The 144,179-nt window shown below is 39.5% G+C and overlaps 2 protein-coding genes across 2 annotated transcripts; one reads left to right on the forward strand and one right to left on the reverse strand.

The window, feature by feature from the left end:
- Positions 1 to 28,479: 28,479 nt before the first annotated feature.
- ctnna1 (catenin (cadherin-associated protein), alpha 1) lies at positions 28,480 to 113,484 on the reverse strand. The gene is made up of 18 exons (XM_047354519.1): positions 113,246 to 113,484; positions 109,322 to 109,437; positions 108,862 to 109,057; positions 102,232 to 102,398; positions 100,485 to 100,604; positions 98,862 to 99,131; positions 94,895 to 95,098; positions 72,936 to 73,016; positions 72,524 to 72,676; positions 67,828 to 67,920; positions 66,376 to 66,532; positions 65,687 to 65,887; positions 63,700 to 63,851; positions 59,005 to 59,115; positions 56,706 to 56,887; positions 46,545 to 46,650; positions 31,128 to 31,262; positions 28,480 to 30,240 (listed from the first exon to the last, which is right to left on the reverse strand). Exons 2-18 carry the CDS (start codon positions 109,424 to 109,426, stop codon positions 29,950 to 29,952), a joined length of 2,724 nt encoding a protein of 907 aa, XP_047210475.1. The 5' UTR covers positions 109,427 to 109,437; positions 113,246 to 113,484; the 3' UTR covers positions 28,480 to 29,949.
- On the forward strand, positions 77,314 to 82,859 carry lrrtm2 (leucine rich repeat transmembrane neuronal 2). Its single transcript, XM_047354520.1, has 2 exons — positions 77,314 to 78,043; positions 78,631 to 82,859. Exons 1-2 carry the CDS (start codon positions 78,040 to 78,042, stop codon positions 80,268 to 80,270), a joined length of 1,644 nt encoding a protein of 547 aa, XP_047210476.1. The 5' UTR covers positions 77,314 to 78,039; the 3' UTR covers positions 80,271 to 82,859.
- Positions 113,485 to 144,179: the final 30,695 nt, after the last annotated feature.

The raw sequence follows: 144,179 nt of genomic DNA on the forward strand, positions 1-144,179 counted from the left end.
TCCTTTCAAAGAAAAGCAATCAATGTCCTGAGTCTTTTTGGAAAGATTATTTTCTATTTTTCTTTTGGCCTACAAAGTTGGTTTTGGTCTGTTCTTAGCAACAAGAATGTGATGTGGTTCACTCTTTCTTCACAAATGCTTGCTGTATGTAGCCAGGTTTAATGAATGGGTTTGAGTCCACGTTTGAGTATAAATCTATGAATGTTTGTGGCCCTGCTTACTATAAAATTTAAATGAAAGCAACAAATGTGCTTCATAAAAGATATATATTCTGTGTTATGCCTAACATTTTTTCAGAAGATTTTAATTTGTCTGCACCTTAATAATTGTTAAAGGATTCATCTGCCTCAGTGCCAATGCTGGTGGGCCAAATTTGTACCATTCCCATATCATTATCTTGCACAAAATCATTAACTATCTTTATTTTAGTGGGGTTGTTAGGGTTACCAAAAGTTGTGCCAACAGTGATTTAGTTAGACAGTATTATTTATTTCCAGTTGGGGAGCTGGTCCTCAGGGCGATTTGTGCCAGCACCTTGGTGCCCATCCTCTTCTCCCTAACATATACAATACCACGCATCAGTAAGGTCTAGAGGTGTGGTACCATGGATCGTGCAGCTACGGGAGGTGCATAATGCAGTGTACCTCCCTCCGCTATGTTTGGCCCCATCCTGCACCTCACTACCACACTATAGACACTTAGGGCTTTGGGATTGGGATGGGGGAGACTATGTAATCAGTAAGCATAGGGGTCTTGCCACAATCCCAAATTTAATGAGTTTTAGACCTACACATCTTTATTCATGGAAACGTTTCATATTACCACAGACATACTTGCAAATATGGTGGGGTGTACAGGCTGGACTCAGATGGCATGGCATGGTCCTCTTTTGCTCCCAGAACCTGTGCTGGTTCAGCCAGGGCTGGAGGTGTGTGGATGGCCCCCAGGGTGGGGTTTTGTTTGTGTAGGTGCTCGGGCCACATCCGGGAGGGGTGGGCTCCCATGGGGTGGCATATGGCTCCCGGGGATGTGACAGGTTGTCTATGGGCCACATGGGTTACACAGGGCTTTGGTGTGTATCCCTCTGTCTTGACCTCCCAGGGACTAACTCACCAGGCAGGAATGGTAATGTACCCTCCCTACTTTGGGGGCCCTGGGCTGCAGGGGGGACTGAGTCCCAGGCTTGGCCTGCACGGAAGTTGAGGGTGGGGTTGGGTTGGGTGTGCTCAGTTTCCTGCATCTCACCATGTGCCTCTTTGGCTGGGGCTGCTGCACCTATGCTTCACTGTTGACCTACCTCTATGGAGGGCATATGGCTCCCCTGGGGTGATGTCCTGTCTGCCTGGGGCTACTGTGGCCTTCTGGAGCCGAATTCACCTGTCTTTTGGTAATCTGGGGTTGCTGTGTGTTGCAGGCCTTCTACCATTCTCGTCACTCTAACAACTGTGCAACTCCAGGTGACAAACCTGCTCACATATACCCACCCAAAACAAAGACATTTATTTCTACACATACCCTCACTCACACACACACACACACACTCTTGTTTTGCTATATGTATTGAGGACCATCTGTTGACTCCCATTGACTTCCATTGATTTTCAGTCATTTTCAACCCTTTCTATGCCCTAACCCTGACAATAACCCTAAACCTAACCATTACCAGTGCATGCCTCACCCTAACCTTCACCTAAACTCAATTCACACCTTAGTCCTAAACCTAACCGTTAGCAAAATAGGTCGTGAGGACCAGCAAAATGTCCTCAATTTGGTACAAACGGTCCTCAATTTGATGGTGAAATTGGGAAAATGGTTCTCACTGTGATGCCAAGACAGGAACACGAACACACACACACACACACACACACACACTCTTGTTTTGCTATATGTATTGAGGACCATGTGTTGACTCCCATTGACTTCCATTGATTTCCAGTAATTTTCAACCCTTTCTATGCCCTAACCCTGACAATAACCCTAAACCTAACCATTACCAGTGCATGTCTAACCATAACCTGAACCTAAACTCAATTCACATCTTAGTCCTAAACCTAACCGTTAGCAAAATAGGTTGTGAGGACCAGCAAAATGTCCTCACTTTGGTACAAACGGTCCTCAATTTGATGGTGAAATCGGGAAAATGGTTCTCACTGTGATGCCAAGACAGGAACACACACACACACACACACACACACACACACACACACACACACACCCATTCATTGACACAAATAATCCAAATGGTTCAAGGTCATACAAACACAGGTTGCGATTAAAGCAATGTGGTGTGCCTACTTTGATGCTGGATTCAGTCTTGATTTAATAAAGTTTATCCCGCAATTAGGATTTTGTCTTGAGATATCCAACTTGTAGAGCAAAGACTGTCTTGACACATGTAGCCAGCCAACGTCTCAATATGGTATGCCTAAAATTTTCCTAAAATTTTTCCCCACTGAGTAAAGGCGCTTAAGTTAAGGGTTGGCTTCTCTTTAATTTTTCAGTGAAAGATTAGGCCTCTGTAATAAAAGAATATATTATCTATTGGCTTTCTATACATCTTCACCAGGCATTATTAAAGTTGTCCACGTTCGTACCTCAAAAATCCTGCTGGTTTCCATTAAATACATTGTACTAATGTTTCAAACCACCACTTATTTAGATCATATTTAAAGTGTAAAGCCCATTTCAAAGCTCCATCCTGGGCTTGATCAATATGTCATAATGTTTCCTGAAGATTTTAACATGCTTTCTTTGGATTTTAGCTGCGTTTTCCTCTCACATTCTGACCAGTTCTTCTTCTTGAAGAGCATCATCAAAAAGAAATCAGCTTATCATCTATGTATGACATTTCTTCTTTAGGGATCCCTCAGTGGCACTAACATAGTGTCTTTTTGTGGGGAAAACTGCTTTCTTTGGATATTTCCATAGAACTGAAGAAAATGAATAACGTTTTGTCTTTGGGGCAGTGTGCTAATAACAGAGCTTTTTAACAACCAGTTTAAAACTCATTATTTGCTAAGTCGACACAATGCTGGTTCACGTCTGTAGCTTATCAGAGACTTTTTAAGCCCCACTTCTTCAGATATAATAAAGAAGCTTAACAAACCTTTATCTTCCAGGGTAAACAGCTAATCATGGATATCAATGATTAGCTATGATCTATCAGTGTAGATGGATTTTATATCAGAAGTGGTCACTCCAACAAGCAGCCATAAATACATGTGACATATTACTAATTAAAAGGTAGTTTTTGTCACAACCAGCTTGATTACTGTGAGAGATATCCAGTTGGGAAATAACAAATGTTTTGCCATCATCGATATATGCTAGTGCAACTCAAAAGCTCTTTTTGTTTAAAAATTTTTTTATTACTTATTCGCTTTAAAACACAACAAAAAAGCTTATGAGTCATCTTTGTTTCATATTTTGAACTTAATTTTTAGATATATTCTAAAATATGTTGACATATGTAGTTTAAACTAGTGTGAACATGTTCTAATGAGGCTAAATAAATTTGTACCAAAGTATTTCATATTATTCTTAGTTCTGTGGAATTGAATCGGTTTCAAAGAAAACTAGGACTGAGTTGCTTATGTATTTCTTCACCACAGCATGACACATTCAGCCAACCCATGGACAAAATGAATACTATTTCCACTTTCTACTACATATACAACAGTCATCCACATTACAGAAGTTTCACAAACTTGGAGCAATCGGTGTGAGAATGTAGACACTCCTGAGGCACTGTTCCAAAACACTGCTTCATTTTTGAGCTGCTCTGTACCCTGCCTGCTTCACCAGATATACATACAATCCCTCTGAGTCACTGCCTAAGGTTACTGCTGAAAGAGGTAACAGTTTCACATCCAAACTTCTTGTTAGAGCTGATCTTCCCAGGCAACGTCTCTTTCTAGCAAATAACAGCTTCTCAAGAGTGCATGATGGCTGAAATCAAGCGTGGAGAGGAGTACCAGGTCGTGCTGTGAGGCTAAGCCAAAGTTCATGGCACCATCACCACAGAGAAATAATTTAGCATCACATTTAATTAAGTCAGCCCACAGAGCAGCTCGTTAGGATGGAAGCTTGATTTACTCAATGTATTTCAGACTCAGTTCAGTTCAATGGCATCAGTTATGCTTGTTTCCACTAAAGCCCCCCAAAACACACACACACACACAACTCTCAGCAGTGTCACTGCAGGCTTACAAACAATACAGCATACATGACAGGAGCAATATGGGAGCTGACAGCAGAACAAGAGAAGCTCTGGTCTTTGAGATGCATTAGTCTAAATGACCTCTAAAGAGACAGTTTTGCTCATGCATGCACATTTTTTTTCTTGTGAAGGTGAAACTTGCCCTTCATGGAATTAATTCATTCTAAATGCACCAGCCTCTTCCTCTGAGATGTTGTTGAATAAGCTTGATGCAATACACAGTAGGTGAGGAGCTTTTTGCAACATGAAAGGATTCATGTTGAGGCTAAACATGAGACCTAATGTGCAAAACGAGGTCCAAAATAACAGTCAGCAGCTGTCCTCATTTTCAGCTTTAGAATTTGGGTTCTGATCATTTAATGCCTTGCTAACATGTTCTTTTCCACAAATTCTTATTTTTACAACCACAATTTGTTTTTATTTTAATTCAGCTTAATTTCCTTTATTTATACCCTGATTTAGACTTCCGGGTTCCTAAAAACGTTGGCATACAGGAAACTCTTAAGGTACACATCAACTTAAAGGTTGTTAGAGAAAATAAGCAATCTTCGTATTTGTCCTTTCTGAAAAGTGCCTCATAATCACATAATTGCTAAAAAGGTCTTCATTCCTACAATTGCATGTGATAAAGTAAAGCATGTCAAGGGAATACACCAAAATCAAAGGTGTGGTACAGGCACTTAAAGCATGCTGTTGTTAGGTCTGAGGTGCTTGGGGTCAAGGGTTAGGTTTGTGTTTAACCAAACACACCAAACACTTGTCCTGTAACTACTGGGTTGCTGCTTCAAATCCCCGCTCTGTCTGTCTCAGTTGTTGTGTCCTTGGGCAAGACACTTCACCCTCTTTGCCTGCTGATGGTGGTCAGAGGGCTCGGCGGCGGCAATTGTATGGCAGTCCCACTTCAATAGCGGTAATTCGGTAGAGTGCCGTGCAGATTCTACAGTTACAGAAGGGTTTGTTAACCTGTCGACCGTGGTAAATAAGGCCTGAGCGTTACTGATGTTTTTGCTGATGATCTCAGAGAAGAAAGATTCTCTCGCATTTTTCAGTTGTAAATTATATATGTAGAGTCTCTCTTTATAGATGTTATAGTGAACCTGGAGCCCAATCTTTCGGCAGATGCATTCAGCTTTTCAACATTCCCTTTGTTCACTTCTGACTGTTAGAGCACTTCTCCACTGAAACTTTTTCTTCCCAGAAACGACCTTCACTTTAAGTGGAGCAATTGAATCAATGATGTCCCAGATTTTATAATGAAAGTTATCTACCAGCTCATCTACAGTTTTACTGGGCAAAGTAAAGGTAAAAGAGTAAATCTGGTTAAAGGTTTCAGCAGCACCATCCTTAAAGATGCGTCTTCTTATAATGTCTCTTTGGCAAACTGAGCCATTGGAGATGATGCTTTCAAAGATAACAGAAAAGTGGTCAGATAGGGCAACATCAGTTACAGACACCTTGGAAATGTTTAGACCCTTAGTGATGATCAAGTCCAAAATATGTCCCTGTTTGTGCGTTTGCTGTTTAACATTTTGAGTAAAACCAACATTTCTAAGAGGGTCATACTAACACAACAGAGAGGCCTTTAAACCAAAAGCAATATGTAATGCCTGCATATATTTTAAAGAACATTACCTCTGAATTGCATTTCAGCTGGTAAATGGGTCTTCTGCTCCTGGACACATGGAAGTTTGGTGCTTTCCAATTAATAATAAGCAGTGTATATGTGAGCAAGGCTTTAACATAAATTTACTCAATTAATTGTTTTTTTGTTTTTCTACATTTGGCATTCATTTGATGGGATGGCTAGCATTGCATAATGTTCCACTAACACAAGGGATCATTTTGACATCAAGAAGCAAAGTGAAAAAGGATCTTTAAAACCACCAAATTAGCTCATACATCACTAGTTTTGCTGTGCTTAAGTATTTAATATTGTCTTGGTAGAATTAAACTATACTGAGAAACATTGTATTATATTTTAAAAAGGGTAAAATTTCTCTCATTTTAGTTTTAGTTGCCTGTTCATCATCACTTACTTGTACCTAAACATATCTGTTTAAGATTTATGTTGTTCAGTGCCAATAAACTGCAACTCCTCATCATCCATATTCTACAAATAATTTATGTGCCCTTTATGCCCAGTTTTCAAGTGTTACCATCTTTTACATTTTGCATTAGCACCCCACCTGAGGGATGCATTAACCACTTGCATTTGGATAAAGATAATTTAGTCCAACACGGCAAAAAAGCTGCAGATGTTACCGACATACAAAGCTCTGGGATAAAAAAGATACAAAAACAACAATTGGACAGGCGTGAAGGGAACGTTTTCACAGCAGAAAAAGCTAGAAAGGGATTAATAAGTGAAACATTAGGTGCATGCTTCACTACCATATCATACTGCAGATGGTACAGCACCAGGCATGCACAGCAGCATCATACGTAAAAGGCTGATTAGTGACTTATATGTTGATATCAAACCCTATCATGCCTAATTCTAACTCCATCAAAACACCTCTAAACTAATAAATTGGACTTTATGCATATTCCTGGCTGAAAGTCACAACTTCCACAGGTAACCATGGTGACAGAGGCAACTGCTCGACTGGTAAATTATCTCTTTCTGAGGGAGAGCACAATGCTGCATTCCCTCTCCGTAATAACAACCCCACTCCTTTCATCTGTGCTATGTTGTGTTTCAGATCGTCTGAAAGTGGAAAGCAGGCAGAAAGGGAAGCCCAGCTGTGAGCCCTTTGTTTCACCATCAGGGCAACACGCTGCCCCCTCCCCACCACACCCAAGCAAACATACACTTTTGTGGTCTAACGAGCTCTCGCTCTAATCAGCCACAAATCACAGAGCGCGTTAGAAAATCATCACTAACAGTACCTATAAAGAACACCAATAAAAATGAGCAGAACTTCGATTATTGCTGTTAGGGCCCATATGCAGAGTGGAGCAGCAGACTACATTAAGTGATTGTCTTGGATTTCTATCGGCATTCTGCAATGATACAAACTGAACCAACACTTACACAGGAACAGGCAGACAAAGCGGTCTAACCTGAAGCTGGAAATTATGAGGACCATGGTTTCTCTGCTAAATTACTGCGTCATCTAGTGCTAAGCTTTTCTGCGAAAAAACTCACGGCATTATTTCCACCATCTTTTCAGTGTTTCAAGGTCCAAAAGACTTCACTGAAAGAAACAGTTTTGCTCTTCAACATAACACTATTTTACTGATGAGCTTTTGAGCAGTACAGCTGCAACATTTATAAGCTTTTCACCACTCACACAACAAGATACAAAACTAAATTAGTATACAGTGCTGTTAAAAAGTATTTTCCCTTTGCTTTTTGTCACACTTAAATGCCTAATGTCGTCAAACCACATTTAATATCATAGATAACCTGAGTAAATATGGGCTGAGGTTTTCAAATGATTGTCATTTATTAAGGGAAAAAGCTGTTCAAACCAATCATGTGAAAAAAGTAACTGCCCCCTCCACCCTCTGTTGTATCATTAATTTTAGTAACTGTGATTAAGCACATTCTTCTGGTTGAAGTTCACTAGCCACACCAAGGCGTGATTACTGCCAGGCTTGAATATCATGGAATCACGTTAGCAGAACCTGTCTGACAACATGAAGTGGGCTAAAAAATCTCAAAAAGAGGCACATCATGTCTGATCTACTGATATTATATATAACAGATGAAAAACAAAGTAGATGAGCTCCATCAGGTTGGAATAGGTTCCAAACACATCTTTAAAGCTCCAGTGGACTGCAATTAGAGTCATCATCGACAAATGGAGAAAACACGGGACATTGGTGGAGATTCCCAGAGGTGGCTAACCTACCGACATTTCTCCAAGATTGTATCAACGTCTCATTTAGGGGGTCACAAAAGATCCCAGAACAACATCTAGGGCACTGCATACTCTGCTTGCCTCTGTTGAGGTCAGGGCCCATGATTCAACAAGGAAGACGCTGAGTAAAAACAGCATTTATAGAAGAGGTCCAAGTTGAAAACCACACCTGAAAGATTAGAACACAAAGCATCATCTAATATTTAACAAAAGAAGAAACATCATGATGATATCCAGAACTTTTGGGACGATATTATATGAACAGAAAAGATAGAAATGTATGTTTTAAAAGGTGTGCATCTTGTTTTATCTGGTGCAAGACCAACACAGCATCTTATGAACATCCTACTAACACTCAAACATGGTGGTGGTAGTGTGATGTGTTTCCACTTCTGGGCCTGGACAACTTGAATAATAATAACTTGATAATTGATGGAAACATGAGTGGCGCACCACAACAAAATTCTGCAGGATAATTTTCAGTCATCAGTTCATAACTCTACACTGAAGTTTACTGAATGGTAAAAAAAAACATTGGCCTAGTTAAAGTTTGAACTTAAATCCGGCTGAGATGCTGCAACATTACCGCAAACAGGCTGTTTATGCATGAATAACATCTAATGTGGCTGACTTGCAAAAATTCTGCCAAGTAGAGCAGGCCATAATTCCTCCACAGTGATGTGAAACACTAATTGTCACCTTTCACAAATGCTTGATTGCAGTTGTTGCTGCCAAGGCTCACACAACCAGTTAATAAATTGTGGGGGTAATTACCTTTTCACATAAGACCAGGTTGGTTTAAATAGCCAATTTTCCTTAATAAATAAAATCATCACTTCATCTTATATTAACATTTGTTTAATGATCTCAAACGTGTACAGTAAGTGTGACAAAAAAAAAAACAAAAACAAGAGAAATCTCTAAGGGATTAGCTCACAAACATGTTTCCCCATGTTATAAATCCAACTCACTCCAGCTGCTTTGTAGAACCCCCTGGAATCCTCCCGACCAGTCAGATCTACGTACTGTATGTGTGTAAATAACTGGGCTGCTTCATAGCCTTTTAGCACACTGGAAGACATGTAGGACATATTCCCTCAGCCTCCAAATGCAGAGAATCTGTCTGGCTATTTGATTAATGTCGCAGCTGGGAGTAACATCTAATTGCAGAAGCAGGATAAACACTTACTCAGAGAAAGGAAATGGTGCAAATCAGACCACTCCCCAAAGTATTGAGGAAGGAAATTGGTTTAAGGATGAGACGCGGGCTTGCGTACCAATGCGGCGAGCCTGTCAGCCCTCTTTTTCTTTCTCTCTATCTAACCCTTTTCAACCCTTCTGTGGCACCTCTGATTCAACTTTTCACTGAAAATTGTTGAAATGACACAGCTCCCGTTTTTCTTGCTCTTTAGCAGTGCTCAGCCAGCGAGTACAAAGTCCAATCCTTGGATCTGACTGTAACTGATGACTTGAGGAGATATAAATCACGCTTGAATTGCAGCCCTGAGATGTCAGCCATTAAAATACTGTGCTGTCTCAAGCGGGGAGCTGGAATACATATGAAATGATTGGTAGTCGTCCCTGCTGCGTGATACAGCTGGATTACCTTATGCAAAGGTGTTCGACTGTATGTTTAATATCAGGCTCTGTTTAACTAGCTGTCAGCGTGAGCTTTAAATAAAAGCATCTACACAAGACAGAGCAGCCGAGCTTATCAAGATACTAACTTTGTCCATTTGCAAATACAGCATTTTGCAAAGGCAATCAGTGTTTAGATTCGTAATTACATTTAGGTTTCAACTGACTGGGCCGTTCTAAAACATGAATATGCTTTGATCTAAACTGTTACCTTGTGGCTCTACTGGAGGGTGCACCTCCACCCCAATCTCAAGTCTAGCACCCTCTAACAGGTTTTCTTTTAGGTGTTGTCCTGTTTTTAGCTCCATCCATCTCTCTATCCACTTTGACCAGCTTCCATCTCCCTGAGGCATCCCTCAGCATAATGCTGCCACCACCATGCGTCAGAGTTGGGATTGCATTTTCAAGGGGATGTAAAGGATTAGCTTTCAACCAAAAAAAGCATTTTGAAGGGAAACCAAAATGTTAGATTAGGGTCTCTTGTCTGTCCAGAGGCCATTCTTCTGCATGTTCCACATGGCTTGTAGCAAACTTCGAATGAGATTTCTTCTGTGTTTAGTCAACAATGTTTTTATTCTTGCTAGCTTTACACAAAAGAGAGATTTGGGGATTGCACAATTTATAGGTCCCCTGTGGATCTCTGCTGCCTCTCCAGAGTTACCATGAGCCCCTTCACTGCTTCTTTAATTAAGGCTCTCATTGCAAATCCTGTCAGTTTAGGTGGTCCATCATGTATTGCCAACTTTGCAATTGTGCAATACTATTTCCATTTTGAAGGCAGATATTTAGAGCTTGGAATATTGTTCTAGAACCTAACTCTGCTTTAAACTTCTACGCAACTTTATTTCTGACTCTTCCTCTGAGTTCGATGGTCTTTATGATACTGTTTGTTCACTAGTATGTTCTCCCAACAAACCTCTCAGGCCTTCACAGAACAGCTTTATTTAAATTGAAAGTAAAATACAACCTGGTGGGCTTTATTAAATAGGGGACCTGTGAAGGTAATTGGTTTCACTGGATTTTGTTGAGGGGTATCAGGGTGAAAGGGGCTAAACAGAAATCATATCTCACTTTTTAAGTTTTTTATTTGTAAATAAAAGATCACATCAGAAAATCCTATGTGAAAAAAAAAATTCCAGGGAAGTTAACACTTTTTTAAAGCCCTGAAATCCACTGGCCTTGACTGAAGACAAGATGGTGCCATGAGGAAGGACCTGAAAACCACAAATCACTCCAGCCAAAAGACAATTAAAGAGTGAGCATAAAAAACATTTTGCATCTCATTACATTACACAAATTACCCCAGACAGCACACACTGTTCACCACAGCCATGTATTCCTAACACACTGACAGCAAGCTTCACTGCCAGACTTTTCATTGTGAAAGGAGTTTTTAACATAATTACCTTCGCCTGTCCCTCTGCTAATTCTATTACTTGTTTTGTTTTTTTACTTTTTGTTATTCCTTAGGAGCTGATTATAAAAGAGAATTAAAAATGAAAAGATTGTCGTCTTTCTAATGATGCCAAAGTTTCACTGAATTATATGAATTCGAGCTCACCTGTGTGTTATAGGAAAATAAATATCCTGAGCTGCTCTCACAATATAAAAGAGCTAAGTTCAGGATGTTCATTTTATGGATCTGATTCGAGGAGCAATTTTGTCCAAAGGTTAAGAGAGAGAATTTAAGTACACCCTTTCATCAAACTTTTTGACAGGTGGGTGGGACTTCCGATGAGGGCGGGATTTCCGGTTGGCGCCATATGGGCGCCATGTGGTTGCCATGTGGGCAGGAGGTCACGTGGTCAAGCAGGTGGTGTGTCCAAGGGGGTGTAACAGTGGATGCTGATTGGTTGTCGTCATTAGGGGCAATACCTTAAATGAGTGTGTAGCGCTGGATTGTGAAATCATTCGATCTCCGAGAGTGACGTCACACTGACTGAAGATGGTGTTTAACGGGTAGTTGATGAGCCCTACAGGTGCATCATCTGGCAGGTTTGTTCCATTCTCGTTAGTAATTTTCACTCTGAGATGCAACAGCGTATCGTTGAGATCCAGATACTTTTCTCCGTCTCCCGGAATGAAAAACTCGATCGGCCCTCCATCTGTGATTGCTGATAAAGGCTGGATCTCGGTGTAAATTTTATCTTCGATCGATAGCTGCGTCATCGGGGCAGAAAATAAGTCCAACTCTGCCAGCGTGCACTCTGATGATTTGTTATGTAAAAGAGCCATTATTTAAATATATCAAAACTTGCGGATGACTTCCTTCCTCTTCGTTTGTCAGCTCCAACTGATCTCCTTTTTCGCGTTTGTCGTTGTTTTTTAACTGTCCTTAAACGATCACCAGGGGGTCTTGTTCTGGGTCTTTTGGATAAAACCATAATTCCTGAACCTCTTGACCTTCGGTGCGTGTAGAACCACTCATTTTACTCACGGCTCTACCGATGACATCCGAAGCGATATTTGATGCAGCCGTTTTAAGATGGGGTTTTGCAATCGCAAATCCTTTTTTAACCAGAGGGGATACGAAGCGGAATAATTTTGAAAATAATGATCCAATTCCGCGTCCGTACATGACCGGGGCCCCATAAAACCCTGGCAGATGACCGCCTGATTGACTTACATAGTAATTTACAAAGCGATTTGGATCACGTCTCAGACTTAGCTGTGCCATGTTCTCTCTTGCCTGCTTGATGCAGTGTTGAATGACCAGCGTAATATGAATGATAACCTATCAATCTTAGAGGTTATATACATATCTCTGGAATAGTTTATACAAATAAAATTTATCTCAGGCTACGTTGTGATATCACCGGTCTGAAGTGTAGTCTTATGACGGTCTTTCCATAGACGAAATTTACAGGAACGTTTTGGTCCGATTTAATTTCTATATTGATATTTTCAATATGTCTTCTGGAGACTGGAAGGTAGTGGGCGGGGTTAAACGTCTGAGTAATCATATCACTGAATGTGCCTTGTACTTTGACGGTCCGCAGTAAAGGTGCAAAAGTGTCGCCTACTATTTGAGGGCTGACCACGTCGCTGTAACAGTATAGGTGATAGAAACCAGCCTTTATATCCGCCGGAAAAGGAGCCAGTTTTGGTTCAGAAACATGAATCCATTCCCCTGGTTTCACGCCCATCATATAAGCTAGAGTGCTGAAGAAGCGTATTTCATACGGACTGTTTGCTTGAAATGCAAATCTCTTTTGAACTTTGCTGAATTTAATGCGTAAACCCGATTTCAATTTTTTGAAAAACATTTCCATCTCTGTCTCGAGTTGAATAACGCTGTTATAGTAGCCACTTCTGATCCTTTGCGTATTGATCTCCACATCACCAACCTTCCTCCATTCAAAGTAGGCATCATAATCCGGTAAAGTATGCCATGTATGAGGATATGAAATCTCGGCTAATGCAACCATCCATTGGCCTTCTAAATCAATATGTTGAGCTAAATTTACACGGAAACTTGAACTGGTATTATTTTTAAACACTTCCATGCAAGCATTAGATGGAAGAGTAACGTAAAAGCCATCATCCTCTACCTGACGGTTCATGATGCTGTGTCAACTGTGAGGTTTAGTGCAAACCTTTTTTATACGTTTCGAAGTTCATCAAACTTGATCCAACTGTTGAATTTCTCAGGCCAGTTTTTCCAGCTTACAAAAACCTGTTTGACTCCCTTGACCGTACGTCGTTTTAATATTTGGTCCACTTGATACATCTTGTCGTTAAATATTTTTACTTTTTGAAGTTCCTCAGCGTAAAAGGAACCCTCGATAGGTTCTCCATCCAAATCTTTGAGTTTGTATACAGGAGGAGAACGGGGTATCCGGTCATACACTGTAAACACTTCATCCGTAAAACTCTGTTCGTATTTTTTGTCAAACACTCCACGGACCTTGGATATTCTGACAAGATCCCCTTGTTTAAACGTTGTCACTGAGTCCTTGCAATATCTGTTGGACTTGACATCATACAGATTCTGAAACACTTGAAAGGCATTTTCTGGGGTCACTTCCATAGGGCTCATTTTAATGCTGGAGTGGTAGGAATGGTTGTAGCTTCTAGCTAGGTTTTGCAGTACATCGACGTACCGCCGGTTATTGTTAGCTGTAAAATATCTCCACATCCTTGTTTTTAATGTGCGGTTAAATCTCTCGACCACTGAAGCTTTTGCTTCACTCGCTGTGGCAAAATGTTCAATACCGTGTTTCTCCATTAAAACCTTAAATTTCTTGTTAAAAAATTCTTTACCGGCATCAGTCCGATGTTTTTTGGGGATCTGACTTTCTGTAAAAACTGATTCAAATGCCTTTACCACCTCAGCGGCTGTTTTCCTCTTCAAAACTCGTACATACGCCCTTTTTGAAAAGATGTCAATGACTGTTAATAAATAATTATAACCATCATTTTCCATGGCCAGAGCTTGCATGTCACAGAGATCAGCCTGGAACTGCATCAATGGTCTGGTGACAAAAACTCTGTTTCTCGGGAACTTTATTCTTGCAGGTTTATGTAGAGTATAGGTATCTTCTCCTGATAAAAAATCTTTAACTTTTTCAACCGCAACCTTCTTTCCCGTTTCATCTTGCATAACCCTCCTCAGCCTATCTACACCCTCAAAACTTCCCGGATTTGAAGGGCTATAATATACTTTCTTCATCAGCCGTCTTCCTGCCATCTCTGCCTTATGCTCACTCTGCCGATTACTTGTTAAATAATGAGAAAAAACACACAGGAGGGTAGATTTATCCTTATTTTTTTTATTTTATTTTTGTATTTAATATAAACAAAAAAACAACCAGAAAACAAAATCAGATAAAATGCAGATGAATTCAAACACTACTAGCTTTTAAACAACACTTTTGGGAAAGGTTACTATGTTCCTACTTTAATTGTATTTAATAGTAAAAAGAAAAAAGAAGAAAAATCATATAATGCAGATTAACTAAAGTACTGGAATACTAAAAAACAAATGATACAACAAGTCATCAAACATGTGAGATCAGTTTGTCAGTCCATAGCACTCTGAAACAGAGTTAAGTTGTTTGAGATGTTTCTCATCGACCATGCGATCATAAACGTGCGCTATTGCACTGTGGATGCCTTGTACCGATTTCAGTTCATATAAAACCGTCTTGGCAATCGTCTTCACTCTGAAGTCATCCGCTTGTATGCTTCGAAGTACCAGAAGATTCTGAATAGCAGGAATGAGTTTGGGGGTTACGAGTCGTCGTACGATGCGTTGAAAGTTGACTTGGTAATAATCCTCCCCCAGTACCTCCAGGCAATGGTGTTGACGCTGGCTTGGGTGGTTCGTTATACATCCATAGCAGGTTTCTCTGAGATAGTTCAAAGAGGTTATGTTGAATAAATGAAGTATCGCTGTTTTCACCGTATTGATGAGGGTGGTTGAGAACCAACCGTCAATTTCGTCCACCTGGTTACTCTCATCCTCTGCTGAAGGCTGAGGGTCCTCCATCGGTCCCAGGGTTTGTGTAAGGGCTTCGGTAGAGGGTGAGTAGCCGGTGGCTACCTCCTCCTCCACGACCACCTTCATGTCTTCAGGCAGGACATTCGCGTCTACAGACTCAGCCATGAATAGCGGTGATGGTGAGCAGAGGTCTGGAGAAAGCGGTAGATATTTCATGTTGTATCCTGTAGGTGATGCAGGACTGAAGTGGTTCTCTGAGAATGAGGATGTTGAGGTGGATGGTGAGAAGAGGTCAGGGGAAGGCGGATGATATGGTCCAATGTTGAAGCTTTCATCGTGCTCAGGAGAGAAGTGGATCTCTGCTCGGTGGTTGTAGAGATCCCTGTATGGTGTCGGTCCACTCATTCTCATGATACGATTCTCAGTGTCTGTGAGCTTGCAGTTATCTCCCCGTATATATATCATAGGAAGGGGCGTGTCCTCAGAAGAGGGTTCGTTCTAAACGTAAAACAGGAAACGTCAGCGTTTTTTTCACTGACATGACATCGATCCAACTTCGTGACTTTTGGAAAAGGTCGGAAAGACGATGTCCAATTTCACTCATCTTCTCTGCCCAAGCTTCAAACGGCAGAGCCAGCATTGTCTTGAATACGCCGCAGTCTTGATTGAAAGCCTCCAACACAAACAGATCTGAGGGACTCGTCCGGTTGTTCCTGCGTCTGCTTGCCCGAAAAGACCAGCGGCCATTTGCTGTGGTTTTTGACCCCCACACTGTGCTAAAGAGAGGTTCTCTCTCAGCTATTTCAACATCGGATGGTATATGAAACATTCTCGCCCGTTTTACAGGTCGAGGAGACAGTTCATTTTCTTCTTCTTCTTCCTCCCTCTCCTGCCTTGAGACTGTTTCAGGGCTATCATTAAGGTGCGGGATTGCAAGCTTTAACATAGCCCAGTCGCTGTGGGTGAGTGTACACAGAGCCAGTGATCCATTAAATACCTAATCTTGATCCAATTGATACAGGCAAAGCTCTCCTATTTCATACATGAAAATATAACCCCAGCTGCCAACCAGGCCATATGGCTCCAAAGACCATTCTTCCTGCAGAGTGTCGAACGGGGGTCTTTGTACCCTGCAGATGTAGTATGTTGATTTCTTAGGAGCATTCAATTCACGGGATGAATACTGGTAGACGGTCACTGGGGTTTCGCACAGAACTGACATACCTCTTGGCCGAACTGAGGTCTGATTTTCAACCATGGTTGTTGAAGTTGATGTTGGATCCTCATCATCGGTAGAGTATGTCACGACGGGAATTCCGATAGGTATCTCCGTTGAGGAAGTATATGATGCAGTTGCTTGTTCATCATCATCATCTTGGCACGCGTTGCGTTTCTCCTCCGCTTGACGATAAACTCTCTTAACTCTAGCCATTGTTGAACGGGTGTTCTTTTTTTCCAACGAATGCTGCATGTAAAGTGCAGAGTTTTATCTCTGTATTTAAAGTAAACACTAAGGCACGCCCTATTGTTTTCATTGGGTTATTCAAGGTTTAACGATGCTTACAAACACACCCCCTCTATTTTTAATTGGTGCTGATGCCAAACAGTTTCCGATAATACCATATTTGTCTTGTTCTATTTATAACAAACACACCCCTGTGTTTTAATTGACTCATTTAAGGTATTGCCCCTAATGACGACAACCAATCAGCATCCACTGTTACGCCCCCTTGGACACACCACCTGCTTGACCACGTGACCTCCTGCCCACATGGCAACCACATGGCGCCCATATGGCGCCAACCGGAAATCCCGCCCTCACCGGAAGTCCCACCCACCTGTCAAAATGTTTGATGAAAGGGTGTACTTAAATTCTCTGTTAAGGTATAAAGAGGGTTTCGTGAGATAACCATGCAATGTGGCTGATCTTTATAATGAGAACGGCAAAGAATTTCAATGCAGAGATATTTACAAATTACAAATTACAAAAAACATTGTTGCTAAAACATACATATTTATATATTGTACAGAACACGTGCTCAATACTTGGTTGTTGTTCTTTTTGTATGAATAATGCATCAGTGCAGCATGGCATGGAGAGGATCAGACTGTGGGGCTTCTAAGGAATCCCAGGTGCTTTTATAGTGGCCTTCAACTTGTCAGCATTGGTGGCTCTGTTGTCCTTCATTTTAATCTTCACCCTCTTTAAAACACTCTGTAGTTTCTCTATGAGATTAAGGTCAGAACAGTTTGCCGGCCGATCAAGTACGGGGGTACCATGGTCATTAAAGCGGGTTTTAGTACCTCTAGCAGTGCGGGCAGGTGCCAAGTCCTGCTGGAAAATTAAATCAGCATCTCCATAAAGCTTGTCAGCAGGGAAGCATGAAGTGCTTGAAGCAAATGACATGGCACCTCAAAACAATGACTGTGGGAAGACTCTTCACCCGCCTTGCCTGCTAATGGTGGTCAAAGGGTCCGGTGGCTTTGATTGTATGGCAGTCCCGCTTCTGTCAGTCTGCTTCAGGGCAGCTTTAGCTACAATCTAGCTCACCACTGTAAATGTGTGAATGTGAGTATGAATGGGTGGATGGCTGATTGTAGTGTAAAGTGCTTTGGGGTCCTCGGACTAGATAAAGCGCAATACTATTTACCATTTAGACTTCAAGTAATGTGGATTCATAGAGAAGTGTCTCTCCACCCTTCTTTCAGACTCTGGGACTTTAATTTCTAAATGAAATGTAAACGTTATATTCATCTAAAAAAAGGACTGAGTAACAGTCCAGTTCTTTTTTTTGTCCTTAACCCAGGTAAGATACTTCTAAGGTGTTTCTGGGTCAAGGGTGGCTTGACAATAAGACACAACAGTTGCAGGTCATGTCCTAGATACCTTTGTTTGTGGAGGCTCTCAAAGCTCTGACTCCAGCTTCAGTCCACTCCTTGTGAATTTACCCCAAACTCTTAGCTGTGGGCCTTCGGCTTTGCTTCACAATCCTCTTAAGGTTGAGGTTATCTGAGGTCTTCCTCGTTACTGCTGTACCTTTTCCTACCACACTTTTTACTTCCACTCAACTTTCCATTCTTATTCAGCACTCTGTCTTCAGCCAGGTTCTTTAGCAACTACTTGGCTTAATTACTTAATTACCTACGATCTTGGCTGAGGGTGTCTTTTTATTGGTCTGATGTATATTCAAATGTTTTGAGAAAATCAATGATGGGTTTTCCTTCATTCACCTTCTTTACCGTTTATTCCATAGTGGGTCACGGGGGGGCTGGTGCCTATCTCCAGCAGTGTATGGGTGAGAGGCGGGGTACACCCTGGAAAGGTCGCCAGCCCATCACAGGGCAACACAGAGACATACAGGACAGACCACCTTGCACACACCCATTCACACCCAAGGGCAATTGAGAGAAACCAATTAACCTAACAGTCATGTCTTTGGACTGTGGGAGGAAGCCAGTGTACCCAGAAAGAACCCATGCGTGCACATGCAAACTTCATGCACAAAGACCCACGGTCGGCAGTCAAACCCAGGACCTTCTTGCTGCAAGGCAATAGAGCTACCAACTGTGCCACCGTGCAGCCTGGGTTTTCATTATCGGCAAGTCAAATATCAAAATTAACAGAAATAAACACTTGATATATTATATGTATCTATATAATATGTGAGTAATTAAAATTTCTGATGATATTCCAACTTGTTGAGATGCACCTGAGTACAGTACAGTAACAGTTTCTGTTTATCCTGCTGGCCTTCAGGTAACCCGTTTTGCTACGTTTTTCCCTTTCAGCCGGGGGCTTTGGCATTAGAGGACATCTGTAACAAATTCCTGTTCAAACAGCATCCTGCAGATAAAATTGTTATTAATGTGTCTAATTTTGAACATTGGCGTCCTATAAATGTTAAACTAATGAATACAGGCAGGACAATGTTTGGAGGACCTTGAAACTATATTAAACACATTCTATACCTCTAAGTTTTGACTTTGCACTGTAATTATCCTCTAATAACGTAAAAGGAAACCTACCTTATGTCTAATGTCTTTACTACAAAGTATTCATGTACTGAATAACAGAGCCTCTCTGTGTGTTCGGAGAGTATCAGAAGTCCCAAATATCTGACGGCCTCTTCTCAGTGTCCTGCTGTTCTCTTAGGTCCTGTGAGAAGCAGCTGACATTTTAGTGAGGACTATTTTATTTGACCTGATTGCTCTCTGGCATCTGTGTGATGTTGGTTCACCAGTCCTTTTAGATAATTGTACCTGCTATTTTTACACTGCATAAATGAGCTCAATCTGAAAACATCCAATGACGGACAGATGCTTTAGAAACCTGCTTAGTTCTGAGACTACACCTTTACCTTCTCCTGCTTAGGTCAAGAAATAACCCTTTACAAGCTCATGTACTCTTCTGATTATTTGATGGTACTGCTGTGCAGCTCTGACTTCAGAGCTGCACTTTCCTTACTTCTCTCCATCCCGAGCGCCACTCGTCTAGTTTTTAAAATAACACACATCCCAGGGACCTGGGAGAGCTTACCCTATTGATTAAACTGTCATACTTAACCACTGTGATTGATAAAACTTCATTCAAACATGTCATACAATGACAGTGGTTTGAGTGATACAGCACAACACAACTAGAGCAGAGGGGACAGGTGTGGTGGGGGGGACCAGCAGCTGGGTCTGTGACACGAGGAGCTGCTCAGCGTTGTTGGGTCGGTGTCATATTTGTATTCAAAAACCTCATACAAAGAACACAGCATTGTTTCTCTCTACAGGCCCTCGGCTGATTCAGGTCCCCTGTTTCAGTGCATCAGAGGAGAATCCATCCTGTTATTATCTGAGTCTCCTGTGGGAAAACCTTAATTTACAGAGAAGCAGGGCTCTCAGGGTGGCTGTGGTGGGTCATGCCATCTGGATAATGTGGGAAGAAACAGCAAGCAAGGCTTAGACTTAAACCCATTGCATCTTTTGTGTAACTGCACAACAAATAAAAAACCTTAGCATTATTTAGCACGATCATATTTATCACCCTGACACAATGTCCTGGTTCAGTTTTTTAACTCTTAACAAAAGGATTCCACCAAAAAGCCTTCTGAGGTTTTCTAAATATATTCCAAGTCATGCACAAGTCTTAATAGCTACATTTGTCACCTTGACAGTGTTGCAGAATTGAAAACAGAACTTTGTCATGTGTGGAGAGCACCGTGAAGGGCTCTACTTGAATCCAAGCCATCATCGTTTCCAACGTGTATTGAAGAGATTTCCTAGCCTAAACAGACAGAAAATGCAAGTTAGGTGAAAACAGAGAAAGAAGTAAATGTTGCAAAAAAACATAAAATTTACAATGTACAAAATTATATTAAACAGGTATTGCCTGTATATACATGTTTTCTGTTGCACTTACATACATGCTTTATCCAGAGAAATGTTTCACATTTGTGCAGTATGAAACCCCAGCAGCATAGCATCATGAACACCTGCTTGAGACTGAGCTGGTTGCCTGTCGGCTGTCAAAACAGCTCTGATGGGGCCTCTGTGGATTTAACTTGTTTGTCCAGCACATCCCTTGGATGCTAGATTGGACTGAGATCTGGGGAATTTGGAGGCCAAGTCAACACCTCAAATTCATTGTTGTGCTCTTCAAACGATTCCTGAATCATTTTCTGGTTCACAGCGGGGCGCATTATCCTGGTAAAAGAAGTCATCAGGGAATTCTCTTTCCATGAAAGGGTGTACATGTCAGCCACCATGTGTAGATAGGTGTCAAAATAACATGCACATGGCAGGCAGGACCCAACATTCCCCAGGAAAACATTGCCCCAAGCATTGTACTGCTTCTGCCCACCTGCGTTGTTCACATAATGCATCCCGGTGCCATGTGTTTGCCAGCTAAGAATTGCAAATACACCTGACTATCTACGTAATATTAAAAACAAAATTTACGTGGAAGGCAGGGCCACGTTCTTCCTTTGCTCTGTGGTCCAGTTCTGATGCTCACATGCCCATTGTTTTTGCTTTCAACCTGAGTAGTCTGCAGCTATGCAACAAACTGGGATGCACTGTGCATTCTGACGTCTTTTAATCGGAGCCCGGGTTAACCTCTTAAAGGCTGGATATATTCACTGTTTATTATACAGGAAATATTGTAGTTTTTGTTGTTGCCAAGTAGATGCTGAATTAAAAAGAAATTGTTCATTTGAATATAACATACCCATAGAGAACAATTTGGGTATGCAGCATTCAAATTAGTAAAATTAGACATAACCAGGTATAACACTGACTGTTTGATGGTGCATCTGCATGGGAACACACCAGCCAGCTTTCCCTCCTCACATGCATCAGGGAACCTTGGTGGCCCAGGATTCTGTTGCTGGTTCAACAGTGTTGAACCAGCAACAAAATCCTTTTTGTATCGATTTTGTTTGAGCTGACCACTGCAGATCGGGAGTATCCCTGATGAGTGGCAGATTTGGAGATGCTGACCCAGTCAGTGCTCTACCCATCACAATTTGAGCTAAATCAAACGTCTTACTCTTGGCTGCTTTTTCTGCTTTCATCAAATCAGCTCTCAGAACAAAATGTTTACTTGCTGCCTAATATATCCCATCTACTAGCTGGGGTCAGAATGAAGATAGAATAATGTAATTCACTCCATCTATTGGGTTATGGCTCAGTGTTGGAAAAACCTTTACTATCAACCTAAATCAATGTCCTCAACAACGATTGTCTCTATTGTCTAACATGAAAAATACAAAATCTAGCCCTGATTTTTTTATTTGAAGACTCATGGAAACGGCTACTCTTTTTAACTTTCTGTACCAGCCCAGCATTAACAGGAAGTGCAAAATTGATGTCAGTCGAGTTGCTTTTCTTTCCTCTCCCCCTCTTTAACAGTCCAGCAGCTAACTATATGTTTGCTTTTGTCAGCCTATGAAAATATACAAGCTTTTGTGCTTAGTTAGAAAACGTTACTCTTGTTATATCCTTCAGTCACCACCAGGGGGTGGTTGTGCCATCACTGGTTTTGTACATCTGTTAGTTGGATCGCTCATTAACAATAAGACAAATTGTGTTGAATGAAGAATGCAACAACGGTTGAAAAGGAACGGTATAAAATGGAGGTCGGTGTCGCTGTGATGGCTGGTGGGCCTAATTGGAGGTCAGCCCCCAAACAAAGTTATGCTTAGGGCCTCATTTGACCATGCCATGCCTGTGGTTTTGTTTTATATAGTCAATTTGTTTTTTTTTTTGTTTTAAATATTATGCTCTTTCTCAGTTCCCTGCCTAATTTCCTTATGTTGCTTGCTGAGTTTCAGTTCTGATCTTTGGATACTTTTCATTGCTTCCTGCATTGAATGAATCAACCTAGTATTTACTGCCTCAGATTTTTTCCTCAAATTACAATACCTCCACAAGGAGCCAAAACCTCCATCTGCCAGCTGAGAGTTATGGGACTCCTGCCTGTGGAAAAATGTGAATTTTGTGCCGTATAAGTCTCTAACAAATGCATGCTTCCAGCCATTGCCTATACTTGCCTTATCTTGCAGGGTCGCGGAGCGGCTGGTGCCTATCTCCAGTGGTCATTGGGTGGGAGATGGGGTACAGCCTGGAAAAGAGGCTCTCTAACAAATCATTTCGTGAATAGAAACAAGTTATATTAGAAAACCACCATGAAATTGAGTTACCTTATTTTACATGTTTGCTTCACTCAAGCACCCACAGGCAAATAAATGCCCACCTTTATAGACATGAATACCAGGAGTGATGTTATTAAAACATTTTGTCAGAGTCATCAAAAAAATTATGATGTCTGACTTTGTAACACCAAGTAATTTCCATTATTTATTTGTTTGTTTTATAAGACGTAAAAAAGACATGAATTATCTTTACCCCAGTGTCCTGGAGTGCAATAAAACATTTATAAAAACCTTGGCTTGATTTGTTTGCTGGAAAAGACAAAAAAATAACAAAATAAATTAAGTGAATGTTCTTTTACAATCAGCTGATTGTGACTGGTGTGGACCTGGATGAAGAAAAAACATGCGGCTCTGCTGAGGTCGTAATCAGCACCACATGAGACTGGACAGCTCCACCTGGGGGGAAACAAGGTTTAAAATCAGCCCCCAGTGGACCAGGAGGAGAAATATCATTTAAAGCAGCTGCAGTCCAGAGTGTGCTGCTTCCACAGACATTGGATTGTGTGAATTATTCTCCCTGACATGAGCAACTTGGACATTTAATAAAGTTTAGTTGCTACTAAAGAAGATTTCCATCTGCTGTTATCATTTTCCTTCATGAAGAAAAAAACCTGACGTGCAGACACGGGTAAAACAGACCGCTATGTAACATTTTTTCAGGTGTTAATTTTTTATCCACCTGTTTGTTCTTGTCTGTAATAGTTTCTTCATGCATTGCAGCTTGATCAGCACTATCTTACATCAGCACCAAGTTTAACCTTTAAGACATTTTCCAAAAACAGATGAATTCAAACCAGCACACAACTTACTGTTATGGTACAGAGCTAATTTAAAGGGGCTACATAATTATATATATTTAAGCGTCATTCATTATAATAAACGTAAATTATACCAGTTTGAGTGTTTTGGAGATCTTGTCTTTAATACCTGATCCCAAAGTGACAGGACTGCTCTAAAATGTATTTAAACTCATCTAAAAAAAAACAAAAATAAATAAAATCTACAATAAACCCAAAACATGTAGCATCTATGGTCTTTGAACTGTTCAAGGGCTGTGGTAGATCATGAAAATCATCTGGTAATTTATTGAACTCTAACATTAACACTTAACCAATGGGAAAATAGATGTTATTTTTATTTATCAGTCTTCCATAGCCTCCACCAGGAAGCCAGTGAAGCTAATCTCACTAAAGTTACTCTTTACTAATTCCCGGTTTGTCTGATACTGTATAAAGTATGTGTAGGTGCAGTAGATGGATTCTTTACAAAAAAAAAAAAAAATCACATTTTATCATATTGGTAGACAAATATGCAGAAATTATTTTAGGTTGATATCACATCTTGTGTTACTACAGAGGTCATGATTGGATAACTGCAGAGTCTTACTTCAAAGCCCACACACCGGGGATGTTGGCAGCAGATCCTTCTGGTCCTGTTGGGCTTCTTTGAATAAACGTTTTATTTTGGATTGCTATATAGTTTGCAGGCTAGTATGTTGGGGTGACTGTTGTGTGTGGATAAAGAAGTCTTTATCCACATTTTAAGAGGGTTGTATGATGCGTGTTCCATTTGTCAGTAAAATATAAGACTTTAAGATAAGTAAGGTGATTCCAGGTTTTTTGTGAGCTCCATAATAAACAAGGCTCGCCGGGACACTCATTGAAACAGAACCATCATTAGTGTTACTGAATCACACTGTGCTTCTTCTGCTTTGAGGTCAAAAGCTTTAACACAGCTCTCCACAGTGGTTCTTCACTCCATGCAAAAATGTAGTGAGTAATGACTCATTTAGCTGCGTGGTCCTTTTATTCATGCAGCCCATTTTAGCTTATGTTACTGTTTTCTCAATTTTATGTCCCATAATATACTGTCAGGGGGGTATTATTTATTGCCCAAGATTTAAATGGTTTTAAAAATCATTTATGAGCTCTGTAAAGTTGCACACACTGCCATGTTCATTTCCTTGTGTTTTTCCACCTCTGTGACCCTCAAACACTAAACATCCCAACTTGTATACAATACTAAAGTGCCTTTTCCAAAGGTTTATACCAGTTATACATTCTGCCTGGCTAGAATCATAAACTTCAATTAATTTTATTGGGATTTTAATTGATAGACCAACACAAAATAGTGCATAATGGTGAAATGGATGGGTGGATGATAATTTTAATAAAAACGGGTAGGCGAGCTATGCATTTGTGTTCAGTCTTCCAACCCAATAAATTAGAATACCATTCATTTTCTATACCCATTCAATCATTGCAGGGTTTTGAGATAGGCTGGTGTTAACCAGGTCACCAGTAAATCGCAGTTTAACACCAAGAAACAAAACAAAGGGCAATTAATTGAGGCTGAGCTGGCATTAATGTCTTTGGACTGTGGAATGAAGTCAGAGTACCGGATGAGAAAATACTTTAGGCCTTTGTACAGAGTCTGTGGGACTCAAACCCAGGACCTTCTTGTTGCAAAGAAATGTTGCGAACAACTGTTCTACCAGGCAGTCTGGTCAAACTCCTGAATGGTCTTTGCGTTCTCTCGAGGCCCCATTATCCATTTAGCTTGTGCGCCCTGTTCTACATCACCGTTATATCTTTCACTCAATTCCCATTAACGTGGTTTGACACAGAACTCTGAACAACCAGCTTTTTTAGCAATGACCTTGTATGGCTTACCCTCCTTGTGGAGGGTGTGAGTGAGTGTCTGCCAGACGACTGTCAAATAAACATTCTTCCCTATGATTGTGAAGGTGATGACATGCCTACGGAAGCCCTGAAAGGCAAGTGAAAAAACAAATTGAGGCTTTTTTTTTTTCCTTTAGTGTTTGTTCTTGTAATACTTGGCTCTGCCACTAGAGGCACCAGAATAAAACCACCAGCCTTCACCACCAGCTGTATTGTTCAAACATACAGGTCCTTCTCAAAATATTAGCATATTGTGATAAAAATCATTATTTTCCATAATGTCATGATGAAAATTTAACATTCATATATTTTAGATTCATTGCACACTAACTGAAATATTTCAGGTCTTTTATTGTCTTAATACGGATGATTTTGGCATACAGCTCATGAAAACCCAAAATTCCTATCTCACAAAATTAGCATATCATTAACAGGGTCGCTAAACGAGCTATGAACCTAATCATCTGAATCAACGAGTTAACTCTAAACACCTGCAAAAGATTCCTGAGGCCTTTAAAACTCCCAGCCTGGTTCATCACTCAAAACCCCAATCATGGGTAAGACTGCCGACCTGACTGCTGTCCAGAAGGCCACTATTAACACCCTCAAGCAAGAGGGTAAGACACAGAAAGAAATTTCTGAACGAATAGGCTGTTCCCAGAGTGCTGTATCAAGGCACCTCAGTGGGAAGTCTGTGGGAAGGAAAAAGTGTGGCAGAAAACGCTGCACAACGAGAAGAGGTGACCGGACCCTGAGGAAGATTGTGGAGAAGGGCCGATTCCAGACCTTGGGGGACCTGCGGAAGCAGTGGACTGAGTCTGGAGTAGAAACATCCAGAGCCACCGTGCACAGGCGTGTGCAGGAAATGGGCTACAGGTGCCGCATTCCCCAGGTCAAGCCACTTTTGAACCAGAAACAGCGGCAGAAGCGCCTGACCTGGGCTACAGAGAAGCAGCACTGGACTGTTGCTCAGTGGTCCAAAGTACTTTTTTCGGATGAAAGCAAATTCTGCATGTCATTCGGAAATCAAGGTGCCAGAGTCTGGAGGAAGACTGGGGAGAAGGAAATGCCAAAATGCCAGAAGTCCAGTGTCAAGTACCCACAGTCAGTGATGGTCTGGGGTACCGTGTCAGCTGCTGGTGTTGGTCCACTGTGTTTTATCAAGGGCATGGTCAATGCAGCTAGCTATCAGGAGATTTTGGAGCACTTCATGCTTCCATCTGCTGAAAAGCTTTATGGAGATGAAGATTTCATTTTTCAGCACGACCTGGCACCTGCTCACAGTGCCAAAACCACTGGTAAATGGTTTACTGACCATGGTATCACTGTGCTCAATTGGCCTGCCAACTCTCCTGACCTGAACCCCATAGAGAATCTGTGGGATATTGTGAAGAGAACGTTGAGAGACTCAAGACCCAACACTCTGGATGAGCTAAAGGCCGCTATCGAAGCATCCTGGGCCTCCATAAGACCTCAGCAGTGCCACAGGCTGATTGCCTCCATGCCACGCCGCATTGAAGCAGTCATTTCTGCAAAAGGATTCCCAACCAAGTATTGAGTGCATAACTGTACATGATTATTTGAAGGTTGACGTTTTTTGTATTAAAAACACTTTTCTTTTATTGGTCGGATGAAATATGCAAATTTTGTGAGATAGGAAGTTTGGGTTTTCATGAGCTGTATGCCAAAATCATCTGTATTAAGACAATAAAAGACCTGAAATATTTCAGTTAGTGTGCGATGAATCTAAAATATATGAATGTTAAATTTTCATCATTACATTATGGAAAATAATGAACTTTATCACAATATGCTAATATTTTGAGAAGGACCTGTATAGTCAAAGAACCAATGTCCCCTTTTCTAAATGACATTGTTGTCAAGTAAAATAAAATACAGCAAGAGCACATAAACAGTGCATTGTGTTGTATCTTATAAGAGCTGTATAATATTATCAGAATCGCCATTGCAACATCAGTGTCCAACAACACAATCGCAAAGGAATACTTGAATTATTTGAAAGGACAATATTTCTTTTCAAAAGGAAACGATCTTTATAAGTGTCAGGAAATCATACGCTGCATATCCTCAATATATTTGGCCAGTTGGGTGCACTCCAGCTGCCCTTAATTCCCACAATGTAGCTCACTGGCTGAGATATTAAAGTTCTGAGTTGTAGAGACCTTGTGTTATGGATAAACATCACAATTTTCAATCTTATGCCTTGTAATTTACTGAGAAAATTGATTCTCAGTTTTCCTTAGCTGTAATTTAATAACAAGAAATAAACACAAAAAATATTTCACAATCGAGATGTGCTGATTAAAACTATGAATTACTGATATTAACCTTTCAATGAAATTCTAATTTTCATGAGTTGCACCTGTACATGAAGGTTTGTGATTGAAATGCAAAAGGCGAAACTGGTCAAGAGGTATGACTTGATAGAAATGTAAAGATTTAAAGGAGTTGGAATATTTTTCACAGGTAAATAAAGCAGTGAATCTCACCTGTATTTGAAGAGGTGAAGGAACAAGACATTTTGTTCCAAATATTTTGTCGCAGCAGTCCGACTCCCAGCAAAACCTTCTCAGACTCAGCGGGGCAACACTAAACGAGCCATTTAACGTTAAAGGGGGCACATTTTTTATGAGAGAATTAAAGGCAGCACTAGAGCATCCCAATTACATGTTGAAACAGCATACTGTAGACTGCCCCTAAGTCAGTAACAACGACTACAGGGAGATATGCATATATAATTCATTGTTATGCAACACTGCATAGTTACAAGTGGGGGAAAAGTTACTTGAAAGGGCTTTTAATCTCCAAATATTAAAATGTAAAACAATAGACCAGAAAATCTGGAAAAAATTGCAACACCCTGCATGATGGAGGAATGGGACAAACAGAATGAAACTGCAAAGCAGAGGAATGGACTGAATTTCTTTTATTTAAGATATAAATCAGGCACAATATTACAAGAAATGGATGCACTAACAAGTCAGCTCTCAATAATAATAATAATAAACAAAATCCACAGCAAAGTAGTTTAATTTCACTCATGACTCAGACCGAACAGTAGAACAAAAGATGGGGATACAATCCACTGACTTTCGGTTTCTGAATCCACCTTTGAAAAGAAAACCCATCCAATAACCTCACATGTCACTCCTGCTAGAGTTCAGATGTTATCAGCACAGCAAAGGTTTTATCTCCAAGACGAAAGCAGCAGGATCTCAAAGTGTTGCTGTGGACAAACATAATGCTCTAAAGCAGAGACCTGCATGACCACCCACATCTTACAGCTCCATCTCACTGGTTTCAGTTGGGAAACAAACAAACAAAAAAAACATGCATTACAAATTAAAAAGGCATTTCATTTTCACGTTTGACGTTTATGGTTTTATAAAGATTCGGATATAAAATCTTAGTGTTCAAGGACAAGAAATACAAAGTTTAAAGGCAAACTTTATACTGGAAAGAGAAAATATTGATCCCCTTAAATTGAACGCATTCAGAATGTGGAGATGCTTGGTCTCACTGAGGCAAATTAAGCTCATTGGCTTTACAAAGTACTGACACACAGTCTGCTCATTCTGTAGTCCTCTGGGCTTTTCCACACCCACAGGAGTTTGGAAATCTTTAGAAAGTGGGACTACGGTGAATGGATGTGTGTTCCTTATGCGTCGGTTCAAATAAATGTAGCAGTTATGGAATAAAACAGGATGAACAGCTGACAATGAAGGCGATTTGAGATGAGTAATTTATAAAGACACAAAACTTAATTTCTCATGTGTTGAAGCAGTGACACAAAACTGCTAAGTTTAAAGTTATTAGCTGTTTAAAGTGGCTTCAGAATAATAGTTTAGGTTTAAAGTAGCAAGCACATACAAAAACTGCCTGAAGTTGGTTCTTAATGGAGGAAGCGTGACTGAATCTCTCACTAATAAGTCAGGATTAACAGTTACTGCTTGAAATAAAAGAGGGAAGAAAATTTTGCATAGTTGATATTTGCAGTCTGTCAAAAGAATTATGGAAAAAACCTCACAACCCCAAAGTTGCACTTAAAATGTGTTAGAAAAAAACTACATTATCAATAAAAAAACAAAATAAAAAAACTTGGAATTACTTTCTGTTTCCACCTTTTCTTCTCATACACAGGAAAAAAAAAGTCACGTCCAGCTGGTTCTCCCTCTGACTGCACTTTCTACAGAAGAAACAGTTAATGCTAAAGATTAAAGCAGAACTGGATGACAGGAATGAGGCAGTGGAGGAATACAATGGGTCAACCAAAGAAGCTGTACAAACATATGTCAGCTCTCTGATTTGACTCAATTAAAGGCTTTTTTATCTATGCTAAACTTTTGGGTTACATACTGGTGCTCTCCTCCTGCGGGGGGTTCTAGATGCTATCCATAGCTTTAAACTCGCTCAGAGCCTGCACAGGGTTGACATGCTTCTTCTGAGAGGATCTCTTCACTCGGTTGGTCTGCCCGTCGTCCTGCTTCTCCCTCTTCACCAGCGGCTTCTTCTCTGGAGCTTTCATTCTCCAGGAGACCGCTGGCATGTTGAGGGCCTCCATGTTTTTGTTCTTTTGGTACTTAGTGGAGGCGACATAGGAAGCCTTGACAGTAGACACCACGGCGTTCATCAGGTTCTTGGCCGCTTGAATAAGGGACATGGCACTGTCCAACTGAACCAAGAAGAGAAGGGAGATCTTATTAGCATCAAGCAATTATAAAAAACAGAGGTTGCTATTTTTATTTTGCACTGATGGAATTCATGTAAAGTGAAAACAAAATGGTCATCTCTCTTAAAGTCTTCTGGTTTTGGGCCAAACACTTAAACTCCGACGTATGCGGTGGAGGATCCCTGTCTGGCATGCAAACGTGTCTGGCCAGTTTCAGAATATTTAAAAAGGTCACACTAATTTATTCTGCTCGCTTAACAGCTCCAGAGACACTAGCGACACTTCAAAAGTGTTGGAAGAATAGTCTTCCTCCCAGAAGGGCAAAAATCATGATATCCTGGTCACTCAGGTATAGTGATGTAATCATTTTAAACTGGAGAGTAAGTGGTTATATATTGTTTTAAGGGGTGCAAGCACTGGCTTCGAACGCTGCCAAGTTAGAAGGTAGAAAGGTTAGCAAACATTTGCTGAACACAGACAGGCAAGTTTGAAACATTTCATTTAAAACTGCAAATTACAGCTCACAGAACAAAGCAGTTTTGACAACAGCCAGACTCATCAAGTTCAGATATTTGGAATATATTTGGGCAACAAATAATGCCACTTTAGAAAGTAAACCGTGCAATCAATTGAATCATCTTTTAATATAAAACAAACTCAGTTTACACCACAAACTACAAAAGGTGCAACAACGAAGCTTCAGAAAAACACTGTCTGCTGTGGAAATCTGCAACGTTTGCATCACTTTTCTCTTTTTAAACTGCAACGTTTGAAACAGCATCACTGACATCTGCATTCATTAAAAATGAACATTTTTGGAATATTCTTTCAGCAATAAACAAAATGCATGTTTCATTTAAAAAAACCCAATAATAATTAGCTGGACTCACCCCAGAGACAACCAGCTCTCCTCCCAGATTCTGAACTTCAGCCTTGACTTTACTGCAGATGTTGAGCTGATGGCAATACAAGGCGATGCGCTGCAGGTAGGCGAGCAGGTCCTGCTTACAGGAAGAGTCGGGACACTAGAGGGGGGAGAAAAATAAAAAACATGGTTAAATAATGCGTGGAAACATGTTTACACATCTGAGTGAAAATGTCTTCGGCTGGTAAAAAATGATTGTCTGTGTTGCTTTTGTCACAGACTTCTTCATTCATCTCACACTTTATCAAGATAAGATAGTAGCAGTGTGACAGGTAGACGCCCACGCAATGAAGACGCTCAGAGCCAAAATGACAAACACACACCCACAACCTGCTGTCTTGTCTTCACAAGGTTACAGTGTGATCACTTAACGCACAATGCAAATTGTTCTACTGGGCAAAAAGTGCTGTCAATCAGCCACAGGTGGAGGTATTTCACCAAGCTCTCTGTTACAGTAGACAGGAAAATTAAAAAATGGGTAAACTTATAGACTGTATGTGTCTTTTGAGTGAGAAGAGCACAAATGTGTGAGGATATGAATAAACTGTTGGAGAAACACCCCAGCTTCTCAAACTGAGATTATTATTTGCCTTAATGCTTAATTATGGGGGAGGAGGAGTCTTTATTGAGATTATTATTTATTACCAATACTCCTGAGTTTGGAAACATACTGCAAGAGGGAAGGGGGTGGGGGCCAACAAAATCTTTCACTATAACTGATTTATTTCCATTCACAGTTTTCAAAATTATATCTTTTACCATTTAGCTATTTTTAAACGTAATAGTGTCTGACCATGTGATTTATATGCAATATTAACAGTCCAGAAGTAAAACATATTCATTAAATCATTTCTATATATAAAAGAAGTGTTTCAATGCCATATGACCTTCACTCCTTTTATGATGTTCTTAATGCAATATTTGATTAAAGGCAGTCCTTCCATTTATAAAATATATATATCAACGTTTGACATCAGTGTTGTTTGTGTTCTCTACTGACTCCGTGATGTTCAGACATCTCAAATGTTAATTCCATCATATTTAGCTTTTTATGACCGCAAACAGGTTTGTGAAAGCTGATATAATGTTCTAACACTCCACTTAAAAATCACATAACTGTTCTACTTATATGTAGAGAAATATCTGACTCTGCTACTGGGTTTCCAGTAAACACATAATGAAAGATCTTTGCATAGAAAGCCTTTTGAATTAGCGGGCTAACACTAGATCACATACTCTCTGTACTGATATGACTCTTTGATAATAAACTCACGTTTTCTGGTTCACGTTTAATTCGGTGTGGATTAAATTTACCAGAAGCAGTCTTCAGGCTCAAAATGGTTTAACTTTTTTCAGACATCTTAGTTGTGAAGGACCTGTGTTTCAGCTGCTCTCCTGCAGTGAGAGGAATTGTGAACCTCATTAGAAAGTTTAAAAACGTGTTGCGTCAGAGATTTGTTTGATAACATCCACATATTAAACTGATAAAATCGATATGTGCATTTCTTCATTAAGGAAGTGATAAGGGAACCAGAAACTGGCAAATCAGTTTTATTTTTCAGGGTTTTCTTGGGGTTGTTTGGAGCCAAAATTTAAATAAAAATTTGATTAATTGAACCATCCTAGCTTCATTTACTGGAAAATTCAGATCCTAATTGGAGGGAAGTATTGGCATAAAAAAGGAAAGTCCAAGACAAATGAAATCTGTGAGTAAGAGTGGGGCGACATGGAATATCAAGCTGTGCCAGATAAAGATTAGAACACTATTTGGCCAGTGATCAACAGTAGCATTATAAGTGAACCTTTTTTTTTTTGGCAAAGGGAAGGGATAAGGTCTTGGAAGTAAAATGAAAGGGCTTACAAATTCTGTCAAAATAAGTTGGAGCTCTTATAAGTTCAGCACAAAGTTTAAAAAGCCTCTAATTTCAGCTTCAGAGAAGACATATTGCCAAAAGACAGCTAGGTACACCACAGTCACTAAATTGCAGCCAGCCCCCCCATCGACTTCAAGAAATACATTTTCATAAAATCCACTTTAAAGTGGCAGCATGTGAAGAGCCTTATAAATGCATCTCATTTAGCATTGGCAATCTCTTTGAATCATTTTATCTCGTCGTAATTAGACTTGGGCCCCACCGTTTCCAATCCCTTTTCTGGTTAGCTAAACAAGCCCCCTGCCAGCATGGTAATTAGGCCACAGTACTCTTCTTAGCTGCTCATCAAGTGAAGGATGTAAACACTTTGATGGGGGCCCTGGCGCTTTAAATCAGATCAAAATGACCTGAGTCACAACTGGTTCATCAGTAATGATCAGCAGACTGAGTTTGGCAAAGATCAGACTGCCACCTCTTCGCATCATCTACTAAACATAGTGCATATTACAAAAAGATCATAGCTGACCACACGAGTGAGTAGGCCAAAAGAAAACACTGACTCAGATGCCAGTGTTTTTAGGAACCTGGCTGCCTGAGGGGATATCCTTTAGAAGTATCTAACCAAGTGGGTGAACTTAACAGCAGGCCATCTTTAATTGACTGAATTTATGAAAAACAGAGGCCAGGGAGATCAGTGACATGCAACAAACTAACAAATGAGTCTACATGCATGTTTTTAACAACCAAGTTAAAAGATGATGGTTAGAAACATACATGGGTCAGATTACCAGCATTGACATATAGATTTTTAAAAAGTTTTTAGAACCACAAAAAGTTTCTGCCTTACAATTTCTAAAAATGCAAGAGTGACCTAAGTGTACTCTCAGCTGTGTCGTGCACAGAATAGCAGTGCTGCCCTTCCCCCACTTGCTGCTGGACCCTGCCAGTCAGCTAGCTGAAAGAAAGCTACTACTACTTGGGACGCTCACAAGAAAGACACATTTATATGGACTGTCATTATATGGAACGCCAAGTGTCACTATTATTAAAAGGTAACACTGTTATACAGTTGGAAAGCCAAGAGCTGCAGCTCTGCTATTTGGTCAACTGCCAAGCTAATAGCCTGACTAATGTCAGCTTGTCGTGCTAGTGTTACATCATATATAGTTGCACAGCAAAATGTTCTATTATTCTATGGGATGAGCACCTAAAAGCACAATAAAATGTGCAGGTATTCATTCTATATTTGATTATGGCTATGTGTAAAAATAAGCTTTTTGGATAACAATTTAACCATCTGTCAAATTATTTTGTATGAATAATTGCTCCCTTTCAGTTTTAAATAGGAGCAATCAGATCATTTTCTACATTGGTTTTAAATCTTCATGTAAATGTACTCAAAGTGTGGTATTTTTACTGATGTTACTCATACTGTGAGAATCTTATGCAGACCTAACTCAGGACAGCAGTACATCTACAGTCCTTACTACTACATAAAAGCAGCAACATAAATTTCTTTTTAAACGTAAAAGGGAGGAAAGGGAAACTGGGGGAATCATGCTTTTCGGACACTTCAAACAGACTACAAGTTGTGACGCATCTAATCCTGCTGAGCACAGCGGATCCCTGGCGGGAGAGTGGAGTGCTCCACTGAATATGGTGTACTCACTAGCAGATATAAAATCATGCAAGCATACTTGTATTTTCAAACCACCCTGACCAGCACAAGTGCTCATTCACACACAGCGGAAATCAGAGCATTAGAGAACACTGAAGAGTTCAATCATTAGCCATTGGATTTGAAAAGTTATCACAATCATTCAGTCCTGAAACCCCAGGCAAGTTAAGAAGTGAGAGAACTGAGAGACTTGCCATTTTATTACAGAAAAGTATGCAAAAGAAGATGAGGGGAAATAGAGCTAGAAGGATTGACCATCTTATAGAAAAAGACCAAAATATGGCTGCTGGACTGGTGAAAAGGGAAGGCTACAAACAGAAAGAAAGAACCAGAGAAAAATCAGGAGAAAAGACAAGGATGAAGAGTCAGCCAGAGGGGAAACAGTGTGGAGGAGTAAATAAGGGCGAAATCTGACAGGGGGAAAAAAGAACAAGAGGATTCAACTAAAGTTGGGAGGGGCATTTAAGTCAGAGTGAGACAGCAAGTGCGTGAAAGCGTGCGTGCACAGAGGCACACATGCAAATGCAAAGACCTGCGATGAGGCTGAATGCAGCAGCCATGCTAATGAAGGCTCGGGGAAGTATTCAGACGGCAGAGAGCAGGGCACTGTGAAAGCATCACTTGTGCTCATACTCGGTTCAGCTGCTGGCTTCCCTCAGCCCTCAGGAAACTCTGGAACGCTGCTCCGATTGTCACATGTGAATACTTATGTTGTACTGAGAGGGCAGAAGGAAATTGTTTTTGTGAAGCAAGTAAAACGTGCGCTTTCGATATTAGTGTGGTGGTTATTTAAGATCGAGATAAAACTACCTTCACTCAGCTATATTCAGGTAACTAGACTGCTTGACGGGGAAATAACATTTCTCAGTAATATGCAACGCATATAACCCTAGACTTGCAGACCAAATAAATGTTAGTGGTATAATGCTTCAGACCTTTTTTGCAGTTGATGCTAAAAAGTGCTAAAAAGATGGTGTGTTATTTTAGTCGAGACCTGTAAAAAAAAAAGATACTTAATAACATTAACTTTAACAGCACAGTGCACTCTTTTTCCCGACTCAAAGCAGAAAGAGTCCTTTAGGCCTTATATTGAGTGTTTATGTCCAGCTGTAGAAAGAGATGGGAAAGCAGAAAGAGGTGGAGAGACTTCAGCACGTAATTCTTTTCAAGGCAAACTAATAGAAAATGTGAGTCACAGCCTTAAAAAAAAACAAAAAAACAAAACAAAAAGGAGCCAGCAGTGCAGGCTGAAATGTCAACGATTCTTGTATAGTCGTCCTCTCGCTGCTTGCTTTTTAAAAAATAAAAGGTGAAGTCAGGTCAAAATGTAGCAAAAAACCATTCAGCTTTGTGAAATTATTCTGGAATACGTCAATGACATACTTAAAAGGAAGGGATTGACTCTAAATTGAAGCTTTTACTTTATTTAGCCTTTTTCAAACATGCAGAAAAGACTAAGTGCAAAAAAAAAAAAAAAAACACCTTAAAATGTTTCATTAATCCAAAAAACCAGAGGGAGAGAGCAGGATGTTGAAGAAAACTCCATCACAGCGCTGTGTAAGAAGTAACCACCTCTGAAATAAATGAACAGGACAGTCATGTCTCATCAATGGAAATGCCATGCAGTTCCACTGGATTCCATTACACAGAGCTGAGACGCGCAGAGCGCCTGGAGCTGCCGCCAACCAGCACTGACCTTTCTGAACGCATCACCCAGAGGAAATGCCAGTTTCCAATATTTACTGACAAGGCCGCATCCTAATGTGTCACTGCCAGCAAGCTGGTGGGGAGTGCCATGGGCAGTGAACCCAAAACGTGTTTTCACATGTTTGCTTATCACCTTCTACATGCAACAAGAGCATGTACACTGCTGCAAAGAGACCTGAGTAGGTGAATACTTTTCTTTTACAGCATTTAGAAGAAATTAACTATCTTGGTAAGTTCTAGCATTTTAAAAAAAGAAAGAAAAAAAAAAAGGTAGAGATGACCCAATCAGAGTATTGTGGCAGATTTTTGATGAAACAGCCAATAATGATTTTGGCTAATTACATTTCCTTTTAGTAACTGTGTTATTAGACAACCTAGGGGCTGCATGATAATATATTTTTCTAGACGTCTTGCCACGAGCAGCAAATATTTATATCAGGAGCAGAGGTGATGTCACAAAGCAGTGACAGAAAATGCTGTAAAAATGGTTCCCCCAAAGACAAAATGATTAATTAGCTTTTTTTTTTTTTTTACTGTTAGATTTTAAATCAACAATTAGTCAGGCTGGCAGTTCTTTGTCAGGACTGGTTATTCCCTGGTAGACCCTTACCTTAACTGGGATTTCGAAAAAGCTGCCAACATTTTCCAATCCAACATGTTCCATTACAGATGTTAAAAGCTCAAAAGGATAAAACAGGACAACTTTGATGTGTTCTGTTAAGCCTTCCCATTATCTGCTGAAAGTCTTGCTTTCTCTTGCTACACAGCCTAAACGTACCACAGACATGTCCTGACATCAGTTTCCTTTTAAATAACCATTTTACATCTCTTTGCATCCCAGTCATACTGAACATTATACAGCTTTTTTTTTTTATCAGAAGAGATATGTAATTACAAAAAGGCAGTACTCTGGTATGATTTTTTTACTGATTTGAAATGATTACATTTAGAGATTCTGGTTGGCCACCGGTCAGATCCAATCAAGCTTTAATCTTTAGATTTCTTTGTGCATCTCCACAAAAAAGCATTGAAGAAAATTAGCAAACACCTTTTTTTTTTTTTTTTTTTTACCAATTTGTTCAGTTGTTTCAAGTTATTCTTCAAAACACACTGATACAGCTCACAAAGATCTGATACTAGACAAGATTTTACCATTTTAGAAGGATAACATTTTACCAGGTTAAAAGCAACTAACACCACCTCCATCTGAAATATTACGTATGACATCCGTGCTGGTTTATTTTTTGAGGTGAAAAAATTAGATCCCTGCAGCAAACGGGCATTAAACAAATGCTGATTCCTCATTCCTGTTCCCCTCAAAATTAATTATTACAACTTGCACTTTTAGGTTTCTGCCAACAAGTCAAGTTGCAGTTTATGTCCAGGTCTGCCCAGAAATAACACAACCCTTAGCAAAAATATGTAATGGCCTCTCGAAGAAAGAATGTTAATTCAGCTGTTCCATCTGGCAAGGGGACGGTGTGGCAACTTATATTTTATAGCTAAATGTTCGGGAAAAAAATGCCGGAGTATAATTAAACACATCTAAACACATGCCTTTCACCTAAAACTTTATTCAGATCAAGTAGATGCAAAACTATAAAACTGCATTGTAATTTGCATTTTGAGAGCATATAATGGCACAAGTGTAAATATGCAAATGAGTCAGCAGTTAAGAGTCCTTGTGGATCTCAAAGAGCTGCTGCAACATTCTGATTGACAGAAAACAGTCACAACAAGAGAACTCTCAGCACAAACAATGGAAAGCATTATGAAATGATTTGGCTTCTGTGGTTGTACAACATTTTTCCTGCACTTTCAAGGAAAGTGTTGGATAGTTGTAAAAGGGAAACACGCAGGCAGAGAATGGAGCACATCTAAGAATGAAGAGCAAAGGAGGGCACCTCCTGTCCTCGGGGGCGGCTGTCCTACATGTGTCCCTGCTCCAAGACATCAGATTAGTTAGTTTTGGTGCAATTATCAAACTAAGACGACTGCTGGCAGACAAGAAGTACATTTCCAAATTCAGGGAGGAGGGGTTGTATGTCATGTGAAGGGGCAGATGAGATGCAGTCATTGCTTCATCAGTAAAAACACAGAGACACTTCTCATCCCATCAATCAAAAGTAGGCTTGACAATGATATTTCTTAGAATGATTAAGTGAACCATTGTGTTGAGAGCTGGAAGGTACATTAAAAGAAGTGAGGAAAAGAATTCGATATGGCCTCAATCTGTCTGAATCCCACTTTGACTGGAGATTTATAGTGGAAACTAAAGGAAACTGTCAATAAGGATCCATCCAGAGTAGCCGATTTAACAGCGGTTATACAAGAAAGTTGAATGTGATGGATGAAGAATAAAACTCTTATTAGCCACGTTCATGCCCCAAGAAATTTAGTGTCAGAAAACTTTGATACACCATAATAAGTACTAATTGGCATTTCCCGGTTTTCCAATTACTCAGCTACAATATCATAGCAGAAGACAGTTTTGATTTAAATAAAAAGGAAACTACATGTTGTCATTCCATATATTTAGTTAAGAGATGGACAAGTAGTGTTTGATATAAGTGAAAATTAGATGCTTTACCGAAACAGCCTTTCAAAATGTTTCACCAAAGGATCAAAATGTTTTTAGGCTGACATCCGACAGTCACCGCATTATATGATGGATTCTTTATTCTAAAACAATATCGTCAGAGTGGAGTTGATTTTTGGCCTTTATATATAAAATGTCAGAACCATTTAATCAGGCAAGACATTTGTAGGCAACTTTCTTCCCATAAACTACTAGCTTCCTGAGTTATAACCAAACACATATTCTCCCCCCTGCCAGGCGGCCTGTAACCACCACCACCTTCTCATAAGGTCCTCTCATTTCCACAGCGGAAGGTGAAAAAACTTAAATCATACCTCTACGGCGGAGAGTTAATCAAAAAGACATTACATAAGCAACTCTTGAGGACAACCAGCTATTAGATGCACATCGAACATCTGGTGCTAAAATGTCACAGGGTCTACAAAAATGCTGAGAGACCCAAGAAAAACGATGTCCTTATTCCCACTGGAAATAACAGTTTGAGATCAAAGACAAAGTTTGAAGAGATAAAGGAAGCAAAGCACTGAAGAGACCATTTTATTTCTCTAGGTAAGAACTATGATTCAAGATATGGCTAAGCAGTGACAGGAGATGATCAATCCCAAGCAGTGGCCAGAAGACACTTCCAGATAAATACACAGTTTCATGAGAAATGCTTAGTAGACTGGAATTTAAAGGCTGTAAAAACAGAGCCAGTAAAAACAGTATATTGCTAAAATATAGAAGATAGGTGAAGAGGAAAGAGCACTGGTGATTCTGAAAAGATGAAAGTCCTATTTACGGCACATAGCAAGCATTTTCTTTGTACATGTGTATCTGAAAACTTTAGAAAAGTTAATTTATTTCAGTAAATCAATTAAAGAAATAAAACTCTCAGATTTATTAAACACAAAGTGCTGATTTCATGTTCCGACAGCACAGATACCACACTGTGGTATCTGTGCTGAAGGCTGCTGTTAAAGCTCAGCAGTGCTACAGGCTGATAACATGTATGCCACGCTGCTTTGAAGCAGTATTTCATGCAAAATATTGTATAGTACATGGTCAAACCTTTAAGCAGGTCAACATTTCTGTACATACAGTGAGATCCTGTTTTTATTTGTCATAATGTTTGAGAAACTGAATGTTGTGTCTTTGATATGCGCCATAATCAGTTAAATTAATAACAAAATGCATGAAGATAGCAGTCTCTGTATAAAGATTATCTATTATTAAACGTTTCCCTTTTTGGTCTAAATTATTGAAAGAAGTTAACTTTCCTTGTCTCTGTAATTAATTTAGATGTATCTGTATATTTCATTTAAAGATAGCATTTTGTAATTGTAGAGCTTTGTCTTATTTATCTAAAAAATTAATAAATCCAATATGAGTTAGTATCAACAGCAACTTTCAACCTACTTGTTGCTATCCTCACCAAATCTATTTACAAAATGCTTCATAATTGGATGGAGCCATTTCCATTGCATTTGCAACTGCCAACATTACTTTGACGGTGAGGCAGAAAGGTAAACTGGTGTGACTAAAAACTGAGAATTACTAAACCCAAAAGAAAATAATTATTACTCTGCTGAGGATACAGGTAAAATCTGTATCCACTGGAGAACAAAGTACCTTGGTCTATAATCATTCAAAAAGTGTCTGAAATACGACAAAGCAATGTTCTAAAACTTCCTAAACCCTCAAAAAATATAAATAATAATTAAGAAGCAGAGAAAAGAAGAGCTTCACTAGATTAGTATAACATGCAGTTAGCCCACGACTGACCCTTGATCTGCTGAGCTGAGAATTTGTGGACTTTAATGGTGATTTTACTTCTCTGCTGCAGCAGGTAATTTACAAGCTGCCTGCTGCAGAGTGTCTGGGGCCAGACCTGGGATTAGACTGTGACCAGCAACAGAGACTATGGATCACCATAAATCTCCACTGATTGAATGCAAATTGGAAAAGTACACTCCGTGTTGTCAGTGTACATCATGAGAATGAAACTCCCACAGCACACACAAAAGCAGTGAGAGCATGCTGATTCTATGAGCACGGCCCCTTTCCCACTAGTGTTTTTGTGTGTATTAAAGTGTTTATATGGAGAGAAGGAACACTGCCAGAATTTATATGCTACCTAGTGAATAACACTTTTGTATTATAAATCTCAATTACACGGCATTATTTGTTTACCAGCCAACTCACATGAAATCCTCATAAGGTTCTCTGCAGAGCAGGGTCATAAATTCTTAATAAACTGCAGTGCAGACCTTTGTACAGCAATGACCTAAATCCTGCAGCTCATCTCTACTCTACACTCATTTCTTTAAATTTTAATAAGGCTCCATTACACATATTTAACAGTCTTACAAAAAAAAAACCCAAACCACACCATGTCCACCTGCACATTTATGGTGAACACAATATTCACAGACCATAACGCAACATGGCAGTGTTATGAAAAAAGAAGGTGGGATGAGATGCAGTTTGAACAGTCTGGGACCATCTGCCAATGTGTTTTATATGAGGAGCAAACCCTCACAGGCCCTGCAGGCCAGAGGCACAGAACACAAATGATTAATATGCCTAGGTTAATGAGCAGTCTCAACATTGCCTTTGCGTCTCTGACACTGTCAGTATGTGTGCATCGCAGTAGTGATACACTTAACTACTGCTGCTAGACTATGTCGGCCCTCCCCATGTGCCATGCAATGATGCAAGTGGGCCTGTGGCATCTCCTGCTTTGTTAGAGGTATGGCCCTAAATATAAACTGTCAGCATTAAAAAGGGAGGGGGTTAATCTGCCACCTGGCAATTATGCTGCTAATTAAAAGGCGAAGCACTCTTAATGGATTCATCTCTCAAGAGGATTGTACCTCTCCACAAAAATGCACTGCCCCCTTCTTTCTACCTCTTCAATCTAAAGCATTCTCTTTCCCTCTACCCCACGACAATCTTCAGGCGTCCTGGTTGACGTGTCGGCACAAGAGTCACCTGGTCTGTTAATGTTTAGGTGTATGCCAAGATAGAAAGGCTAAGAGGGACAGCTGGATGGGTTCAGAGGCTGAAGGGGTCCTTACTCTTGGCTACAACATCTGTTTCAACAGCCAAAGCTCTTCATTTATTTATACTTAGAGTGCTTAAAACCCCCAAATCTTTTAAAAGGGTGTCTGTATATACACAGGCACACATCAACTACAGATATACATAAAAGACAGAACCAAGTTTCTACAAATAGAGAACAAAAAGGGTAAAACACTGCTCTAAATCCGACACATCTATGCATACATGCCTACAGAGAACCAATGCCAGTCAACAGAAGTTTCTCATGCAGACATACACATACCAACATACATACACAACTGCACCGTTGCCCATCTGTTTTCTTTGGGGGATAACACTGTTTTCATTAAAGCGAATACGCATCTACAAAAGCTGCATCGAGGCATATAAAAGTGACTTACCAGGGCAGCTTATTCCCCATTCAGATGATTCAAATGCAATTAGGTCAGCACAGGTAAGACCGTTACTCTGTGATAGACGTGGCTCTCTAATATTAAAGATCCGAGGGCACCTTAAATAAAATATCAGACGTGCTGGGTTCTAGGAGGCCAGCAGCTCATTATGTCTGACAATGAGGGAGAGAACTCAGCTGAAGCCTAAAAGCAGATGTTTCCAGTTAGTGAAGGAATCACTGAATACTATCTGGAGGGAAAAAACCGTAACATTTCATACAGCAGGTGTAGAGGTAATAGGCACCTTAGCTTCGTGCAAGTTTCTTAATATACAAGAGCAAACCAAATCTATTTGATGTAGGGCAACCTGAAACATTTAAAATAAAAAAGGTACAGTCCTAGAAAATTAGCATATCCTTTTTAGCATCTATGGTTAAAAATAAAAAACAAAAAAAAAACAACTTTGTCTGGTTATACGTTTATTTAAGTCCAACCTTATGTGTATGAAAACATAACCATCTTTCAAGAATAATTCAGCAGCTTAATAAAACCAGCTTCAGCATCAATAACTTCAGTCTTTCACTTCATTAGGGGGAAATCTTTCTTCATTGCAACGTTGATTCAGTTCATTGTGGTTTGCAAAAAGTCTTTTGTGAACAGCTCTCAAAGTCTCATCACAGCATGTCAATCAGATTTTGGGTCTGGACTTTAAACAAGTAATTGCAATATCCTGATCTTTCTCTTTTTCGGCCATTATGTTCTACATTTACTGCTATGTTTTGGGTCACTACATGACCCACTTTGAGCAAATCTTTAGCAGTCTGTCAGAACACCTTTAGAACACTTGGTATTCAGAGGAGTTCAAGGATGGCTGGAAGGTGACCAATGTTTGTGGATGTAAAACAAGCCCAAATCATCACCGATCCACCACCATGCGTATTTCTTTTATTTATTTTGTTTTTGCTAGGACAATTCACACTGAACAATTCACACTATGTTTTTTTGTTTTTACTCTCATGGACATCAACAAGTGATGCCTCTAGAGTATGATAGTTTTTGTAGTTTTGTCATTTGAGCCTGGCGCAGTTTTACCTCGAGATGAATCTGATGGGATGCTCACCCCTGGAAAGATCGACAACCGTCTTAAATGTTTCACAGCTGTGAACAATCTCTCAATGATGGTTTTGGAGACAGTTGGAAATGTACTGCAGCAAAAATAGCTGCTCTAAGGTCATCTGCAATGCATTTCCCCCCCTGCCTTTGTGTTAACAAACAACAGCATGCAATGTCAGGAGCCCTGTTTTTATAGCAGTAGCTACACCTACTGATAGTCAGCTAATAAAGTACATTAGATTAGTGGAACTGGCTTTTTACTTTTCCCTCTTAAATCCTACTGAAGAACCAAGAGTCTTGCCTCTTACACACAGCTTTTCCATTGCATCTTCTGCTTGGTTTAACAGATCAGAGGGGAATTGGTTGTATTTGTCTACAACAAGATAAAACTATTTGAGAAAGACCAGGTGATTTCCATTTTATTCTAGTATGTAAAATCCTAAAATTGAAAGAAGCCGTACTGTTTTACCATGGCAGTACCTATTCCCTAATAGACTGCCTTTGTGGTGTTACTTTTTGCCAACATGTCATCTGTTGTCAACAAACCAGAGTAAGAGAGCCTGACAGAGCCAACTGTTATCTGAGCAGAAATCTGTGACATCTGAAGACTGTGTCCTTTCAAAGGCAACAGTTTTCTTGAACAAAAGTGGTTTTAGAAAAACCCACAGCAGGAACGTTCGACCACAGAAGCAAACAACATCCTTCAAACAGAGGAGCTACGTGACAATTGTGTTTTGTGGCAAACGTCACGACTGAAGTTGACTATGTTTTAACAATGAAGTGTGTGCATTCTGCAGACACAGATTCAATAAGTTTAAAAATACATTAGTTATGGCCTCTACATACTCCGTACAGTGCAACTATTTCATTCAAATTTAATTTATTACACATTTTCATACGTCTACAACTACGGTTTATAAGGTAAGTTATGGATGTTAGCATGATGAATTTAGAAGATGGACAAAAGTACATTGAAGCCAAAGGATTTGATTGAGAAAGAAAGTGTAAAATTAGGTGAGTACTACCCTTCTAATTTACTGTACACATAAAAACCCTTTTTTACTTACTCCATTCTGTTAATATTTATTAAAAAGCAACAGTAGGAAGAAATTAATGTTATTTGATACAGCTGATAGCAATTTAAACATATACCCTATAGCAACTATGATCACTAAAGGAGAGTTCTTCCATTTTAGCTGATGGAGGAACTGGAAATCTTTAAGACCAGTAGACCAGTCATACTGGTCTAAATGTTAAAGCAACCGTGTGAGAAAAAAACTAAGCTTTCTGTGTTAAACCCTAAATATTGGTGATCAACTGGAATCACAAGCTAAATGCTGATACAAACATTGATCACACTGAAGTAACCTGCTTACGCTGCATTCACCCTACCCCTGAAGCCAAAACTCTGATCTGGGATCAGCGTCGCCACAGAGTTCAGTATGTTTTAATTGCAAGTCAGAAAACTAGTGGGATCTGCCGCATGTTTGCAGTCGCGGATGTAAAGTATTGTATGTGCCACTGGTTTAATGAGATAAAAATTGTCTAAAATCTTTCACTGCATTTTATTAGCCAGAATACTAACTTTATGCATTACTCACTGGGAATAGAAAAATATGACGCCTGAGTACAGACTGATGGCAACGTTAGTCCAAAAACTGCATGTTTAAGATCCAAATGAGTATTTTTTACAATACTTGAACTGATTATTGCTTTAAGACAAAAAGTGAAAAAAAAAAAGAAAAATAAATCACACTGTTACAAAAGCTGCATGATTACAGGACAATGCCCTCACCGCTGTGAGCTTTCTGATCTCAGTCACTAGCATCTGGATCAATTACACATCAAAATGATCAAATCCATCCAACTGGCCAAATATATCACTGAAGAGCAGAGTCTTAATGCTTGGTATCTACCAAATACTGCATTAAAGGAGTCCTTCCATATATTGTGCAGGTTATTTGATAACTGCTTTTATATCGTTAATGGGCTCAAAACCTGCTATTGAACAAATCCTCTCTTCAAAATATAATTTGTTATTAAGTTAAATAAAGAGCAGTGGCACGGTTCAGATAAAGAAACATTTAAAAGAATCACATTGAGTTATATTTACAAAGCAAGAAGTTTAAGAACAATCAAGCAAGGACTCACCTTACAGTAAACTACCAGGAAGACATTTGAATTACAGCCACAGCAAATGAATCTTCTCTTTATGGTTTACACATGTTTTTAGTTACATCTGCTGCTCCAAACCATTCAGCCCTACTTATTCTATGAATACAGCCCTGAATCAGGTGAGTAAGAGTTAATTGATTAGTTGGATCTTTGTGTGATGTTGAGATAAAATGTGAGCATATGGTCAGCAGTTGTTTATTCTCTCTCATGCTGATAGGAATCAATGCCGGTATACTTTTTTTCTTTTTTTTTTTAAACAAAACTTTTATGCTACTCAGGCAGTTACTGTATGTTCTGAAATCGAGTGGAACAAAAAAACATTTAAAAGAATGGGTAATGAACTTTTTACTATGCTGCATTTTATTTAAATGAATAGAAAAGTGTCGCACACCCTCAGTTAAGGACAGTGATTTAATAAAGACTTGATTTGTTTTGCCTTTTATAGGCAATTCATCATGTCCTTCCCAATTCTGTCTTTGTAAAATTAAATGAAGATTGCAATACGATTACTGGCGTCACCCTGATATCTATGGATATTTGGAAGAATTTAAAGCAGACAAATAGTGCTTTAAGGGCAAATCCCAATGCTGCTTTTTTATGCAAAAATACTGATCATTAAACATCATACACGTTCAATTAAGTGACGTACAACAGATTAAAAGAGAATAATATCCATAAACACACGCATAACTGTCAGAAACAGGAGGGTTGAATAAATCTGACTGCAGGAGTTTACAGAGGTCGGTGGCACAAAAGTGTAGCTTACATCACCCCTTGGTGCTATGGGCTCTTTGTGACTTACCAGGTCAGCGATGGTGCGGCCCAGTTTGTCCATCCTTGATCCCGCCTCTGCGATCTTCTTGGCAGCGCTGATGACATCAGATGTATTTTTCAGTGGCCCCTTCCCCCTGAAAACAGAAGATGGGAACATTAGTCAGAGACATTTTCTCTACTGGAGTCAGTGTAATGCAGCAGTAAAACCTCCTTAATGAAATGTCTGTTTTCTGTCTGAACCAGTAGCATATCATAAACCCTGGGAATGAGACAGGTAAAAGCCAGAAAGAAAAAAACGCATAACAACTGAGCACAATGATTACATATACTAGACATAAATGCATCCTTGGCATCACAATGTTCAGAGACAAACTGCACATAAAAAACAAATATTAGTAGACTGGAACTTTTTTTTTACCCCAAAGTGTCTAAAAAAGAACAGTAAAGACAAACAAAATTAAACAATAATGGATTCCATTTCATTTTTTGTTAAGTGACCCATCATAGGATGTTAACCCCAAACCTATTGAGACACAAAGCCCATCCGAACACAGGTCAATCCATCTCTGGCCTGATACACTGTAAAAACTCGTCAGCTATTTGCCTTTTCTCGACACCCCTCACGGGACTCTGGGACACAGTTGGCAAGAGAGACAAATTGGATTCAAAGCTGCTCTCTCCAGGCCAAAAAAAATGAGCCGTCCTACCCAGAACAGATGGAATTTTGTGTCGTTTTCTCTCGCTTCCTCTTTCCTTCCTTCCTTCCCATCCCCATACCTTCCTTTTCTGGTTCTCCCTCTGCTGCTCTGATGTTAAACAAGCCAGGGTCCTAATGGTAAAAGCAGAGCCCATACTGGAAGTCCTCCTGGGACGAGTCAACCCCTGGAGACGGAGCTGAAAGCATTGTGATGCTTTGGGGAGTGGGAACGCATACAAGCAAAAATGCTGCTGATGGCACAATGGTGTGGTTTGTTCCAAAACAATAAAATACAACATAAGGAAAAGTCACAACTGATTTATATCTGGCCAGTTGTTTCCCCTTTTTTATTACATTTATATATAACCAGTGGTTTATTCTTAAGGATCCGTTTTTACCACGCTAGGAAAATAAACGTGTCACAAAGTTAAAACAAGAGAAACTCTTAACAGGTAAGACATTGCAGAATGAATTTGTGTGGATATACAGGTCCTTCTCAAAATATTAGCATATTGTGATCAAGTTCATTATTTTCCATAATGTCATGATGAAAATTTAACATTCATATATTTTAGATTCATCGCACACTAACTGAAATATTTCAGGTCTTTTATTGTCATAATACGGATGATTTTGGCATACAGCTCATGAAAACCCAAAATTCCTATCTCACTAAATTAGCATATTTCATCCGACCAATAAAAGAAAAGTGTTTTTAATACAAAAAACGTCAACCTTCAAATAATCATGTACAGTTATGCACTCAATACTTGGTCGGGAATCCTTTTGCAGAAATGACTGCTTCAATGCGGCGTGGCATGGAGGCAATCAGCCTGTGGCACTGCTGAGGTCTTATGGAGGCCCAGGATGCTTCGATAGCGGCCTTTAGCTCATCCAGAGTGTTGGGTCTTGAGTCTCTCAACGTTCTCTTCACAATATCCCACAGATTCTCTATGGGGTTCAGGTCAGGAGAGTTGGCAGGCCAATTGAGCACAGTGATACCATGGTCAGTAAACCATTTACCAGTGGTTTTGGCACTGTGAGCAGGTGCCAGGTCGTGCTGAAAAATGAAATCTTCATCTCCATAAAGCTTTTCAGCAGATGGAAGCATGAAGTGCTCCAAAATCTCCTGATAGCTAGCTGCATTGACCCTGCCCTTGATAAAACACAGTGGACCAACACCAGCAGCTGACACGGCACCCCAGACCATCACTGACTGTGGGTACTTGACACTGGACTTCTGGCATTTTGGCATTTCCTTCTCCCCAGTCTTCCTCTAGACTCTGGCACTTTGATTTCCGAATGACATGCAGAATTTGCTTTCATCCGAAAAAAGTACTTTGGACCACTGAGCAACAGTCCAGTGCTGCTTCTCTGTAGCCCAGGTCAGGCGCTTCTGCTGCTGTTTCTGGTTCAAAAGTGGCTTGACCTGGGGAATGCGGCACCTGTAGCCCATTTCCTGCACACGCCTGTGCACGGTGGTTCTGGATGTTTCTACTCCAGACTCAGTCCACTGCTTCCGCAGGTCCCCCAAGGTCTGGAATCGGCCCTTCTCCACAATCTTCCTCAGGGTCCGGTCACCTCTTCTCGTTGTGCAGCGTTTTCTGCCACACTTTTTCCTTCCCACAGACTTCCCACTGAGGTGCCTTGATACAGCACTCTGGGAACAGCCTATTCATTCAGAAATTTCTTTCTGTGTCTTACCCTCTTGCTTGAGGGTGTCAATAGTGGCCTTCTGGACAGCAGTCAGGTCGGCAGTCTTACCCATGATTGGGGTTTTGAGTGATGAACCAGGCTGGGAGTTTTAAAGGCCTCAGGAATCTTTTGCAGGTGTTTAGAGTTAACTCATTGATTCAGATGATTAGGTTCATAGCTCGTTTAGAGACCCTTTTAATGATATGCTAATTTTGTGAGATAGGAATTTTGGGTTTTCATGAGCTGTATGCCAAAATCATCCGTATTAAGACAATAAAAGACCTGAAATATTTCAGTTAGTGTGCAATGAATCTAAAATATATGAATGTTAAATTTTCATCATGACATTATGGAAAATAATGAACTTTATCACAATATGCTAATATTTTGAGAAGGACCTGTATAGCAAAGTGCTTTCAGTTGTCCTGGATGTTGGCTCCCCCAGATGTGTGTACACCAAGCACTACAGAGAGCTGTGAAATGTGGCTGCTAAATATGTTGCATGTACCCAAGCCACACAATTTCACATTCATAAGCTGCCATACAGCCCCGAGCAACACTGAAGTCAACATGAATTCCTCTCACACTCTCTAGATTTGTCTGGAAAGGTCAATTACCCAATATGAAATTAACCTCAGCAGAGCTTTACACCATCTCAAGGTTCAAAGGACAATAATTCAGGCATAGGCTGAATTCGCAGGCTGCTGACCTTCCCTGAGTGATTGCAGAATACAAGGGTGAAGGTATAATGTACAGATACATTTGCTGGCTGACAAATAACTGTGTGCTCCCTAAAATGCACAAAACAAAGAGTGTGTGAAACAGTGGTGGTGCATGGAAACACAGGAAAATATTATTTTTCTACACACTAAAGCTTGAACTGTACATTTTATTCTTGAGTGGGAGAGTCACTGCAACAAAAAGGTACGTTTCAACGGCGAGGGCCTTTTCCAGGAACCAGGGTAGTTTCTTGGGCCATTCCTTTTATAATCTGAAGCCAGATAATATCGGTGGTCGAATGAAAAACTGAAGTGAGGTAAAAAAAAAACAACATAACAGCTAAACTCATGTTTTTACTTTATTGCCTTTAAGATATGCTGTATTCAGGTAAAAATTCATACACGTGAAAGATTTAAACATAACATTTCCACTAAAGTGTAGTGACTGTAAAGATTGACAGAGAGATGGGTTAAACACTTGAATATAGAAATGACAGAAACCCTGTTCTGTAAAACATAGTACTATATTATATATAGTACACAAGGATTTAACTTTGATTCCAGAAAATGTTGCAGGATTTAAAAGAGTATACATTGTGAATCTGCTAGGTTACTTGTCATAAGACATTGTAAATTCAACTGCATCTAGTGCTCCTTTTCCATAAGTACCTAGTCTATTCAGGTTGGGTCGAATTGGGGCAGTTTGACACGGTTTGGTTCATTTTGCATTACAATTGTGTACCATCTCAACAGGGGCGGGATCATTAATAGCATGGTGGCCCCATGGTCCAAAGTGATGTGGACCATGCAGTCAGCCTACGACTAACAAAGAACACAAAAACAGCCTCGACTGCTGCTCCGTTTATGGCTGTTGCCAGACTCGAAGAGAGCCAGAGAAGTATCCGAAACACTGAGGACAAGTACAGCAGAGAGAGGAAAGCCATGTCTTATCAAACGGAAGGATACGAACTAGAGGACATGTAAGGGTAAGCTAACGCAACCTAATGCTAGCTTGCTATAATAGAGCTAATATACACAATAAGTCCGGCGTAAAACAATTTAACAGCAGAAAATATAAGTTACTGAAATATGCTGTGACTAGTGACCTTAACCAATCAGTGGCCGACAGTTTTCTGACGTTGGTTTTCAGTGCTTCTCAGAACAGTTGGAACCACAAGCAAGCAGGCACTAAAAATATTAACAGATACATGGAACTGTTACTTATAGACACACAGAAAAAGTGAGCCAAATTGCAATGAACCGCTCTAAATGGGGACTGGTGGAAATGGGCATAGATCTTTGTGTTTGGATGAACCAAATAAAAGCCACAACATTCTAGTTCTCCTAATATCGAGGTACATTATGCTTTAAACGCTGTAAGATAATAACAGGTTATGACGGCAGAACGCTGGATGTAATCCCGACCAGAACCTTCTTTTTCTTAGAAAGTTAGTGAAAACAGAAGTCTGTGTATGCAAAATGTGTTTAAGGTTCGTTACAGCAACACCTTTCCAGAAAGTTTAGTGTGACTAAATTAACTTCTGAAGTGTTATCACTGTGAGAGAATTGTTATCATTGTAAAAACAGCTTTTATTTTCAAAACAGTAACCTCGCTCTTACATGCTAGGCGGTTGAGCAACTTGCTGTAGCAGTGACCCTCTTATCGTCAGCAAACAATTTACTTTATCGGCTTAGCTCCACAGTAGAAACGCATTATAGAAGGTTCTTAACTTAACAGAAGGTAAATTGGGTTCTAGCAAATATCATTCTGGATGGCGCAGTCAAAACACAGCCTACAGTTGCTAGAAAACATAGTGAAAAAAGAGAAAATGTGTTGGAAGCTGGTATAAATGCTGAAAGAGGGATGGTGTTTAAGTAGAGATCAAAACTATAATTGTTTTTCCAAATCATTTGGATGAGATGCTGAAAAACAGTCCTGCAGGTAAATATTGTAAATAAAACGATGAAGAGCATTTGGACAGCACTGTGATTAACGAGGGTATCATCTGTGCTGAACTGCTGATTAGATGTCAAAATAATCAGGACTACAGAGGAGGATGAGTGAGTACAGCGCATGAGGCTTACGCTGTGTTGAAAGTAATGGCTGGTTGGGAAGAGACTGTCCAACCTAATTCATCTTAAAACCTTTTTAAAGTAGATAAATTCTGTTGTCCTAAACAAAAATGTTTTACAGTATGAAAAATAAGAATTAACTCTTAAATCTGATAATTTGTAGAATTAGATTAAATCATGTATAATTGTTAAAGAGTCATTTTCCTGTTTTGAATTCTCAGGGATTGCTCTGTATTGTAGATTTATCATGTGGGAGAGGCGGTTCTCAAATCAATAGGCTCATACCTGTATTCATCCAAATCATTGTGTTGTAAAATGTCCCAATACTTTTATCCTTAGTCCTTTGAAAGATTGAGGAGCAAATAAAACCTGCTGGGTTTTGTTCAACTTTTCGGGTCAGTGGCTGTTAACATTTCAAACTGTTCTGCCATGTTTCACTATTTTACATATTTAGTCGGTTAGACAGGCTCTTTGACCCTCAGATGATGAGGATAAAGAGAAGGCATTACATCATTACTGCTGTGACTCACTTCAGCAACAAAATGTCCAGAGTGATTCACTCAAATTTCTAAAAGCAAAGTTGTACAAGCACATTCAGTGAAAAATGCATTCATGTTACAACCACATTGTTAAAGTGAATGATATATGTGGCATGCACTTATATCTAGATACCCCTAAATAAAAGGTAGCACAACCACTACCTTCAGAATTCACCTAGTTAGTAAATCAAGATGACTTGTGTGTATTTTCATCTAATTATAACCCAAGCTGTTCTGTGAAGGCTTCATAGGTTTATGAGAGAGAAAAATCATTGAGCAAACAGCTTTGTGAAGACCAAGGACCAAAGGTCAGGGATAAATTGTGGGAGAAGGTTAATGCAGAGTTAGATGATAAAACAATATTCTAAGCTAAGAACGTCTTGTGAAGCATGGTTCAAGCCACCATCCAAAAATGGAAACATTATGGCAAAACTACAAACCTACCAAAACATGGCTGTCTACCTAAACTGATAGGCTGGCCAAGGGAAGCATTAAGAAAGAAGCTGCTAAGACACCCATGGTAACTCTGGAGGAGCTATAGAGATTCACTGGTGGGGGAATCTGTCAACATGACAATAGACCCTTTTCATTGATGTCACTGAAGTCCCCGCCTCACTTCCAGTCCGCCATCTTGGGTGGCTCTGTGTCGCTTCACAACTCTTCACAACATTGCATACTTTTTCACCCATGGATAAGTATCTAGAGTCGTTACAGCCTCCTGATAAGGCCAGGTACCTCAAGAAAATAACGGTCATCAACAAGGTGGATCCATATATACAGGTCCTTCTCAAAATATTAGCATATTGTGATAAAGTTCATTATTTTCCATAATGTCATGATGAAAATTTAACATTCATATATTTTAGATTCATTGCACACTAACTGAAATATTTCAGGTCTTTTATTGTCTTAATACGGATGATTTTGGCATACAGCTCATGAAAACCCAAAATTCATATCTCACAAAATTACCATATTTCATCCGACCAATAAAAGAAAAGTGTTTTTAATACAAAAAACGTCAACCTTCAAATAATCATGTACAGTTATGCACTCAATACTTGGTCGGGAATCCTTTTGCAGAAATGACTGCTTCAATGCGGCGTGGCATGGAGGCAATCAGCCTGTGGCACTGTTGAGGTCTTATGGAGGCCCAGGATGCTTCGATAGCGGCCTTTAGCTCATCCAGAGTGTTGGGTCTTGAGTCTCTCAACGTTCTCTTCACAATATCCCACAGATTCTCTATGGGGTTCAGGTCAGGAGAGTTGGCAGGCCAATTGAGCACAGTGATACCATGGTCAGTAAACCATTTACCAGTGGTTTTGGCACTGTGAGCAGGTGCCAGGTCGTGCTGAAAAATGAAATCTTCATCTCCATAAAGCTTTTCAGCAGATGGAAGCATGAAGTGCTCCAAAATCTCCTGATAGCTAGCTGCATTGACCCTGCCCTTGATAAAACACAGTGGACCAACACCAGCAGCTGACACGGCACCCCAGACCATCACTGACTGTGGGTACTTGACACTGGACTTCTGGCATTTTGGCATTTCCTTCTCCCCAGTCTTCCTTCAGACTCTGGCACCTTGATTTCCGAATGACATGCAGAATTTGCTTTTATCCGAAAAAAGTACTTTGGACCACTGAGCAACAGTCCAGTGCTGCTTCTCTGTAGCCCAGGTCTGGGGAACGCGGCACCTGTAGCCCATTTCCTGCACACGCCTGTGCACGGTGGCTCTGGATGTTTCTACTCCAGACTCAGTCCACTGCTTCCGCAGGTCCCCCAAGGTCTGGAATCGGCCCTTCTCCACAATCTTCCTCAGGGTCCGGTCACCTCTTCTCGTTGTGCAGCGTTTTCTGCCACACGTTTTCCTTCCCACAGACTTCCCACTGAGGTGCCTTGATACAGCACTCTGGGAACAGCCTATTCGTTCAGAAATTTCTTTCTGTATCTTACCCTCTTGCTTGAGGGTGTCAATAGTGGCCTTCTGGACAGCAGTCAGGTCGGCAGTCTTACCCATGATTGAGGTTTTGAGTGATAAACCAGGCTGGGAGTTTTAAAGGCCTCAGGAATCTTTTGCAGGTGTTTAGAGTTAACTCGTTGATTCAGATGATTAGGTTCATAGCTCGTTTAGAGACCCTTTTAATGATATGCTAATTTTGTGAGATAGGAATTTTGGGTTTTCATGAGCTGTTTGCCAAAATCATCCGTATTAAGAGAATAAAAGACCTGAAATATTTCAGTTAGTGTGCAATGAATCTAAATTATATGACTGTTAAATTTTCATCATTACATTATGGAAAATAATGAACTTTATCACAATATGCTAATATTTTGAGAAGGACCTGTACTGCCTGTTGGTTTGTTTAGCGCAAATCCGGACGATTTACCGCACAAATCACACAATGAAGGATGGGTACGTTATAAAACTCTTTGAAATATGTGAGAGTCCGTTAGGGCTCATTATGTTTCCTTTTTTACAATTAATGAGGAAATATTTCTTAAAATAATGCTTGCAATTCATAGATATATATTGTTCATTTAATTGTGTAACACACATTTCAAATATTACGGTGAACAAACGTCCCTAATATTCGATTTCAGTCCCCGTTTTAGAATAACTGTCCTCGGGTTAAGCCGTCTCTGGAAATGTCGTCTCTGGAAATGTCCCCGATTTTATTATTTTATGCATGAGAAAATATTTTGCATGTGTGGACTGGTATTACTGTAGCTGGGGGTTGAGTATAGATCGCATTCATAAAATCCAGCCCAACCAGACCCGGGCCGGCGCCTATAAAAGCCCGACCTAATCAACACAGCCAAATATAATAGTACCGTATATAGTTTTAACAACCCCGTTTTAAAAATCAAGGTGTGAGAATGCACCTTACTGAAGTAGGTCACAGCGCTGAGTGCTGGGTGCCAGTGCTGCTGGCGTGAGTGAGATTCAAGCCGTCTAAATCCACCCTGGATATCCAATTCAGCTACAGTAGTCGACGTTGGGTACTCAGTGTTTTGTTTTCTCACACTGATTTTCTATTATGGCTGGCAGAAGGAACCTTGGTCTTGACCACCACGCGCAGCACAACCCACAACTAAGCAATTTGTTACCATAGTTATGGTAGAAAGGTCTGGAGTTTTGCTTCACTAATTAGGCTAAAACAAAAAAAAACAGGCTGCAGCTGCCACCCAAGATGACCATCCTGAGGTGCGGACGTGACCGCGACCTACATAATGAATAATCAACTGTTTGAATATGGACTCTTGTGCAGCACCCATTTAAAAACAAAGAAGAAGTCATACAAAAATTATAGAGGTAAGAAAGAGGCAAAATAAATAACTGCAAATTGTGCAAAAAAAAAAAAAAGTTTGGCATGGGTATGTATGACTCCCAATGACAACTGGTAACTAGTATATGCTGACAATGTGACAGCAGCAGCTGGGTGAATTCTGTAGCGCACCGAGACACTGCCAGCTTAAATTCAGCGCAGCTGACTGGTCGGCACTGCGCACTACAGACAGACAGTGACCCAAAGTGTATATGAAAAAAACAGCTGAAGGGTCTTCTGAGAAAAATACTCTGCAGTGGGTAAGGCACCTATTCTCAACCAGAGTGGGCCATAATGTTCAGCTGTAGGCAAAAGTAAAAGGCAGAAAAGCCCAAGAAGCCAATAAAAACAAAAAATATGCAAGTGGTAGAGCAATAAGAGGAGAGAAAACTCCTCCTTTCATTATGCCTACAGGTTCCAACACTCAGGTAGTTAATGCCTACAAAGGCCTGACAATAAAAGTTTATATTAAAGAATGCATCTTAATCCTAAAACTAAAGCCTAAGTACTTACTCCAATTAATACATTTCCAATTAGTCAGCTCATATGCTACAATACACTGAAGGTACTGCCGAGAAACACACACACAAAAACTCATCAGTGTGAATTTAACCTTTAGCAGCTCTTCGTAGGAAGACTGTCCATTTAATTTTCTTTCCAGTGAGCACACAGTGCAGCTTATTTGTGAAACGGGACAGGGAGATTTGATGCTCTGCTTATGGTTCTGCATATTAAGATTAAAGGAGGAATGAAAAATAATCATGAGGATATCCTAGCTACCCCACCGCTTAAGTAAAATTGAGAGCTCTGCAGCACGAACATCAAAGTTAAACTTTATATGAAGCATTGTTCAAATATGAACAAACATTGGTTAACAAATGTGGGCTTACTGAGGGACTGTATTGGACACAGACTTAACTTAAGCCCACGATATCCGTCTTAGAGACAGGGACAATTTGACTGAATAGGGAAAAAAAAAAACTATTGGAATATTATTGTGAGCAAACTAAGATGACAACATTACAGCACTGCCAATGCTTGGATTTAAAAAGAAAAAAAAAACCTTTACAATCAGTGATCAGAGATACTTTAAAATGCGCTGTGACATTTGTAGCAGATTTATTTTTTTTCCCATCTCACCTGGTGAAGTCCGTCATCTCCATCATGATCATGCACATCTGCTTAGCCAGCACAATGATGTCATTGCCGCTGTCATCCCATTTGGAAACCTCGGCGTCCAGCTTGCTCTTCTCCTCCTGGAAGCTAGCCACCTGCTCTGCAATCTTTGCCTTCTGCTCCTGAGGCAATTGAGCCATGATGGCCTGCAGAAAGGATTAGAGTGAGTTTACTGGGTTAGCGTGCTAGACGTCGACATGGTATCGCCATGCGAATAATACATGCAGTGTTCTTGGCCTGAGAGACTATAATGCTGATGCACATCAGAGGGTTTAGAGGGCAAAGGGTCATGCTAAAAACTGGATTTGATTCATGTCTGTACTGCATAGAGTTTATTCTATTTGCTTAGTCGTACTTGACATCAGGTACAAATCAGTTCACAGACATGTCTATACATCCTGTTGGACCAAACAGCTTCCAAACATCTAATCAGACATTCAGTCGATGATCCTGTCAGGTTGAGGTAGGCACACACTTAAGAGCAGGATATCAAATATCATCACCAGAGTTTTCAATCCATTACTGGTAAAATAGCACAGTCTCTCTGGAGCCAGGTAAGCTTGAATAAAGCAGTTTAGGCAGTGCAAAGATGAAAAATTGCCTCCAAACAAAACAGTCAGATAATCTTTGACGATTCAAACAAATTGCCCAGAAAGGTACCAATGGATCATTCTGCCCCAATGGATTTCTAAGATTAAGTTATAACTCTCTGTTCTTTAAATTATTAATGCTGTTGGCCTTGAAATGCACAATTGAGGTGGAATTTAAAGTGAATTAAAGTGGACTGCAGAACACACCCGTACAGCTTGGCAATGCTGGACAATCTAGTGCACTACTCTTTGCATTATTACAAGACACAGGGGGACACAGGAGAAATATCAGATATGTGTTTCAGGTAGTTTACAGATTAGATTCTCACACATATATTTAACCCATTAAATTCCCTGAGAGACTGGAACTATTGGGATGGACAATTTAAACCCTTTGATTTATGAGCAGCAACAAAAGGACACGTGAGATCCAACTGTGTAGCAATGCTCCACAAGAAGAGTTTTACAAATTCTTTAGTCACTTTAGCCATCATTTTGCCAAGCCAACTGTGCTACTACCCATCAGCAGTAAGTATGGGGGTGGAGTGTTTGAAAGAACAATTGCTCAGATGGACTCGACATAAAAAGCCTGAGGCAAATTATCAAACATTTTCCGTTTCAGAAATAAACGGACTTTAAAGTTATTTCATAATCTGAGATTTTTCTTCTTCAGTGTTGTCAGACTATGAACATATTTTATTCAAGTTGGAAGGACATTATTGAACTTCGTAACTGAGGCATGACACAAGCTTGTGGGTCAACATTCAACCAGTCCTAACTGTACTGTTCCCTCGAGGTGTCAGAAAGGTAACCTTTAATATGGGAAACAACAGATGCACTTTCACAGATTATTTTTAACATCTCAAGGTACTTTTTAAGCCTTATCAGAACAAAAACTTGTCAAAGTATTCATACTTATTGAGCTTTGCTGCATTAATCTGAGAACCGCCAAAAAGCTGAAGCTCATGAGGTTGACACAGTAAACATGGAAGAATGTACCCTGGTTGAATGAGGACAAACTTTAACTTTTTGGCCTGCATGCAGGACACTGTTACACATGGTGGTAGCTGTAGGGATGCTTTCCTTCAGCCGGGACAGGGAAGCTGGTCAGAGTTGATGAGAACATACATGGGGCTCAAAACAACGGTAATCATAGAAAAATACTTTTTATAGGGAACAAATTGCTACAGTCTGAGGCTGCGGTTGGCATTGCAGCATAACAGCGACCCTAAACGTAGAGGCAGAGTTACAATGGAACCGTTTGGATCAAAGGACATTCATGTTGGAATAGCACAGGCAAAGTCCAGACCTACATCAATTGAAAATCGGTTGCAATACTTGAAAACTCATGTGCACAGAAGCTCTCCATCCAAACTATCTGAGATAAAGGTATTTTGCAAAAAATAATGTGTGAAAATCCAGTCTCCAGGATGTGCAAACGTGGTAGAGGCATTCCCCAAAAGACTAGAGGCTGTACCTGCAGCCATCATATGTAAAACATTCAAAAACCAGGCACTACTTTGTCTTGGTCTGGCAAAAAGTAGCAAAGTTTGTGGCACGAATGTGACAAAGAGTGGAAAAGTTCAAGGGATATGAATACTTTAAGGCACTTCATAAACATCTGAGGCTAGTCTCAGGAAGGTTATTAGCATTAGAAAGACAGTTGAACTTACACGTGCACTTTGGCCGGCAATGAGCTGGTCGTCCTCCGTCTGCACGCTGGTCTTGCTGCGAGAATCAAAATCTTCGGTCTCAAAGTCAGAGTCATCCAGTTCTTCAGGAGTCTTTAATGATATAAAGTAGAACAAGATAAGAAACAGCAGTTTGTAATCAAGAGAAGCACATGAAATAATATTGGAACGCTCCAGCATTGTGAGGACTCTTAAATAATAAACATGCTTACTATCTGTGAGAAATGCCTCAGAGCAATCAGCCTGGGCAGCATCATATAAATGTCTCCTTCCCTTTAGCCCAGGACATACACTATAAACTCCTAATGAATTTGTAAATCAAGTGTAATGTGCTGCCTGTGCATTTTGAGAGGGAAAATTAAGGTAAAGTGCTGGTATGAAACATATTGGAGCAAAACATTTCAAAGGCCCATCTGTCGCTGCCATCTGAAGAAAAAATACAATTTGTGAAGAATGAATTGTGTTCTGGCTACTTCATTTCAGATCCTTCACCTCTTCTGTCGCCATGAATACCAAACAAGCCAGGAGCAACATTTTGTCTGTAAATAATATTCAAAAGGAATTTGAGCTCAATAGGTTATGCTTAAGGCAAAATCTAACATTGACGAACAAGGAAATGTATTTGTTGGAGATGTGACGAGGGGGGAAAGATGATGCAGACAGATAAAGGTGCATTATTGCCCTCGTGCCTCTATTTGTGTTTATCCAGCCGTCTCCGTCCTCCCTACTGTAATGGATTTGGAGCCCTTGAACCTAAAAATAGCTGAGAGTCTCTGAACAACCTTATGGTCCTTTATGAAATTGTGGAGGTGGTCTCATTCTCAGGGGAGTATGGGTATAGTTTCAGACACAAAGCGGTGGCGACTCTCAGGCATGTCTTTGAGTCCAGGAAATGCTGTCCAGCTGGGCATGCTTTCCATCCTCTGGCCTGTAAAACTGATAAGCTGTGAATATGGGTGGTTTAGAAACGATAATGCGTGGTGGGCACTCTACTACAGAGTCACAACAACAACCTGCTGCTAGATTATATGAATAAAGCATGTTGAAATGTTTCCACTTAATTTACATTTAACATTAGTCGTCTTCTATTGTGCAGCCTCCTAATCACATTTAATAGCAGCCTACGTGTTCCCTGCGGATCTGAAAGGTGAAATGCTCCTTTTCATCTTTGAAATCACCTGTGAGGCACATTAGACCATATGCTGTGTAAGGAACAATCATTAATACAAGAAAGAAAGGGATTTAAAATGGCAGCATTATAAAAGAGCTAGAAATCAGGCCAGTGCTGCATCTCTGTGTGCTGTTATAAAGATAACACAGTTTAACAGATTCCCCACACTGTTTATCTTTTTCTTACATCGTACTCATATCCACAGTGAGCTGAACAGATTTTTATTTTAGGAAGTTGCCAGTAAAATCACCTTAGGCTGTAATGCGCTGCACAAATTATAAGGTAACGACAGTGGCTGCCCCCATCTAGCTGTCGGCAGCTGGCTGACAGTTAGTTTCGTGTCTACAAGGCATATTCTCAGATGTCACTGTACGTGGGAACTGGGTTCCATCTGCCTTTCATATATCCAAGGGACATCCGTCTGTGAACCACTTCGAGGTTAAAGACACATCCATCGCAAAAACAAACAAACAAAAAAAAAAAAGAACCAACCTCACGCTTGTCTGTTTTGATTTAAGCATGAGAAGCCTCACAAAGAGGCAGTGTTTGTGCAGAGTAGTGGACATACCCTCTAGAGACGTTTTAAGCTGATTTGTAGAATTTCATGCATCTTTGTACAGCTCAATGAGGCTTATTTTACATGTAAACTTTGCCCCTGAATGTCAGCCTAACTTGTAAAGCATTCTTCTTCATAAAGATCAATGTTTGTTTTGCACATGTTTTTTTTAACATTTAATATTTCAAATAAGAGCAATGCAGTTCAGATCAGTCTTCCTACACACAAGTCTCTTCCAGAATCGAGAGTCAGTTCTCAATCGTTTAGCCGTTTTTAAATAAGAAATAAGTAGAGCTGAGAATTATTTTTGCAAATGCATCATTAATCCCAATTTTAGTGTGTGCAAGACTATTATCACAAAGGACTGTCTGGAGGGTTGTGTTTGTTGGCTGTTATATTCTAAGGGTGAGGAATTCACATTTCGCATGCCAATAATATAATCAATCTGTTCTTTGGTGTCACACTGAAGAAAATATCTACGCCCAAAATGATAGCACTCCAGATGCTAAAGGTCATAGGTGTCAGAAGCACCATAGAGACACAACAAGAATTTATCACAACAGATATTGCCAACATGGCACTTAACATCAGCACCGCATGATTTCTAATACTGTGCAGCAAACTTTACTCAACTTCTAAGGTTTTAAAGCTGAAGAAAGGAAGAATGGATAAACGAAATGGATAAAAAGAAGGCTGGATGATGGAAGATGTTGGAAGAGGAAATAAGATGGATGGATAGACAGAAGGACGAAGAGCAAAGACAACAGAGGGACGATCAACAGGGAAAAGGAGATGGATGTAAAGATTGACTGATCTAACCATTATAGAATGAGATAAGGAAAAATCGGGCGTCGATACTAAACATTTTTTTCAAGACCCTATTTTCTTTATCTATACTTTTCCAAACCTGATAAATGTTGAAACTGCATAAGAACCCTGGTAAGACACCATTAGAAACACTACAGTAAACAATGGTGAAACATTAAGGCTAAAAGAAGGCTGTTAAGATCACCCTTCAGATCCTAGGGTGAAAGCCTGCCTCACTCTCGGGATCTGCAGATTTTAGATAATGGAGGAAGTTTCACTTGTCTTATCAGTCTGTCCCAAGCTGGCAGTTAAGGCAGAATGAATCAGTTGGATAAATTATGAGTTAGCAAGGGTTTCCCACTAATCCTCCGTTAGTTTTTACACACATGCAGACTCACACACACTCACTGATCCTCCATGTGGTGTTTAGCCAAGCCCATGAAGCCAGTGTTAATAGCTTAATCTGGATGACAAGAGAGGAGCTGGTGATAGGAATGGAGTGTAGTTCCCATGCGCTGCAGTACAGCAAAGGAATGCTAATTAAAATGTCCATCTTAAATCAGATGCTCATTATAATGCAAATGCAAATACATAATAGGCTAGCTTTTATTTGCCTTTTGTCCATGTTTGAGTAGCATAATTGATGAAAACCAATAAACTGTTTTAGAGCTTAACTGACAGCAAAGAACATGTAATGTGAACTAATGATGGCAATTTAAAAGTGCAAAATGCATCCAACCCGCACAACGTACATCCATAATAAGGTTGCATATTACACACTTACTTTGCTTGCTTTGTAAGAGATACAAAGCATGGCAGTCTCAAGTAGTTACACCAGTTACACCATCTATTTTCCCTTTTTAGAGCTGCATAGAGCTTTGTAGTCAGCTCATTGTCCGTCAGTAAAGTAATGCTTCAATGGCTTCCCCACTACCATCTGTCTCGGTTATGGTTCTACTCGGGCAAAAGCCATTAACCCACACACATCTAAAGGCTGTTGCTAAACCAGATTGCATGCCTGGTCAATTAGGTCGCCTCTTTCATGAGAATAGTTCATTTCTGGCTTCTGAAACTGCACACCAAGTTTCTCTGGCACTGACATAAACAACCCACAAAACACCACAAATGTTGAAGGTTATTTCTTGTAGTAAATATTAGAAAGAAGTTGAAATTTTTTTAACTGTGGATGTTTATGTTATGGTGTGGACAATAGCGGCATAATAATTTTTTAATTAATTACCTTTTTGACATCAGGAGGAGCAAAAATATTATTCAACTACAGCAAAATGAGGAAAAATCCTGTAATTTGCATTTCTAACATAAAACGCTATAAAAGACTAAATATACTGACTGATCTGCAATTTAGTTGGTGCCTGCAGACCATTAAGAGACTGAAAATGGCTGATTAGGAGGAAACACTGACAGGACAAAGAGCTGTCAGTAGAAACAATAGAAAGGGATATAAAATCCTCTTCCAAGAAGGAATGTAATACAAGGAGCAGCAAAAGGAACGACTAAAAAGGAAACTAAAATCAACGTTAGGAAGTCATCAAGAGGAACTGTTCGAAATCAGCAAGCAATGGTTGAAACAAAACTGTAAAAATATTAAAAAGATGGCAAAATTAGAAATTGGATAAAATAAGATTAAAATAAAGTAAGGACACATCTCAACTATCATAACTCTGGATACCTTCTTATTCAAATCTTAACAGTTTTTGCAAAATTAAGCAATTCCTCACTATTTCAATGCATCCAGCATTTGAAAACATTGTAGCTTAAACCAGTGATGTTTTTTTCCCCTCGTGTGGTTGTGGCGGGCACAATCGACTAAGTTTTAGCTTTCCTCATCTTTTTTTTCCTATTGTATCGAAACTATAAAAAAAAAAAAACCTGACAGTTATAATCCTATTTGTTCAGCTGGAATATAAAATGTGTCTAGTGTAACCCGCAAAAGAACATAATCCAGAACCAAAAGTGCTTACTACATATTCCATCAGGACATTCATGGGTTATTCTTTCTGATTCTGAGTAAAAGCAACGGGCATGACAATGTAAGCAAGTCCTTACTGCGGATGACAAGCAGAAAAAAAAAAAGGGAGGGGGGGAGGGACATGGTTTGAAAAAACAAATCTGTGCAACTTACTCTGATCATAAGGACAGCCTTGCGTATGTCGCGGATGCCATCATAGACCAGACGTGATGCATCAATGAACTCATTCTCATCCACAGGTTGTGAGGGGTTCGCACTCAAGGCCTCCACTGCAGATTCCACTTGTTCTGTGAAGCGTGGCATGACTGAGGAAAGGAAAGGAAGTATGGGGTGTCAATGAAAAATTTTTCCCTAATAAAACTCTTCAATAGCTAAAAAAAAACCAACAAAAATAGGAGAATATGCTGAAAAAAACCAATGGTCTAACCAGCAAATGAATCATGTAAACAGGACAAAGAACATTAGACAGGGATTCAGAGTATCTTTTAAATCATTTTAATATTATTTCAGATCAATAACCAAAAGAAAAAAAACCACCCGTATTTTGCTGAAAAGGCAGTAATTGAAATAAATACCATAAATATTTAGAGATTACATTACACTTAGATGGGTGTATTTTCCAGTTCAGGTTTACTGCCCTAAAAGGCTGCATTTTAAATACATAACAGACTGCTTAAGGGAGCAGATCCAATCTTGCATGAAGAGTTTTATAACAGAATCCTTCTCTCAAAGCTGCCCCAGCAGGGGTACATTTAGCCCCGGTGACAATTTAATAACCACTCTGGAGGCCTTTTCCTCACACATTTGCTTCGTTTGAAATTCAGTTTTTAGGATTTAGCTGCTTCTTCGTGGCAGACGCTTGGATGTGAAGATGCAAATGTAAAGCGGGGAGAGCAGCGGCATCAACAAAGAGGATTTTGTTTTGCGTCTACAAATCACTTATAGCCTGCAGGCTTCTGTATACAGAAGAATCTCAGATTTTCAGTGTTCTTAACTTTAAAAGGAAAATCTTATTCATTTGCATTAACTTAAAAGTCTAATAACAGCAACATTTAATTGTCTCCAAATAAAATGCCAACTTGATAAATTTGGCTGCCGCAACTATTTTTCTGTTTTTGCTAATGTGCTGATGTAATCAATCTCCTCTTTCTGCCCGTCAACCAGAAATACAATTATAGAGTAACATACAGTAATTAAATCATGTTCTCATTTAAATGTAATACTTCTGTCTATTTAACTGCAATTGTTATTGGATAAATGAATCTCTAAAGAGAGAAGAACAACACTTGGTATTAAATTATTTTAAAATCATGAAACGCTATAAAAATCTATGAACCTTGAAGCCTTTAGTGTAATGAGAATAAAAACTGAATACCTCGCTCAGTCTTATTTGAGGGTCCTCAGAAGAAAATCTGCCTGCATTACATGACTGGCTGAAAAATCTGGTTCATCATCTTGCTAATGATGGAAGCTAGCAGATACATGCTCGCTGACTAATGATATACAACGTTATTTGGACAAAATGACTTCTATGATCCAACTTGTGTTAAGTTATTCAGTTCTCTCTGAATAGCAACTGCTGTACAGACGATGAGTCACAGGCTGGATTATTCAACGTGGAAAAACTGGACAGTGGAATGGCTGAAGAATAAAAGAAATCCACTTTCCACAGTAGCCGCTTTTAGTTTAAAAGCCAGATCTAGATGTAAACATGTCTTGTCCTAAAAAGGCACTTACATTTAAACCTGAAATAATATTAATGCCAAACAGCAAAGTGAAAGATAGATGGGCCAACCCTTGTACTGAAACTAAAAATCACCAGAAACATAGCAATTGGGAAGAAAAATGAAATCAGATAGATCAATTTTGTGTATTGTGTATGTCCCTCTTAAAAAGGGATATTTCACCCTTTTCATCACATTAAACCAATATATTTTCCTAAGAGAACAATTCCCTCTTCCTGTTTTAGGAGGCACAAGTGTTATAAATATGAGAAGCAGCAGCTAAACTTAATATCGGTAGAATCCCCTTTGGACAGCTTCAATGCATTTTATTGAGTTAATAAAAGAATACATTTCTAGTTCGTTACACTTTCTTAAAAACATTAAATATCAGCATCCTTTTCATTTGATTGTGATACCTGAGTTAGTGAGGAGCTTAGTAGCTTCCAGAACCTTCTCTGTGTACACTCCGGGTTCGTAATTGTCCATTTCAGAGGTGACAACATGGACAACTCTGGCGGCCCGGCCTCGGATAGCCCCAGCTGTGCGATCCAAACCATCAACATCCTTTTCTTGAAGGGCAATGACACACTTGTTCACATCCTCCAGGATGTGGTTCTCTGAGAAAAAAAACATGTGTGAATGACGTTTTATTTCCAACGTTCTTACGCAACGCCACAATGAAGTTTACTACAAAGGGTTAAAAACTAATTCTTTGGCTGCTTATTAATGGCAGGTCTGTAAAATGTAAATGTCCACTGTGTAAATTGCTGGCTGTCCTTGGGTGGAGGTTAGAGAGATCACTCTACTTAATGCTCAATGAGAACTCTCACAGGGCACGTCTGACGAACCATTTGTGTGCACAGTCAGCGCAGGACCTCAATATCAATTTCAGATAAAGTTCTAATGATGCTTTGGGTTCAGCCCAATGAGGCCTGGCCCACATAACCCGGAGAAAAATAAAACTATACATCAATTTTGATTCAAATTGAAATGTAGATATTTTTTACATTTTTGTAAGGCTCATTTTACAACAGTTTCAAACATCTGAGTGTCTTTCCAACAGCATTTTTCCTTTTGAATGGATATGATGGTCGTTATCCCTTACCAGACACGGACAGGAAGTCGTCAATCGATGTTATGTCATCAACGGCGTCGGTGAGGACACGAACCTGCTTTTCCCACTGATCCTTGAAGACGTCCATATTGTCTTGGGCCACCTTACTGTTGGGCTTGGCAGCGAGGGCCAGTGCTGCATTAATCACCTGTAATCGCCAAATTACAACCATTAAAGCCCAATTACACCATAGCCTTCAGCCACAACATTAGCATACGCCGATTGCACAAAGCCCCCACCTCAATGTTCAGATTCTATCAAGAGGCAAACTCATCCCTCAGAGTGATGAGGTCTTTCAAGGAGAGAGAACAAAACTGAGAGCGGCAGGTTTTAAAAGGTCTGTCTGTGGATTCGAGTGATGGGAGCTACTAAGAAGAGAATATAAAAAGGTCCAGTGGCACCAAAGAGAAGAGAGGTTAAATGTTTAATATGAATAAGCACACATTACTGGAAAACTAGTTTGCATGATCTCAACACGAGTGTTTATGTATCTGATGAGTTTTTAAATATAACCCATTTGTTGTTTTAACACAAGATGTTACCCATCTGTCTAAATTTAGGTGCAAGTATTTTTAAAAATGACAGACGGCAACTGAAGGAACGAGCGTCTTCTGACACACACACAAAACAATGTTCACAACATCAGAATCACCACCAGCTTTGTGTTGCTAGGTTTGAATGGAGTAGAGTTATGCAGTGCTGCCCCTCCCCTACTTGTTGCTGAACATTGTTAGGTAGTTGGCCAAAAAAAAAAAAAAGCTCCATAACTTGTCCCTCACTTAAAAACTGGAAATATTTTCAGCTATAAAAAAAAAAAAAAAAAAAGGTGTCGTGAAAACTAAAGTAGACCCATCAATTACAAAGGTAACGTTTTAAAACCAAAGTTGGCAAGCTATGAATGGTATGTCTGTAAAGCAGCCAACAGCAGATAGCTTGACTGGTTAACCAACTAATATCAGCTTGTTAAACTTATGTTATTCTAAAATGAGCAATTATTCAGCGCAAGAATCACTTCATCTTCTACTGAATTTAGCAGGCGATTATTTCGTATTTCTTTTAAGTCTATTTATCAAAATCAAATTATAACAATAACTGCTAAAACCTCTTATATTAGCAGCAGTAGGAAATATTTCAGTTGAAACAAAAGAAATCAGATAATCATAAATTGATTTTATAAACACAGTGATACTGTTATATTTTTAAGCAAGGTTAGCCTACTGTGAGAACTTCATACCTGCCCATGCCTAATAACTGATCAAAACTAAAGCACCAATCAGACCCATAAAATTGAACACTGAAAAACAAAACCTGGTATTTGAATCACCTTCAAAAACTACATTTAAAAACATCCAGAGCAAGTACTACAAGACAAATGGTGAAAGCTGTGAAAGATGAGCATAATCACTGGACTGGATAAATGATCACTACAAAACACCTCGTTACCTGGGGGCATAGAGTTTCCAGTTGAGAAGCTGCCATGCGGACCAGCTTCACTCCCTCTTCATTGTTGGAAATGGAGCATGCCAGGTTGGCCACCTTAATAGAGAGCACAAATAAATCTATTTTTAAAACAGAAACCAGCCACTGGGATAAAAACATTATACATGAGAGAAAAGAAACAGACGCATAATTCAACAAAAAATTTGTATTTTAGCTTGATTTATTCTTATTGATCATAAAAACAGCAGCTCTGCCAAGCGACTAATCCCTGGGGAATAAAGGCCCAATGTTGCAGATTAATTCAAGAAGCTGCTAAAACGATACAGCATAGAGAGCAACTGGAGGAGTAGGAGAAAAACAAAAGCTGCACAGTTGATTGATTAGATGAGACCAATTTTTTTTTCTTCAAAACAGTAGTACATTTCACTTAATGTAAATCTAAGTTGCAGCTGATTACTCAAGGATATGGTTATTCTGAGTAACTAAATAAACAGGCTGCCAGACTGCCATCACCCTCCTGGAGAGGCAAATAGTCCACACTCTGAAAAAAACTAAACTAAACTCGGCAGCAGAATAAGAACTGAGGAGCATAGCTCAACAAACCTTGCCTGCACCTGTTAACATTAATAAATTCAGAGGCAACATTCATGTTCTGACCCATAAATCAAGCTTCCTTGCAATTATATCTAATAAAACTTGCATCTTCTGAAGGAGAACTACGCATCTATGCATATTTAGATGAATTTAGGTCAGGGAGTTTAAGATTCCCATTTGTTGGTTGGGATGTGCTGGCAACAATGCTCAAACAGAATGCCTGGGATATGAGCAACTGTGCCAAAATGGGATTATCCAAAAGGACAGAAATGTGCTGAAATATAATCACTTTCAAATGCAAAAAAAAACAAATCACGGCTGTACCAAGGACAAAATTATTTTCAGTCATCAATTTCCTTTCTCTCATCGAGGTCACAAAATATTCAAAGCAAAAAAAATAAAAAACAATCAGTTTTGTAAAACAAAAAGCATTTCCATTGTAATCAAATCTTTTAATTAAATAAAACTTTATAAATAAAAAGCTCAACACTGCATAAAAACAGAATATTTTTAACTGAAAGGATGAACACTATTTTGGCAGGTGGTTTTTAATCAAACTAACACAAAGTAGCTTTTATATTTTCCATTTCTGTTGTAGTTTGATTGCTTGTGAAATCCTCACAGAGTTCTCAGGTTAGAGCTTCTGAACTAGTACATGAAATAGAAATGTTAGAAAACAAAATATAAAATCAGGCATTTTTTTTTAGGTTGAAGTTGGCAGCAGAATGCCTCAGTGGCTATAGAAGTAGTAAACTGAATCAGATTAGAAAATATCATCTGCTCCTTCAAAATGCTTGCCAACTAGATTAAAAAGGTCCCGAACTATTTTTTCTGAGAAGTGTTTATTCAGCTGCATTAGTGAGGTCCTGAAACATTGATATAAACATCCTCTACATCAACACCAAAAGACATGCAGGAACCACAGGGTGAACACGCTAATCCTGGAGGAGGGGTGGAAGAGTGGTTAGAGAAGAAATAAAAATGGCACTGTACATAACCTTTACATAAGCTTTTACTAGCAGAGCCGCTGGAAAAGCAGGCATTTCTGCATGAAGGAGCCAAACAGGCCAATCCATCTGTCAGGTTATCCAACACAGTTCCATTTACAATGTGGCAACAAACCATTTTAAGTGTCATGGTGGTGATTACTGAGTCAATGCGCTGCATTATCAGATGCAACTCATTTGTATGTGTTCAAGTAATAATTATATCTTTATAAAGCCACATGGTACCATAACTGGTCTCGAAACCCTTTGAAAGATCTATTTCAATAGCATTTTAACTAGCCAACTAATACAGGGCAAGTAGAAACTTTATCACTGCAAGCTAAAAACATATAGTAACTAAAATATGTTAAATTCAACTTGAAGATTATTATCAGATTTGCCATTAAGTATTTCAAGTCTAATTACACAGGCTCAATAAGCTGCACTTGCATCATATTATACAACTTGCATGCCTCCCAACTTGTTAACTGCTAAAGGTTTTTAACATACGAACAGAAACCTGAGGGAAACAACTTAAGCTGCAAGGATTGCATACGTTTTCAGCAGTCAGAAGTGGAATGGTGCAACCAACAGTTCAGTTTCCTCAGGGTTAGAGAAAATGTTACATTTGTTTTCATTAATTAAAACTTCCCTTTCTGAATATATCTGATCAAAAATGCTTCCATGCATCCAAACAAAAAATAAGGTTTGGGTCAGAGTTTTCTCATCAAAAAGCAGAAAATAAATTCCAATACTGTTTTTTCCATTAAAGTGTTTTCCACTGGGAGAAGTCCTATCCCATTCACGTTATAGTCCAGCTTTTTGTATCCTCCCATGGAGCACATTTCTATGACTTTACAGCTATTTACTCTAATGCTCATAGGTGAAAACTGAATATATATTTACAAAAAGGTTGATTTAAAAACAATATTAATTAACCTGCAAGGTAACATTGCTTTAAGGTGACGGCCTGACCGATCCGGAAACTTTGCTGCATGGTAAAATGAATCCATTTCTTTTTTCCTTCATACTCTGAATATGGGTCACTCATAATGTAGCTGTACAATGTGTATGAACTAACGGGCCACAGGCACTACTCATAAAACTGGGCCCGGATCTGGCTAGTCCCACCAATGAACAGAACATATTCCTAAACAAATTACTTCAAAAGGCCAAAAAACTCCTGCTGTAGGTATTTATAATAAACATTTCTGGCCAGAAGATTGACTGCAACTGTTTTGATGACAGTAGTTTGACAGCAGTCATGCGTTGCCTGGACAGAAAAACAGTACCCACCTGAATCTAACTAAGCAAACAGCTAAGAGCTGCTGATTAGTTAGGCAATGATGTTATTGGTGGGTTTCTGTAGGCAGCATTTTAACAACTTAATTGATGTCAATCAGTTGACTTTTAATAAACAACTATGTTGGAAGACACATTCTGTGATTCTAAACAATGACTAGTTTCTACACAACGGCAATGATTTGTTTTGCATCAAGCAACCAAACTACTAAGGAAACTGAATAAACTACAATAGGAATACATATTCTCAAAGGCTGAAGAATATTGCTCATCTTTCACCTTTAAAAAGGAAAAAATATTAAAAAGAAAAACATTTAAAACAAAGGTGGTCAGCTAAATATAGGTGTTTTTGACTTTTGGACCGCCCATTTATCATTGTGTGCTAAAAACCTTTAGGATCTACCAACAGTATCCATGTAGAAGATTATTCTACATGATTATTCTTTGAAATAATGTGCCTGGATATACTTAATACATTGACTGAAGGTACTACCAAAATTCATAAATCAAGTTGTCAGCAATCAAGTTATTATCATGCAAATAAAAAGTGAGTCAGATCCATAGAAAAACTAGATATGTGGTATTATGTGTTTTGGTGATGCCATCACCACCATTAATGAAACAGTTTCATCTGTGTTCTGCCTTTGAAACAAACAAGACAATGTAGATCAAATGAATGGCAGCTAAAGCCTGTATGATTACCTGCAAACCCAGCTGTATGGTAGCAGTTCTGGCTTCAGAACTTTGCTTATGATGCTCAAGTTCATTTTTCAGACTTTCATGAATGTTTTGATGGAATCCAAACAACATGCACATATAAATGCTAATATCCCATTTTGTTCAAAAAAGGAACTGGATAACATCCATTTTCACCTAAAGAAATTGTTGAATATATTTATACACCATCAAAGCAGCACTAAATCTACACACTGATTTTCCATTTTGCAGTTGGTTTCGATGTGCCTGCAGAAGTAGAGCAAGCAATAAAACGTTCTCCAATGTCAAGCTCTAATGGCAAACATGACACTCAAGCCTTTAGGAGCTACTTAAGGGTCCACTTTCCAGCGTGGTCCTGTTTTTCCTCCTATGCTTCAGCGGTTTCCCCTGGTGAATGAGAACTCTGCCCTGACTGAATTTTGTGATTTGGCCGCTACTTATGGTCATTTACTCATGGGGACGGGCTGCTTAAAAGTTAGCAGACGTTTCTCTGACGAGCATTAGAGAACTACGATCTGAGACAATATATTGAAGACAGACTTGTTAATTACAAGTTTGTGTGTACTGCCTGTGACCCACGAGCAGAGGTATAAATTAACAGATGTCTATCCAATGCCAAGACATTTTGGGTCTGATGAAGGAAGTAATGATCAGTATCAGGGTCAGTTAGCAACTCTGCTCAGATTAACATCAGCTGCAACAGCAAAACTCATTACAGTAATTTTTAACAACTAGCATCTACCAACACAGACATACATAATACATCCATTGTACAAGCCCTGTGAGTTATGGTTGCGTGTGGTTCTGCAAAGAAACAAATCTTTACTTTATTTCACATTAATGATTTTAGTCTACTTACTAAGTGTACTTTGAAATGACAATTGATCATTATGTAGTTGCTGTTAGTGCAGCTATGGAAAAAGAGAATGTGCCTTTTTACAACCAATACATCTCAAACCTGTAATGAGTAAACAGTGTCGGGATACATCGTTTCCCATCGTCCTAGAATAACTTTATAGGTGGAGTGTTTAATTACAATATAAATGTAAAACACCAAATGTTTTTTATATTTAAAGATTAAGGTAAATATTTTTAATTACCTCAATCAACTTGTTGGCGTGCTCACGAAACACCTGTGCATATTCCTTTACTTCCTTCTCGTTGCCATTCTTGGCGGCTTCGATCAGGACCAGGAGGGGAACATTAGTTTCCAGGAATGAGTCAGAGACATGGTCCATCACAGCTTTACGCAGCTGTAGAACAGAAAACAAAGAGCAGCAGCATTAAAAGCAGTACCATGTGCATATTTCAATATGCACCCTAATGTCCTAGTTACAAAGAAAAACTTCTGAAATAAAAACAAAAGTCTATTTTAAACATATTTTCTACTCCATTTTAAAAACTACACCTCAGATCTTTGTGTCATGATGATTGCGTTGGATCTAAACAGTTCAGTAAGCACAGAAGCAACAGGTTTAGGAGAGCTGAAGAGACAAGCTTGCTACACGTTACCTGTCTGCGAAGATCTCTGGTCTTCTTTGTCATCCTGTCGATGGCTGTGTTCAGAGCATCGCTCCTGTCTTTTCTTCCTGCCTGAAACATAGAAGAAGAAAATGTTAAGCAGTGTAATGAAGTGATAACTATTCGTCAATTTTGCAAAGGACTTGTATCAAATACATGTAAAAGATTAAAAGATTTAAGTAAACTGATGTATTTTTCAAAATCCCTCCATTGTGATGTATCCAATACATGCTTGCTTAGTAGGAGACACTACAGAAATACAAAGTTTTGAAACAAATAATCCTCAGCATGTAGTGAGTTTGGCAACAGTGAAGTTGCTTAGCTTTAATGTTGCTTAGGTTTGACAAACCTTCGTTTACTGTAACAGAAATACAGTCTGCATAGATCAGCAGGTAAATTCTTACTCTCACTCTTCAATAAACACAGGAACTAAATCCTGATGCACAGCATTAACATTTGACCTATGAGGGCCATGGCAGAGACTGCCAATATTAATTCAAAATCATACTAGGCTAAAAACATAGAAGACCATGAATTTGGTTTCAAAACAGATGTTAATTAGTGCTACTGAATAATTAACTAGCAAAAAAGAGCTACACGAGGAGAGTGAGAGTTTCATGCAAAGCTTCTGATGTGCCGAACATACATTAATTATTTCCTTTTTAACTCTAGTGAAATCCCTTTTAATGACTGTGCTAATATATGGGTGTAGATGACCGCTATATGAAATCATGTGGTTGAGAATAAGGATGTTTTCCCACTCTACTCTGTGCAAAGTTAATGTTCTTTAGCTTAGGTAATTTACACAAAAAATGTCCCCTTATAGTAAAAACACCATTATAAGCCAGTAACCTGTTGTTAGCAAAGTGCCAGATCTGCACAATGAGACCATACGTTTTAGTAAGGTGGTAGAAGAATGTAGTTTATATGCAGAAAAACACTGAAAAGCAACCAGCTGAGGAAACATTTCTTCTTTCATTGAACCTGGAGTCACCTGCTGTATTTATTTGTGTATTAATGCAATCAGTCAGATTGTGACTGCTGCAGTGTAATGTGATTACATGTTTCCATTACACGGTTCAGACCTGCTCCTTGCTGTAATTGGTATGTAAATGTTACTTGTTTCACAGCTACCAAGACTGCTGCAGCAAATTGTCACAGAAAGACACCAAAGTGGCCCGCTTCGGACCTTGCATCCAATAAATGGAAGCTGTGCATGGTTTAAAAAGGGAGTGAAAGATGTGGCGTTAGGGCCACTGTGAGGCACATTGCAACAATGTTATGGAAAGTCAGGCACCATTACAATCATGCTAGCATTTTTTAAACAATGTGCTCTCCACGTAAAACATTACAGGTTGCAGCCAGCATTTTCACATCTCATTTTTTGAGACAGAAACAGCACTTCTGGAAAAATAAAAAGGCTGAAATTCACAACTATGCAGGGGAAAAACATTAATTATAATTCAGATGCATCCACATTGGTATGGAGGTGGTCTTCTGCTTACTCATGCATAGAAAGCGTTTTGGAAAAAAAAAATGTTTTGTTAATGGTTCTAGTTCATCCTGCATGTGCAGCTCGTCAGGTTCTCAAAGGACGAGTGGGCTGTATAAAAAGTGACAATTAGGTACAGCTGGTCAACTGTGTAAATTATGTACAGTAACATTTAAAAGTAATAGGCAGTAGTCACACCACAAAGTGCTGCACAGCAGTGGGTCCTAACCACGAGTCCCCACTGAGAGCAAAGAAATGCTCAGTCACATTCTACAACTCGCTCAAGCATAACTTCAAATGTAAGACTTTCAAGAAACATGGAGAGGTGGAGGGAGACTGAAGGGCTGAGCATGAGATGCACCCATTCTGAGAAACATCACATCACAAAAGGGCTGCAGAGGAAAAGGCAAACAACTCGTAAAGCTCTAGGCGCTTTATCCCCCTTATACCGCTGAAATCAAGTGCAACTAACACCATGGGCAGTGGTGGCGCTGACCCCCTCCTTCTGCCCGCTGCCCTTTGCCCAATCGATGGGGGTTATGCAGATAGTTGGGAACCAGAGAGAGCAAAAAGCACAAATCCTCTGTGATTGTGTGTTCTCTGGATCCAGTGCTGCAAAGAGGTTTAGCCTGCTTTACACCTACCGTTTCAATCCTATTCCATCTATGCCTACGCTATATTTCATATCTCTGCCAGAGGCTCCAAAGATCATCTTCAGGTGCTTATTATAGATGCAGTTTCTAATACACATCTTTTATGATACTCAGGTTAGTCATACTCCCTTCAACAAAAACGTACCAACGGACAATTTTATCAAATTAAAGTGTCAAATGATCAGAGCTAGACAACATTAGCTTTGAATATTTCATTGAGTGAAATTAATTTAAAGTCCTATAGGAGTTTTCCTTGCACAGTTTATTTCTTTAAGTCCAGAAATCTAAAACAAAGGTCAGCATATACATGGGAGGAATAACCAGTGTACTGACCTCGCATCCTGCAAGGGAACCTTAATGACAAATGTAGGTCACAACAACACAACAGACACCTTAAGTGACCCAGACAGTCACAGCTGGATTGGTGTTTTGTTTCACAACATGAGAACTAGTCCAACAAAATTAGAAAGTTTAAAGATCATATAAAATCTAAGTAAATCTTGCTATAATTTTTATTCAAAAACACCAAGTATCAATTTCCCCTCATTATTTCTGCTAACATCTTATGCAGAAAGCCAAAACAGGCACTTACATTTAATATTAATAATAATGAAACTCAAGTAGATTTCATATGCATGTTAAATTAAAAAAAAAAAGTTTATAGAGTCAAATTAATACATATGTTTTAAGCATTCAGGCCTGTGGTAGGCTCCATAGACTCTAATTTATGTCCAAGTAACTGATTCCTGGGAAATCCTAGGAGGACAAGGCCCAAACAGGAATCTTTATGAAATACCTTGCAACTAAAACATCACAGCATTTAATGAATTATGTTAAGGTTTGTTTCAACTATGAGACCAGGAACGTTTGTTCCCATTTTATTCTACCACTGTTTCTTGTGTCATTTCCACTGTGGGGTACAAAAGTAAGCTGTTTATGTAAATTACATCCACCGGTGCTGAGAGGGTCAGTCCAGCTGCAGCTGTGTGGGGCTGCTTTGGAAACATAATAAAAACAGGGATTGGCTGCCGACTGTATGGGAGAGCGAGCCACACACACCCTGTGGATGTGAAGCATCCAGGAGTTTGTCCCAGTGATTACACACTAAAACAGCAATAAAATCACCCTGAAAACGTTTTTAACATTCACAGGATTTTGATAACCAGCATGATGTGTCCCGAATGAGCACTAACCACACACACATCAGTAGCAATGTGCCTCAACTCATTCAAATCTAAAATATGTTCGTGATAAATCTTGAAACAGGTTCAAGCATGTTAAACATCCTAGTATTACTGGTCTAAATCCCAAAACATGTCTTAAGCAGGAGTGTTTACTCTTTGCTCCTACAACTGAGAGCAGAAGGCCATGCTTCATTTATTTCATTTAATGACTATTTCCACTAAGATTAACTAATTGTATTGACATGTTTCAATTCAAGCACTGGAAAACACCAACATTCAACATTAGTGACTTGGTCTAAATGGGTTTGTAAAGAAAAATACCAAGCACTCTTGTTGCATAATGCAAAGTTAACAAAATATGAACTCTATGCGATATGCAAAAAAATGTTATGTCCCATCCCACCACAAAACACCCTCTAGTTTGTTTCATGGTCAATCTAAAAGGCTCTACCCCGCCCGACTAGGGCTGGCTTTTGGGGTGAATTTCTACCCTTGTAATCTGATTTGTCTTTGGTTCCTGCAGTGGGAACAGCAGAACAGAAATGTTGGTCCCAGAAAACCACCCCGTTTACTGGAAAAGGTTCTTGCAAAAGAAATTCATGTCTAGACTATAATTTTTCTCCAAAAATATAGAGCCCCAAGTTGCTTAGCCTTTTCTGTAACCATGCAGCTGGGCATGCACTACATAGGAGTGAAAAAAGAACCTGGAAAGACATGAAAATCATGAATATAACAAAAATGAATGTATTATAAATAAGGCAACGCAGGACCTGGTCAGTCATGCTCTTTGACCCAAAACATCAACTACACTTGCCTTTTTCTGTTATTCTGTTTAGGTTTTTACTAAATATTCAATATCCGTAGAACAACAACATAGAGGCTGAGATTTACAGCTGTGGTTAATTTCAACAGCAAGCTGCGGCAAACACGTTCAAGGTATCAATATTCTGATGGTGACGAGCCAAAGGGAGGGAAAGGGGAAGAAAGAGGGAGGAGGAGGAAGACTAAGGTGCACAGGAACTGTGTATGAGGCAGAGAGCAAGTGACTGAGCAGCAGAGTAAGAGCCTGTTCGTGTGTGGGAGAGAGAAAAGGCGGGAGAGAGAGAAACAGCGGTGATGATCGACGCCAGGCTGCCACCACTCTGCAGCAGAGAGTGGCTGCAACAAAAAGCACAGAACAACATCTCTGACTCGTCGCTCTGCTTTTTTCTCTCCCTGCGTCTCAGCTAGCGGATGAGGGCTCCGCTCACAGCTCTGCAGAGGCTCTGCCGAGAACGAGCCGGCGTCAGACGCAAGATCCCTGGCTGCCATCAACAAGTTAGGCTTGGAGGACCACAGCCATGAAAGAAAAACACCTGATCTTTAATTAAACGAAAGAACGTCACTGCAGTGGAAGGAAAACAAAAAGGGGGGAAAAAGAAGAGGGAGCTGCTGATTGGAGTCACTCTGGATCTAACTGATCAACTTGAACAAAAATATTTCAATCAAGGATTTGAGGGTTTAAGGAGGAAAGATTTGCCTCTTTTTTTCAGCTTGGATTTTAGGGGTCTCTGGCAAAAACACACGGAATAATCATCATCTTAGGACATGGAATTTTACATTTTGTTTGAATTGGGTGGGTTCAGAATTGCTTTATTTCAAAAGAAGCAGATTCCTTTTGTGTTTACTCAAAAGGGTTTTTTCCCTTTGGATTTTTCTTCCATCCCGTTGCTCCAAGAGTCTCTGGAAAAGGATAGTTGAATGCAGCCTCCGATGTACACAAAAGAATGGGTAAGTTAGTCTTTTATATGGAAGGTCTGGTCATGAATAGAAAATACAAGTAAAGAGTGAGAGAGGTTGAAGACTAAAAGCTCTTCTGCCTCGTCTATGTACTGCAATACACCCCCACCCCCCTTCCATGTACTGCTCTTCACAGACATAAGTTAGAAGGATGCACCCTAAAACACATCATTTGTTGTTCTCAAATATTTCTTTAGAAATCTGGGAATTCAGGGGATATTCATGGGATTTTAGGTTCTTGGGAAACAGTAAATGTGCCTTCGATTATTACAGCACAACAAAAAAAGAAAAGGGTACCCTGATTTTAGAAGCGAGAACAAAAAAATAAAATCCCAGGTCACATGTAATTGATCACTATATGCCTAATTATAGGATGTCCCCATTAAACCCATGATTAAAAGGCAACATGCTTGTATGCACACAGTAAAGTTGAAAATATAAAATGTCTTGCTTGCTAAATGTCCGGGAAAGATGGAGAGAAAATTGGCACCATCGCCAACTTGAATTAATAATAGGTGCTCTGCAGAGATTAGCTTTCCCGTCCCAAAGTTCATTTTCTTTTCTTTGAACCGACCCAGGTTTCCATTCAAGGTGGCCATTGGTGGGACCTGCACCAGTGGCTGTGAGTGTGATCAGTATGCTCCTAGCGTGTCTGCTGTCTCCTGCATCATGCACAACCTGCCCTCAAAAATGCCGCTGTGAGGACCTGCAGTTCTACTGCGACACCCAGGAGCTTAAGGCACCACCAGATGGTGTGGACAAGGGCGCCCTGGGGTTGTCGCTACGCCACAACAGCATCACTGAGCTCTCCCCTGATCAGTTCTATGGTTTCAGCCAGCTCACCTGGCTACATCTAGACCACAACCAGATTACCACAGTACAAGAGGATGCCTTTCAAGGGCTCTATAAACTGAAGGACCTCAACCTGAGCTCCAATCGTATCACCAAGTTGCCCAACACAACCTTCATCCACCTCATCAACCTTCAGATCCTGGACCTTTCCTTCAATCAGATGACATCATTGGAACCAGAACTGTTTCATGGACTTAGGAAGCTCCAAATACTTCACCTCCGTTCAAATTTACTTCGCACCACACCTGTACGAGCTTTCTGGGACTGCCGCAACCTGGAATATCTGGGCCTGAGCAGCAACCGACTACGGAGCCTTGCCCGGAATGGATTTGCTGGGCTCATTAAGCTTAAAGAGCTCCACTTGGAGCACAATCAGCTGACGAAGATTAACTTGGCCCATTTCCCACGTCTCGTTGCCCTCCAGTTTCTGTATCTGCAGTGGAATAAGATTAATAATGTCACATGTGGCATGGAGTGGACTTGGACGACTTTAGAAAAGCTGGACCTCACAGGAAATGAAATACGTGTCCTGACACCTGACGTGTTTCAGACGCTGCCAAATTTAAAAATGTTGCTACTGGATAACAACAAACTAAGCAGCCTGGAGCCCCAAGTCTTGGATATGTGGCAGTCATTGAGTACGATTGGACTGTCAAGCAACCTTTGGGAATGTACCAAAAGGATTTGCTCTCTGGCCACATGGCTGAGCGCCTTCAAGGGAAGGTGGGAACATTCCATCGTCTGCCACAGCCCTGAATATGCCCAAGGCGAGGAGATACTTGACGCCGTCTATGGATTTCAGCTTTGCCAGAATTTTTCAGCACCAGTCATTCAAACCATCAGTACAACCACAGACACCACTACGGCTGCTGAGATCACAAGCTCTTTGTTTGGAATTATGCAGCCAACCCCTACACAGGACTATGCAGAAGATTTTGGGAGCTTTACCACACTCACTACCACCACGACCACAACAACACAAACCACAAGCACTGCTGAAGCAACTACTGCTTTGCTGGAAGAGGCAGCTGTGACAGATGACTTCTTAGCAATGGACAACACGGCCATGACTCATAGGGTTATCATTGGAACTATGGCCCTTCTCTTTTCCTTCTTTTTCATAATTTTTGTTGTGTATATCTCACGAAAGTGCTGCCCCCCAACCCTGCGGAGGATACGCCACTGTTCTGCTATTCAGAACCGCAGACAGATGAGGACCCAGCAGCGACAGCCAATGGCAGACCTGGCCACACAGGTACCCTATAATGAGTACGAGCCTAGCCATGAAGAAGGGGCTCTCGTAATCATCAATGGCTATGGGCAGTGCAAGTGTCAGCAACTGCCTTACAAAGAGTGTGAAGTATGAACTGCTATTTATTCCTAGACCATAAGGTTTGTCATTTGACCATTTCAGAATGAAACAGGGTTTGCTTTTTTGATTTCTCCCCAGTTTGTGTAAAAAGCCTAATTTCTACAAGTGACGTTTGAAAACGTGATCCAATATCGAATGCTACAAAGACAGAGGCTGGACAGCAAAGAAACTATGTCGAGATAGTCACAACTTTATTTTTCTATAAAGGAAAGGTTGTTCATATTAGCCGGGGCAATCATTTTAAATAAGAAAATTGTAAACTGTGAGATTTGTCTCTACATTGTCTATATTTTGCAGCACAGCTTAAAGGGCCAAACAGCCCTACGTTAACAAAGTACTTAAAGTGAAGGGATGTGATTATGTAATTTTTTTTTTTCACAAAAGGTAAAACATTTGAAATATTGTTTCCCCAACTGTACCAGAGGCACTACAATAACAGGACCTTACTAATAATGAATCCTTTTATGGAGAATAGAAACCTGAAAAGACATTACATTCACCAAATATGTGAATTTAACAAACCTTTAACCTTAAACCAGGTGAGCCGTTTTTCATGAATTCGTATTTCTAGTCAAACGTTTGTGTGGAAATGTAGCTACAAATGTGTACCAAGAATCAAAAATGTTCAATTATATTAATTGGAAGCCTCATTTTTTGGTCAGACATGCTTAAAAAAAATCCTGATTTGCAGCTGACATTAAGGCATTAGAAGTTTAAAGTTTTGTCTATCAGGGCCAACTATTACAAACAATCCTTAACCTGTGGGGCACACTAAGATGTGTTCAGCTGTGGTTAATATCCAACCTACCATGTTTAAGGTGGGGGGAAAAAAAACACCCTCTTGGATGTAAACCTCACATTTGACACAAAATGATAAAACCTTTAATGTACAATTAATTGTATATGGATTACACATTTCCTAAAGGCCATACAAACTGTGATCATAATATTTATTTGCGCTTAGTGTAGTTAAGTCCAATCTGATGATTTGCCACATCAGGATCAATTCATAGATTTGTGTGATATGCGAGTAGCAAGTTAAAGGGCAATGAACAGAGCAAATGCCAGAACATCTTATGCAGAAAATAAAAACCTCTCCCAGAAGACAACACTATTATGCTTACGAGCTAATCAAGACTGACGGGTTCAAGATTGAGTCAATTATGGCAAGGCCAACAGAATCTAATATTCTGCCTCCTCCACCGGTGACCCAGGAAAATCTAACTCTTCCATCAGTAAAATGTGGTTGTTTTGTCATCATCTGTGAGGTAACACCAAAAACACTCCTAAACTTTTTATTTCATGCAACGGCATCAATAACATTGTCACCTGCAGTCTGGAAAAAAAGGATTTATAAATATATCAGTTGTCATGTTTGGACTAACAAGTGTCAAGCTAAACTGCACTCAGTACTCTAGGCAAATGGAGATCCGATGATAAGCAAACAGCAGGTTTTGTACGGACACATTTGAGAGAGGATATGCATTAGCATCAGTCTGAAGCTACTGCTGCAGCTTCGCACTTCATGTTCCATTCAGGAGTGGGGGCAGGGTGAAAGTCAGTGGGATTGAGATGAATTAATGGATGAAAAGAGGGCACAAATTATTGGATAACCTACATTTAAAACAAATTTTAAAATACAATGCAGTAAATAAATCATAATGTTTGTGCTTTAAACACAGACAACACAGCAGCAACAGTCACTACTTTTCAGCTGTTGATTTAATTTTAATACTCCAATCCTACAGCATCTTTACGGAAGATGCATCATATGCAGAGAATGAAATAATTTCTCTGGTTGGGACAGTCTGGGTAGAGGCAGAAGGCTCCGTTTGTCGTTTTGTCTACTAGTTTATAAAAATTTGGCTTTAAGCTTTTACATAAACACATATGTATAAGTGTGTCTAATACTTCTCATGCCAATAAAAACAATGTATGTAAACCAAGAACATTTTTATACTGAGTTAAGACCACTTATCTGAAGCCAAATAATTCCCCTTCTGATTTAATGTTTCCTCTCCAGCTTCACACTGCTTTGACTACTGCCCTTCTGACCTTGCATGCTCAAACATCCAACTTTGAGTAAAATACGTCTCAAGTTCATTCAGCAAACATTTTGAGACCCCATTTTCCAATGAAGAATTGGGAAGTAAATGGAATTCCAAGAGTCTTTCAATCATGGCATTGACATTATGCTCTTTAAGACGACAGTTGTACCCAGTGACTGAAAATCCACAAAATTTGTAAAATTATGCATCCCTTAGCACTTTGGCTGTTTGTAAACCGTTTTGTTTTCTCTTGTCATCCTCTAGTTCTTCTCATCCTGCTGAAAAAAAAGCTGAAAAGGAAAAAAATAAATAAAAAGAAAAGCAATCCCAACTCTCATTTCCAAACTCTTTGTGCAAAATTGAATGCTTTTCTCTTCCCGTTTTCCTTTTGTATTGTAATATGTACAATTTCATATCTGTATAGTGGATAAGATGTGCCAAACTGAAAAAAAAACATTGTCCCTTCAAAACATATATTTTTTAAATAAAATGGTTATAATTGTTTGCAAACTGTTTGCAAACTGATGTACGCTGACATCTTGGTTGGGTCTTTTTTTCATGTTAATCAATTGTACACATTTTTAGTTGGACTATATATACCTAAACCTCAGCATCTGCATAACTTAACATGCAGCAGCTCAGAAACAAACTAAACATTTTCCTTATACAGCAAGAAGTGACCAGGCTAATTTGATTATAATTCCCTTTAATTAATGGGCATTAACTAAATTATTGATTACCTGGGGTGAAAATTTTAAATTAGATACATGGTTATAAAAACAAATTTTTTCTGGGTTAAAGTGGAAAAAAGGTGGTGATCCTTTCTGTCCTTAAAACTTAGACGGTGTGTTGAGTTTAGAAAGGATTTAGTAAGAAGTCCAACAGGATTACAGATATCTGATTTTAACATGTTTAAAAGGAGAACAGTTTAGTGAAAATTTTGAAATTTGCAATAAATAAATAAATACAGGTCCTTCTCAAAATATTAGCATATTGTGATAAAGTTCATTATTTTTCATAATGTCATGATGAAAATTTAACATTCATATATTTTAGATTCATTGCACACTAACTGAAATATTTCAGGTCTTTTATTGTCTTAATACGGATTATTTTGGCATACAGCTCATGAAAACCCAAAATTCCTATCTCACAAAATTAGCATATCATTAAAAGGGTCTCTAAACGAGCTATGAACCTCATCATCTGAATCAACAAGTTAACTCTAAACACCTGCAAAAGATTCCTGAGGCCTTTAAAACTCCCAGCCTGGTTCATCACTCAAAACCCCAATCATGGGTAAGACTGCCGACCTGACTGCTGTCCAGAAGGCCACTATTGACACCCTCAAGCAAGAGGGTAAGACACAGAAAGAAATTTCTGAACGAATAGGCTGTTCCCAGAGTGCTGTATCAAGGCACCTCAGTGGGAAGTCTGTGGGAAGGAAGAAGTGTGGCAGAAAACACTGCACAACGAGAAGAGGTGACCGGACCCTGAGGAAGATTGTGGAGAAGGGCCGATTCCAGACCTTGGGGGACCTGCGGAAGCAGTGGACTGAGTCTGGAGTAGAAACATCCAGAGCCACCGTGCACAGGCGTGTGCAGGAAATGGGCTACAGGTGCCGCATTCCCCAGGTCAAGCCACTTTTGAACCAGAAACAGCGGCAGAAGCGCCTGACCTGGGCTACAAAGAAGCAGCACTGGACTGTCGCTCAGTGGTCCAAAGTACTTTTTTCGGATAAAAGCAAATTCTGCATGTCATTCGGAAATCAAGGTGCCAGAGTCTGGAGGAAGACTGGGGAGAAGGAAATGCCAGAGTGCCAGAAGTCCAGTGTCAAGTACCCACAGTCAGTGATGGTCTGGGATGCCGTGTCAGCTGCTGGTGTTGGTCCACTGTGTTTTATCAAGGGCAGGGTCAATGCAGCTAGCTATCAGGAGATTTTGGAGCACTTCATGCTTCCATCTGCTGAAAAGCTTTATGGAGATGAAGATTTCATTTTTCAGCACGACCTGGCACCTGCTTACAGTGCCAAAACCACTGGTAAATGGTTTACTGACCATGGTATCACTGTGCTCAATTGGCCTGCCAACTCTCCTGACCTGAACCCCATAGAGAATCTGTGGGATATTGTGAAGAGAACGTTGAGAGACTCAAGACCCAACACTCTGGATGAGCTAAAGGCCGCTATCGAAGCATCCTGGGCCTCCATAAGACCTCAGCAGTGCCACAGGCTGATTGCCTCCATGCCACGCCGCATTGAAGCAGTCATTTCTGCAAAAGGATTCCCGACCAAGTATTGAGTGCATAACTGTACATGATTATTTGAAGGTTGATGTTTTTTGTATTAAAAACACTTTTCTTTTATTGGTTGGATGAAATATGCTAATTTTGTGAGATAGGAATTTTGGGTTTTCATGAGCTGTATGCCAAAATCATCCGTATTAAGACAATAAAAGACCTGAAATATTTCAGTTAGTGTGCAATGAATCTAAAATATATGAATGTAAAATTTTCATCATTACATTATGGAAAATAATGAACTTTATCACAATATGCTAATATTTTGAGAAGGACCTTCTCATGTGGACACTTAGATTAATATTTATGTTGATGCACTATGGCAAAGGCAAAATATTTTAGATTTTCAATGCCAATCTAAATATTGACTTAAACAAGGTATGGAAAAAAGCACCAATGGCTCCAGTCACTGTGATGCACACTAATTACCGGAGGTTCAGTGAAGGTGACATTTTTCCATGTTGTTAAACTAAGTCAGAGCTACCTTATAATGTTCATACAAAAAGCTAAACGACTTAAGCTTTAAGTTATTTTCAATGCTTTAGCTAATGCATCATTATAGAAAGAAGATTCTCTTATCCTTACTTTAAACTGTAATCAGTATGCCCCATATATCTACAAAATGCTAATACTTAAGCCTCATTTCCATTTTCGGTTGCAAATTAGAACTAAGTCCATTTACTCCTATAGAAATTACAACTTCTAAGTGTATAAAATTCAACTGTATTATAACCAAGTGTTAACCTCTTGTTTTGGTGAACCTTACATTGTTTGTCAGATAATCTGTTAAATGAAGCAGCAAACAGACTGAAACTGCTGACTCAAAATCCCCTCAAGCTTTGTTTTATTAACTGTTGAAGATGTGCTTGCAATAATATCTGCAACAATTTACTGGATTAATCTGGCTTTACCAAAAAATAAATAAATAAATCGGAATAGAGATTTAATTCATTGCCTAAAGCAGCGTTTCTCTTCCTTATTATCATGCACATCATATCAACAGATATTCGGTATGAAACAAGACAAGCACTGTGGTTTTAATATCACAGTGTAACTGTTTAATGCAGAATCTGCGAGAAATCTGTTTGACTAAGAAATTTAAAAAGGAGCCATGATTTATGAAGGGAAAAAAACATTCTGCCTACGTTTTTAGCCACCCTTTGATACTTTATGTTTAGCGAGGCAGCAGTAGAGGTAAATTTGTGCTACTCTTTGCATCCTTCTCAATAATACATTAAGAGAAAAGTTGTTATAGGTCAAAGGCTAGTTTTATGTCATCGGTTACCCGATTTATTGATCAGACTATTATAAACAGCCACAGAAACAGCTCATCTTTAAGTATGACAGCTCTAGGTTTTTAATTTACAATAACCAAGTAAAGGAACACGTCCATACGCAAACACCTTCACAAACCATGTGATTACAAATTAAGCAGCCTACTTTTGTTTTCCAAAGTCAGGAGGTTGTTCGCCATCAGGGATCCAATTACTCTTCCCAGTATGTTTGAGCTGTGGTTCAACTAGAGCTCCAAGACATGCAGTTGTTCCCATGATTAACCAGATGAACTGAAAACAACTACAGCCAGCAGGTCTCAGTGTGGGTGTAAAACTGTATCCGTGTGTGAAAGCCTGATAAAGAGGTGAGCTATCTACACTGACCAATGCTTTTTGTTCCATTTTCTTGTATAAACCCCAAAACGAAAACAAGATGTAACCAAAGAACCATCCTAGAAGAACAGCAGGAGAAATCAACATGAATTTCTGTTTTAAAGTCTTTCAATAGGCAACTCAAGTCCTTGCAAATACCGGTCATTAAATATCAAAGGCTTCTTCAACATTAAAGTCACAGTAAGAGGTGTGTGATGAAAACAAAACGATCTAAAACAGTTAAGACTCTGCAGTGTCTACTTGCTACATTTATAAGCATTTTACCTTTCCTTCCAGCTTATTCAACCCATTTATTTTTTGGGGGCTGTTTAAGAATGAAGTTAAAATTCTCTGGCTAAGGATATTATATTGTGTTTTTTTTAGCAACTTTTAACATAAATAAATTGAAAGAAAACAGACTGATAAGATGGACTACAAGATAGCAGAAATTGATCCAAAAGGTTTAAAAAAAAAAAAAAACAAAAAAACATTTAAAATACTTTATTAAAATACAAAACGTCCTCCAGGTCAAGTTACAGTCCATCGGTTTTTCCATCCGTTCTCATTTTAAAAATCAGCAATCATCATGATGTGGATTAGTATGCATGTCAATTAAGTTAATGCAGCTACAGTTACAGGTGAACAATCTCAGGTTTGAAAGCAATATAAGATGACATTTAACTGATGCTTATAGGAGGAGCGGCCTTTGCTTTGACTGTACAACTTTTAAGGAAAAGTCAGAAAAAGAAACGTTTGAGAATGTAAAATTGCTGTATTAGGTTTTCCTTTTACAAGTGAAGAAATGCGATTCCACTCCCCAAACAAGTCTTTTTGTTAATAGAATTGGCTTAATGGTTCAGCCGTCCTGCACAACAGGAGCTAATGAAAACAAGCGTGCACAACTGTGAAGAGAGGAAATAGTCAAGTTGTCTAAGCACAGAGCTTCTTATTGTGAGTTCACTGCATTCTTCTTCCTTACTGCTGAGAAAAACGCTTAAACTCGTCCACCCGACAGAAAAGCCGATCCAGAGGCCCAGGATCTACCAACCAGAGATCAAAGGACCACATCTAAGAAATGTTGCCTGACAGACTACTGTTTTATGGAGGCCATAAATAAACGTAATGCCTTCAGACACTAAATCTTTTCCCTGTTACGCTGTGCGGTGTGTAATTCCTTTTAATTATGGATTTATATAAGATTCAAAATAGATCAATTTGCCAGCTGTGACACGGTTTTAGTTTCTTTAAAAACATCTCCATAATATATTAAATATTTGATTTATTTGATGCATTTCATTTGGGTGTTTATTTTGTACTTGACGCACTGCAGTCAGTTAACACAATGCTCATTACGGTGTCATGTTAAAGGTGTGTCAATGTATCCAGCAAAGCAGAAAATGCACAATAATGGGTTCATTAGACGTTGAGATGTTAGTCATTTTAGGCTGGTCTCATTCTGAGGGGGTCCTAACGCCAACAAAGTTTTAAAAACGCTACCTTTTATGTTTTCGCAGTTAGGTTAAAGAATTCATTTTTCACAAACTGCTTTGAGAAATCTCTTCAGTGTAGAACTACCCAGCTCAGGTTTGATCAGTCGAAGTATTTTAGACTTTGGACTAGAGAGGATCAAATGCATTCCAGCAGTGCTTCATGTCTCATCTTTCTGTCCCCGTTTCTTTTTTTCCTAGAGCGTTTTCAAAATGCTGCCACACAAAAACATTAAAAAGGAATGGTGGTTTCTTCACTGCTTCTGTAACGGAGTGTTGCCAGATAGCACGACAAGCAGTTTTTGAGCAGACATACATCACAATGGGGTAAAATCAACTTTCAAGTGCATTCAGACTGAATAATTTTTACAGTTAAGATGGTAAGAATCTGTGCAGACAATTGCAGATCGACGATAATGGTTTGACACCATGTCAACATAAGCTTTTCAAGTTTGCTTTATCTCAACATTAAGTGGGATTCTTTAATTAAATCAATGAAAACACCCACCACAAAAATAAATGCTAGTGTGACAATTTAATAATAAGTAAATCTTTGTCTGATATACAGGGATATGAATATTTGTGCCTTAAGACAGGGACAGACGACTCAGTTTTCTGTTTGGTTTTAGCCCTGATTCCCAGTCAGGAAAAGACTAAATCAGTCTGCAGAAGTTGGAGACAGTCGGCGAAGTCCTGAATTCCCAAGTGTCCAACCCAAATTTGGGTATAGTTGTTTTGGTCTGAACCAATTACAAACACAATTGCAAACGGCTGTTGCCTATGGCTAATGAAACCGGCTGGAACGCAACATCGACTGGGAGCTGTTTTTCTACAAAACATTATAAATATAAACAACAGTGGCCATAATACAAACCATCCAAACACTAACTGCAATCCCAATGATTAAAAAAGCACAAAAAAAAAATTATAGATACACATGGATATTTAAGAGTAAAACACAATAAGAGTATTTTTACCTTTACGGATTATAAAAAGGTAAAAATGTAATTCGTTAACCAAAATAGAGGGGGACTTATTTAAAGAATTAGCTCCATTATTTCTGAATAAAATGTTGTCCAATTGGTATAAATGCATTTAACAGAAAGTTTTAACTTTTGTTTACATATTCCTTTCCAAACATTATATTACACGTTTAAGACAAAAATAAAATTTAATCGCTTTCATTTTGTGGGGAGTGCAACAGAAATATATATTCTGTGTGATTTCTGAGAATATTCTCTATCACTGCCCCCTACTGGTCTCTTTGTGTACCTTTCAAACTTTCGCCTTCACAGGTCCAATGCGTTCAGCTAGTCTGATAAATCCTGTAGTCTGTAATCCCAGTTCTTCAGTCAAACATAAATCTGATGAAACCAATCCTTCCATGTGTCGTCCAAGTCTGAAAGTTGTGTGGTTCTTCCCCAGCTTTAGGCTTTTCTTGCAACAGCCTTACTTGATCTCCCCACTCAAACACAGTTCTTATTCCCTCCTAGTGTTGCACATTGTATTTCACAATGTTCTGAAAATTTTAAAAAGGTACTCGGCGTATATAGAAGAAACCCTTCAGTTTCAGGTGATAAAATGCACTAGCTCTGTGCCCAACAACGGTCAGAAAAGGCAACTAGATGGTTACACACTGTAAACCTTAACAACCCAGCTGAAATTAATTTTTAATGAGATGTATCTGAGCAGGCAGAGAGAAAATTGGATAGAACTGAATTCTTCCACTCACTTAAGGTGCCCAAGGCAAAAAGTAAGGGTTGGGGGAAGAGCAAGCCATCAGAAGAGAAAGGGACAAACAGGAAGGAGACTGCAAAGGAGGAATGGGATTAAAACAGATGTCCAATGTGTACAAGAAATGTTAAGGAGTGCCAAGTCCTAACACTTGCTTTGAGCTAAAAAGAAAAGAGGAAAAGGATGTTGGGTCCCACTGTAGATGCCGGGTACTACATGTCATTTTCACACAGGTGAAAATGCTAATAAACTCACAGGAACTTAAATGTCAGTAGCTGTGCATGTCAGAGGAACAAAGCATTTTGCAAGGTGTGACAAAACCCTGACAGATGCTGGTAACAAGGGACGCCTTCATAAAAAAAAGTGTCAGAAACTGTTACACTTAACTTGTGGGATGCTAAACCATCATAGCTATCTAGAATAATTGAGGTTTCCCAATGTGGCGGGGCAGGGGCAACATTACCCCTCATCCACCTTTCCACTTCACTGCCTGGGAAGACGAGCTGCAATGTTGTAAAATGATCATTAACATGATATTGTTTCTGCTACAGGGGTAAAAAAGGAAAAATGTGCACCCTATGCAAATGTTTCAACAAAACCTATTCAAAAAGGGACATTCCAACCCAGACTCCACTAATAAATCCGACTTGCTCTGTAATTCAGCTCTAGTTTCTGTTTACATCAGCTGCCACAGAAAGACAATTTGCACATGGCTAATCAGGTTTGCATTACCAAAACGTCACACTTGTCTAGCAGACACTTCTGCTCAAAGATATTAAGAAGTGAGAAACAAAAAGAGCCAATGTCAGATTTAATAACTTGGCCAGTAATCCCACATGAAAAGAAGATTTACGACAAAACCAGTAATATCCTGATTACAGAAAGGCCGCTTTTCTACAGCCAACAATATTTAGTTGCCTGTCTGTAAATCAACGTGAAGCATGTTACATTTTGCAGGTTAAATAACATTTATATTGGCCATAGAATTTCACCTTTCCAGTCCAGACAAAGAAATTCACTGACATCCAATGACATGGAGGTGATCTCATAGCTGAGGTTCAAAAACATTTTAGTCCATATGACCTCTTAGAGGAAGTAATTCAGCTGGAAAAACTGGTAATTCTTTGACATCCATCCGGTTCCCTTAGCAACATCGATGAAACCAGAGTGCTAATTAGGCCCGAGGCTGCAAGGGCCTATTGTAATCGTAGGATTTCTTATTGTTTCTTTCTTTCTTTTTTCCGTTGCGTCAAATCACACCAAAGTTGGCATGAAGGAGGACCTTCGGGTTCCCGACGATCCTATGGGGTCATATGCTGACATCATCAAAGCCCTGAGAACAGGAAGTCTCTTTTTACTGGGAAAGGTCGCTATCTGGCTGTCTACACTCAATCAACTTAAAACTGTGTCAGGTGACTGATAAGTAGTGGGTCTAACTTAATTTCAAGCACAGTGACTTTTCATAAAAGGGCGTGACCATGGTGGCGTGGCGAAGTTGGCCATGGCCATACGTTTGGCTTTAATTTCCACATACATCATCTGATCTGCACCAAATTCAATGTGATTGATCCTTGTCCAGTCCCCAACAGAGATCTGATGACATAGTTGGTGGGCGTGGCCTAATTTGTCCACAGCGCCCCCTAGAAAATAATAAATAAATAAAAATCAGCCTAAAGCCATGCTTTGAGGTATTTGAAATTTGGTACACATATGTAACTTACCAAAAAGTCTCTGGGAGTTTTGGTCCAAACCCAACAGGAAGTCGGCCATCTTGGATTGAAATTGCCATTTTGACCCCGGTTTTGCCCTTTCTGGCCCGCATATCTGAGCGAACTCCTCCTACAGCTTTTGACTTAGAGACTTGAAAATCACTCAGAATACTCTTAAGGCACTGGGGATCAAAAGTTATCAAAAGCTTTTTGATACATGAAAGCCTGTGGGCGTGGCCACACCTCAAAATATGACTTCTCTACATAAGACAGAATTGATATAGCTGCTACAAGGAAAGTCACAGAGACCTGAAACCTTCTGAGATTGATCTGCCTCTGGCCCTGAACAATATTCAGTGATCAGATGCTGACATCATCGAAGCCCCGCCCCCTGGGAACAGGAAGTGTCATGTTTTCCATTAGAGAGTCGATTTTTGATGTTCTTCACTTGAAATGTAGTATACATGATCATGAGTTAATGATTGACATGTTGACACAGTCAATAGATGACATCACTTTAGCCCCGCCCACTAAGAAACAAATGAGTGTAGCTTCCATCAGGAGGGTCTGATTTACTCCATACTGAATATGGTTGATCTTTGTCAGCCGCCAAACAGTTTTATTGGATTACATTGAAATTTAGATCAACAGCGCCCCCTAGGACATTTCAAGTGCTCTATCTCCCTCATACATCATTGGATCCACTAGAATTTTAGTATACATCATCAGGGATCAATTCTGAACATGTTGCCACGGTCAGTTCATGACATCATTTCAGCTCCGCCCACTAATAAAAAACTCAGTGCAGCTTCCATCTGGAAGGTTGGATTTCCCCCAAATTTTAAATGCTTCTCGCCAGATGAGAACTCTGCATGTCCGAACATCATATGACATGTCGCTCACAGTCCCTCCTAGTGGCGATGTGTGGAGTTGAATGGCAGCCTCGTCAGTAATGCGTAGGCGGCGATGCCAGGCTCCCGCGGTCGCTGCACAGGCCGAGTTGCGCTGAGGTGCGAGGGCCTTCAATGCTGCTCGCAGCAATTATTTATTTAAGGTCAATTTTGCTCTATTCATTTTTTTCTTTTATTTTTTTTCTTCAAATTATCAGAATTTGATTCATTAGCATTAAAAAATAAGCTTGATTTTCCCATTGGAGTATGAAAAAGAATTATCTTTAGAAAGAAATGCATTCACTCCTCTGCTGATAATTTACAATCAGTAGCAATGCATGAAGCAATTCACATAAATAAATAAATTTCCCTCTTCCAAGGTACACTCAAAGCAGCATCAATGCTGCCTACAATTAAAAGGAAATAAAGATGGGGCAGGATCTGTCCTACTCAGAGCTGGACAAATTAAAATTTTTTCCCTTGCAAGTTTGAAACCCTCACTGAATGATATATCTTCATGTACAAAGGACCAAAAACAGGCTGTGTGCCATTTTTGTTTTTTTGAGTTGGTAGTGACTTAAAAAACCCAGATGGAACACCAATAATAACATTTCTAAATGTATCCCATTGACTTTTGTCTACTGACAATACACAGCTTAGAACTGTGTAGGAAATTTCATATCTCAGGTAGAGAATCAATATCAACCTAATGAGCATTCTGAATAAAATTGCTTCACTTACCTTTTTAAAATCGATGGTAAGCAAGAAAATACCCAAAACAGGTCAATATTTTTATAACAGCTTTTGTCATTTCTCCAGTAATACTTCAATATGAAACACTTTTAAAGCAAAGAGTCAGTAGGTGCAGTTCAACAAATTTGTACTGCCCTTGTGTTGTTTTCACATAATGCAAAAGCACTAATTTGAGTAATGCTCTGCATAGGGGGAAAAATTCAAGATGAACCAAAAAAATATATATATGAAAATGTGGTCTCATCTCAACCAAAATAGTCACAGTATCCATCAATAAAAACTGCATTTTTCCCTGTGATTTGCCTAATGTTGCACAATCCTCCAAATTAATTTTCTTCTGCTCTGTGATGACAAATGACTGTTTTCTATTGCAGTAAGAGTTACATAACATAAAGCTTGAGTAAATTTTAGATTTCTTTACAATACACTAGGCCAAACAGCCCTGACCTATTGAGCATGGACTCTATTAAACCCCTGAAGGTGGTTTGGGGTATTTGGAAGCAAGATGTTAGCAGCAGATCACTTAATTCCTGCAGGTTGAGGTGGCACCTCATTGCAAAGGACCTGTTAATCCAGCACAGTGAAAAGATGCTTTAGGGGACTGAGATCAGGAAAATTCCGATGCCAAATGAAGACTTCAAACCATTCCTGAACCTTTTTTGGTTCGTAGCAGCAAAAAAAAAAAGAAGCCGCAACCATCAGCTTCTTCAGCTGTTGGACAGGTCAGGTTTTGCTCCCCATCTGCATCAATGACCACCAACCGTTAGGACCCTGTAGTCAGTTCACCATTATTCCTTACTTGGATCACTTGATAGATGCCGACTACTGCAGCACTAGAATAGCCCACAAGAGATGCAGTTTGACCAAGTTATCTAATCATCACAATTGGGCCCCCTTTCAAACTCACTCAATTCCTTATGCCTGCCTATCTGTGTGCTTCATCTGGTATGAAGACAAAATGTTCACTTCCTGCACCCACTACTAGGTGCAATGTCTGTGCTATTCACTTTATCAAAACACTGGCTGTAATGTGAATATGTGTACTTTATCTGGTTTAACTAAATAGCCTAAAACCTGCAAAAAAATCTAGAAATCAGAAGTGTGTCCACATGACCAACTTCAGAAGGCCCAGGTAGAATCTAAGACTGAATAGTTCACGGCAGAGAAAGTTCTTTATAAAGCAGCATTTGATCTACAGTTCTATCTGTGGCTAAACAGTACTCACATGGTCATGAAGTCACTGCCATGTTTGTTTATCCTTTCAAAATCCCTGACAAATGCAGTCAGGTTATCTGACAGTTCATCTCAAGGCTCACGTTCTCTCACTATGCTAACCACACGTCACACGCGATACATCTCACAGGCTAAATTAGGCCATTAAATGCACATGACAGAAAATAACATATTATGCTTCCAATCTATTTTCTTCATCTGGCCAAATGAGTAGTCATATCACTGTCATGTCCATTCACCATCACAGATCTGATGAGATGTGTTGCTCTCCATTTCTGTAGTCATAGTGAACTCCAGAAGAGCTAGGCAGGAATTAAATGCAGTAGAAAAGTTGTTCTGACAAACTGGAGATTTCGCTTGATTAGGTTGGACCTAAAAATAAACTGGCTGTGATTGCAGGGTGGCAATATGAGAAGCAATGGCTGTTATGACTGGGCAAGAAGTTTACCAAAGAGAATAGGAACGGGCTCACACTCAGAACAATAACTGACAAATAACTAGAAAGTACAAAAAAAAAATAAAACAAAATGGGCAAAGATTATAAGAAAACTTAATCTGTCTCATTTAGAAGCATGAAATCTCTCAAAAGACAAACACTTCTGCTATAGTTTACAGCTTTGATCTTTGTACGATTCTTTAGCATCTACACATTTTCATCTCTTTTGTGGAACAGCAGTTTTGCATGTGTGAGAATGCTAAAGTGCAGACAGCATGTTTGGCATTACTGTATAAATGTGACGGAAGAGAAAGACTGGATAGTTGTAGCAGCTAGTTAAAGAGCTGTCAGTTTTACAATGACTCGGATAATAAAGACACTTACATTTCCCATATACTCAGACAGGAGGTCCTGCAGAGCCTGGCGCACAGAATTGCATTCAGCCACAATGCGCTCCCTGCGGTCGTCACGTGTGCATGAAGAGTCAGCCATGAGAGCAGCTCCACTGATAATGCTCTCAAGGCGTTCCTCCAGCGAAGGACGAAAGCGTTCCTCAGTGAAGCCCACAGGATCCAAAATGATTTGTTTCTGTAAAAAAAAAAAAAAAAAAAAAAAAGAATAAGAGAAACTGAATAAAGAGCAAAAAAATATTTCCAGTAAGTAAGTTATTCAGCCCAAGTACTATGCTGATGTAAAAATCTTCAAAATCAGGACAAAAAATAGACTGCTGCCTGCAGCTAACAAATAATCCAAAGAAAAAGGAATGCATAAAAAAGAAAAACATGAGGAAAAACAGAAATTTGCACATAGCCTGAAATTATTATCCCCCACTAATCCCAGTGTAATATGCCTGACGTCATGTGAAGGACAATGTTTTGGTTAGTATAAGGTTTTTGTCACCGACACCAAAAGATTCACAACCCAAATTCCAATGAAAATGGAATAAAATGCACTATGTGTCCATACTTGTGTTTAATGGACGCATGTAAAGAGTTTAGGAAATGAACAGCAGTATTCCCTCAGAGAGCTGCAGGAATCTTCCTGTACTTTTCAGTTACTTTAAATATGAACATTTGGTCGAGAGGAAATTATTCTAGTCTTAAAAATCCACTCGCCAAGTTTGGAGGAAGAAGGATGAGTGCAACCCAAGAACACCATCCATACCGTGAAGCATGGAGGTGGAAACATGATTCTTTGGGGATGCTTTTCTGCAAAAGCGAAAGGACGACCGCACCATTTTGAGGGGAGGATGGATGGGGCCACGTATCAGGAGATCTCAGCCAACAACCTCTTTCCCTCAGTAAGGGCATTGAAGATGGATCGTGGCTGGGTCTTCCAGCATGACAACGACCCAAAGCACACAGCCAGGGCAACTAAGGAGTGGCTCCGTAAGAATATCTCAATCTGAGCCAAATAGGTTTAATCTTGGTCTAATCAGACCACAAGACATGGTTTCAGTAATCCATGTCTGTAGTCTGCTTGTGTTCAGCAAACAGTTTGAGGGCTTTCTTGTGCAACATCCTTAGAAGAGACTTCCTTCTGGGACAACAACTATGCAGACCAATTTGACTGACAGAGTAAAGATGCTGAAATACATAACCAGAGGTTCATACACAACTGTAAAATACTTTAAAGTTAATAGAACTCATTTATATCCATTAGCATAATACAGACACTAGTATAACCTTGTCCTGTTTCTTTTGTTTCAGCAGAAAGACGACTCTAAGTTTGACTTTGCTGGGGCAAGCCTGTTAACAGTAGTTATGCTGTTGAGGCACTGCAAAGGCATTAGAGCATCACTACAGCTTCGAGTCAAGGCCCATATGCTTTATGAGTTTTGTGACAGCTAAGAAAAAGGAAGCCAGCATCCATTTGACATCTGGACTCTGCCTTGCCTCAGATGCTTTGTTGCTACAAAATATTTAAACTGTTTAGTTATAATTGTAGTTTGTTTAGGCAGCTTGCCCTGTCACAGGCACCTCCAGCTCCCTCCGTTCAGTGTCATCTGACCTCCTCTGCTTGCATATCATATCACCATGGCAACAGGCAAAGGGAGAGACACGGAGGAGAAAACAGACGGAGAGAGAGAGAGTGTAGGGGGTTGAGTCATTTACTAATTTTGAGTAGCACTTGAAAGTGGGCTTTAGAGGTGATTTTCTAAATTAAAAAAAAGGCTTTCTGGTTTCATCACTACAGCACACCTAAAGCTGATGCAGTCATTTGTTTTTATTAACATGACATTAGGACAAGTTGATATAAAAAAAAAATAATAATCCCCACACATTTCAATAAGCATGAAAAGTAAGAAGAGGAAAACTTTATGAGTAACTGTAATCTGAACAAAGTTTCTCCATCTAGACATTAGGGCTGTGAATCTGCCTACCAATTTCCTAAAGCTGCCCAACATTACAATCACACCTTCTTGGAAAGAGAATTACGGACATCTAGTTCTTCATCCTCCCACATTTAATTAGAGATACACTGATAAATCAGTAGCTAATCAAATTAGGGCAAAGTTCAGCTTGAGTGGCTTTGACCCATGAACCACATGTTGGAAAAAAAAAATTAATCTAATCTTGTTTTAGATCAGTGAACCCGCACCATTCCTAAAGGTTTTCAGGGTAAACAAGCAACACCCCGCTTTAGTGAGGAGGCTGTTACTGAGTGCAGAAGACCAAATCGGCTTTTTTCACCAGGGAATTGTTTGTCAGGAAGCCCACAGGTGTAAGAAGCTGTTTGAAAAAAGGCATCTAATTTTTTCTGACATGTCGAGGATGTCTGCAATTTGGTCAGGCTGAGAGTCAAACTTTTAGCATGTAACAGGGAGGTTGAAGGTAGTACAGCAAAACTGCTCCATTTTATCATCAAGGATCCAGTCTCCATCATGAAACACGCGGGATTAGGAAATCTAGTCAGCCTTTCAGAAATCTCAGAGTTAAGGTACGGTTGCATGATTTTGGGAGAATATACACTATGTTTGCTGTTTTAGTAATGCTAGCCAAGCTTATTGCAAGTACAGAATGTTATAGCCACTAAAACCCCGATTAACAGTGACTGACTCACACAGACCTTGATATTACTAATGAACGTAAGGACCACTGACAGAAATGACATAAGAACATATTTTAAACAATGTTCTTATATTTTTTTTTTATATTACAATTTTTTTGAGAAATCAGAATGGCCTAAAATCAGCATTAGCATCTCCAAGCTTTACAAAAATCAAATTTCGGAATTTGAGCACAAAGCTGATGGACCATTAAATGTGGAGATGCGCCTGTTCTACATTTATTATCTTTGTACATAGATGACAAAAAGTTTTTTTCTGATTTTACATTTGTTACATTATGTAATAAAAAGAATGCAGCTTTAAAATTTGTAGTTTACTACTACCAAGGATGAAGTTTGTTATTCCCTTCATTCTTGCACTAAAACAAATGTCAGATTAACATTGGAGAAACAAATAATGTACGCACAGCTGTGAATGCACTTTATCAAAGTACCAACACAAAAAAAGACCATGCTACTTGTCAAATGACTAAATATTTGAATATTACAAGATTAGTTATTGAATTTGGCACAAAAGAATATGAAAACATGTAAGCCCACAGAGTTTAACCGAACAAGCCTTCTGTAAATAATATTATGCGCTGCATGTCTTAGAGAGGTAAGAGTCAAAGAAAATCTAATCATCATTGTATTTATCTCCCTAAGCAGCATTAGGTTGATTAGCTCTATTTTTAAGCCATCAGTTATCTTGGCATTATGTTTCATGTCCATATTATGAGTAGTGGTCACGTGTTTTATATACTTATTGAATCCGTTTCTGTAATTTCTTTTGTAAAAGGAAAAAAAAACGCTATAATTCAGTTTATACCAGAGGTAGTAGTGCAAGCACCTTGTTTAAAAAGGGTTTATCATTGTTTATGCAAGAGTGTGTCATTTATTCATTTGTAAACATAGTTCACAGTATGTCTCTACATGAAACCCGTGGCAGTATAAATCTCATTGATTTGAAACGGAGGCAAATTAAGAAATGAAGCAGTAGTGACTCAAGAGCAGACTCACTTTACCCCAAAGCCGTGTCCCACATTGTCTGCTCATCCTGTCCCCATTTCTACCTCCAGTTCAAGCCCCTAAGGCTTTTTGGTCAGTTCATGGTTTAGTTAAATTTGCTCTTTAAAATTTGAAAATCTAGAACTTTTATTACACTTTTTTATTTTCTGAAATATTTCTCATAGTTTTTAAGCTGTGGATTTAGAAAGGGGGAGGTGATGTGCTTTGACTAAGAGCAGCATACACACCTCATAGGCAAACAGGCTGTGACTTGTAAATCTCTCATTTTACTTACATCAAAATTGTTGAGTGCATAGGCGAGCTCTCCACCCCCTGCTGACTGGTTCAGGGCTGAGTCTTCCGTGGTGGTGGCCTGGGCAGCATTGGAGATTCCAGAGACGGCATGCTGCAGCTGCTTGTAGATCAGGTCACGGTTAGCCTTGTAGGCTGCCACGTCAGGATGCTGCAGGCAGGCACAGGATGCCGTGTACAGCATAGGGACATTCCTTTGCAGCACCCCCCGTGCTGCAGCCATTTGGTCCTTGTGATGGACGTCCTTTAGCTCCTAAGAGGGCAAAATGAAAAAGGATGAAACTGGGGTTAAAGTGAAAGCTGGAATACTTACAGGGATGATATGCTTTCAGTTTAAAATGGGCCTGTCAGGCCCTGATGGAAACACTAAGAGTTGTTATAAATGACCCAGATTTATTTCTGTCCCCTGTGGTAATACTACAGTCATAATCAGGCCATTATAAAAGGGCCTTTGCAGTTTAATGTGTTGCTATTCAGATTTTAAGACTGTTCTGAGATTCTACAGTCGGAGGAAAAGGAGGCACACGATTGGTATTAAACAAAGGAACAGTTTGCACATTGAAAACTGGCCCCTCATCTCCAAGACGAACACTTTCAAGTTACCACCCCTCAACTACCAATCACTGTTAAGCTTCATTACTTCCCTTCCATTAAAAACTGTGCACATATAAGCAAAGTTGGTGCATTTGCAATTATTTATAGATACATGTATACACATTTATAGAAGAAGGTATTTTGGAACTAAATATTTTTAAGATTCTTGAATTTGTAGTTAAATAAGATCTTCAAAGTACTTCTACAAGGGCTAAGCTGTTACTCAATAGTGCAGTAATATTCTGACATAATGTAAGTACCTTGAATTGTTTACTGGCATTAAGATGCAACAATTTTAAATGTTCTCTAAATCAGTGTTCCTGAATTAAGTTTGTAAAAATGATCCAAACTGTTTGCGTGATCCTTCGCTTCCAAGCAAGATGCAATTTGGTTAGCTTAACATCATGCAAACATAAAAAATGTTCAATCATTTAAATCCTTAATGTTAGTCTCAGTGTTGTAGAACAAGTGCATAAAAACAATTAAGGTAAGACTATTCACCCCCCAAGGGGGAAGCTAAATTGTCACCACAGCAAGGCAGAGTAAAAAGGTGAACATCTAGGAAGATCATTTATAGAAAAAACATTAATAAAAACAAATAGTACAAATAGCGCAGGCAAAGCAACAAAAAGTAAAAACACTGAATATAAAACATTCTATAAAAGTGAAAATAAAGTTACAGCAAATATGTACACTATGTACATAAGAGAGATAAAAATGAGGTGAAACATGTATATATTGCCAATACTGTACATGTATAGTTTTTTTGGCATATTCAGATTAAGCCAATTTAATTTGTATTAGTTTTACTGGAACTGGTAAGAACAGGAAACAAACTGAATACATCCATTTCCTCGCATAAATAACCGTTTTTTTTTACTTTCTTTTCTAATCTGCATTTAATAGGCGGGTTCCTGACCTTACAATGACAAAACCATTAAGATACATGCCAACTAAACAACTAAACCAAATCCAGGCTTTTCTGTCCGAACTCTTGGCTGCTTTACATTACCTGCTGTCTCTTGGCAGCCATCATGTTCAGCTTGTCCACCTCTGGTTTCAGGGCCTTATACTGGATTCCCAACTCCTGCTCCGTTTCAGCATTCCGCACTTTCAGCAGATTTTCCTCCACCTGAGGCCAAATTTTAAAAACTAAAGTTACAAACAGTTAAAAAGCATTCAAACTGGAAAACGTTTTTTCCAGTAGTTTTTCAAAACTACATTTCAACCCCAATAAAATTCCAGTGGAAGCTGCATGTTAAACCAGGAAAATACTCAGTCCCCAAAAACTGGGTAGAAATTAATTTCATGTAGCAATTTTCTGTGTCCAAGTATTAATTGTGGTTTTAAAGTAGATCCATAGAATCACTCAACACCAGTGGTGTGAAGTATGAAAGCTCAAAGGGAAGGAAAGTTTGGATTGGCAACTTGGGTTTGAATGTCTTATTTCACGTCACTACTCCTGATCCTTTAAACATGTTTTTCCCTGGATTTTGATAAAAGAAGTCTGCATTCATAATTTCTGGGACTCGAGCCAAAAACACAAGTATGAGGCAATAACGCCAGCGTCACGAACGTCACAATTCAAGAGAAAGTCCAAAGGGTGGTTAAAACACACCAAGTCAATGCCTCGACAAAACAACCGTAGCCCGTTTTTTTTTCAACAGTTTTGTCATTTTCTCTCAGCTTTATAATTAATTAATTAATTATGTCAGGCCAAAGCAGGTCAGGTGTTAATAAACAATAGCAAGCATGCATGAGGCGGGCCCTCTATGTCTATTGTTTTAATAATCTCCGATTATCCCGTCCACATGAACACAACTGTTAATTTTATTTAGAATATGAAGTTGTGTTTAAGTGGCATAGTCGCAGGCGAATGCATAACTCTTCAGAAACAAAGTCCATGTGTGATATTTTTTCTAATTTTTGAGTCACTGAGCAACAGATTAAGGAGAAAACAGCAATGTCAATTGAAAGTCATACATTACAACTTACACCTTATTTACACAGACCTAAAAGTGCTACAAGTACTTTATTTTACATTTTCAAAGAACTTTAAGTGATTACCATACTTTGGAGTATTTGTTAGAGTAACCAAGCCATTCCAGGCCCTTCATTTCATTTTTTCAGGTTTCCAACATATCTGATTCAAATAAACAAGTTATTAACAGGCTTTTGCAAAACTTGATGATATGCTAAGGATGAGGGTGCAAATATAACCACCTTTTGATTCATGTGCTGGAACATAACCATATCTGAAACTGGTAGAGCAGTCGATCCCGACCAGGACCAGGACTTAGAAACACTACACTAGGTACACGTGGGCTGCAGTCTTCTCAGGATGCCATTATGGGAGCCCTCCTCTGTACTCAGATGCCTTTTTGGTCAGTGTCTGTGTCAGCAAGCCAGCGACCATAATCCTTGTTTTGTTCTCCTGGAGAGCCAGAATACTTTAACACCACCAGGAGGAGAGCTGTTGCAGGAGCCTCTAAACTAGGCTCATGATAAATACAGAACAATACAAAGCTACAATACAACTTGACAGTGGAAAAGATACCAAGCTGCAATCCGGCACTGCTCCCAACAGAGGAATAGAGAGGTAATGCTCTCCAGTGAGTTTGCCACAACATCAGCAGCAGTTAGAAAAACTGACACAATTAAATCCTTCGTTGTTTTAAAATCTGGTGAGTTTTAAAATCTGGTGAGTTTTAAAATGTTCTTAAAAGTCGAAGTAGCATGCGTGTTTTCAATTATCTTACCAGTTTAAGTTGCAGCAGGAGTTTATAAACATCAGACATGTCGGCCAGAACCAGTAGATGTGTGACGGCGGAAAGAAGCGCCCGGGCAGCACGGACCATGTTGCCTCTCTTCACAGAGGAGCAGGGGTCTTCTGCAAATTCTCCAGAGGCCAGTCGCATCGATTCACCTGAGTAAGAGAAAAAGCCCAAAAATATCTCAATTTCATACATTCATGTTGTGTTTTCTGAAATATTTAAATCACTGGTGATATTTATTAAGTTTTTAGAATAAACTTGTCAGAACAGAGTATTTAAAAGAGTAATAATATCCATTTTAAAAACAGGTGTATGGTGCATTACAGGCTAGTAAGTGTGTAAAACAGTCCGTCACTGTGATTTCTCCACAACATGTTTACTGCGTCAAAAGCCATTATTAGAGATACAGCAGTAGTCTGACGCATCTATCCTGTTTAGCTAGGGTCAGCACGTGTCACACAGTGTTCCTACTTCCCAATGGACATGCTCACAGAAAAGAAACAAAAAAATGGAGGTCAAAACCACAGCAATGGCTCATTGTCTGGTTTTTCCAGCATTGTGCATTGGCTCACATTGGATGGGACTACACAGTTGACTTGGCACACAAATTGCCTTTGTAGCCTTAAATCATGAACGAGACAGTAAATCTGCCCTGTATTTCAATGAAAGCAACAGGCAAACTTATTCTAGAAAAGACTTTCCAACAACATTCCCAGAAATAAGAGACGCGTATTTATCTTGTTGATTTTTCTGTAATGCAGATCTAGATGGACTGGAGGAAGCAGGAAAAATAAATATGAATTGTTTCCTTACACAGGTGGTGTGATGCAGATATGGGGCAAACAAAGAGTTCTGTTACATTTCCTCTCTGCTCATCTTGATAAGTTATTCTTCTGGGACAATAGATGTACTGTAGGAGTACACAAATTCACAAACGACTATTAAAAGAAAAGGAAATACAAATAGTATTACATTTCTTCCTAGGGTAATAGGGTAATAGTGTATGGAAGGCCAAAAGGGACAAAATAAATAAATCAGTAAATAAATAAACGTGAATGTCCCATGAAAGATAAATGTACCATTACTTTATTTAATACATCAAATATTTACATATACCATTAAATTATGAAATCACAATTAAAAAATTAAATGTCCCATTAAATACTTAGATATAATTCTGAAATTAAATAATCAAATGTAATTTTTTTAAATAAATGTGTTTAATTATACTTATGATTATTTCACTACATTTATTTCATGACTCCAGCAGTGTCATCATGAAATAATTCAAACTGTCAACTTGACCCATCAAACTCAGTGGGCGGGATTAGAGCGGCTCCTCAACAGACCCCGACGTCTGATTGGCTGCTTCACACAGCAAGTGAAGACGGCTTCTTCTACATTGGCTAGGACTCAAGAGGTCAAGGTCTTAAATGGAAAATGCGGTAATATCTCCAATAACTCCAATAAAAATCTTTCCAGTTAAGTTACCACACACTCTGGGTTGAGCAACTCCAGCTTCTGTTTCCCAAGCTTGGTCTAAAATATCTCTAACCAGTTCACGAGAGAGCTCATTGAGGTCTTGTGTGGAGAAGGCTGCCATGTTTAGACATCAGAGTAAAAACGATAGATTTCACAGGATCAGCCCTGCACTGAGTGGGAGGGGTCACGTTTACAGTTTCAATTATTTCATGATGACACTGCTGTGTATCCAATTATGTAATGGGACATTATTTAATTGTGCACTTCATAATTTAATGGTATATTTAAACATTTTATGATTTATTAAACAAATGGTACACTGAATTATTTCATGGAACATTCAGTTATTTCAGGATATACTTTTTTTTTTTATTTTGTCCCTGTTGTCCATCCATAAGTGATTTCTTTAGAATCTTTTTACAACTTGTGGAAATTTAACAAGTATGAAATTTATAAGAAAAATCCTTTTAAGAGCATGTGACTCATGTATTTTTTAAACAAAGTGAGAAATAAACATGTAACAAAGAGACTTATTTTCTAGTGCAGAAGTGTGTCCTGACTCAGACACGGGTCTTATTTTTGAAAATGCGACCTCCCTTTGAACCAACACATCAGGACTCATGCAGCTCGTACGTCATTTTCTGGGTGACACTCATCAGCACCATGAATGGCAGCCAGCCAGCCAGCAGACATAAAAACATGGATGGCAGCTGCGCTGGAGGCGGTGGGTGGAATATCGGCGAGGCTTTAGACCTCATGAACGTTTGGAGAGCTGCTTCAAGGGAGGCAAAACTTGTGTTTACTCAGGTTTTAATTCTTGAAGTTTGTTCTTCAAAACTATACATAAGAAAACCCAAACAAGCCACAATCAAACCTTTTTGTTGAACAAAAGCTAAAGAAGAGGTTTATATTATGGTTGATTACCAACAAAGGAAACTGGGTATTGTGAGACATGAAATTTAATGAAATCAAGCAAAGCAACCTTCTAGTAGGAAGAAAAATAACACCTTTACAGAGTACATGACCAGTAAACAAGCAGAAAGCTATAAGGTCAGTCATTTCAACACAGCCAGCTGGGCATCTTAAGAGAAACAAAGACAGTTCTTTACTAAAACCTCTGCAATACACTGAAATAAAAAAGCTGGTACTAGAGGAACCTTCATTTAAGAAAATCTGATTTACGAACTCGTCTAGAATTCACTTTTTCCTCATATTTACTGAAAAATAAAGTACTAAATTATCTCCAATAACTAGATTTTTTTCCAAAATACATTTATACATTTAAGTCGTTACAGTACTTCCTCTGCTGCTTTCCATGTTTTGCAGGTTACCAGGCCAATAAGAAGCCCGCAGCCAAAGAAGAAACCGAGAAGACTGAAAATCTACAATTAATTAGACTGCACCTGCAGCATCTGTCATCTACTTTGTCCATTTCATTATTTTCTTGACCAAGGCAACAAGTTACATCTCAGTCAGGTTATGTAAAGCTTTGCTGCCAAGGCCTGAGAAATTACTTTGCGACATATTTCAAGAAAACCTCAGAAATTAGCTTTTAAAATGTGATGAACGGTACCTGAGCACCATTTGAAAACTGGGTATTTTGACATTTTTAATATAAACAATTCCATTGTTTATGTAAGGCCTCACTAAACAGAGAGATTTATTGTGAATAGAAGCAAACAGGTCCAATTAAATTCCAATTAAATTTAACGTGATAAAAAAGTCCAGGCTTTATTCGATATGTGACTTTTGTGAGCAATTTTCAATCTATGGTTATTTTTTTAAACCTACTAATGCAGATTGCAGCCAATGGAGATATCTATTTAGCTCTATAAATAAAGAAATTCCAAACATTTTTTATAATTGTTAAAAAATTACAAATAGGTTTTTTGCAAATCCAGGTTTAGACCTCAAAAGTAAAATATGTATATATAATAACAATAACCAAAAAGCAATCAACCCTGTTGTGCTCAGTCATGACTTCCAGTTATCTGCTAAAGCCTCACCCTTCCTTGCCCTATCTTGAACTAAATGAATCACAGACATGTTTCAACATGTCATAGAAAATAGAAGTTCCTTTTAAATGGCTTCTACCACCTTTTTCTTTTCTCTACATTTATTTTCAAACACTTCACTGACAATGAAAACAGCCAAGTCTGAGGTTTCTTCCCTCAGCAAGAAATTCCACACCAAAGAGTGTTGTTTCCAAGACCTGATAGCACTGAGGTACAGTGTGCAAACAACTGATAATTGTATGATTTCTCTGTGCATTCTGATTAAACAGCATTCTCAAGCCTTTCTAAAAACATTCTGAGGTATGTAGTATTATAGTCTGTCTGGACAAGAGCATGATGCTCTATAATTTCCGCATGTAAATGATAGTATTTTGGGGGCAATAGATTTTTAACATTACTTGGTGGTATACTTTTTTTTCCCTTTTTTAGACTGAAGCTGCAACACAACTAATGTTTGATTCTGAAATTGCATCATGCGAACAAATCAACTAAGCAACATATAAAACGTATGAGCAACTAAAAGGTTTGGTCATGTTACTGAACAAGAATGTTACCTTTCTGTTTACTGTAGAGACCTACCATAACCCTTTTCTACCAGGCTCCTCTTTACCAGTCTAAAGACTTTCCATCTACTGCAACGTCTGTATACAGCGCACACAGACGCTCTCATTTCATCTCTAGGTTTTCTAATAGCCAGTCAATGTTGCTTTAGCTTCTTCTCTGTCCTCTCTAACCAATGTATTAGTGTTACTAACTTTTCTTTTTACGAGTTTAGCTTCCATTGCTTTAGTCTTTTCTTTTCCCCGACAGCTTCTTCATCATGTTTTAATGGATTTGGTTTTCATGTTCACCAAAGTTCTGTCAATAAAGAGTTTTTTTTTTTTTTTACTCAAACCTAAAATAAAACAGCCAAACAAAGTCACTCATTACATAGAGTTTTTGCACCATCATGGGAGCACTTACACAAGTCATTCCACCAAACACTTACTAGCCCTGCTGAGAAAATAATGCTACACCGCAGGAACTGCAACAGAAATACAACTCCACCAAAACAAACATAGGTTTAGACTTATCTTCCCGCTTTACTCAGACACCTCGAATTTAACAGTTTGTGCAAATGACCGTCAAAACAAACGTCAAGCAGAATCAGCCCCCTTAGGCTGTTATTCCCCCCCACGAGGAAAATCAATAAGGCCATTTTCCGAAGGGAGATAGTGATCACTGCTCCTTTAATAAACTTCCATCTATCTAATGCTCATCTGCAGCCCACTGTGTGCATGATGAAATGATCAAAATGTGAGTCACACAACAAGCTTTTAAAACAGAAGGACAGGAAAGAGACAGGTAGGAAGGGCAAGGGGGAGAGAGCAAGGACACATGCAGGGAGAAACAGCTGAGTAAAGACATTCTTCCCCGTTAATAGACGTGTGCATCATTAGCTTGTTGTTAAAAATATCCAACACACTGAAAACTGGTTAAGGGAGTAACACTTGTTCCAACACCTATTTTAAAATGTGTATTAATAATCAACTATATCAATAATAATCTGACTCTAAACAGCTGGTGGGCTACAGCTGGGCAGAAAAATGCTTCCTGAATCCAAGGTGGTCTTACCCTAGTCAATGGCCGTATTATCAGTCTAAACACGCTCCACTGAGCAGCGTGGCATAGCTGACAGCCAGGCCTAGGCACCAGCAAACAACAGGCAGTGAATTCCAGCCGAGTGACAGCTCACCCAAACTACACTAACATTCTTGGGCACCGAGTGCAGCACATGCTTTCTAGCAACATGTCTTCCACTGCCCAACAACACAGAGCAGAACCTGAGCAGAGGAGTTCTGGAAATTTAAGACAGTGTGACACAGATGTCACGTTACAGGGGGTGTAACAGCCCAGTCTCAAGTTAAAGCCCCCTGGTTGAAAAGGCTCAAATACTCAGACGGAACACAAATGACACTTCCTTGCGTGCTGTAAGATGATGGAATATAGTATCACAGGAAAAATCTATGTATTACTGGCTGGTTAAGCTGATGGTTGACTTCTGTCTGGAGACATGAAATTAAATTGGAAGGAGAAACTGAGTGGGTGGACTCCTGCCCACACAGGAGGATACAAACATTTAAATAAATCTACAGTCAGAGGCAGCTAGAAACCATGTTCGTTTATCATTTCATGCCCTGCACTACTCTAATCTCTGTGGCAACAGCTAAAAGGGAGGCATTTTAATTAAAAAGCAGAAACAGCGGTGGATAGTACACGCTTCAGCTCTTCCTCAATCGAACAAAGAGAAGAAACTTTTTAAACCGACGGGCAGGCAAATCTTTACCATCATCATAATCCACCTCCAGACAGCAAACATTACCAAGTGCAAGGATTACCCACTTTTGTGACCTTTTGTCTGATGTGAAAATCAAACACACACTTCTGCTCCTGAGCAGATTCTAGGTGGGAAATGGGCTGAAAACTAAAACATTTAGTGATCCCGGGATCTCATGGGAGCACCAATCAAGTCATGTTTTTTAAGAATTGGTTGAGTCCCCAAGTAAGCTGACCTGCAAATAACCATTATTATGCTGCCAGCGACTGAATGTCTGCTGCACCCTCAGCGAGCTCTGCAGCATCAATTTGCTCAACCAGTTTGTAAACATCAGGTCCTAATTTTCAGTGCATGTCTTGGAAAACTACTGCACTATAGAGAGTGGACATTATGCAATGAAAGAATTTGGGTTTCCCCCAACAAATCTTTATACCCTTTGCAATGACAATTCAGTAACAAAGAGACTGTGTCAGCTGCTGCAGCTTCCTGTTATTGTCATGTGATTCCTATCCAAACTGTGCTCTGACAACCGCCTTATTTTTAAAGCCAGAGTTTGGAGTTCATCATCATCAAGTTATGCATCAACCATGTTAGTAGACTATATAAAGTATGTTTATAATGGGATCAACCTATATATTAAGGGGAACAATATGTGTGCTTTAATGAAGTCTATATGGGCCCAGTTGCAAACTTAAAAAAAAAAGTGATACATGAACAAATTATGATTTATTTATCTACCAGCCTTTCTAGGGACAATCTAAAAACCAAACACCGTGGTATACTTGTTTTTTGTAAACGTACCTTGCTTGCGGACATCCTCCACTGCAGCAGTGAGTTCATCCTTAAGGAATTGACTTTCCTTTGCAATCTTTTCTCCTTTTTCAAGGAAGTTCTGGGTAGCAGTCTCGACTGACGCAGCCAAAACATGAGCCTTCTTAGAGCGTCCCTTCTTCTTGTTAGATGGCCCTTTGTTGCTGGAGTTGACCAAAGTGGTGACCTGTGCAGAATAACAAACCAATTAAACAAATACATATGTAATTGAAAGAATAGATTTTCTAATATATCACATATGGTAATGCTGCCTTTGTTTTAAAAAAGGATTTTTTTAACCAAGAAGTTAGCACAAACCAAACGTTTTATTATTCTGCTTCTTTATTTAGAAAAATATCAAGAAATAATTCTATCTACATGCTATAGTTCTAGGATCTGCAATCTAGTTCAATAAACGTGTAATAAAATACATCATTCGTGTTTGCATTACCTGGGTAACAAGGGGCTCCAGTAGCTTCTCCACTGCCAGAGTACGAATCTCCAGGCTCTTTGGGTCCCACTTGAAGTTGATGTTGGGTGTGTTGATGCTCGTCATCGTGTCTGGTGCTATGGGTTAAAAAGAAAAACAATTACAACATCAGACGTACATAATAACTACCGACCAAGAGAAAAGAAAAAGTAAAAACATTGCGTCTTTAGAAGGCAACTCTGTACTCTTTTACCGATTCTTCTTTAACCCATGAGGCTGACTAAGTCTGCTATAGAGCACAGTTTGGTCTAATGTCAACACTGTATTGTAAAGCCAGTGGTGATGAAATGTTAAATTACCTTTCCACAGTCAAGCTGGATCAACCTCCTGCTGTAACTTTAAAAGAAGCATTTAATCTCAGTTTGAAATGCTCAGGGATTTTTCCCCCTCTTTCCCATATCACCCGACACAGAGAGGTTGCATAAGTGATCTTCAACGGCTCCCAGCAAAAATGTAAACATAGATACGGGAGGATTAGTTTTGAAAGGTAACCACACATTAGATCAACACGATGCCAGCAGGGCCACAGAGCAAAACACATAGTTTAGGAGAATATTCATCGACCCAATGCCATCCCATTGGTTATTCATGACCTCAAAAGTGCATTCTGAGTTTACTGTGCAATGTAAGTACATCAATACAAGTAAAAGTGGTATTATGAACGTGTAATTATCATGTTAGGTTGATTAGCCCTGTACTTGATATTGCTAATGCTAATTTATCACAAGATTAAAATCTGTAAGCTAATGTCTGATAGTCAAAACAACTGGAAAGTAAAAGTTGTATTGGATAAACATTTTTGCAGTCTACAACTGACAATGACCTCATTCCTTTCCCTCAAACTCACTGTTTTTCTATATTGATTTGTTTCTCTCCCCAGAATAGTTTCTTTTTCTTTCTTTTTTTAACTTAAGCAAAGTGCTTAAGCTTAACAAATAAACGCATTACCAGGTACACATATGTTTCTGTCAAACAAAGATCAGTCTCCAACAATCTGGATGGGTTTTAATGCTGACATAATTGGTTCTTCCAGGCCATTCAAAAGCCAATCGGACCACGAAAAAAAAAAACAACCCACTTTATATGTCAGACAATTTAGATTTGTGCTTAGCTGTTAAAAATAAAAAAGGTCTCAGACAGTAACTTCCTATTGTGAAAATCTTTTCAGATTTGCAGAATGCTCTCAAAGAGTTTATCTGAAAGTGTTCAAAATACTAAAAGGTCCCTTTCGGAGCCAAGGCCCCTTCCTTTAGAGAAGGACAGTCAAAGGATGCACACAACAACACTGTGGCCTAATTTCAGTTTTTCTTTTCAGACACTCACTTCAACGCAATTGATTAACCATCCGACATGGGGCAAGCAAGGTTAATCAGCAACCCCCGAAGGCTGAGAGAATGAAACTAAAAAGTTGTTCAGCTGTAATGTGATAACAATGTCAGAACCAGCTCATAACCTACATTGTCAATAAAAGACCCAATAGTATAAGAAAATAAAGCGGGGTTGTAGAAAAAGAGCAGGGTTACTTTTCCAACACCCGGGAGCCAGCGCCATTTGCTCCCAATAAACATCTCAATTCTTATTATCGCTTTATCCTCATCCAGCTTTTTTCTGTGATTTTGTGAAGAATTTTAGTGTATGGAGGCAATTTATCGACACTAGTAATATGTATCCCAATATTCCTGCGAGTAGATGCTTTAATATCCCAACCTTAATTTATTAGGGCGGTTCTAAACACCCAGCTGTGCTTGTGGGGATGCATTACAATCCTGATCAGCTGATCTCTCGTCAAAACCAGCGGCGCTGGTAAATGGGAGTTGAACACAGCTTCTAGAGCAAGACTTCTTAACATCATCTGGCAACATTAAAAGCCTAGCAGTGGTAAAGAACTGAGTCAAAAACAACATTTATGGATTCAGTGGAAAAGATAAGAGATTCACCTTCTATCATTCTGACACCAATCCGACATTTTACTCTCAAAGCGCTGTGTTTCTGTGTTTTATGTTTAACTGATCAGAAACAAAACTCCGGACTTTTGTACATGGGGCTCATAACATTTTGATTAAGTGCATTCTGCCATGAGCCTGCCCCTAGCTCCTGAGGAAAATGGTTCTTTCCTTTGGACCAGCAGCAAACTGGGGCTGCGTTAGCTCCGGTTTTTGGTACTAGAGTCAGGGTTCTGTCTCGATGGAAACACAAAGAAATAATGCTTGGTAAGCACTAGCAGTTAGGCACTGGAACCAGTTTAACTGAAAAAGCCCTTAGAGGCGCTTTTGTCAGGAGCTGAAGACCAACAATCAATAAAAATGTTATGACCACCATGTTTAACAGGTTCAGATTTTATCTGTCTCATCTTAGATTAAAAGAATTCTTAAGTCTTTGTGTTTTACCTGAACACATTGTTTTATCTTCCTGTTTATTTTGATTTTGACCCATCTGCTCTTACAGCAGATAAATCCCACTGAACGCATAAAAGCTATTTCTGACTTTGTTTAAGCACCGTCTATCTTTCAATATCCTTTGCTAGTATTAATAGATCTTGTTCCAAACAATGAGTTCAACTCATTTGTTGCACTACTGGAACCTATCAGCGCTAACATTAATTATCTCAGTAATATTGAAATTAATATGATTTGTTTTGTTAAAAATGGCTCCCTGTAGTGTGATCCATAAGAACAAATTAAAACAGAATGAGGCTCATAGATTTTCTGACCTTTACGGAGGAAATAACACAGATGCACACTGGCTCTATGGTTGCAGAAAAATCTAACAAGTTATTTTATAGAACCAAACAGAACAGGCTGTAGCTCCAGCCCATTGGAGACGCTTTGGTAGGAACAATCTAAATCTATGTGAATGCAATCTATGAGGTTTTATTTCCTGGGGCAAACCTACAAAATCTTAACCTAAATTTCCATTTCATTTGGTTTTCATTGCAACAATGTGTGTAGCCCTTAAGGTTAAATGTAAAGTTTTTTAGATACCAAGTTAAAAACAAAATTCAAATGTGGTCTTTGCTCTGTAATACTTAAGAAATAAAAGCCCTGGTGTAAGCCTGAACATGCCAGATTCTCTAAAATACACGTTTCTCCCTCCCAAAAACTACTGAACCAGTACAATTTGAAAAATAGGCATGTGTTTGACTCCAAAATACAAGAGTAGCTAAACTAAAATGCGTTTACCCAATCCACTTGGGTGGGGCATTTAACTTCGAAAGGTAAAATCTTCACAAGAGAAAAAATGAAACTAAAACTGCGCACACACACCAACAAATGTAAGATACTTGGTAATGTACGAGAACAAAACAGATTCCAAAGTACACTATAAGTCAATAACAATGTCTGTAAATGTGAGCCTACCACACTCACCTCAGAAGCTAACGTCAGAGGCTGTTACTTTAAGCTCCTCACCTGTTGTCCCGAGCAACTCTAAGTATTGTCGTTTTGTTTTACCCAGTTAAATATAAGTCAGTTTAGAGTATGAGCGTAACGCAGCTGTTTAGGTCAACATTAATAGGGAAGTAAAACAAATCTCAGCAAGTACTTCTTGATTTCAGCCAACTTAGCCTGACGTACAGTCGCTGCTACCTGCTAACATTATCCAACCTTTCCAAACACCAGCTATTGCTAACGCTAGCCGACTGACAACAAACACCAATGTTAGCCGTTTTTCTGTAGCCTTGCTGCTAAGAAAAAAAGGATTCTTATAAACTATAAACTGTCAGCCAGAAAATCCTGTACTTAAATACAAGTCAAATGTTCACAGTGAAAGAAACAGATGATACACTGTTAACTATACGACAACAACCCGTTAGATAAACTGGAGTTTAAAAGTTCAAAATGGAGGAATGGGAAGTATGGAAGTCTTCGCCTGAAAAGTTTTCCTCACCTCAGAGGCTCCGTCCAGTTGCACTCGCCTGCCGACAAGTTAAAGTCGCTTTATGTGTCAAAATGTTAACAAACGTTTGGAAAAGTTAGGAGCGCTTTAGCAGAGTGGAGAGTTTCGGTTAAGGTCGTTTCGATGAGACAGTCTATTGCTCAACAATGGAGGAGACGAAGCGGCGGGGGCTGGGGGGAGGCCGGGGCGGTGTCCGAGTTCCTGAACTTCCTGGCAGCGAGGCAGGGCGACCACACGCCACAGCAAGCCCGTGGAACATGGAGGTGTTCTGGGCGTGCACCTCGCCGTACGTGGCCTTATATGGATTAATTAGTGCTTACATAAAACCGTGGGAAGACTAAGTCAAGCAATTTTATCTGTTTACAGCGCAGCCTGAAGAGGGAGGTTTATACTTGAAATGTCAAATTAAATGACAGGAGGCATGATAAAGTGGGAAAGTTGTTGCTGTGTCAGTCAGATTTCAATGGAGTGTTATCTTTTTAAAACAAATGAGTTGTTCCCAAAATGAAAAAATAGAACACAAAAGAACCGTGAAAGCCGAGAAAAACGTTCTCTGTTGTGACTATAGAGCATTCTAGAACCATATTAATATTGTACAATTATTAGCACTGGGCTGTCTTTACAGATGTATTCAAAACCATTTTTAATCAGTAATAAGGAAAATACAAACTATTTATCTGTGATGTAGAACTAAAAAGCACCAGCAGCTAGAAAAATGAGAGCCCATTGACCTTTGCTTCATTAGAAAGTTCTCGAAATAAAAGTGCAGAGGAAAGAATTCAGAGAACTCCCTGTGTGAACTGAGGTGGACAACAGTGAATCGAGAACAAGTGGACCTTTATCTCTGATGTCAGAATTGAATCTGGGAAACCACAGCCAGGCCAATGTTAGTGGGGGATAAGTGCCTCGGTAGATGGTCCAATCAGTTTCCAACAAAAAGTTATCTTTTAGCAGTGTGCCAAAAGATCCAGTTCAAAAGATTACAAGAAAGTCTGATTGATTGGAAGGACCACATAAAGTAATAATGAAATACTAAAGAATTGCATTGTCATGCTAACTATATTTTAAATGCATTATAAAAGTTCATAACACAGAACATGTTTTAACACAAAAGCCACATGCCAGTATGGGTTTATATTTCTGCTCTTAATGTGGAATATGTTTACACAAAAATATCTTGCTGTACTGAGCGTGACTTAAGGCCTGACCTTAGACCATAAATAAATCAAGAACAAAGGCAACAGCATGGTGTTTTTGAAAAACTCTCTCTTTTTTTTAATCTATTTTAATGTGCTGTCTAGTTATTTATGTATTCGGAGCAGTTGCTAGTCGTTTAGCCTTTTCACTATTTCTTAACTTTGTAGTTTTGGTCATTTCTGACCAAATCTTTTAGGGCTCAGTTAGTACTAAGTTTGTACAAAGCAATGATCCCCTACACCATTACAACACCCCCACCAGCCTGAATCGTTGATACAAGGCAGGATGGATCCATGCTTTTATGTTTGCTACACCAAAGCCCAACCCTAGCATCTAACTGTTACAGCTGAAATGGAGACACAACTGACCAGGTAATGTTTTGCTCCTCTGATTGTCCAATTTTTCTAAGGCTATTTGAACTGTAACCTCAGTTTCCTGTTCTTAGCTGACAATTGGTATCTGGTGTTTTCTGCTGCTATCACGTTTCTGCTTCAGGGTTTCATGTGTTGTGCATTCAGAAATTGTTTTCCACATACATTGATCATAAGGAGTGGTTGACTGAACCACTGTTGCCTTTCTCTTCCTCTGACATCAACAAGACATTTAGGAATGATAGCTGAGCATGAAAATCCTACTGGATGAGTTTCTCAAACAACCCATCTGGCTTCAACAATCCTGTAAAATGTCTCAATATAGAAGTACTTGGAAAGCTTGGTCCTTACCCTGGTGGTACTTGCTATAAAACATTTGAAAATCACTGTTGTAGAATATACTTCGATAGATAACTATAACCATAAACAATGTTAGAAATGCATTAAATAGCAGCATTTTGAAAAAAAATATACACTAGTTTTAAGGGGTTTAGTCTTTACTTTTGCAGAGATTTCCTCTTTATCTATGTCAAAACCTACAATCAAAGTAAATGTTTTAAAAATATTGTTAACATAAGCCTAGTCATCATGAAAAAAGTGACATTTGTAAACAATATAATTTTTGTCACTACCAGTCTGCTTTGTAAAACAACTATCTTTTGAATTAATACAAATTGCATGTGAAGGCAATATTTAAAAATATATTCCACACATGTTTTCCCACTGTGTGCAGAGTTCCTTTGACTAGAAACCTTCTCCCTGACACAGCGGAGTTAACCTTGCTTGGCCCTAGAGTTTTACCAAAAGCATTTTTCAATCATTCCCTTTTGTGTGTTTGTTTGTGCCTGCTTTTAAGTCAGTTGGTTCAAGGGTTAGCTGTTTCAAACAACAGCCTCCAGAGAATGATCTCATTGCACTGATGCAGCACTTGGTGCACATGTTGAAAGAAAACGCTACAGTCTGTCACATTTGACTGGATTAACAAAACAACCCAATATCCCGCATTGGTGATCAGAAATGTCACTAATGGAAGAAAAAATTGCCTATTAAAATAATATGTTTTACAGCTTCAAGGTTAAGAAAACCAGTTAAATTTATGATCTGTAAGTAGGAGATGCACATTTATCTTGTTGTCCCAGCACTGACTGATAACATTGAGACATATGATAAACATATTCAAGAGTCAAATATTTTTGGTTTGGGCTTAACGAAGTGTGACAGACATAAATAGATTATCTGGAGAGGCCGGAGGCCACTCTTTCAATCTCACTTTCCCCATTTAAACAGGCACAAAGCTCTCACACAGACACACACTAACATAAACCCCTGCTTTGCAGTCTTTATGGAAACTTTCTATTGACAAACTGCACTTTCCCTGCACTGTCACTTTAACGTTTTCGCGGAACCCTTAATCTAATCCATGATCCTTACCAAATTCTACCTCTAATGCCTCTAAGGATTGAGTTTTTGCCAACAATTGAGTTTCCTCTTGGCATTAGCCAATTGATGTTCTCAATGTACAGTATATAAAGATATAAATAGTTACAATTTCAAAACCTACAAAGGCATTTTCGTCATATTGTTTAATCAGTTTACAATATTAAAAGTGCTTGTCAAGTGGCTTGTCTGTTAAATAGTCGACTGCCACATGGCGATTTGATGAGATAGCCCAACTTATTCATTCAATTTGGCTTCTGCGCATATAATATTTTGTAAAAGTTGCAGAAATAGTTTAATTGTATTTCTGTCAGTTTGTACAGTGCCTTAGAAAAATTTTCACACATCCTGAACCTTCCACATTCTGTCATGTCACAAGCACACACTTTTATGTATTTTATTGGAATTTGATTTGTATTCAGCCTCTTTGGGGCAATACTTTGTCAAACGTGCTTCCCATTATTCTCAGATTGGATGGAGAGTGTATGTGAAAAACTTTTTTAAACTCTTTCAACAAATCCTCTTGGATTTAGTTCTGGACTTTAACTGGCCCATTCTAACACATGAATATGCTTTGGTCTAAACAATGTCATTTAAGCTCTGGCTGTATGTTTATGTTCAGTGTCCTCCTGGAGGGTGAACCCTCACCTCTAACTCAAGTTTTTTGCTTCTTCGAACAGATTTTCTGACCAACTCTGACCAGTTTCCCTGTCCCTGCTAAGAAAAAACAGCCCCACAGCATGATGCTCCAACCATCATTTCACCGTGGGGATGGTGTGTTTGGGGTGACGTGGAATGTAGTTTTCCTCTACACATTGCATATTCCATTCAGACCAAACATTTCAAATTTAGCCTCGTGAACTTCCTCCTCATGATTGCTGTGTACCATATAAGACTTATAGCAGACTGCGACCAGGGCGTCTTTTGAGTTTCTTTCAACTGTGGCATTACTATTGCAACTCTTACATAAGGCTAGATTTTTGGAGTGCACAATAAACATTTGTCCTATAAACAGATTCTCCCACCTGAGTTGTGGGTCTCTGCAGCTCCTCTAGACTTACCATTGATTTCATGGCTGCTTTATTTACCTTTCATTTTCGCAGTTGTGCTGTACATAAAATCACATAAAATCCAAGTAAATTACATTGACATTTGTAGTTGTATTGAGACAAAATGTGAATGGAGTATTAATATCTTTACAAATCAGTGAATCTCATCAAACCAGTGGCACAGACTCTATGGTTCAATCTTTAATTTAGAGCATGTGTCAGGATCTTCCATTTTGGTTCTGTGTTTGTTTACTTTTTCCTGTTAGGTCTTTTTTCTTGTGCTTCTGTTTAGTAGTTATGTTTATTTCCCTTAGTTAGTAGTTCATTCTCCCCTCGTTGTTAGGTCCCTTTAGTTATTATTTTACTCAGTTGTTTATTCCTTAGAACTGTTCTTCCTCAGGTTTATTATTTATACAGTTCTCTTTGTTTATTTCCCTTCTTTGGTTAGTTGTTTCTTGCCTGGTACTCTCGTGTTTGTTTTAGCGTTTGTTAGGTCCTTGCTGCATTCTTGTTTATTAGTTTTCTATTCTTCCACCCCACTAGTTTGTTAGTTTGTTCTCCTTGTCCCTAGATTCCCTTTTATTGTTGCTTTTTATTAGTTGTTCTTCCCCAGCCTTGCTTGCGGGTTTAGCTCCGCCTCACATTAGTCATTATGTTTAGTTTTCCCAGGTTAGTTATTTTAGTATAGTTTTTGGTTAGTTCCTCTTGTCTCACTTTTGTCTGTAGTCAGTTATATTTTGTTTCCTGTTTTCCTCCAGACTTGTTTATATTATTTTGTTTATGTTTCGGCTAGTTTCTTGTGTTCCCATTTTGCCCAGTTAGTATTTCTTATGTGTTTTATGTTTAGGTTATTTATGGTTTTCCTTAGGTCTGTTTTCCCCATGGCCTGTAGGTTTAGTTCCCCCTTGAGTTTGTTTCTATTTTAGGTTCACTTATGTTATGATTTATTATCCTTCCTAGCTTCCTTGTTTTGAGATTTATTACTTTCAGATTTGTTTCAGTTGTAGGTTCATGTCTAGTTTAGTTCTTTCCCATGTCTCTGTGTTTCCCAGCTTCCAGCCCCCGTCAGTAACCATAGTAACCTCCTTTCCCTCAGTTCCCTTCACCTGTACACCTGTAAGCAATCACCTGATTACCTCTCTCTCTCCCCCATTGTTCCACCTTTCTCTTCCCTGTGTATTTATACTCACCGGTTCCTTTTGTTCCCCATCGCCTCGTCCTGCAAAGTACCAGCTTTCCAGTCAGTATAGTTCCGGCTTGTTCCCATCTGTGTTTCCTGTAAGTTATCGTCATTCTCCATTAAATCATGACCCCTGCTACAGTCTGGCTGTCTAGCGTCTCTCTGCACCCTGGTCCAACCTCAACACCAACCCTGACAGCTGAATGCATAGAATGGAAAAAAGTGTTTGTAATCAACTAGCATCGCTAAAACCAGGTAACATGACAACAATTTGCAAATTTCATGTTTTCCAACTTGCAACTAGAACATGCTGAAGTTGAGTCTGATGTCATTTCCAGGTCTGTGCTCCAACCTCCAAGACAAACCGATCGCAGCTTCCTACTTCCAGTTTTACTCTATAACAGTATAGTAATGCAGAGGAGGCAGATGTGTCAAAAATGACTGAAATAAGGAGAAGCACTCATTCATCAACAGTCCAAAGCAGTGGACACAGATATTATGGCAATCAAGAATTGGGGTTTGTTCTGCAGACCACTGCTAATGACTCACTGCCATTTGTAGACCTGAATAGGCGTTAAGAAGCTTCAAATGTGCAACATGAATTACATTCCCAAAGAAAATAAGCTTAGAAATATACTTACAAAGCTCTTAATGACGAATATAGTTATTTTCCTCAAAGCTGCTCCTAAATAGTTTTTCTGTTTGTGCAGTAATAATTTGCAGAGTAACTGCTTGATCTATAAAAAAATAAGGGTCATCCATTAAAACAGCATGTTAAGTACTGGGACATGGAGCAAAATCATCAAAACTGTTTAGTCTGCAGGATTTATTTCTGTAAAGAACAGACGAGACTGCTTTACACATGAAGCAACTGAGATTTGTTTATCCAATTAATACTCTGGAGAGAAGATGGATTAGGTGCTGTGTAATTGTGTGCTTGAATGATGAATGTTTGCCCAAGTAACAGCTTGCTTGGAGGACAAGTTTGGGAGTCCTTGAACTTCATCTTTTTTGTACCTGTTGGGCCCGACAAATGATAAGAGCACAGCATGCTATAAATAATTCCCTCTCATTATGAGGAGGTGCACATGTTTGTCACACGCTGAATGTATAATTAACCACATGCAAATATTTTAGTGTGTGTGGCACAAGAAACATTGAAAATAGAAATATAGATTGTCTTTGAGTCTGTTTGTTTGGATTTATGTATTTGATTTAAATGTACAAGAATTGCATTTATGATGACAGCAAAAAACTGAAGCTATGGATTAGTTTTAGTTTTTCCTTTCAGGGTGCACAACATTTTATCTAATTAAAGTCCTGGAGCTGCTGCGTGCTGATAAGGGAAAATACTCACGATTAGCCACAGCTGAGCATCTTTCACAATTTCGTTGTCATGTATTGTTTCTACAGATGGGAGTTACTGTGGGTTATGGTTTCCTGTCAAGGCAGTTACTCATTCTTTGACATTGACTGGAATGGAAGCTGCATCAGTGCAGGAAGATTTCGTTCCCTGACATAAGGAACACAGCGACTTTCAGTCTGCCCACATTCACCTGACTCATCTTGACAGCTGTCCATGGAGCTGCGCGCTGTCTTCTCTGGCTTTCCCCTGCGTTCGAAGGACCTCGTAGCCTCACGATCAGGATATGAGTCTGTTGAGTTATATAGGCATCACTCTTCCTTCCACAGCAACACCCATGTGGGGGAGACAAAAGGTAACAGCCTCATGACGTTAATAACAGTCTTTGATGGAAGCCATTTACTTTGACTTCTCTTCAGAGGTGAAGGAAAACCTATATTATCGCTGTGAACAAAGTCACCTGGGAGGACTTATGAACTTGTTTATTGTGCCTTACAAAAGTATTGAACTTTTCCACATTTTGTAACATTAAAACTACTAACTTTAAATAGGACATATTATGCAAAATCCATTTTAAGCCTTTAAATCCATTTTGTTGTGTACTTGGAGTTTGTAGGAGTGCAGAAAAGTTGAATTTAGTCTCTCTAGGTGCTGCATAGATATCTTTATATTCTGTTTGGGTCGTATTTTTCAGTCCGTTTTTGCGTATCCACCATATTTATTTCCCGCTGCAATTTTGTAGTCCACACTCAAGTATACCTACCGTTTAGTTCGGTTGTTGGGTGTAATAACCCACACAATTCAATACACCGTCACCCAGCATCAGAACCTCTTCAAAGTGCCTGGTTAAATAATTTTTTTTAATGAAATGTCCACACATTTGTAGGGAAATTACTGTTTCCCCACTTCAAGGACCAGTGCATTCAGCAACCTCCGCCAGTATCAAGAAGGATTTACCGAAAAACTTAATCTGATTAAGAGGTCAGCTCCTTCTGTCTATGGAAAAACGACAGACACAGCAAAGCGATGAGCTCCAAATTACACTAAAATGACAACAAACTTTATTTTAGACATGAATTTATTGTGTGTTGATATGACCTTCTGGCCATTGTGTTGATAGCATTAGCATCGTGCCTTCTGCTTATGTTATTGCTGTGTGCTGCTTTTAGCTCCTTGAGGACACAACTGCATTGCGTGCTTTGAATATTATTATTACATAAACAGCTTTACATTGTTTTTGCCGTTTTTGTCTTGTTTCTGTGACGCTAGATAATTGGTATCAAACTACAAAAATGGCCGAACGGGTTAAAGTGGAGCGCTCTTTGACCTCTCAGACGCCCCTCAGACCATGGGTAAAAGAGGGCCCTGTGGAGCTAAAATAACAAGGAAGTCAGACCAAAGCATTGCAGCTTCACTTTTATAGACCACAACTGAATGATTTGGGTGTGAGAAGGAACATGATATGTCCCTTTTAATATATTTTATTGGGATTTTATGTCATTTTACATGCTTTGCACATATTGGATTTGAACTTTTTGCCTTTTCTTTTTGTTATTTGCAAAATGGCTCAGGTTCACTAAAACTAACTTGTTTCTGTGAGCATGATTTCTAACTGAATTTTGATCTGAACTTTGACTTGGTCATACTAATGCATAAATATGCTTTAAACAAAACCAGTTAATTATATATCTGGCTTTGTGTTTAGGATTGTTGTATTGCTAAAAAAATTAAATCTACCCCAATCTTGTGTATTGTGAGGCCACAAACAGGTTTTCTTCCAGGGTTGACCTGTATTTAGCCACATCCTGCCATCAACTTTGATTAACTTCCCAGTCCCTGCTAAAGAAAAGCATCCTCACAGCATTATGCTGCCATCACCATGTTCCAGCTTGGGGAAGGTGTGTTTAGGCTAATGTGCAGTGTTTATATTCCTTCACACATAGCAAAAACATTAACCTTCAATTATGGTCTTATCTGACCAGAGCCCCTTCTTCCAAAATATTTGTTGTGTCCCCTACTTGGCTTGGGTCAAACAGCAAACAGAATTCGTTATGGCGTTTCATAATGGCTTTCTTCTTTTATCTCCTTCATCAAGGCTAGATGTGTGGAGTATATCCATAATAGTTGTCCTGTATACAGAATGTCCCACCTCAGCTGGACCAGATTTTTGCAGTTCCTTCAGAATTACCATGGTTCTCTTGGCTGCTTTTCTGGTAAATGTTCTTCTTGCATGACCTGTCATTTTAGTTGGACTGCAATATTTTGCAGCCATGCTCTTCATCTTCAGATGGTGGACTGAACAGTTCTCTGTGAGATGTCAAGTTGTTGGAATTTTATTTTATACCCTAACTCTGCTTTAAACGGCTCCAGGACACAATCCCTTACCTGTCTGGTGTGTTACTTGTATTCACTAATGTTCACTAATAAACCTCTGAGGTCTTCACACATCGACTATATTTACGCTGAAGTTAATTTACACATAACTGGACTCTATTTACTAATAGTTTATTCAGTGACATCTGAGTAGGTCACTGAATACATTTAGAATTTATTGTAAGCAATGTTGAAAACTCTGCACCCTTTGCCTTTTACTTCCCAATAATCCCATACTTTGTGTTGGTCGATCACACAAAATCCTAACAAAAGGACCAGAATGTGAAAAGGTTGAAGAGGTAAAATTACTTTTCCAGGACCCTGTACAGTTAGGTCTTGTCATGGTCATGTGATGTCAGAGGCGTTCCTCGCCACCTCAATGGACAATTCAGAAGGTCACAAAATGGTATCGAGTTTCAAGCTCTACCTGCTAGATGCGGGGATAATGCCTATCTTTGCAGTATGTCTTTTGGCTTCAGAACAAAATCAATTCAGTAAGGCTTTTAACTGGCTGGACAACTAATTTACTTTGAACTTTGTATGATTTGATTATATCATTGAGCTTCTTATCAAGTTGATATGAGTTGCATTAAGTTTCAGTGTAGTCAGAGGTCACAGACTACTTGTCATACTACAAAAATCCACCTTGAAAAAAGCACGCTGATTTTCCTGGAAACAACTTTTTCTATCTGACCTTTCCTACCTTTTTACAATTTCACCTCCATTTCCAGATATGTTCCTCCATTCCCCAAAGAGATAAAAGTGTTTCTTTTCTTTCTTCCACCACTGGCTACTGACTGAAATGCAATTAGTGGCAGACCACCACCCAGAAAGAAACACTTGTCATTCACAATACACGGCACTATTCTAGAAACCTTGTTTTTTTTTTTCTTCCAGAATTGTCTAGGGAGCCTCTGCCCTAATTTCCAACTTTCCAAGTGGGATTCAGGCTAAGAGGAATGTGATGACTGTGGAGGCAGCCACATAATGAAACATAATGCATTTCAAAGCTGTACTGAGTCACAGTATCAGGCATCCTCTAAAGTGTCTAAATTGAACATATTTTTAAGCCTCAGTGTGTTGCATGCTTTTGATTTGCATAGACATATATGGTCCAAGGGTTGCTAGAAAAAAGATAAAAGAAGATGCAACTCTTTTTAAAAAAAAACAAGGAATGCAAAGGGAATCTTGAAACACATGGGCTTTTCATGTCTTGTTTTATTTAAAGCTGACTTTTTATACATAGAGTTTGTTTAGATGTAAAGAAAACCGAGCTTGTTTTGATCATTGGAATTCTGCAGTGTAATCTGGCCTCTTTCATTTGAAATTTATGAAATGGGAGAAAAATGGAAAGCATGTGTTATTATTAATCTGAGAATATTATTTAGTATTAATATTTTATCAAATAATATTCCGGTCTGTTAAGGGTTGTCCTGTGAATACCAGCCCAGTAAGGCGATGGTATTAGGACAAAGTAGAAAGGTGTGAGACGAGCTCTGACATTATTGAACAGCAAAACTCTGCACACACATGGAATGAATTCACACAATTTCTTAAAATACAAGAATTTATTAATAAAAATAAGTCAAATCAAAGTCAAACATATTTCAATCAACAAACTCTTTACTATACTAAAACAATCCAACTAAACTACCAAGCAGAATGAAAGAATAGGGAAGACTAATGAGTTATGTACAATATGAACAAGTTGATTAAAGATGATTGAAAACCATGACTGAAGGAGTGAAGAAACATTACCATGCAATGTTATTTATGTTTGAGAACCAAGGATTATCTTGAAGAACCTGGAAATGAAGTTAAGTTAGTCTTGGAACCAACTTAGGCAATAATCATCAAACGTTTAGACAACCATTCACAATGAAAGATCAGACAAAATATTATTTTAATAAAATAATGTTTTAAGAATAATCTGCTGAATAAAACTAACCTTCTGGATGACTAATTCTCAACGGGGTCTCATTGGCTGCCTATATTTATGAAAATAATATTTAAAGAAATATTATTAAGGGAATAGTAAAGCATTTAAGGATGTATTTTGGAAAAGAGCCAAATCTTTCTGGAGAAATGGGGCTTAATGGTGTTTACTTAGTTATCAAATTTAGTAAAATGATGTTAGGGACACATTATTTACTGTATTGAAAATTAACAACCTTTCTGGGTAAATATTATTTGGCAGCAATCACGTGTCCTTACCTGTTAGCAGTTGAAGCTAACAAAGGAGGCTGATAGCTTAGCCCCAGAATCAAACACACCTTTAAAAATACAGTCAATAAAAGGGTTAAAATGCATAAGCGCGGACGGCGCGTTATGATCAATCTTCTGTTTAAAATCACCCTTCAAGTAAAGTTTGTCTTAACTTTAAAAACACACAAACAGAACACAACCTGAGCACGTGTGCTGCAGATAGTCTGCTAGCACCAAGATAGCTGAGTTCAACACAAACAAAACCAAACTTCATAAAATGAAAAACGTTTAGATCATTAATCTTTCTCTATTACTTCTATCTCTCTGCCCAAAACCTAACGTCGTGTGAACCATGCTGAGGACGACGACGAAGTTTGAAGAGAGCTCCGTGAACGAAGCAGTTAGCTGCCAGCATGTTAACTGCCGTAATGTGTTCTCCGTTGTCCTTCCTTGGGAAACTGCTGCACTCAGCGTCGGGAACTCTCTGGGAATAGTTTGCTTCTGCAGATCTCAGAGAGAACAGTCAAGCAATGCTTGTACCTTGATTACCCCGTTCATGAATGAAAGTCACCGGATACGCAGACAGTGATTTATTTCTACTTATCTTTTGCATATGATCGCATGATCTTATGACAACCTTGTATCTAGTTGAAGAGTTTATGTCTGTTGGCCAGCAAAGAGACATTAGCACGCTGTTCCTCTCCTATCCTGGTCCCACAGAGGAGCAGTGGAAAGGGGTGCTTTTATACAGCCAGTGGCATCATGGGAAGTCCGCTGCTATGAAAAATAGGAGCAGGCGACATCCATAAAAAATTATAAATCAAGCAAAAAGTTCTTGTTTGAGGCCTAAATGATCACTGATACGTATGTCTTGCAAAGCAGTCATAACCCTGGAATGCTCTTTAGGTTTTGTCATGTTAAGGGCAAGATTTAACCCTCAGGTCCCCCCAGAAAACTCACACATTGGCTCTTTGGGAAACAAACAGGTCTATCAAAAAAAAAAAGTGCTCTAAAAATGTAATCTAAAAAAGTTTTTTTCTTAATTTTTAAAAAAGTTTTTGTATTTTATGTTTTAATCATATTCAGCCCTAATTAGAACTATAAAGATTGAATTACAGTGTTATGCCATTTTTTCTTTATAACCCACCAGATATTATCTAGAGAAACACAAAATATAATTTACGAAGTGCAGAGTTGAATGTTTGCTTGCGTGTGATAATATACAGGTCCTTCTCAAAATATTAGCATATTGTGATAAAGTTAATTATTTTCCATAATGTCATGATGAAAATTTAACATTCATATATTTTAGATTCATTGCACACTAACTGAAATATTTCAGGTCTTTTATTGTCTTAATACGGATGATTGTGGCATACAGCTCATGAAAACCCAAAATTCCTATCTCACAAAATTAGCATATCATTAAAAGGGTCTCTAAACGAGCTATGAACCTAATCATCTGAATCAACGAGTTAACTCTAAACACCTGCAAAAGATTCCTGAGGCCTTTAAAACTCCCAGCCTGGTTCATCACTCAAAACTCCAATCATGGGTAAGTCTGCCGACCTGACTGCTGTCCAGAAGGCCACTATTGACACCTTCAAGCAAGAGGGTAAGACACAGAAAGAAATTTCTGAACGAATAGGCTGTTCCCAGAGTGCTGTATCAAGGCACCTCAGTGGGAAGTCTGTGGGAAGGAAAAAGTGTGACAGAAAACGCTGCACAACGAGAAGAGGTGACTGGACCCTGAGGAAGATTGTGGAGAAGGGCCGATTCCAGACCTTGGGGGACCTGCTGAAGCAGTGGACTGAGTCTGGAGTAGAAACATCCAGAGCCACCGTGCACAAGCGTGTGCAGGAAATGGGCTACAGGTGCCGCATTCCCCAGGTCAAGCCACTTTTAAACCAGAAACAGAAGCGCCTGACCTGGGCTACAGAGAAGCAGCACTGGACTGTTGCTCAGTGGTCCAAAGTACTTTTTTCGGATGAAAGCAAATTCTGCATGTCATTCGGAAATCAGGGTGCCAGAGTCTGGAGGAAGACTGGGGAGAAGGAAATGCCAAAATGCCAGAAGTCCAGTGTCAAGTACCCACAGTCAGTGATGGTCTGGGGTGCCGTGTCAGCTGCTGGTGTTGGTCCACTATGTTTTATCAAGGGCAGGGTCAATGCAGCTTGCTATCAGGAGATTTTGGAGCACTTCATGCTTCCATCTGCTGAAAAGCTTTATGGAGATGACGATTTCATTTTTCAGCACGACCTGGCACCTGCTCACTGTGCCAAAACCACTGGTAAATGGTTTACTGACCATGGTATCACTGTGCTCAATTGGCCTGCCAACTCTCCTGACCTGAACCCCATAGAGAATCTGTGGGATATTGTGAAGAGAACGTTGAGAGACTCAAGATCCAACACTCTGGATGAGCTAAAGGCTGCTATCGAAGCATCCTGGGCCTCCATAAGACCTCAGCAGTGCCACAGGCTGATTGCCTCCATGCCACGCCGCATTGAAGCAGTCATTTCTGCCAAAGGATTCCCGACCAAGTATTGAGTGCATAACTGTACATGATTATTTGAAGGTTGACGTTTTTTGTATTAAAAACACTTTTCTTTTATTGGTCGGATGAAATATGCTAATTTTGTGAGATAGGAAGTTTGGGTTTTCATGAGCTGTATGCCAAAATCATCCGTATTAAGACAATAAAAGACCTGAAATATTTCAGTTAGTGTGCAATGAATCTAAAATATATGAATGTTAAATTTTCATCATGACATTATGGAAAATAATGAACTTTATCACAATATGCTAATATTTTGAGAAGGACCTGTATTTATTTATTTGCAATGGTGCAATAAAATACAACTGAAGGACTCAATTTGGACCCATAAACTAGCTCTGTTGACCATAATTCTTTTTAACTTGAAATTCAACTCAGAGGTTCAGTTTAAAATGTAGTCCCAGGTATCTTCATATGTGATGGCTAAATTAAAGTATAAATGGAACATGTTATTTGAATGGATGTTTGAAGGGACCCGTTTGAGATAAGGGTATGTGTGCTATGTATATGTTACTTTTAAAATGTGACGGTGTGAAGTGAGAAGTGGTAGTTTATAATCTACAATATCAATCATTTGAAAATCTAACGGCCTTAATATTAAAACAGGCAAAAGGCTGAAGAACAACAACTAAAAACTTGCTAAAAAGACCAAACTGGATTGTGGGGTCCCCAGAGGCTTATGAGGATGTGAGTCCCTGGACTACATGTAGCTCTGGTGTCTGTTCCACACAAAGGTCTTTTACTTATTCAGATTAAAGTAGACTGATTGAAACTTCAAGGTGTTTGTGCCATGTTAACATTAAAATGATTTTTCCAAAATAGTTGCTATATTTTTAAAGCGGCTGAATACAATTTGGCCCTCACTTTTTAGATTTATAATTGTAAAAAAAAGGAAGTGGAAATCAAATAAAGGGTGGGCTATTGCCATGTCCTAAACATTCTGTCCATCCATCCATCCATCCATCCATCCATCCATCCATCCATTATACCACATGGCAAAAGGTGGGAGCTGAAATATAGACAGTCAAGTAAATCAAGAGCCTTGAACCATCACCTTAACGTGGTGGAGGGGTTTGAGTGCTCAAATGATCCTAGAGGCTATGTTGTCTGGGGCCTAAATGCCCCTGGTAGGGTCTCCCATGGCAAACAGGCTCTAGGTGATGGGTCAGACAAAGAGTGGTTCAAGAATCCCTCATGAAGAAAAAAATATCGAGGCACGTGACGTCGCCCGGTACGGCGGAGCCGGGATCCCACCCTGGAGCCAGGCCTGGGGTCGGGACTCGTCGGAGAGCGCCTGGTGGCCGGGTTGCTCCTCGCGGGACCCGGCCGGGCCAAGCCGAATGAGAGACGCGAGGCCATCCCCCAGTGGGCCCACCACCTGCAGGGGGAACCGTGAGGGACCGGTGCAAAGAGGATTGGGTGGCGGACGAAGGTGGAGACCTCAGCGGCCCGATCCCCGGATTCTTAGGCTGCCTCTAGGGACGTGGAATGTCACCTCGCTGGGGGGGAAGGAGCCTGAGCTTGTGCGGGAGGTCGAGAGATATCGACTAGAAATAGTCGGGCTTGCCTCCACGCACAGCGTGGGCTCTGGAACCCATCTCCTTGAGAGGGGTTGGACTCTGTTCTACTGTGGAGTGGCCCACGGGGAGAGGCGGCGGGCTGGTGTGGGTTTGCTTGTTGCCCCCCAGCTCAGCCGTCTCGTGTTGGGGTTTACCCCAGTGGATGAGAGGGTCGTATCCCTGCGCCTTCGGGTTGGGGAGAGGTCTCTGACTATCATTTCAGCCTACGGGCCGAGTGTCAGTGCGGAGTACCCGGCCTTCTTGGCGTCTCTGTCGGGGGTGCTGGATAGTGCCCCTCCTGGTGACTCCATTATTCTGCTGGGGGACTTCAACGCCCACGTGGGGAACGACAGTGACACCTGGAGAGGCGTGATCGGGAGGAATGGCCTCCCCGATCTGAATCCGAGTGGTGTTTTGTTATTGGACTTCTGTGCTAGTCACGGTTTGTCCATAACGAACACCATGTTCAAACATAAGGGTGTCCATCAGTGGACTTGGCACCAGGACACCCTAGGCAGGAGGTCGATTATCGACTTTGTTGTCGTATCATCAGATCTTCGGCCGCATGTTTTGGACACTCGGGTGAAGAGAGGGGCTGAGCTGTCCACTGATCATCACCTGGTGGTGAGTTGGATCTGCTGGAGGAGGAAAAAGCCAGTCAGACTTGGCAGGCCCAAGCGCATAAGAAGGGGGACCGGAGGGTGTGTTCCAACTACAGGGGGATCACACTCCTCAGCCTCCCTGGTAAGGCCTACGCCAGGGTATTGGAGAGGAGAGTCCGACCGATAGTCGAACCTCGGCTTCAGGAGGAGCAGTGTGGTTTTCGTCCCGGCCGTGGAACACCGGACCAGCTCTATACCCTCTACAGGGTGCTCGAGGGTTCATGGGAGTTTGCCCAACCGGTTCACATGTGTTTTGTGGACCTGGAGAAGGCATTCGACTGTGTCCCTAGTGATGTCTTGCGGGGGGTGCTCCAGGAGTATGGAATCGGGGGCCCTTTACTAGGGGCCATCCGGTCCCTGTACAAGCGGAGCAGGAGTTTGGTCCGCATTGCCGGCACTAAGTCGGACCTGTTCCCGGTGCATGTTGGACTCCGGCAGGGCTGCCCTTTGTCACCGGTCCTGTTCATAACTTTTATGGACAGGATTTCTAGACGCAGCCAAGGGCCGGAGGGGGTCGGGTTTGGGGCCAGTGGATTTCGTCTCTTCTTTTTGCAGATGACGTGGTTCTGCTGGCCCCCTCTAGCCAAGACCTACAGCATGCGCTGTGGCGGTTCGCAGCCGAGTGTGAAGCGGCTGGGATGAGGATCAGCTCCTCCAAGTCCGAGGCCATGGTACTCGACCGGAAAAGGGTGGCTTGTCCTCTTCAGGTCGGAGGGGAGTTCCTGCCTCAAGTGGAGGAGTTTAAGTATCTCGGGGTGTTGTTCACGAGTGAGGGAAGAATGGAGCGGGAGATCGACAGACGGATCGGTGCGGCTGCCACAGTAATGGGGGCGCTGTGCCGGTCCGTTGTGGTGAAGAGAGAGCTGAGCCGAAAAGCAAAGCTCTCAATTTACTGGTCAGTGTACGTTCCTACCCTCACTTATAGTCATAAACTTTGGGTCATGACCGAAAGAACGAGATCCCAGATACAAGCGGCTGAAATGAGCTTCCTCCGTAGGGTGGCCGGGCACTCCCTTAGAGATAGGGTGAGGAGCTCGGCCATCCGGGAGGGGCTCGGAGTAGAGCCGCTGCTCCTCCACATCGAGAGGAGCCAGTTGAGGTGGCTCGGGCATCTATACCAGATGCCTCCTGGACGCCTTCCTTGGGAGGTGTTCCAGGCACGTCCCACCGGGAGGAGGCCCAGGGGACGGCCCAGGACACGCTGGAGGGACTATGTCTCTCGGCTGGCCCAGGAACGCCTTGGGCTCCCCCTGGAGGAACTGGAGGAGGTGTCTGGAGAGAGGGACGTCTGGGCGTCTCTGTTGAGTCTGCTGCCCCCGCGACCCGGTCCCGGATAAAGCGGAAGACGACGAGTACGAGTACGAGTAAATCAAGAGCTTTGCTTTTTAGCTCAGCTCTTTCTTCACTACAGACCTAAACAATACTGCAATCCTTCTATTCATTTCCCACTCAATCCTGCCAACTACTTAATGTCCTACAATGGAGGTAGAGACTCTCCCTGTCCCCCGACCCCGAGGAAGCAATCTGGCTTTTGTGTTGGTCTGTCAAATAAAATCCCGATAAAATAAATTTAAGTTTGAGGTTGTAAAAGGTGAAGGAGTTTAATGGGTGCAAGTACCATGTTACCATTTTATGAGGATGACGTATTTGGCCAGACAAATAATAACCAAGGATTCCCGTGGAGAGGTGGAAAATTGAATCTGTCCTATGGACGGACAAAACTCTATAAAAGGTTGTGGAAATGACCTTTTAATATTAATGATATAGGGAGAAACTACATTATCAGGAGCTCATGGGGTCTATACTATCCAAAGGAAATTAGCTAATGTGTGTGTGGGAGAAAATTCACATTTTCATGTGTTCATGTTAGTAATTTTAGAGTATGAGTCACTCTTTGGTGGATGTAACAGCAGAAGTACAATTTAGTAAACACTTTGTAGCACAGCTGATAATAAGTCAGCTGATGTCATGTTGAAATGTAGATGATTTTTTTTTTTTTTCTTGTCCTCAGCTCAAGCAAGCAAAACTGATTCCTCCCCAAAGAACTTTATTTCAGCCTGGTGAGAATATCTAAATTGTACTGTATAAATTAATTTATCTTGGGGTACATTAAATCCAATTAGCTTTGCTGATTAACAGAAGTGCTCTTTAGGTGATAAATGGTTGAGGGGGAAAAGTAGCTCTGCTCTCTGTGTGTGCTCGACCGTGCCTTATTTTTTGCTACGCTACAAAAAGCATGGGTGAATGGAAGCGTAAAATTCCTCACACGTTGCTTTGACGTTGATTCTTTCTGAACAGAGGGCTCCTGGTGGATGGATTTCACCAGCAACATTGTTCAGTTCTGTTTTCCAATCTGTGGCTGTCGTCAGTCACTTTCACCTCACACACCACTGTGATCTCAGTGGATGACAAGTTGATGTGCATCTTCTTCCTTTTGAGGCTTAAAAAGTCCAGAAGCATTGTTTGAATGATGGATACAACTTTGATGATAAGCAAAAACCTTGTACAAAGTAAAGAAATATAGAGCTGTCACAAAGAAGCATTAAATGTTTTCCATTTTCCAACATGGCAAACAGCAGTTTTTATTCCACTACAAGTTCTTACAAACCTGAAGGGAATTCACTGAGCAGGATGATCCAGTAGATAATTATCCAGAGTGAAAATCTTTGCTTTCTCTGTCTCTGCAACATACCTACGAGTGAAAACAGTCTGAAGAAGAGGCGGATCAGGTAAACACAGAGATAATATTCCTCAAACTAGAGCTGCTCACTTTGAGGTGTGCAGGCTCTGTGGATCTGTTTGCTGATGACTCTGAGGAGTGAGATACAATGTTGAAATACTGCTAGGTACAGACAGCAATAAAAACCAAGTCGTTGCCAGGGCCCACCTCAGTAAACAATCACCGGGAATCTGTCAGCTGCACATCTAATCAATCAACAGGATGTGTCCAGTTTAATGCACTGTCAAGAGAGGTTTATGGATTTCTATTTAATAATGAGGAATCTCGAGTGTCTGAAAAAAATCATGATATTTCCCGTGGAAAGCTACTCTGCTTGTACACAGCATGAACGGACTGATTAATATGGAAATAAATGTAAAAATCAGACTTGATTTGCAAACAATCCGTTGATAAAGAATAGCTTCTGAGGTAAGCGCTCACTCTTTAGCAGACTGTTGGTGTATGTTTTGTCCTTTTAATGTTGCCCTGAATGAATTACATGTTTAAGTAAATTGCCCTTTATGCATCGGTGAGCCTTAATTAAACTCAGTTAAATTCAGTTTGTTCACAATTCACAACACGTTGTCTCAAGACACTTAACAATAAAAAAAGGTCAATTTAATTGAATCATACAGACAAATTCCAACTGATTCTAGTTATTAAACAATGCAGTAAAGTTAAGTTTATTATTTAAATTGGTTAAAACATTTTTATATGTAAGGAGAGCAATAATAAGCATAATTACCCCTTTCAGGAGGAGTGAGTATCACATTTTCTTTTCTTTTTATGATATATTGAGCCTGTTTGGCAAGAAGTTTAGTAGGTTTTAACAAAGCATTGGGTCAAAAATTGTGAACTTCCATGAATTTCTTCAACAGGATGAAATAAGAAATAGAATAGAAGTAGAATAGAAGAGTAGAGTAGAAATATCCTCTATTATCCAACAGTGACAAAAACTATAAAGATCAAAACGGAAGAGTAGACTGTATAGTAAAGGAAAAACATTTAACCCAGAAGAAAGAAAATACTGTACAGTTATTAAAAATGGAATACTCAGATTAATAAAATGTGCAACTGAGTAGGATAATTTGAAAATTTACAATAGCACATTTATAATTGTGCATGAGAAACCAACAACACAAAAAAAAGGAAAATAGTGCAAATAACAGCAGGGATGTAAAGACTTATTGAGCTTGTTGGGAGCAGCGACAGTTATAAAGTTTAACAGCTGCTGGCAGAAAGGATCTGCGATAAAGCTCCTTTGTGCACCTAGGGTGCAGCAGTCTTTCACTGAAGGATCTCTCCAGTTCTGCAACAGCTTCATGCATTGGGTGGGAGACGTTGTCCAACAGTGGGAGAGACTGTCCATTAGTCCTTTTGTGTCCCAACACCTGCACTGGGTTGAGGGGGCATCCTAGGACAGAGCTGGCCTTCCTGATTAGCTTATCTAACTGCTTCCCGTCAGCTGTACAGGTCCTTCTCAAAATATTAGCATATTGTGATAAAGTTCATTATTTTCCATAATGTCATGATGAAAATTTAACATTTATATATTTTAGATTCATTGCACACTAACTGAAATATTTCAGGTCTTTTATTGTCTTAATACGGATGATTTTGGCATACAGCTCATGAAAACCCAAAATTCCTATCTCACAAAATTAGCATATCATTAAAAGGATCTCTAAACGAGCTATGAACCTAATCATCTGAATCAACGAGTTAACTCTAAACACCTGCAAAAGATTCCTGAGGCCATTAAAACTCCCAGCCTGGTTCGTCACTCAAAACCCCAATCATGGGTAAGACTGCTGACCTGACTGCTGTCCAGAAGGCCACTATTGACACCCTCAAGCAAGAGGGTAAGACACAGAAAGAAATTTCTGAACGAATAGGCTGTTCCCAGAGTGCTGTATCAAGGCACCTCAGTGGGAAGTCTGTGGGAAGGAAAAAGTGTGGCAGAAAACGCTGCACAACGAGAAGAGGTGACCGGACCCTGAGGAAGATTGTGGAGAAGGGCCGATTCCAGACCTTGGGGGACCTGCGGAAGCAGTGGACTGAGTCTGGAGTAGAAACATCCAGAGCCACCGTGCACAGGCGTGTGCAGGAAATGGGCTACAGGTGCCGCATTCCCCAGGTCAAGCCACTTTTGAACCAGAAACAGCGGCAGAAGCGCCTGACCTGGGCTACAGAGAAGCAGCACTGGACTGTTGCTCAGTGGTCCAAAGTACTTTTTTCGGATGAAAGCAAATTCTGCATGTCATTCGGAAATCAAGGCGCCAGAGTCTGGAGGAAGACTGGGGAGAAGGAAATGCCAAAATGCCAGAAGTCCAGTGTCAAGTACCTACAGTCAGTGATGGTCTGGGGTGCCGTGTCAGCTGCTGGTGTTGGTCCACTGTGTTTTATTAAGGGCAGGGTCAATGCAGATAGCTATTAGGAGATTTTGGAGCACTTCATGCTTCCATCTGCTGAAAAGCTTTATGGAGATGAAGATTTCATTTTTCAGCACGACCTGGCACCTGCTCACAGTGCCAAAACCACTGGTAAATGGTTTACTGACCATGGTATCACTGTGCTCAATTGGCCTGCCAACTCTCCTGACCTGAACCCCATAGAGAATCTGTGGGATATTGTGAAGAGAACGTTGAGAGACTCAAGACCCAACACTCTGGATGAGCTAAAGGCCGCTTTCGAAGCATCCTGGGCCTCCATAAGACCTCAGCAGTGCCACAGGCTGATTGCCTCCATGCCACGCCGCATTGAAGCAGTCATTTCTGCAAAAGGATTCCCGACCAAGTATTGAGTGCATAACTGTACATGATTATTTGAAGGTTGACGTTTTTTGTATTAAAAACACTTTTGTTTTATTGGTGGGATGAAATATGCTAATTTTGTGAGATAGGAATTTTGGGTTTTCATGAGCTGTATGCCAAAATCATCCGTATTAAGACAATAAAAGACCTGAAATATTTCAGTTAGTGTGCAATGAATCTAAAATATATGAATGTTAAATTTTCATCATGACATTATGGAAAATAATGAACTTTATCACAATATGCTAATATTTTGAGAAGGACCTGTATATAAGCTGTTGCTCCAACAAACTACACCATAGAAGAAGCCATAGAAGATGGTTGATACTATCACAGAGTCAAAAATGGTCCTCAGGAGTGCCCCTTTCACTCCAAATGATCTCAGACTCCTTAGCAGGTAGAGTCTGCTATGAGCATCTAGTGACGAGCATCAGTGTTGTGACTACAGTCCAGTTTATTGTTCAGATGAACATCCAGGTACCTATAGGAGTCCATTAACTCAATGTAAGTTCCATGTATGTTCACTGCTGTCAGTGCGGAGGGTCTGTACCTGCAGAAATCCACCACCAGGTCCTTAGTTTTCCCTGCGTTGATCAGAATTTGTTTCCGCTTTGTCCACAAATGCTCCTTTTCCACTGGCTCGATTTGGCCAGCCCGGAACAGCTCCGCATGGCTCTGCATGTTTTGTGTTGCATTTCCATAGAACCGCTTTAGCTCCACTGAAGGGAATACCTCCTGGAGGCGTGGCTCTAAAGAATGTGTCGTGCTGCATAACCGCGAATGAAACACCCAACCGCCAATGTAAAGAAGAAAAGACTGAAACGCGTTACAAAAACAAGAAGTAACATATCTATTGCCTGGGAATTAAATCTGCTGACTGCATTGACAATTAGATTTGATGAGTTGGATTTTGACATCTGTTTTATTATTTTTATTAAAGATTTCACTTTCTCTTTAAGAGAATGGGAAAGATTTCAATTAGGTCCCATTTTATTTCTAATAGTTGTTGCCTATATATTTATTAAGCTGCCGCTGAATATTGCAGTCTCCTATGAGCGCCAGAAAAGCTTGCACCTTGTTGTTGCTCCAAGGGGTGACTTTTCCGGATAACTGTGCAAAGTCCATCATATGTTTCTCTCAGTCGCTTGAATGCACGTTTGAAAATGCCAGTTGTTATTTTTTTACATTGGTCGACTCTTATGGCTGGCCGCGTCCACAGCCAATCGGTGAACAGCCGTTTGTTCGATGTCACGTGCAGTACCAACTCAGCCTCGCTTAGCCCTGCTACGAAGGAGGTACCAAAAAAGTAGGTACCGGTACTGAAATGACAGTAATGCAAATGCTCGCAAATGAGCCGAGTGGAGCCGAGTCGGGCCAAATCAAGCCAGTGGAAAAGGGGCAAAAGTCTTGTGTCCAGTCTCTGAACTTTAGTCCTCCTCACCTGTGACAAGGCTGAGAATGGCAGAGTCGTCAGAGGACTTTTGTAGATGTCAGCCTGAGGAGTTGAGGACTGCTGAGGAGTCTGCAGGTGAACAGAGACTGTGCTTGCACAGTTCCCTGTGGAGCCCCAGTACTGCAGACGGACATGTCAGAGACATAGTCTCTGACAAAAAGTATTGTAAAATTAAATGATGATGAAACACTGAATAATAAAGACATTGAACGCAATTCAGGATGTCCTTCAGTGATGAGTTTTATTTTTTTTTATCAATTTCATTTTTTTAAACCTGTAGGAAGGGCAAACAATTTCCATGTCGAATTAAGAGATTATAATATGGTGTGTTTTCCCTACTAGAGTATTCTGAATTTAACCCCAAACCCACCACAACATAGACCAATTTTGGCATTACTGGCATCCCATATTTACTGTATAGAAGCACCGGCAGAAATCACTTCATTTTCCCAGAACATTAAAAGTCCTACAACCTTACTATTGTACAGAGCCATTCTAACTGAGAAAGCTTTGTTTGGGTGGTGCTATGCAAGAAAGCTTTGCAATTTTTCAAACAGTGCATACACCTTGTTAATGGCCTCATTCATTATTGAGGGGTTGGAGAGCGCTGCACGGAGAGACACCAGTCTAAATCTCTGATCTATTATATCCCTATGCCCTTACTAGGGCCCTGAGGTCCTGTGATCAGGACCTGCTGATTGTCCTCCATACAAAATTGAAATAGTAAATAAGACAGAGTGTTTTCCAAAAGTCTGGAACTCATTTCTCTGGCTCTGAGATCAGCAGACTCAGTGGTTTCCTTTAAAGGCCAGTTAAAAACATACCTTTCCAAATCTGCTTTTGTTTATGTCCTATGTATTTCTTTTTTGTTAAAGCACTTTTAACTTGAAAGGTGCTATAAAGTTTTATAATAAAGTTTTACTTACTTAGCCTAGCCTAAACCTACATATGATAAAGTATATAAAACCCCACCTGTTTAATATATCGCAACTTGCTGATGGAGCTTAAATACATAAAGAGATGGCAACACTGTCACCAAATATAAAACATGGCAAAACATGTAAATGTTACAGAAGCCAAGTGTGCTATTTATTTAGACACATGGGGAACAGCAACAAGTCTGAAATGCCACAATTCCCTCCATGTTTCAGTCACTCAAACCAAGGTCAATATGACAACACATTACACTTGCTGCCTGGCCAACAATCCCTCCATGTTGTACACATAACAGTAACATATAAGCTAATGAATTGACGTAAACACAACCAAGCTAACTTAATCCTGAAGTTAGCAGCCCATTTGCACCAGGTGTTATGTGGAAAACTAAGCTAACTATGAAATGTATCACAAGCTGATTGTCAAGTAATATTGAATGTATGTATGTTAACAGGACTTATTGCAACTTACCTTTGAAATAATATCAGTGTGGTGAGTCTTCATGTCCACTTAAGATTTGTGAAAATTTTCCACTAGTTTGTGGCCACATTTACCGCCGTCTCTCTCTACATTACATTCAGTTTTTCTTTTGGGTTGAACATATTTAAAGTATATCCATAGATCCCTTTGTGGTTTCCGACCACCAATTTCCTTTATAGAGTGTGCTGCAGCCGCCAATAGGCAGAAATGTCATGCACTTTGTACATCTGACAAACCACCCACTCACATTTTTTGTGTAATTTTGTCTCGTCAACAAAACCTCACACATCTCATCATGTTTTAGTCATCATGCCATGTTTAGCTTGTTGTCATCTTGTTATCGTCATGAAAAAGGGGTGTTGAACCTGCCTCTAAACTCTCCAGAAACCAGTCAGATGAGCAAAGTTGAAGGCGATGTTCAAAGTTGAAGGCGATGTTTTCAGTGTCTCAAATATACAATCCACAACATAATCTAAAGTTCCTTTTTCACATCATGGCTGATCAAAGCTGTTGAAGCAGCAAATGAGGGACCTATTCAGTAGAATGTAAATGCATAATGTTGTGGCATTTTAGTTTTTGTGGTATGTGAAGATTATAAAAACTGAAACAAAGCCATAACAAAACACTGACTCTGTTATCAAATAATAATCGTGTTGTGTCTACATAACTTTCTAAATGCCCTTTTATAAAACGTCTGACGCTACAAATAAAGTAAAAAGCTTAACCTTTAGGTTGTTTATTTTTATTTTCTGTGTTTCACCTGGCTGACTTTTTATATTTATATACTTTTTAGTTTATATTGGTTGTAGTTTTCCATCAGTTTTATGGCTGAACAAAAGCAGTTAATAAAACACTAACACATTAACAGTTTCAATATTTATCCATCTATCTGTGCTAAATTTAATTTTGTTAAAGCTATTTTAAGTTGGTATTGGGTATATGGATATTCTTTAAAATACCCATTGAGGTTTTAGTAAAAGTGAGTCTGTAGACTTAAAATGCAAAAATAATCATGTTTACAGACTGCTATAAAAGCAGCATGTCTCATGCCTCTGATGACACTTCATACTTTTTTGGCATCCTTTGGCAAGCTTTAGATAGACATAGGCTCGTTTGTCAGCAGGGAAATAAATTAGGACGATATTTGACATGTCTCAAATTTTGTCTGTTAACCACACCTGAGCACACTCAGCCAATAACCTTGGATATGTGTGTGTGTGCATCGCAGTGCTCTGGTGACTCTGTAGACAGATAGAAAGTGTGAAAAGTGACACTACAGCGTTGTGTCAATCAAACATCCAGAGACAGACCCAGGAGGACAGGCAGCAGGGCACCAATCTCTGTGTGCTGTTGGATTAATAAAAGGCTATAACTGTAGCTTAGTGAGCAATGAGTTCCAACCAGCAGTCGGTCTCATAGCAGGTGCCTTGGAGGTTATTCTCACTCCAAAGGCTGTCTGAGAGGGAGAGCAAATCTTTAAGCATTCCTTAATGGATAATAGTGCTATAATTCCCTATAGGAGTATTTAACAAAGTCATGTTTGAAGTGTAAAACCCGCAGTCAGACAGGTAAGGTCGGGAACCAATACCACCAAGGTAGTGAAGTGACCGGAAATGTCTCCACCACCAGATCTACAGTGTCACAGAAGGAAAAAAGCTCCAAGCCAATTAAAAAATGGATACCCAGAAAAAACATCTAATAAAATAAGCACATCACTATGAATTAGTTGAATAAATAGCCATTAATTTCCCTAATTTTTGGAGATGGGTCTATATTTCTAATTAATAATGTAATTTTTATCAATAATAAAATAATTAGGCATTATCATTATGGTCTCATTAGACTTATGACTGTCAACCAAATTTTTTATTTATTTTTATTTTGGAGGTAGTGCTGGGGGATTATGGGGTATCAAGAATGTTTTTAAGGTTATTTGGTCATTGTATGCTGAAGCGAGAACTGCATTAACATTCTTGGCACAAAGTGGAATTTATTTTCACTGTGGGTTGGACTCAGCTAGGGCTGCCACTTGTCATTGATAATTTTTTTGCAGTGTTCATGGACAGGGTGTAGTGATAGAGAGGCTGATGTCTGGTTGGCATCTTTGCTTTTTGCAAATGACGTGTTTCTGTTGGCCTCTTTAGGCAATGACCTTCAGAGTGCAGTGGGTTCGTAGACAGCTGAGAGCGGCTGGAATGAAAGTCAACTCCTCTCAGTCTGAAGCCATGTTTCTCAACTCGATAAAGGTAGATTATTTCCTCCAGGTTGGGGTTTAACCTCTGCGTTATGTGAACAAATTCAAATATCTAGATGTCTCGCTCACAACTAATTGTACGATGGATTACACAGAGCCAGGAGAAATTATATCTCAAGGCTACACTGAAAAAAAAGTTTATTGGATTTACTCAATTCAGTAGTGGGCATTGGTTGCACACAAACGTTTGGCTGTGACATCAATCTCCAGTGTTGTGTTAATTTAACAGAAATTAGGTGTGTTAAGTGAACACAAGTGTTGTAATTATGAATATGAATATATTATTTAATATTTAGTATTAATACTTTAATATTTCTTCAAATAATATTTTGGTCTGCTAAGGGTTGTCCTGTGAATACCAGCCCAATAAGGCGGTGGTATTAGGACAAAATTGAAAGGGGATGAGCCAAGCTATGGCATCATTGAACAGCAAAACTCTGAACACACATGAATGAATGAATAAATGACTTCACACAATTTCTTAAAAAAAAGAATTTATTAACAAAAATAAGTCAGCTCAAAGTCAAACATATTTCAATCAACAAACTCTTTATTATGCAAAAACGACCCAACTAAACTACCAAGCAGAATGAAAGAATAAGGAAGACTAATGGGCTATGTACAATATAAACAAGCTGATCAAAGACGGTTAAAAACCATGACTGAAAGAGTGATGCAACATTACCATTAACATTATTTATGTTTGAGAACCAAGGATTATCTTGAAGAATATGGAATTGAAGTTAAGTTAGTCTTGGAACTAACTTAGGCAATAATCAGCAAACGTTTAGACAACCCTTCACAATGCAAGATCAGGTAAAATATTATTTTAATAAAATAATATTTTAAAGAATGATTTGCTGAATAAAACCAACCTTCTGGATGACCAATTCTCAACAGTGTTTATTTAGCTGCCTTCATTTATTAAAATAATATTTAAAGAAATATTATTTTGAATATGAACCAAATCTGTGAGAAATGGACTTAATTGTGTTACTTAGTTATCAAGTTTAGTAAACTAACATTTAGGGAAATATTATTTTCTAGATTGAAAACTAACAACCTTTTTGGGTAAATGATCTTAGCAGGCAAGCTAACAGCTAAGCAGTTCTTAGCTGTTAGCGGTTGAAGCTTACAAAAGAAGCTTATAGCTTATCATCAGAATCAAACACATACCTTTAAAATACCACTGATAAAAGGGTTAAGATGCATAAGCGTGGATTATGTGTTATGACTGATCTTCTGTGTTTAAAATCAGCCTTTAAATAAAGTTTGTCTCAACTTAAAAAAAAACACAAACACAGAACACAAACTGAGCACATGCGCTGACCAGATAATCTGCTAGCACTAAAATGGCTGATGCCAAACTGCATGTCACTGCTGTAGCCACGGCAGTCTCGTTGTCTTTTCTTTAGACCGGGAAAACTACTCCACTCGGCGTTGTAGTGACAGGGTCTTTGCTGGGATCTCTCTGGAAGACAGTTTGCCTCTGTAGACCTCAGAGATAAAAGTCAAGCCGCTTGTACCTCAATTACCCCGTTCATGAATGAATACCGGATACACAAACAACTTAATGCATATCGCATGATTGTAGGACATTCTTGGATCCAATTTGAAGAGTTATGTCTGTTTGCCTGCAAAGAGACAATAGCGCGCTGTGTCCCTCCGTCCAGTTCTGCTGGGGACCTACGTGGAAGAGATCAGTTTGTTGCAAAAGCGGGATTTTTATCCGGACAGTGACGTCACGGGAAGTCCGCTGTTATTCCGTTTCTGGCTGTGCTGGAAGTAGGTTAATGCAATTTATTTTGAAATCCCAGAAAAGTTCTTACTGGCCCATGATGTTGTACCCATGGCTGGGGTCCCAACACAAGTATCTTGTGTTGTTACAGAATGACTGAAATATTTTTTTTCTTTTGCAGCACTAGTGGCCATTTTGACAGCAAAGGTCACCTGGGCAGGGAGTTGAGGACTAAAGCTTCTAAATTTGGGTTCTGCGTTATGCCCCTGCACCACCACCACACCATGAAATTTGTTTGATTGAAAAAAATTAAGCTCTGCAATCATTTCACTTCTATGCAATTTGGTCACTTTACTTCAACGCACCTCAATTTCATTTCTTCCAACACTATTTGATCACTTAAATTTAACAACGTTGTTTTAAAATTCCAATAACATTGAAAGAGGGAAGATTTAAATGAGGGGAGATTTCTTAGGATCCCACAGATTCTGGTCTTTTAGGTATATGAGCTGATCCTGCATTCCTCATTAGTCTGGGACTGTATTGTTTGGTGTATTTTGTTTCTATGGCCAAATTTGTTTTGCACAGTGTTGTTCTGTGTGCTTATTTTGGGGGTGAGAAAAGGATTAATAGTTAGGGTGGAATCCTATCTAATTTTGCATATCCTTTTTTGCATATTCCTTTTTTCAGTGTGATGCAAGATGGATGTATGGATGGATGGATGTTCTTGTTCAGCATTTTGTTACCAATTTGAACACAAGTTTTATTAATGGATAAAATGCGAATTGTCCTGGTAAAATGAACAGTTTAATTTGGGGAATTTGTTTTAAAGACTTAAAACCATGAGAGACATCCCACTGTATCTGGTCACAAAGAGCTGTGATAGAGCTGATTCACATTCTGTAGTAGCATATCAACAGTGAAGAGGACATGGCAGTGAAACCTAATCCCAGGGTTAAAGTACTCTTGAATATTACTCTGACATATCTTACAAGACAGAAAAAGACAAGTGATAGTTAAAGACACTGTCACAGTGTCCTGGGAAGGAGTTGTAGCTGCTCCATTTAATATACCAAGGTTATCTAGTGACAGGGCTTGGGAAAAAAAGATGCCTGGGAGAAATACAATGAAGCTTATCCAAAATATTTTAATCTCTGAAGTATAATGAAGCCATTAAGCATGAAGCATGAAGAGATGAGAATAACAAGTGTATTGCATTGGATGACCCAGCTGTGTTTTCACAGAATGTGAGAGGAAAAAAATGTGAGGTTGCTGGGGCAGAATAAAAAGGAAGATGGAAGATTTAAGAAAAAAAGCACTAATCAAAACATTTAAGAATGTGCATGCAATCCTGCAATCCCATGCATGTAGCTGGTCAGTATTCCAGATACAATACTATCCATTTTGTTTGTCTTTTTCTCACCGAGAAGACTACTCATTGCAGCAATGCTTTGGTAATTTCTCAGCCTCTTTTCAGTAATTGTTGCAAATGTTTCACTGTGGGCAAGTCAACAAGGAGGACTGCATTATAAAATAAAATATTTCATCATATGTCTTGGTCTGCTTCACTTACCATGTAAAACTAATTTAAGCTGATGGATAATTGATTGTAAAGCAACATGTAACTTCTTTCATCATTTCAGGGTGCATATAAACAATATAACACAAGCTAAGCAAAAATAATGAGGTAATTAATCTTTAAACACCCTTCATTAGCCTATGAGACATCATCCTAGTCCTTGAGGGCTTGCGACCTTTTAGATGCATAAAAAACAATATGTACAGCAGCAATGCAAAAATGTGTTAAAAAATGAACATAGACATTTATAAACTCATAATTTTTAAAACACTGTGTTACTTAAAGGTTAATCAACAGTAGGTACAAATTACCAGGGACATCATGTAGACTGCAAGGAGCCAGGAAGTTAAAGCGTAAAGTTATGCATATAACTACTGTTCCCTGAAGGAGAGTAACGAAGTACAACACATGAGTATGGGTTATCACGCCCTGCGTGTCCTGGCTGAAGCCACCTCTAATCACGCCTCCTAGGCAAATGATGTGATGACGACAGGTGACAGGCCCCGCCTGCACTATATACCTGTCCGTCATCATCGTCATTACTCAGTTCGATAGCCGCTATTCATCGAGCCCAGCTGAGCAGCGGGGCAGCAATGTGTTGTACTTCGTTACTCTCCTTCAGGGAACAGTAGTTATATGCATAACTTTACGTTCCCTTTCAGTCGATTCACTCAGTACAACACATGAGTATGGGACATATATAAACGCCCCGCAGAGCAGCCATCAAACCTGGATCATACACTGCATACTAGTGCAGCACTTCAGACCCAGCAGAAAGAACAGAGTGAGCCACAGAAGGGGTTGTCACATCCAAACGATAAAACTTTACAAATGTGTGCGGTGAAGACCAGCTGGCTGCAGCACAAATGTCACTCATGGGCACCCCTCTAAATAGGGCCCAGGAGGTCGCTATGCCCCTGGTGGAGTGAGCCCTCACACCACGTGGCATTGGGAGACCCCTGTTGCTGTAAGCCAGAGAAATAGCCTCCACAATCCAGTG

This window comes from Girardinichthys multiradiatus, chromosome 23 (assembly GCF_021462225.1).
Source record: "Girardinichthys multiradiatus isolate DD_20200921_A chromosome 23, DD_fGirMul_XY1, whole genome shotgun sequence".
Taxonomy (NCBI): Eukaryota; Metazoa; Chordata; class Actinopteri; order Cyprinodontiformes; family Goodeidae; genus Girardinichthys; species Girardinichthys multiradiatus.

Coding starts and splice junctions, on each gene's coding strand:
- ctnna1 (XM_047354519.1), bottom strand. CDS start 109,426: ATGACGAGCATCAACACACCCAACATCAACTTCAAGTGGGACCCAAAG. Junction 95,099..98,861: donor ATGCACTCAACAATTTTGAT/GTAAGTAAAATG, acceptor TTTTTTTTACAG/AAACAAATCATTTTGGATCC. Junction 46,651..56,705: donor GAGATGACGGACTTCACCAG/GTGAGATGGGAA, acceptor TTCTGTTTTCAG/GGGGAAGGGGCCACTGAAAA.